Source organism: Mobula birostris, chromosome 13 (genome assembly GCF_030028105.1).
Source record: "Mobula birostris isolate sMobBir1 chromosome 13, sMobBir1.hap1, whole genome shotgun sequence".
In the NCBI taxonomy this organism is placed as follows: Eukaryota; Metazoa; Chordata; class Chondrichthyes; order Myliobatiformes; family Myliobatidae; genus Mobula; species Mobula birostris.
In genome coordinates, this window is record NC_092382.1 from 42,676,903 (window position 1) to 42,821,081 (window position 144,179).

A 144,179-nucleotide genomic window follows, 5' to 3' on the forward strand; every position below is an offset into this window, starting at 1 on the left:
TGATACCGCGGTGGGCTTAACTTCGAGCTACTCTTAAAAAAAAACATCACGTAGACATTGTTGAAATTCTCACTGTTGGAATCCAGCACCAACATGATTTTCCCAGTCTTGCTGAATATTTAAATCCCTCATGACGATTGTAATATTAACCTTTAGGCATGGAGTTCTATCTCCCGTTGTAATTTGTATAGCACATCCCTACTCTTGACTGTGGGGTCTCTCTAAAAATCACATTAAGATCCTTACAGTTCGTTAGCTCTATCCACAATGATACAACGCCTTACGACCCTGTATTACCTCTTTCCAATGATACGGTTTCATTTTGAACCAACACAGCAACACCGCCCCTTCCACATTCTTTCCTGGACATTTGCTGCAATGTGTATCAGTCACATTACGCTCCTAGCTATAATTTTCGTTCTATGATTCATTTCTTCTTTCCACAGCTTACACACGTATGCCAATATGTAGCTCTGCTGGAAGTTCTTCTACAATATCCAGTGAACAACACGCATTCAAATATAACACGATTAGTCCGGTATTCGCCCATTTCAATTTTGTCCACCTTTTTTATCTTGCATTCATCTTCTTGATAGCAATTTTGACCCATCATCAGTCTTTCCCTTCCAGCGGTCTCGTTACACATTGTCTCTGTTTCTCAAACAACTGCCGCATCTTCAGCATTATCACACCGGTTCCCTGCCCCATGCCAAATTAAGATAAACTGACCAGAAAAAAAACTCGATCCAACCTGCCCGCTAGGACATTAGACCCCGGGTGTAACTTGTCGTACCCTCCCCAGAATCTCTTCCACAACCTCAAATACAATTTCATTTTGATCGTTAATGTGAATGAGAAAAACGGCAAAAAATCGCCCCCGTGTTCGAGGTCTCCAGGAATAATCAGCACTCTTCAAAGATCGCCTGTTTGGCGTCAATGATCGCGTAACCAGGACTTGTGATATACCGCATCTGCTCATAGGACCATCCTTACCTACTCCCACATCTGCACCTGGCCCTGACCGGTGGGGTGGAGGGGGAGTAGTGGGCGAAGCAGATGGACTAACCATACTCACGTGTGACCTGCAGGCTGGCGGAGGAAAGGGGCGATTTACATCTCTTTTATTTGGTTTATCCGCACAAAATTAATTCCGGACATTGTTCAGTGGAGCAGTGCATAAAGAACCTAAAGTATGAAAGGAGGTCCAGCTTGTATCCAGTGGTGCAGATCATGGAACGCATGGGGTAGTATAATAATATCGAGTCTACATCAATTACAGCTTTATAAGGCAGCTTCTTGTTCTGATCTCGCATACTGGTAATGACATAGGAAATATAATTGTTGAAATACTATGTATGCACGCATTTAACATATTTAAACACTTAAACGTATTGTGAAGATTGTTCCTAATAAATGTTCAGGTTTGCTTTGATTCAACCTGGCTGTGTACAACAACAAAGCGAATTATTGCACATCACAAATCAGATTAATTGCAGTCAGGAATAGTAGTAGTTCAGCGGTTTCAGTTCAGCACATGCCGAATTATGAAATACGCCACATGTTTGCAAAAGATAAAATAAAACACGCTATTGCTGAAGATCTTGGAATGATTTGTAAACATTGCTCCAAAAGAGAAAAGGAAGAGTTCATTGCAAATGCGGATGGATGTGAAACACAGTCTTGATGAATCTGTCCGAAGTCTCAGCCGATGACAATCAAACTCATCTCTCCGACCTGATGGAGAGCCACTACCTGGATTGGAACTGCAGAACAGCGGATACGAAGCAGACACAATGAGTGTCATGCTGGAACTTCAGAAAGATTACGGGCTCTTGCTTTCAATAAGCAGATTTTTCTACACTTTCAAAGTACGTCACTCGGCAGAACTATTCGACTAAAGATCTTACTAGCTCTTCTTTGAGTTAGTCCTGATGAAGTGTCGCGGCCCGAAGCGTCGACTGTACCGCTTCCTAGAGATGCTGCCTGGCCTGCTGCGTTCACCAGCAACTTTGATGTGTGTTGCTTGAAGTTCCAGCATCTGCAGATTTCCTCGTGTTTGCGACCAAAGATAATGTCCAACTATCATTGATCCCATTGTCACGCGTTACGAAGGGAGAGTGCAACAACATTCGTAATATACTGAATTGTTAATGCCCGCTCACATGCAGCAAATAAAGCTGCTCAGTGCTCAGCAAGATACAAAACTGCACAGTCAGTACGATAATATTGGTATTATTGATGGGATTTCTAGCAAATAAACATCAAGATCATATGATGTTTCTTTTGCACAAGGATATTAGTAAACATTCAAGCTGCTGGGGAAGAAGGCTCGTTGTCTGTTCTTTTTATCATTACATCGGGTTGTGGTACAATCCGGGCAGACCAGAGAAAGCGAGTGTTTATGGAATATATGATCACATAGTACGGACAAAAGTAATTTGTTACACTTACAACGAAGACATTAGTGACTTCTACTTTAATTTAATACTGGTCACTGTTCATTTGATAAGGAATCTGAAGTTGCATAATCATATGCCGCTTGTATTCAGTTGCTAGACGGAACGGTGCCGACAGGAGAGTCTAATGATATCCTTCTACGGCACTGAATGTCCAATGGTTTATAGACCGTGAAGCAAGTATGCTTCTATGATGTTTTGTGTGACAACGAAATATACAATTTTAAAGAAGACTCTGCCGGCCGTCCCTTCGCTCACGGAACCCCGGCCACCCGCAGCCCTCTGGGTAATCCGTCCCCTTGTGGGGGCGGGGGGGGCTCTCTACCAGTCCGATCATCCGGAGGGTCCACACCCGCTGTTAACACCCGGGACATCTCAGTTCTCAGTTCTGCCTCCATCTCCTTCACCACCTCCTTTACCGTTGGGCTGGCCGCGGTCACTTCACCACAAGGGGCTACTACCGTGGACTTTACCTGCTGACGGAGTGCTCCCGCGCCTCCGATACGTTCTCTTCCTTCCGCACCTCTCTGAGCAGCTCAACATATGAGGGAGGAGGGCGCGTTTTACGGGACTGTCGGAGACCCCAAGCAATCGTGTCCTGGGAATGGGCGCGCTTGGCTCTCCGATCCGTCCTTAACTTATCCACCTCAGCCGCCTGAATGACGCCCCGGCGACGCAAACAATTTAACTGCCGAAAAATGTAAGCAGAAAGCTTCTTCCCATTTTCCTGGCGCATATTTTGAAACCCTGCATAAGTTCCAGTGGGCTCCCTGTCGTACCAAAAGCGCTCTCTAATGCGTGTAGATACAGCACTCAGCAAGTGTAGCAGAGGGTTGGCTTGTTTTCACGGCGCTCACTATATCAGCCGCCAACACCTTCAAACCTTCAACCAATCTGTGTTGCTTTTCGTCATCAGAGCACTGCCACTCATCTAACAACTGAGAGATCTGCTACACACACGTCTCATACTACTTTCCCCCTCGGGGGTGCACATAATTCCACGGAATATTCGTAGCCTCTGACGGGAACCCTCTGCCTATGCACTGGACCACTTATTCGCCAGGGAAGTAAGGGCTGATGCCAACTCAGAAGCGATACTCTTCACTGGAGGACGTGGACTAATTAAATTTTCCAAATCCGACCACTCTTTCCCCTCATTCCTCAGGTATGAGAGAACCCTGCCTCTGAAATCACCGGCCCAGCTACGGGCAACTCAGACTGTGACCCAGACTACTCGGCTTCCGTCTTCTTCTCGTAGAGCATAGAACATATAACAGTACAACACAGTGCAAGCGCTACGGCTCACAATGTTGTGCCAACCCTTAAACCCTGCCTCCCATTTAATCCCCACCACAATTTCCTCCATATACCTGTCCAGTAGTCTAATAAATTTCACTAGTGTATCTGCTTCCAAAACTGACTCAAGCAGTGCTTCCACGCACCAACCAGTCTCTCAGTCAAAACCCTTCCTCTGATATCCCCCTTGAACTTCCCACCCCTTACCTTAAAGCCATGTCTTCTTGTATTGAGCAGTGGTGCCCTGGGGAAGAGGCGCTGACTATCCACCCTATCTTTTCCTCTTATTATCTTGTACACCTCTATCATGTCTCCTCTCATCCTCCTTCTCGCCAAAGACTGAAGCCCTAGCTCCCTTAATCTCTGATCATAATGCATACGCTCTAAAGCAGGCAGCAACCTGGTAAATCTCCTCTGTACCATTTCCAATGCGCCCGCATCCTTCCTATAGTGAGGTGACCAAAACTAGACACAGTACTCCAAGTGTGGCCTAAACAGAGTTTGATAGAGCTCCTCCATTACCTCGCGATTCTTAAACTCTATAATTCGACTTATGAAGCCTAACACCCCATATCCTCTTTTAACTACCCTATCTACCTGTGAGGCAACTTTCAGTGATCTGCAGAAATATACCCCCAGATCCCTCTGCTCCTCCACACTACCAAGTATCCTGCCATTTATTTTGTACTCTGCCTTGGAATTTGTCCTTCCAAAGTGTACCACCCCACACTTTTCCGGGTTGAACTCCATCTGCCACTTCTCATCTCACTTCAGCATCCTATCAATGTCTCTCTGCAATCTTCTACAATCCTCTACACTATCTGCAACACAAGCAACCTTTGTGTAGTCTGAAAGCTTGCTAACCCACCCTTCTACCCCAACATCCAGGTCGTTAATAAAAATCACGAAAGGTAGAGGTCCAAGAACAGATCCTTCTGGGACACCACTTGTCACAACCCTTCAATCCGAAAGTACTCGCTCCACCCCGACCCTCTGCTTTCTGCAGGAAGCCAATTCTGAATCCACCTGAGCAAGCTTCACTAGATACCATGCCTTCTGACTTTCTGAATAAGCCTACCGAGTGGAACCTTGTCAAGTGCCTTACTAAGATCCACATAGATCACATCCACTGAACTATCGTCATCTATATGCCTGGTCACCTCCTCAAAAAACTCTATCAGGCTTGTTAGACACGATCTGCCCTTCACAAAGCCATGCTGACTGTTCCTGATCAGACAATACTTCTCCAAATGTCCATAGATCCTATCTCTAAGAATCTTTTCCAACAGCTTTCTCACCACAGACGAAAGGCTCCCTGGTGTATAGCTACCCGGGCTATCCCTACTACCATTTTTTGTAGAAAGTGACAACATTTGCCCCCCTCCAATCCTCCTGTCCCATTCCCGTGGACAACGAGGACAAAAAGATCCTAGCCAAATGCTCAGCCATCTCTTTCCTCGCCTCGTGCAGAAGCCTGGGGAACTTTCCAAAAGTCCCCGGGGACTTATTCGTTCCAATGTATTTTAACAAGTACAAAACCTCCTCTTCCTTAATGTCAACATGTTCCAGAACATCAAACTCACTCATATTGTCCTCATCGTCATCTAGTTCTGTCTCATTTGTGAATACCGAAGAGAAGTGTTCATTGAGGACCTCGCTCACTTCCACAGCCTCCAGGCACATCTTCCCACCTTTATCTCTAATCGGCCCTACATTCTCTCCTGTCCTCCTTTTGTTCACCACATAATTGAAGAATGCCTTGGGCTTTTCCTTTACCCTGCTCGCTAAGGCCTTCTCATGCCCCCTTGTTGCTCTTCTCAGCCCCTTCTTAAGCTCCTTTCTTGCTTCCCTATGTTCCTCAATAGACCCATCTGATCCTTGCTTCCTAAACCTCATGTATGCTGATTTCTTCAACCTGAATAGATTTTTTTTTTTACCTCACTTGTCACTAATAGTTCCTTCACCCTACCATTCTTTATCTTCCTCACCGGGACAAATTTATCCCTAACATCCTGCAAGAACCCCGTAAACATCGACCAGATGTCCATAATATATTTCCCTGCAAAAACGTCATCCGAATTCACACCCGCAAGATTTCGCCTTATAGCCTCATGATTTGCCCAATTAAAAACTTTCCTGTCCTCTCTGATTCTATCCTTTTCCATTATAATGCTAAAGGCCCGAGAGCGGTGGTCACTGTACCCCAGATGCTCACCCACTGAGGGGACTGTGACCTGAGCCGGTTCGTTCTCCCTAACAGTATGGACTGGCCATGGCCCCGCCTCACGTGTGGCACCGATAGACACTGGCTGTCCCACCGCTGTTACGTCAGGGCTAGTCTGAAATAAAACGAGGTCTGAGTCCGCCATTTTATCAAACCTTCCCGCTACGATACAACTTTGCCAACAGCTTTACCCATACTCAAAAATCGAATTAACAAATCACCCGGGGTACGAATATCCACCCCACTTAACACGGACGCATGAATTACCGGCAACCCCATGGAGGGACGCCACTGCTCCATCCCAGCAACATCCATACCAGCACAGATTTAAACAGGGCGATCACGCAGCATCCAACGAAATCAATCTAGTACCTTTAGGCTTGCCCAGCTCGTGTTCGTCTAGGGGAATCCGCCTTTGGCCCCGCTGATCTGGGAAATCACGTTTGTGTGGACGCTACGTAATGTACCACTCTTTAACAAACCCACAACGCAAACTATTGGACAGTAGACTATATGCATTAAAAGATTGAACATTATGAAAATTAATCTGAATATAGGGTTAGGAAGAAAAATTTAAAAAGGCCCAATTCTGGGAAAAGTCAAAAGTGCACGTTGGAGCTCACTCAGTCGTCATTCTTCCACCATCAATCTTCTCCAAGCGTCGTCGATCTTCTAACCCTTAGAGCTCAGTCCACTCCGTCCCGTGGTCTACCAGCTCTCTCCACACACGTCTTTCCTCTTTAGCTCTCCTCGACAAAAGACCGTGAAGAACATCGTTCCAGATTCACAAGACAGAGCAACAATCTCTGATTAGCTAACATGCATAATCACAGTCCTATTATCTCCAGCCATAACACAAATATTGCTGCTACAGAGACACCGTTACCTCAGCAGTGAACATTACAGAGAAGGCATTACATTAACTTTAGCAGGGAAACATTATCAAGAAGCCATTACTTTAGCAGTGAATCGTTACAGCGTGTTTCATATATAACTGTTCTAACCTTTAACACGTGTCCAAAACCTCCTTCGTTTGAAAACACCTCGGCGTCAAATCAGAAAACAATAATTAACGAATTTGAACATAGCGGAGAAACATTTATCCTTTTCGGAAAACTGACAAATATTGCCATAACATGTTTCAGGGTGGAGTCGCTAACGACACGGGTGTAGTATCTACACTGTTAAACATGGTAGTAATGGAATACTATCATTGGCATGTTACTGGCAGCGGAATAAAGAATGACCACTTCCTCTGAGAAAGTGATAAACCCTGGATAGAAGCCGGTGTTCGGATTTCTGTCTATAATGTTCTTTCTTCTAACACTTCTATAGTTACTGTATCCTTCCCAGACTACGCTGGGGAGGAGAGGGATGAATGGTTGTAGACTGTGGAGGAATTTGTCCAGACTTCACAAATATGCACATGTGTAACAAAACTTGTTCCCTGTTTCTAATCCCCTTGCAGTAAATGCCATTCAGTAATAATGTGATCCCAATACGGTCTGGATTTACTGGCTCAGCTCGCTGGTGTCCTGTCGTCATGCCCTCTATTCTGTTCCCATTCTCTTACCGTCTTATCACCTGGCATCTGTAACATTGGTTAGCATATTTCAACACCTGACGCTTACAAAGCGGTGCATCTATATCGTCGTTGTTGTTATCCTTCGAGTCGAGGATGATGGTCTTCGTTCTGAAGAAGTGGCCCACAGAGCGAAGACGCCTGTACGTGTATTTGTTTAACGTGTACTTGATGTTGCACTCCAAGAAGCACACGATACTTCACAAATCGACTAACTGATTCCAATGGCATGGAAACCATGACGATTGGAGCTGATGGACTTTTTTGCAGCCTTCATCCGCCTTCAGAGCCGTTGAGTTTGAAGTAACTCCGTCCGCCTGCTCCACCGTTGAGGTCTTGGTTGGATTGTTCTTTGTCATAGGTGACCCTACCAGGAGCACAGGTCAGACGGCAGCGCTCTCGGGATCTCAGGGTCACACAAGCTTCTCCACAGTGACAAGGTGACCATCCACGGAGAAAGCATATATGTATGTCCTTCCGGAATCCGAACACTATCAGATTTAATACTAGAGCCAGGTAAAAAGCGTAGAGAAACAGAATACATTCCAGATATATAAAAACAAATTGCGTCAACGTGCCATAAAGAGATAAAGCACTTCCGGAACTCAAAATCAGTCAAAAATCTAGTATCATGAAGGGCATTAAAATAATTTATGTTTTTCCCGATTGCAAAACACGTGAATCGATGAAGTAAATTCAAGAAATAAAACATGAGTTAGGGTAGACTTCAGAGCCGGACGAAGTGCCGAATACGCTGGAGAAAGTTCATCATGTCTAAACATCTGTAAATATCTCAGCTCAGGGACACTCAGGTTTATCGTGCATCACAGTTTACTAAACCTCCTCAACAGAATGGAAACCCACTGAGAGAGCCAGACAGCCTACTGATAAATGTCCCACTAAGATTCAATCAAACAAACACTGGTCTAACAGCGAATTAAAACTACAAAATGAAAACTGTGACGATTTAAAAATGTTTATTCATTTAAATGAATGCCTGCTCGGACAATGCAGCTGAAATGGCGAAAACGTTCTGGCCGAAAATATATATATTTTTATGTACTGTATCTCTTCAGAGTCATTAGTAACCTCAAAATGATGTTATACGCTGATGGAAAGCGGCTTCATGATTATAACTCAAAGAAAACTAATTTAGCATCGATTGGCAGATATGGGCAGTCGAGATATCGGGCCGAGTTCCTGAACGAGGTCCAGGATGCCAGTGCTGGTGATGCGGAGGTGTGGAGTACGTGGGAATTTGATCAAAATCGGAATAAGAATTGGGTTTAATATTACTGTCATCTGTCGTGAAATTTTGTTAATCTGCAATGTAATAATATAGAAAGGAATTAGAAAATCAATCAATTATAAATGTATTAAATATATATATTTTTTAAATTTTATTTATTTATAAATAAACACACACACACACACATAGATTTAGATATATAGCTACAGATATAGAGCTAGGGCTTTACTCTTTGGAGAGAAGGAGGATGAGAGGAGACATGATAGAGGTGTACAAGATAATAAGAGGAATAGATAGAGTGGATAGCCAGCGCCTCTTCCCCAGGGCACCGCTGATCAATACAAGAGGGCATGGCTTTAAGTTAAGGGGTGGGAAGTTCAAGGGGGATATTAGAGGAAGGTTTTTTACTCAGAGAGTGGTTGGTGCGTGCAATGCACTGCCTTAGTCAGTGGTGGAGGCAGATACACTGGTGAAGTTTAAGAGACTACTAGACAGGGATATGGAGGAATTTAAGGTGGAGGCTTGTATGGGAGGCAGGGTTTGAGGGTCGGCACAACATTGTGGGCCGGAGGGCCTGTACTGTGCTGTACAATTCTATGTTCTATGTTCTATACAGTAAAATTAAAATAATGCAAAAACAGAAATAATGAAAGTGTGGTAGATTTTAATTGGTTGAATGTCCATTGCCAAATCCTATTTCAAAGCGAAAGAAACTGCTCCTGGATCGCTGCAGGTGTACTTTAAGCTCTGTACATCCTTCCTGACGATAGCAATGAGAAGCGGACATGTCCTGGGTGATGGGGGGCGGGTGGTCCTCAATGACTGTCGGCGCCTTTCTTAGTTGTCCTTCTTTGAAGATGTCTGGGACACTACGGGAGGCAGTAGCCAAGATGGAGCTGCCACATTTTGCAATTTTTTCTGTAGCTTCCTTTGATCCTGCACAATAGTCCCCCAGCCCCATACCAGACAATGAAGCAGCCTGTCACGATGCTAACCATTGTACATCTGTAGAAGATTTCGAGTATTTTAGGTGACAAACCAATCCTCAAACTCCCGAATGAAACACAGCCGATGTCTTGCCTTTTTATAACTGCATCGATGTGATGGGTCAGTTCCCTGGGTGAGTTTAGTGGCAGTGGAGAACTGGGATAAGCACAAATCCCTGACGCGCGCCAGTGTTGATGATCACCGCAGAGGAGACATCGTTACCATACCGCACAGAATGTATATTACTGGTTAGGAAATCGAGGATCGCATTGCAGAGGAAGGTACGGGGCCCAGGTTCCGTAATTTAGCATTCAGGACTGCAAGAATGATAATGTGCTAGTCAACGAAGAGTATCGAGACATAGATGATTGTATTGTCCAGGTGATCAAAACCGCGTGAAGACCGTCTGCCATAGACCTATTGTGACGATAGCCAAATTGCAGTGGGTCCAGTTCCTTGCTGAGGCATGATTTAATTCTGGTTACAACGAACCTCACCTCCCCAAAGCATTTTATCACCGTAGATGTGAGTGCTATGGACAATAATCAGTAAGGCAGCTCACACTACTCTCCTTCGTCACTGACATCATTCTTGCCCTTCTGATGCGGGTGGAAATTTAGACCACAGCGATGAGAGTGTGGAAATATTCTTCAATACAACCGGCAGCTAGTAGGCACAGGCTTACAACGCCTTATAATGCTCTTGATCTGGTCTGGAGCCTTGCGAGGGTTGAAAGTCAGCTTGATATTGACCTTCCAGAAAAAGATCACAGCGTCACGGGCAAAAAATGCATCTTCGCAGATGTAGCTATTTTCTCTTTTTCAGTGCCGGCATAACAGGCGTTGAGATCGTCTGGTAGTGAAGCATTGGTGTCATTCATACTATTGGGTTCGCTTCGTGTAAAGCAATGTCCTGAAAACACCACCAGAGTTCTGGTGCATTCGATGTCGCCTCAAACCCCTCTGGGAGTTGTTTCTTCACTCTTGAAATAGTTCTCCGCAAGTGACGCCTGGTTTTATTGTACAGGAATGGGTCACTAGACTTCAGTGCCACAGATCGCCATCAGCAGACAGCGAATCTCGTGGTCCATACAGGTCTTTTGGTCTGGGAATGTACAATAGGTCCTCGTAGGCATACACTCATCCACATATGTTTAAATGACGAAGGTGATAACAGCGGAGTACTCATTCAGATTCGAAGATGAATCCCTGAATACAGTTGAGTCCACAGATTCAAACCAGTCCTGTGAGCGATTCTCTGCTTTCCTTGTCCATCTCTTCCTGGCTCTCACTGCTGATGCAGCGGTCGTAAGTCTCTGCCTATACTCATTAAGTAGGGATACAGCCGGCTGACCAAACTTTCCTAGTGTGGGCGTAAACTAGCACGGTAAGCTTTCTTCATCTTAGTGTACCAGTGTGTTGTTCACACTGGTACTACACGTGATTGTTGATCATAACTTTTATGTGACCTTGTCAAACTGGCCTGGTTAAAATCCCCCAATAAGATGCCGATTCAAGTTAGACTGGCGATTAGGCGGGTGAGAAGGTGGCTGGTGAGTAGGAATAATGGACGAACCCACGACCTGATAGGTAGAAATGACAAAGGCCCGAAGTAGATGAAATCTCATTGGAGTACATGGTGGACCATGGAATGAAGAGCAACAAATGGAGGGGGTACTGGCCCTGACGAGTGCTTGGAAGACGACCGATACGAGAGTGTGGCTGGAAAGTGATTGTTTTATTTTTTTATGGGGGGAACAGTTCATTATCCAACTGCCCCATCCCCACCTCCCCAGATTACATCTCTCCCTACTCTCTCCATCTGTATATGGACAGGTACATGGACAGGAAAGTTTAGGAGGAATATGTACCATACGCGGGCCAATGTGACCAGCAGATGGGCATCTTGGTCAGTTTCTAATAGCTGGGCCGATAAACTATATAATCTCTCCGGGATTACGTCATGCCTCCCACCACGTGCTCCAACATTCCTGGCCTGGATGCAGTCACTAAAGAAGAGAAACAATTTTAACGTTTTGCCGCCCATTGTGGAGCTGGAACCCACAAGCCTGAGGTGAAATGTCTGCTCTAAAAATCCTCTGCTTATTGTGAATCTTGAGTCCATACGTGACTGGGGTTACACTGAAGCGATTTTCTCGAGTGTTAAATATCCCAAATAATCTATTAATCCAGCAACCAATAACAGAAAATCTGCAGATTAATGAAAATCAACCGATCACCTCCTACCCTATATTTCTTCCTCTCCTCACCCCACCTTCCTACTCTAACTTCTCATATTTTTCTCCCAAGTCCCGACTTGCTGACTTCATTGTGTGTCCATTACCAGTAGGTAATGTATTACTCCCCATGAATTGTCTGGCCTTCATCTAAACTCTGATCCAATTCACATTCTGTCTCACTGTGATAGACCGTTCAGGGATTTCAGTTCGCCATCGCTTTTCAGTATTTATTTACTGATCAATGTTCCTCGATTATGGAACTGATCCTCAGTAGTCGAACAACTTCATCTGTAGCCCAAACAAATAATTTGCACAACATGTCCAACTGCTATTTTGCGTTCACAGTCCCTCATCCTGTCATAATTTTAATCCGTCGATCTCACTGCATTCTGATGGGAAATGTATCAGCGAGACAGATGAAGTAGGTTCTTGGCTCGAAACGTCGACTCTTTATTCAATCCTATAGATGCTGAGATCCAGCAGCATTTTATCTGTGTTGCTTTGGATGAGTAGAGCACAGATTTATCGCAATATTGCTGTAAATGTGATGCAAATTTATCAAGTTCACGCGGAGTGCACCGTCAATTCAAAATATCAGCTTTATATGCTTTAAAATCGAATGGCGTTCAGAAACACAAATACACCCCCGGATTTGAGCTCATTATCCTGGACCTTGATTTCTAGCAGACTGATCCTCCACTGCAGTTTTCCCCGTTATTCCATCCGTTCCGTTGGGAGCTGCGTTCCATCGAGTGTGGAATACGCTGCGGTCGCAGAGATCGGGAGGTGGAATAGAAGTTGGCGGTTCAGCGAAACAGGCAGAAGTGGGGCAAGGGAGGGGGAGAGGTTGCTCAGTAGCAGGAATAGTGGTGGAGAAGTTTGACTGACAGGGTGTGGAGTGTTGCGCAATGCTATCAGAATTTAAAGAGGGGAACGGTCGAGTAAGCGGCGGACGGCCCCAAGAAAAAATAGTGCATTTGTTTGTGCATTCATAGAAATGTGTGCGCTCGTGTCAGTATGTCGTTTCGCACTTTGTCGATCATGTTGCCGATTATTCGAGTATTATATGTGTTGATGTGAGTGCGTGTCTGTATATATTCAAGGTACCTATTTATCCAGAAGGGGCTCTGTGCGATTCCATATATGTTCGGTCAGAGAGTGATATTAATTGATAACTATGCAAACGTGAGAGATACGGAATGTGGTTGAAGGTACGTGTGTGAGATGGGGAATATGGATTCTTCAAAGTCCAAACTTTGAAAGAAAATCTTTAATCGGAGTACATACATGTCACCACATGCAACCCTGAGATTTTTTTTTCTATGGGCACACTTAGCTAATCTATAGAATAGTAACAGAAACAGGATCAATGGACAACAAACTGTGCAAATGCCGATATAAATAAATCTCAATAAACAACGAGAATGAAATAAAAAAGGTGTATTTCAATTAGAGCAGTTATCCCTTTTTGTTCAAGAACCTGATGGTTAACTGGTATCAGGCGCTCTTGAACCTGGTAGTGCGAGTCCAGAAGTACTTGCACCTTCTACCTGATGGTAGCAGCGAGGAACGATCACGGCCTGGGTGGTGAGAATCCCCAATGATGGACGCTGCTGTCCCACGGCAACGTTTTATGGAGATGTGGTCAATAGTTGGGAGAGATCCAGCCGGAATATACTCGACCGAATCATTCCCCCGGACGGATTTTCCGCTCAATGGCATTGCTGTTCCCATACCCGGCCGTATTCAATGCAGTCAGTCAGCACACCCCAGACCCCACGGAAGTTTTCCAATGTTTTTGATGACATGCCGAATCTCCGCAGACCCACGGGGACGCAAAGGCGACGCCGCGCCCTTTTGCTACCATACTTGTATGATAGGTTCCGGACAGGCCTTCGGACAGGATTTTAATGTTTATTTTTGAGTGAAGTAGAGGATCTGAGATTGGATATGTGGCAGGCTGCGTGTAAATTGGTAACACGAAGAAGGTAGGAAACAGTGTATATGCCTGCTCGGGTAATGGGGTGGTCACTAAACACAGATGAAGGTGCACGAGAAATGGCTTATGTGTGCAGGAAAACTGGAAAGGGGGCTGAAAAGAGTGGTAAAATGTTGTATCTGTTATTAGATGGAGAACTTATGAATTTACGCCCCGCTCCCTAATCAATAACTCAATCAGCCCATCCTTACCTACCTCGCAAACTCATGCTCTATCCCGACGTTCTAATACGGCCAAATCTGCACTCGTGTAAAGAAGGAGTTAAGTTTGATTCCTCTTTGAAATATGCCAAGACATGAACAAAAAACATCGATCTTCGTAAGCCGTTCTTTTTCAGTCTGTAAAGTGGGAATGTTTTACAAGAGTACACCAAAGACTATTGCAGAGTGATATTTTACAACTCAGTGTGAGTACGAGTTTATAGACCGTATGTGTCCATAGACGCACTTTCCTGATGTTAGATACAGGAATCATAATTTATTTCATATGGACATGTTGTCCTGTTTCTAAGTGTTGTATCTTGGACCCGTTCCCGAGAGATACGATGGTACAGACTCTGATGGGGTAATCCGTATTTCCCGGAAAACTATTAAAACGAAGGCTCGTGCAGTGGGAAACGGGGGGGGGGGGCGGACGGCAGTCTTCGAGAGAGAGTGAGGGAGAGAGGGAGAGGGATAGAGAGAGGGAGAGAGAGAGAGAGAGAGAGAGAGAGAGAGAGAGAGAGAGAGAGAGAGAGAGGGAGAGAGTTTATTCCGTATATCCGTGCATTTCAATATAAAACCTTCACTCCTGTATTGATCATCCTTTTCGATCTTGTCGACCTGTTACACCGCAACTTATTCCATTCTTGTCGTTTTGCCCTGTCACCTGCCTGTCCTTCCTGGCCGTCTCATTAACCACTCCCTCTGCTTGCATACCTACTGCCCTATCCTGAGACCAATCAGTCAGCTACCCATACCCCTATGATATTCGCCTGTAACCCTGGAAGGGTACATACTATCGCAGTGGCGCGAATGCATCCACAGAATCTGATGTCTACTTCTCTTACTATGCAATTCCCGATGACAACTGCATTCCCCTTCTCTCCCACCCCCACCCCCGTCTCGTCTGAGCAATTGTGTCAGATTCAGAGCCAGAGATCCGATCGCTGTGGCTGCACTGGTAGTTCGTCCTTCCCTGCAGTCTCCAAAGTGGTATACTGATTACTGAGGTTGATCACGGTTGTAATCTACACCGGCTGCTCTGTTCCTTACAGCTGCTGACACTCACCCAGGTGCATGCCGCCTGAGACTTTGGGGTGATTATCTTCTTGCAGCCTTATCTATCACCTCTTCAGTGTCTCTTGTAACGCGACGATCATCAAGCTGCAGTTCCACTTCCTTATTGACTTGCGTGAAGAAATGCCGCTCGGTGCACCTGCTGAAGATGTCATTATCCGGGAGAATATAACGGAATATCTACATCTCATAAAAAGAGAACAAAATTGCACCAGGACCATTCGCACTGACAGAGGAAGAATGAAGAATAAACTAATCAGATACTTGCCAGACAAAGCTTGTTCTCGGTGAAGCCTCTCCACTCTAACAAGGGAACATCTGCAGATGCTGAAAATCCGAGCAACACACACAAAATGCTGGAGAAACTCAGCAGATCAGGCTGCATCTGTGGTAAATAAAAGTAGTCGACGTTTCGGGCAGGACTGGAGAAGAGAAGGTGAGGAGTAGATTTGAAAAGTGGGGAGAGGGGAGAGAGAGACCCCAGGCGATAGGTGAAACCCGGATGAAGCATAAAGCTGGAATTGGCCGTAGGAAAACACCGCAAGACCGTGAGAGCAGCTTTATTCTTAATCACCCTTACCGTCCCGAGAGTAGCCGCCTCTCTAAGTCCCAATTCAACTGGGCCACAGGACAAAAGCGGAAAGCCCTCGAACTTTCCTTTCGTAATCGCACTCACAGGCCTGTGAATTGTCTCCTCTCCCGCTCCCGATTGGAGTGGGCTGTCGGAAAAGTGAAAACACACATATAACTCCACAGAAACCATGTATGCCTCATGGAAGTATCGTTGTCATAATACCTCTCAGCTCAGTGCAGTTTGTTCAGGAAGGGTGGGAAAATTTGAAGACACAGCCTTGACCAGGCTGCCTGACAAAGAAAGTCGCCGGAGAGGTATGACCGCCAGGGCGGCCTCTGTGACGTCACCAGGCAACCTGCTTTAGTGGCTGCAACTGGAAATGAATTTCCTGTCCTCACCATCAGAGCAAGAGTATTTATGAAAAGGTAACAATGAAGAATCCCCGGCATTTTTTTAATGCTCACCAGTACACGTGAAGACTTTGGGGAGGATAAAAAAAAACAGACGGCGAGAGGCTGGAGAGAGAGAGAGACTGGAGAGAAAGGCGAGGAGAGTAGGCGGGAGAGAGACTAGAAGAGCATGAATGGCAGACGGTTAGAGATCGAGGGGGAGAGAATGGAAGAAGAGTGGGATAATGGGCTGAGAGTAGACGGGGAGAGAGCGATGCTGGAGAGAGCGACTAGGAGAATGGGAATCGGGGAGAGAGACTTGAGGAAGACGGGGAATGAAACTGGAAGATAAGAGACAGGGGAGAGAGACACGGGGAGAGCGAGATTGTGGTGATTGGGAATGGGGGAAGAGACACTGGGGAGAATGAGAGACACGGGAAGAGCGAGAGAGACCGGGAGAGAGACGCTGAGTAGACAGTGAGACCAGGGGGAGAGAAACTGGAGTAAAACTAAGAGAAAGAGAGAGTAGGAGGGAGGAGAGTCTGCGTGGAGAGCGATCCAGCGGGGAGGGTGTTAGGGGGAGAGACCCGTGGGATGGTGCGAAAGACCGGGGTTGGGGTCCCGGAAGATTGACTGTGGGAAGAGGGGAAGAGAGAGATTGTTGTTTCCCCTCAGCTCACTATGTGTTTGCCTGCATCTGTGTTGGTTGCCTCATTGACTAAATCCCCCGGAGGATTTAACCATCTTACTGCTCTTTGACCTAAAGTCTCCTCCTCTTTGTTATCCACACGTCTGAGAATACATCCATACCCGCCTCCTGATATAATTCGCTCTATCTGTCTCTCTCCTGCTCTCATTCGCCTGCTGTCTCTCACTTCGGCTCTCTGTTGCGCTCCCTCCTGGCGCTCAATCACCGCTCAATTACTGACAGCAGTTAAAAGGTATGTACCTTTACGGTATCTTGCTAGATGTTGTGAGGCTATGCACCCTCCCGCTCTGGCAGCGGCTGTAGTAAATATCTGCATTGTTACGGCACGGCGCTAGGTGTTCTAAAGCTCAGTTAAACCTCTCTAGCTGTAAGACAGCTGAAGGTGTCAGAGGGAATGAGGACCTACCGTTAGGGAAGGAGGAAAAAAAGAGCGTGTCGGTAAAGACGGGTCCGACGGGAGCGGGAGTGTTTGATACAGACGAAGTTACACTCGGGGATCAGGCTATGTTGTCAAAACCGAGAAGCAGGGGTAACAGGCTCACCTGAACTTTCAATTTATTAAGAGAGGGAGGATTTGTGCAAAGCTAAATTCTGTGGAAAAGAGTAAACAGGGGCCGACACCATTCATCAGGACTCTGAGTTTATGTGTGTTGTTTTTGTAATTCGAGGATCTGAAGATTTTCTCATGTTTGCGTTATATCTCTGTTCATCACGTGGTTTGTTTTCTAACTCTGTTCAGAAAAATCAGATCCAATGGGTATTTCACGGCATTCTTTAGTTCCTCTCGGAAATTGCTCTGAGTCAGTCCGTAAATACAGGTGTTGGTGCAGGAACTGAGAACCTGCAGCATCGCTGAAACCTCATCTGCGATGTAACGGGGATCGGTGACAGAATAAACAAAACTCAGTGAAATCCGCTGACAGATATAAAATACCACCTGTGTTAAACACAACAATATGAAACTACCGGATACACTGAAGAGCAAAATTATGGATTTGCGACGGTTCTCCATCTCCCGATCCTTCTCGTTCTCTCCACTCTTTTGTCTCCGGAGCTCCTTACGGGCTCGACTGGCCGCTAGAATTCGCCTGACAGTCAGTATATTGAACAGTAAAATCAGAAAGAATGGGGCACAAGGGGTTAAAATGCGGTGAAACAATTCAAATGCGGCCCATGTGGGAGAGTTTTCGAAACTCGATGTAAGACCGCAATACCAGGGAACATTATCAATCGGTACCATAGGCTCGTATGTAAACCCCCACGGGACACTCTCCAAACAGGTCAATACACTCACTGTCCCGATAACCACAGTCGCCGTTCCCTTGGTGCAATATTTTGTTTTCAGCTTGTCGTAGCAAATAGAAACGAATCGATCGACGGTGAAAGCAACAGTCAGCCAGGCAGAGGACGCAGTGCTCGCGAAAACCAGCCATCCACTGAGACTGCACACAGGAGTGATGAAAAGGAATGATCGGGGAAAATAAAACGATGCGGTCCACCTCAGCAGCGGATCCGAGATAACGACCAGGAGATCGGCCGCTGCCATTCCCACCAGGTAACGAGTGACACATTTGGAGAGACCACACTTTCCCCGGGACAGAATCACAATCGCCATCAAGTTCGCTGGAAGAGAGAGAGGGAACAGCAAGTTGAGAAAAATAACTCCTCAGATTTGCCAAATTGTTACTACCAAAAGATAGTTTTATTGTTACACCTAACTCAACATCCGTTCAAATACAACTGCAGACAATCAATTCGTTTAATCTCAGCGGGATGTGTAAACCCAATATTCCCAAATGCTATATAGGCAGCAGCTATAAGACCAAAAGCACAGAAACCTGAACATCACATTGTTGAACACAAACAGCTGGAAGAACGCTGCCTAACCCGTTCAAATCCACAAATGTTGGCCGATTCGCTAAATTACTGCCGTAGTTTGTTTTCGATCCGGATCCCAGAATACACAATCTCGGTGTTTCCATTCTATCCCTGAAATGCAGGACACCGGGACTGGACATGTGACAGTGGAAACCAGCGACAGGAGCGATCACAATATCACAATTAACCTTCAATTTCCACCAACGGCAGCTGACACTGCGGCCTACCGGGAATTCCAAAGGCTGAAATAAAAGGATAGTAGACGAACTCTATCTGACAGATGAGAGGATAATCCATTTCAGTGAGAATGTGTGAATTCTGTTACTCCCGAATCCACAGCTCGGGCAGACACTTTGAGCTGATTTCGTCAAAACGGCGCTGATTTATACGAAGTAGCGGTCTCCTGAGATATTCTTGCATCCCTGACTAACCTTCTTAGTTACAGCTACTTGAACAAACACTTTAATCAAAACCGTTGTTTCTGATGAAAGTATCCGGCCGATTGAAGACAATACGCCAAAATTCTTGGGTATTGTCTCAGCAGTGATTCATCTATTTAAAACAATGCGGGAGCTCTAATGACAAAGACTGACTTCATCACGGAACAGCCACATTTACAGATTTCAGGGTTTTGTTGACTAATTGTACATCTGTAAACGATGTGCACCCACGCCACCCGACCGAACCTCTGCCCCTGCGGTTTCCCATTTTGAACTGCCCTTCAGTGCTTCAACACGTTCCTGGCCAAACACAAGCTTGCGCACACACACATAGACCCACACATAGACCCACACGTACACACACAAACACACACACACACACACACACACACATAGACCCACACACACGCACACACACGCACACACACGCACACACACACAAACACACACACACACACACACACACACACACACGCACACACGCACACACGTACACACACACGCACACACACACACACACGCACACACGCACACACGCACACACGCACACACGTACACACACACACACGCACACACACGCACACACACACACACACACACACACACACACACGTACACACACGCACACACGCACACACACGCACACACACACACACACACGCACACACGCACACACGTACACACACGCACACACGCACACACGCACACACACGCACACACGCACACACGCACACACAGAAACACAGATACGAACGGAGATACAATAGACAGATCAACATCGGACAAATGGTCACGTTGCTGATGTACAAAAACACGAAATCATCTGCAGATGCTGGAAGTGCAAAACAACACACACAATGTTCTGGCAAATCTCTGCTGAGTTCATCCAGCATTTTGTAATTTTGCTGCTGTAATATAATTGTATACACATCTGAAACCTGTCAGAGGTCAAACGAAACTGAGAAGAGTTATTTCAAGCTGCAAATAACTGGGCAGACGGGAAACTAATTAAAATAGTCTCTCCCACTATAAGAAGCATCCGCTCCAAATCCTCTTTCTCTAGGCTGTTCAATATTCGATAGGTTTCAATGAGATTCACCTTCATTCTTCTAAACTGAAGTGAGTACAGGCCCAGAGCCATCAAATTCTCCTCATAGATTAACACTTTTATTCCCATGAACCTCTCTAGACCATTTCCAATGCCAGCACATCTTTGCTTAGATAAGGGGCACAAATTTACTCACAGTGCTTAAAGTGTGGTCTGACCAATGTTTATAATGCCCCTGGATTACATACTTGCTCTTATATTCTAGTTCTCTTGAAATAAAAGTGACCACAGACTCAGCCTTCAAGTTAACCTTTAGATAATCCTGAGCAAGGAATCCCAAGTCGCTTTGCACATCTGATTGTTAAATTTTCTCTCCATTTAGAAAATAGTCTGTGCCTTTAATCCTTCTACCAAAGTGCATGACTATATATACACTTCCCTGCACTATGTTCCATCTGCCCATTCTCCCAGTCTGTCTAAGCCTTCTGCAGATACTTTGTTTCCTCAACTCTACCTGCCCCTCCAACTCTTGCTGTGTAATCCTGAAACTTGGCATAAAGCCATCAATTCAGTCATCCAAATCATTGACATATAACGTGAAAAGAATCGGCTCCGACAAAGACCACTGTGGAACACTACTAATAGACTGTGGCAAACCAGAAAAGGCCCCTTATTCTCATTCCTTCTCTTCTGCCAGTTTGCCAACGTTCAATCTATGCTATTATCTTTCCTGTAATGCCATGGGCTCTTAGTTTGTTAAGCATACTCACGTGCGGCACCTTGTCAAAGCCCTTCTGAAAATCCAACTAATCAACATCCACTGATTTTCTGTTGTCTATCGTCATTGTTATTTCCTCAAAGAATTCAAACAGATTTGTTCGGCATGATTTCACCTGAATGAAACCACTCTGACTTTGCCTGCTTCATCATGTGCCTACAACTACATCAAAACCTTATCCTTAATAATAACTCCAACAACTTCCCAACTACTGAAGTCAGGATAATTAGCTTATTTTGCCTCCCTCCCTGAAAGTGTGGAATGATATTTGCATTTTTCCAATCTTCTAGAGCCATTCTCGAACCTAATGATTCTTGAAGGATCATGACTAATGCCTGCATAGTCATAGTCATAGTCATACTTTATTGATCCCGGAGGAAATTGGTTTTCGTTACGGTTGCACCATAAATAATAAATAGTGAAAAAAACATAAATAGTTAAATAGTAATATGTAAATTATGCCAGTAAATTATGAAGTAAGTCCAGGACCAGCCTATTGGCTCAGGGTGTCTGACCCTCCAAGGGAGGAGTTGTAAAGTTTGATGGCCACAGGCAGGAATGACTTCCTATGACGCTCAGTGCTGCATCGCGGTGGAATGAGTTTCTGGCTGAATCTACTCCTGTGCCCACCCAGTACATTATGGAGTGGATAGGAGACATTGACCAAGATGGCATGCAACTTAGACAGCATCCTCTTTTCAGACACCACCGTGAGAGTCCAGTTCCATCCCCATAACATCACTGGCCTTACGAATGAGTTTGTTGATTCTGTTGGTGTCTGCTACCCTCAGCCTGCTGCCCCAGCACACAACAGCAACCATGATAGCACTGGCCACCACAGACTCGTAGAACATCCTCAGCATCGTCCGGCGGATGTTAAAGGACCTCAGTCTCCTCAGGAAATAGAGACGGCTCTGGCCCTTCTTGTAGACAGCCTCAGTGTTCGTTGACCAGTCCAGTTTATTGTCAATGCCTTCACAACCTCCGCTCCTACCTCTTTCAGAGCCCCAGAGTGTAGTCCATCTGGTCCAGCTGACATCTAACATTCAACCTTTCAGCCTCCAAAGCACCTTCTCCTTGGTAATAGCAACAACACTCAATTCTGCCCCCAATACCTCTGGATTTTTGGCATATTCCTGGTGTGTTCCACAGTGAAGACAAACACAAAATAGGTATTAAGTTTGTATGCCAATTCTTTTCCCCCATTACTACCTCTCCCGCATCATTTTTCAGTGGTCCAATATCCACTCTCGTCTCTCCATTACATTTTATATTTCTGAATAAAAAATAGTTTTGGTATCATCTTATTATTGGCTAACTTATGTTTATATTTCATCTTTTCTCTCTTTATCAATTTTCAGTTGCCTTTTGTTAGTTTTTAAAAGTTTCCCAATTTTTGCCGTATTATTTGTTCTCTCTTTTCCCTCTATGCTGTCTCTGACTTCCCTTGTCAGCCACTGTTACCTTATCCTCCCTTTAGAATACTTGGGGATGTATCTATCCTGCGCCTTCTGAATTCCTCCAAGAAACACCAACCATTGCTGATCTGCTATCATCCCTGGCACTGTCCCCTTCCAGTTAAATTTGGCCAGCTCCTCTCTCATGGTTTAGTTACAGTAACCCCTTTTTATCCACTGAAATCCTAATATATCTGACTTCATCTTCTCCCTCCCAAAGTGCAGGGTGGATTTAACATATTATGACAACTGCCTCCTAAGGGTTTCTTTACCTTAAAGTCGCTAATGAAATCTGGTTCATAACACAACACTCAATCCAGAATTGCCTTTCGCTTGGTGTCCTCAACCACAAGCGGTTGTAGAAACCCAACTTGTACGCTTTCTACAAATTCCAACTGTTGGGGTTCGGCACCAACCTAAATTTCTCAATCTACCTGCAAATTGAAATTCTCCATGACTATTGTAACATTTCAATTTTTATATGCCCCTTCTGTCTCCTGTTGTAATTTGTACCCCATCTCTAGGCCACCGTTCGAATGTCTGGATATTATTCCCATCAGGGGCTTTTTACCCTTGCAGTTTCTTAACTCTAATCACAAGGATACTCTATCTTCCAATCCAATGTTTCCGATTTCTAAGGATTTGATTTCACTTTTTACGAACAAATCCTTTCCACCCCGCCCCCCCCCCGCCTACCTCTCTGTCCTTTCCATACAATGTGTCTTTTGACGTTAACCTCCCAACTATGATTTTCTTTCAGCCACGATTCACTGATGCCCACAATGTCATAACTGAAATCTCTAACCTCTACCTTATTGCATATACTGTACAGTGTGCATTAAAATATGACACCTTCAAACTTGTATTCCTTACCCTTTTCGATTCTACCACTATGTTAGATTTCAACTCATCCCAGTCACTGCAACTTTGCTCTATCATCTGCCTGTCATTCCTCACAGTGTCACTACACATTGAATCTACTTGTATACCAACTGCCCCGTCTTCAGACCTATCATTCCAGTTCCCATCCTCCCTGCCTAATCAGTTTAAACCCTCCTCCACAGCTCCAGCAAACCTGCCCACAAGGATATTGCTGTCACTTGGCTTCCGGTGTCACTAATCTTTTTTCTGCAGGTCATAACTTCCCCTTTTAGGCTATTAGTTTCAAGAATATTAGACCATCATTGTTTAGAGTTCTCATGGGTTTCATAACTAGGGTAAATCAATAGTGTTAGGCCACCATTAACATGGTTCTTTAGCATTCTGTTTTGAAACACTTGTTGTTGATCTGACGTAACTCAGTCCCAGATTCTTCTCTCCCTCCTCGACTTTGCTTCATTTCTACTTCTGACTGCAAGTTTATTGGATTGCATGGTTGTTCCTCCTTTAGGTGAGGGATAATTATGTGTATCTGTTTTTCTTGCGTCATTTCTGTAGGCAATTGGGATTTCTCGTGTTCATATAGTTTTTGCTTTTAAAGCACGTGCACTGAAGGGAACCAAGGGATCAGAGGTTTCCCATCATTTTATGTGCATAAAGGTGGACCAATGCAATGAAAACATGTTTGCAATGTCGGGCATCAACACCGTCATTCAGTTAGGCACTACGTACAAAAAGTGATCTCTGTGTTTCCTGTTTAAAAATTAATCTCTCAACAACAATCTTGATTTTTTTTTTACAGCAGATGGTCTTGCGTGTTCTTGATGGTGAGACTTCAATTAGAAATCCTTTAATGCTTGTTTGCTAATATTTTCTCCTTTTTCTCTTATTTTCTACGTTTAGACCGTTTCAGTGCTAACTCAAAGGGAAAGGATGGCTAATTCAACACAGGCAAATGCATCTCTCAGCAACCTAACAGACATTGAAAGAGGAAGCGCTTACAAAACAGTTGGAGTAATCTTCATTGTGACTTCAGCATTATCTTTGAGTCTGGTGACCATTATCGGAAACATTCTGGTTATGCTTTCTATTAAAGTAAACAGACAGTTACAAACAATTAACAACTATTTCATTTCCAGCTTAGCCTGTGCTGATTTGATTATTGGTGTGTTCTCTATGAACCTTTACACCACTTACATCGTCATTGGCTACTGGCCCATGGGCCCAGTGATGTGTGATTTATGGCTGGCTCTAGATTATGTTGCTAGTAATGCATCTGTCATGAACCTTCTTATCATCAGCTTTGACCGATACTTCTGTGTGACAAAGCCTCTCAGCTACCCTGTGAAGAGAACCAGCAAGATGGCAGGGATGATGATTGCAGCTGCTTGGCTGCTGTCATTTATCCTGTGGGCTCCTGCCATTCTCTTCTGGCAGTTCATTGTAGGAGGGCGGACAGCTAAAGAGGGTGAGTGCCATGTACAGTTCTTCTCAAATCCAGTTGTCACTTTTGGCACTGCAATAGCAGCTTTCTATCTACCGGTTATTACCATGACTATTTTGTATGTGCAAATATCCCGTGCTAGCAAGAGTCAGATCAAGAAGGATAAGAAAGAGCCCGAGTCAAACAAAGACACCATTTCTCCCAGTCTAGTGCGGGGCAAAATAATGAAACCGAGTAACAACAACGTTTCCAGTGCACCTGATGGGTTGCAGAATGTCAAAGTACAAAATGGCGAGGCAGCTGGGGAAGTAATGACGGATCATTGTGGCCAAGGAGAGGAAAAGGAGATCTCCAATGACTCGACTTCGCTCAGTGTGGTCCCTTCCATCCAGGAGGAGGAAGGAACGATTGATGAGAGCACACAGGTCTCCACTGCACAAAGGCATTTTAGCATCGGCAGCTCCAAGCTCTCCAGCATAAAGGTTGTCACTAAATCCCAAAAGAGTGAGTACTGCGCTACCACAGTTGAAATAGTGTCAGACAACAGCACCAAGAATAGTAAAGACAAAAAGCTCACCGCAGCCCACAAGATTATTAAAATGACAAAGACCCCTGCTAAGAAAAAGAAGGGATCTGTTACCCGGGAGAAGAAGGTGACCAGGACCATCCTGGCTATTCTGCTGGCATTTATCATCACCTGGACCCCATACAATGTCATGGTACTCATTAACACTTTCTGTTCAGTCTGCGTCCCTAACAAAGTATGGACTATTGGATACTGGCTCTGTTACATCAACAGTACTATCAACCCAGCCTGCTATGCACTATGCAACACTACCTTCAAGAAAACCTTCAAACATCTTCTCTTGTATCAATATAAAGACATTGGTGCATCAAGATAAAATCAGCAACAAGCTCATCTCCATGAACATTATATACATGTTAAAGATGACTTTCATAATGTTTATCTATAAATGTATGTAAGTAAATGTTCAAAATGCAAATTTATGGTTCAAGTAGACATTATATGTAATATGGTGAAAGCACACGAGTTATGTCTAATGAATTTCTAACATCTGCTTAAATGAAGAGTGTTCTGATTATTATGATGTTTCGGAGTGAAATCGTAAATGAATCTGCCTAAATTGCAAATACAATGCCTTCCAGTTAATTGGGGCACACTGGGATTTGTACATTTTGGCCCGATTACATGGTTGCCCCAATTAGCCGAACTTTCATGGAAATAGTTAACAAAGTATAAAAAAGACAAATTACCATTTAAATAAGTAACAAATTATGTATTGAAATGAAATACAGAATAAATTAGAACACAACCAAAATCACCACAGTATATAAAACTGTATTAGTTCCTAATTATTACGCTGGAATTCATTAAGTGTACCCTGACGTGTTCTTTTGATTGACTGTAAGTAAACAACTTCATCACAGACACCAAGTGCAGATAGTGGACAGCTTTCAAACAGTACTTTCGCTGATTGGGACCTCCAAATCCTTATTTTAATTCTAACATTCAACATGATTGCTGATACCTTCAAATTGATCATAGTGCCTAACTTGTTGAAGTATTGAAATTGTTTCATTTCACCCCAGCCGTTCTGGCATCCGCAAGTCTGAATGTTTGAAACCGCAGTGAGTAAAACAGTTCCAAACTGTCTTACCGTTTATCATTTGCCTACGATCAATGACAAAAAATCACTGCTTTTTGAACACAAACACACAAGTAATGCTATTTAAAACGGTTCTTTTAATTACGGCATAGTGTATAACGGCCATATAACTTTCATGTCACTGACGCTAGTTAGAAACTGTTTGGCAACAGATTCCTGCCCCAATTAAGAGGCATAGCTTCCCAAATGAACAAAGGAATCCCATTTTTTCCGTTTTTATTTTCATTAAGTATTGTCCTAAAACAGTGGCTGCCCCAATTAACCAATGGACCAATTAATCCCATTTCACTGAATTATAAAAGTCAACATTGACACATTCAAGCGGTAACGTTCATTTTTATCATATTACTCAGTATCAAAAATTGTATCTTGTCCTTTTATTAACTTTGTGTTTCTAATGGATACACACTTCATTACAGTTTAGTTGGTAGTTGTAATTGGTTGCTTCGAAACTTAATCACTTGTCATAAGGGAGCCGTTGTTGGCGGACCCAAATGCAAGACACAGACACTGAACTACTAGGAACAGGGCTAGTTGTGTCAAGAAAGCAAGGGAAGACAGGAATAAATGACCCTTGACATTGACACAGGCCCTGAACGAGAATAGGATTCTGGGCCTGGGCTAGGACTTGGAGGAGAGACAAGGGACCCGGACGTGGATCTAGGAACTTGGAGCCTCAGCTAGGGCTCCGAGCCAGAGACTGGACAAGGACCCGAAACCTGGGTCTTGACTTGGGCTCGGACCCCAGTCTAGGCGAGGACAAGACGTGGCTACAGGACTGGACGTGAGACTCCAGGACAGGACGAGGGAACTCCAGAACTATGGTTTCAGTCGAAGCAAGCAGCTGAAGAAGGGAGTGGAAGAAATCGAGTAGAAAAAGCAGTTTTTTTTTTAAACACTGCTCAGGGAGAAGGGTCTGCATTGCGCGGGCGCGTGACGTAGCGCGCCAAGGTTTAAAAGCAGACCACCTATACAGCGGCCATCGTCGGAGTGGACTGAGTCAGAGTGGGATGGCTTTGGCTCAACAGGCTTCGGCGAGAACGGGCAGAGGCCAGGGTAGGCTCCGATTAGTTTTTTTGTTCAGATTGTCTAGCGTAGAGAGAATGCCAGGCAGGATGTTGGAATGCTCCTCTTGCAGGATGTGGGAAGTCAGGGAGCCCTCCGGTGTCCCTGACAACCACACCTGCCAGAAGTTCATCCAGCTGCAGATCCTAACAAACTGCGTTAGGGAACTGGAGCAGGAGCTGGAGGACCTGCGGATCATTCGGAAGAATGAGGAGATTATAGATAGCAGCTACAGGGAGGTAGTTACGTCAAAGGAGCAGAGGACAGGAAATTTGGTCACTGTCAGGCAAGGGAAGAGGAAAGGGCAGGCAGAGCAGGGTTCCCCTGTGGCCATTCACCTCAACAACAAGTATAATGCACTGGATACTGTTGGGGGGGATGACTTACCTAGGACTAGCTGCAGTAGCCGGATCTCTGGCACTGAGTCTGGCTCTGCAGTGCAGAAGGGAGGGTGGAAAAAGAGCAGAGCGGTAGTGATAGGGGATTCGATAGTTAGAGGTACAGATAGGAGGTTCTGTGGTCGTGACATCGAATCCAGGATGGTTTGTTGCCTCCCAGGTGCCAGGGTCAAGGATGTCTCTGATCGATTGCATGACATTCTGAAGTGGGGGTGAGGTGTTGATCTGCCAGATGTCGTGGTGCACATCGGCACCAATGACATAGCAAGGAAGAGTGGGGAGGTCCTGGAGTGTGAGTATAGAGAGTTTGGTAGGAAGCTGAAAAACAGGAACTCGAGGGTGGTAATCTCAGGATTGCTACCTGTGCCAGGTGCCAGTGAGGGTAGGAATAGGATGGTGTGGAGAATGAACAACTGGCTGAGGAACTGGCGTAGGGGGCAGGGTTTCAGATTTCAAAATCATTGGGACCTCTTCTGGGGCAGGTGGGACCTGTGCAAGAGAGACGGGTTACACTTGAACTACAGGGGGACCAATATCATTTCAGGGAGGTTTGTTAGTGCTATTGGGGAGGCTTTAAACTAGATTTTCAGGGGGTTGGGAACCAGAGTGCCAGAGCTGACAGTGTGGCTGGGGTGAAAGCAAATGATGTTAACAGTTCAAGCAAATCCGCTAATAGAAAGGTTGTGAGTGGTGGTAAAAATCTTCTGAGGTGTATATATTTCAATGCTAGGAGTATTGCGGGGAAGGCGGACGAGTTGAGGATGTGGATTGACACGTGGAATTATGACGTTATAGAAATTAGTGAAACTTGGCTACAGGAGGGGCAGAACTGGCAGCTTAATATTCCAGGGTTCCGATGTTTCAGATGTGATCGAGGCAGATGAATGAAATGTGGGGCAGTAGCATTGCTTGTTAGGGAAAATATTACAGCAGTGCTCAGGCAGGACAGATTAGAGGGCTTGTCTACTGAGTACTTATGGTTGGAGCTGAGAAACAGGAAAGGTATCGCCACATTAGTGGGATTGTATTACAGACCACCCAATAGTCAACGAGAATTGGAAGAGCAATTCTGCAGAGAGATAGCAGGCAACTGCAGGAAACATAAATTTGTGGTGGTAGGGGATTTTAGTTTTCGATAGATTGATTGGGACTCCCATACTGTTAGGGGTCTAGATGGTTTAGAGTTTGTAAAATGTGTTCAGGAAAGTTTTCTAAATCAATATATAGAGGGACCAAATAGAGGGAATGCAATATTGGATCTCCTGTTAGGAAACGAGTTAGGACAAGTGACGGAAGTGCGTGTAGGGGAGCACTTTGGTTCCAGTGATCATAGCACCATTAGTTTCAATTTGATCATGGACAAGGATAGATCTGGTCCTAGGGTTGATGTTCTTAACTGGAAGAAGGCCAAATTTGAAGAAATCAGAAAGGATTTAAAAAAGCGTGGATTGGGACAGGTCGTTCTCTGGCAAGGATGTGATCGGTAAGTGGGAAGCCTTCAAAGGAGAAATTTTGAGAGTTCAGAATTTGTATGTTCCTGTCAGGATTAAAGGCAAAGTGAATAGGAATAAGGAACCTTGGTTCTCAAGGAATATTGCAACTCTGATAAAGAAGAAGAAGGAGTTGTATGACATGTATAGGAAGCAGGGAATAAATAAGGTGCTTGAGGAGTATAAGAAATGCAAGAAAAGTCTTAAGAAAGAAATCAGGAGGGCTAAAGGAGGACATGAGGTTAACTTGGCAGTCAAAGTGAAGGATAATCCAAAGAGCTTGTACAGGTATATTAAGAGCAAAAGGATTGTAAGGTATAAAATTGGTCCTCTTGAAGATCAGAGTGGTCGGCTATGTGCGGAACCAAAGGAAATGGGGGAGAACTTAAATAGGTTTTTTGCGTCTGCATTTACTAAGGAAAGTGGTATGAAGTCTATAGAATTAAGGGAAACAAGTAGTGAGATCATGGAAACTGTACAGATCGAAAAGGAGGAGGTCCTTGCTGTCTTGAGGAAAATTAAAGTGGATAAATCCCCGGGACCTGACAGGGTGTTCCTCGGACCTTGAAGGAGACTAGTGTTGAAATTTCAGGGGCTCTGGCAGAAATATTTAAGATGTCGCTGTCTACAGGTGAGGTGCCGGAGGATTGGAGAGTGGCTCATGTTGTTCCGTTGTTTAAGAAAGAATCGAAAAGTAATCCGGGAAATTATAGGCCAGTAAGTTTAACGTCGGTAGTAGGTAAGTTATTGGAGGGAGTACTAAGAGACAGAATCTACAAGCATTTGGATAGACAGGGACTTATGAGGAAGAGTCAACATGGATTTGTGCGTGGTAGGTCATGTTTGACCAATCTATTGGAGTTTTACGAGGAGGTTACCAGGAAAGTGGATGTAGGGAAAGCAGTGGATATTGTCTACATGGACTTCACTAAGGCCTTTGACAAGGTCCCGCATGGGAGGTTAGTTAGGAAAATTCAGTCTCTAGGTATACATGGAGAGGTGGTAAATTGGATTAGACATTGGCTCAATGGAAGAAGCCAAAGAGTGGTGGTAGAGAATTGCTTCTCTGAGTGGGGGCCTGTGACTAGTGGTGTGCCACAGAGATCAGTGCTGGGTCCATTGTTATTTGTCATCTATATCAATGATCTGGATGATAATGTGGTAAATAGGATCAGCAAATTTGCTGATGATACAAAGATTGGAGGTGTAGTAGACAGTGAGGAAGGTTTTCAGAGCCTGCAGAGGGACTTGGACCAGCTGGAAAAATGGGCTGAAAAATGGAAGATAGAGTTTAATACAGACAAGTGTGAGGTATTGCACGTTGGAAGGACAAACCAAGGTAAAACATACAGGGTTAATGGTAAGGCACTGAGGAGTGCAGTGGAACAGAGGCATCTGGGAATACAGATACAAAGTTCCCTAAAAGTAGCGTCACAGGTAGATAGGGTCGTAAAGACAGCTTTTGGTACATTGGCCTTTATTAATCAAAGTATTGAGTATAAGAGCTGGAATGTTATGATGAGGTTGTATAAGGCATTGGTGAGGCCGAATCTGGAGTTCTGTGTTCAGTTTTGGTCACTAAATTACAGGAAGGACATAAATAAGGTAGAAAGAGTGCAGAGAAGGTTTACAAGGATGTTGCCAGGACTTGAGAAACTCAGTTACAGAGAAAAGTTGAATACATTAGGACTTTATTCCCTGGAGCGTAGAAGAATGAGGGGAGATTTGATAGAGGTATGTAAAATTATGATGGGTGTAGATAGAGTGAATGCAAGCAGGCTTTTTCCACTGAGGCAAGGGGAGAAAAAAACCAGAGGACATGGGTTAAGGGTGAGGGGGGAAAAGTTTAAAGGGAACATTAGGGGGGGCTTCTTCACACAGAGAGTGGTGGGAGTATGGAATGAGCTGCCAGACAAGGTGGTAAATGCGGGTACTATTTTTAACATTTAAGAATAAATTGGACAGATACATGGATGGGAGGTGTATGGAGGAATATGGTCCGTGTGCAGGTCAGTGGGACTAGGCAGAAAATGGTTCGGCACAGCCAAGGAGGGCCAAAATGCCTGTTTCTTTGCTGTAGTTTCTCTGGTTTCTATGGCTTCTAACCGGGCTGGGTGAGGTACTCCTGGGCTGGGCGGGGCACAGGGACAGGACGAGACACCTGGACTGGACGAGCACACGAAGCGGCCGCACTGGGAGCACTGGACGCAGTAAATCTCATCAGTTGACTCTCAGATGAAGTGTCGTCTCACGTGGAAGGACTGTCTGGGGCCCTGAATGGTGGTGAGGGAGGAAGTGAAAGGGAAGGTGGAACACTTGTTCCGCTTACAAGGATAAACGCCGGGAAAGAGTTCGGTGGGAAGGGATGTGGGTGGGCGGGAACGAATGGAAAAGGGTGTCGCGTAAGGATCGATCCCTGTGGAAAGCAGAGAGAGTGGGGGTGCGGTGGGGAGGGTAAGGTGTACTTGGTGGTGGGGTGCTCCCGATGCAGCCTTCTATATATTGGTGAGACCCGACGCAGACTGGGAGGTCGTTTTGCTGGACACCTACGTTCTGTCCGCCAGAGAAAGCAGGATCTCCCAGTGGCCATATATTTTAATTCCACGTCCCATTCTCATTCTGATATGTCTGTCACAGCCTCCTCTACTGTCAAGATGAGGCTACACTCAGGTTGGAGGAACAACGCCTTAAATTTCGTCTGGGTAGCCTCCAACCTGATGGCATGAACATTGACTTCTCCAACTTCCATTAATGCCCCACCTCCCCTTCTTACCCCATCCGTTATTTATTTATTTATTTATTTATTTATTTATTCATTCATTCATTCATTTATTCTATTTCCCAGCTTTTTTTTTTCCTTTCTCTCTCTCTCTGTCTGTCCCTCTCACAATAACTGCTTGCCTGCTCTCCATCTTCCTCCGGGGCTCCCCTCCCGCTTTCTTTCTCCCTGGGCCTCCTGTCCCATGATCTTCTCCCTTCTCTAGTCTGGTATCCCTTTTCCCAGCTCTTAGCTTTATCCCCTCCCCCTCCTGTCTTCTCCTATCATTTCGGATCTTCCCCTCCCTCTCCCTCCTTCAAATCTTTCACTATCTTTTCTTTCAGCTATTCCCGACGAAGGATGTCGGCCCGAAACGTCGACTGTGCTGCTTTCTGTAGATGCTGCCTTGCCTGTTGCTTGAATTTCCAGCATCTGCAGATTTCCTCGTGTTTGCATCAGACATCCTCTGTGCACCACTGTCGCATTAACCATTGTCTCATTGATCACTGCCTGCCAACCAGGTTCATAACTAGCATTCATACACTCAGTAACACAGTTGAACATGTAGTAAGTCTTGTATCTATTGTTCATAGGTTGTACACAGTTCAACAATAACAGACACAATATTCAAATAGTCTTGTATAAATCAGAATAATTCATTCTATCTCATTCCATCCGGGACATTAGACAGGGAGCAGTGGTTAGAATGGCTGAGATATTCTATCACATGTCCTCAAACAGAGAAGTGCTGCTTCATGCTAGTGGGACAAACTTATTGGGTCAATGGTCAACCCACGGCTGAATGGCTAACCCTTCCCAAATTCTACTTTTCCCTTAATCCACAATTTCTCCTGCTTTACAAAATGCATGTGACAGGAAAATGCATATTTTACATTCGCCCGTGCCTCTCAACACTTTGCAGCATCCGTGGGATCCATTTCAGCTGGACAAGAATAACACTCTAGTAAAGTGGTGATGGAACAGAATTTAACTGATGGCACAAATTCACTCAGTCTGTAACCAAACCAAGTGCATTATTTAGAGATGGGCTCTGCCGTGTATCTAGCATGTGGAGTGACCCTGGGCATGCACCTTGGGCAGGGTATGTACGAATAATTCAGTAGAATACAGACAGGTTCTAGAAAAGAGGGGTTAAGTAAGGACTTTCGTAGATAAGAAGGATAAAAAAGGTGAAATTCTTGATTCCAGAAAACCTGTGAGTAATGTCAAAGAGCATGGAGGAATCCACGTCAAACTTGCAAATGTATTGGAGCCCATCCAATGATTCGCAGAAGCGCTGAGAACTTCATTTTGGGTTGAAGACCCAGTGCCTTGCAGCTGATATCTCAGATCCTGACGCAGCACAGGCGGACTCCAACCAGGTGTATGTGTGTCGATGTGGAAGCTCAGATTTTCACTGTCTAAACTCAGGATGTGGCCAGCATACTGGGAATACTAATGTTCAAAAGAGATGACAGAATGTTGTAACAATACAATATTCTCACCTCGTTCACAGGGCTGGGGTAGCTGGGCTGTCGTGCGGAGGGAGCAGCGGTGACGTTGTGAAGTAAAGACTGCATTCATTATCCCACCATTATCATTCTGCCAGTTATCTTGTCATTATGAGAAAGGATATCCAAGCCTCACAGGATAAGCAGAAGCCCTTCTCATCAGAAATGATGCTAATCCTGCTGGGAGGATACAGTGTAAGGACAGCCTTCCAGAACCATAATTGCACACCAAAGCCATTTGCAGTCTCCTTCACTAAAGTTCCTCGACCAGGCTACATTCAGCCCAGCCAGCCCTACCGCTGATTTTGCTCTGCATGAATCTCCTCCCAACTTGCTTCAATAATTCCATCGAAGGTTCAAAGGTCCAATTTAATGTCAGAGAAATACGTACAATATACATCCTGAAACGTTTTGTGTTCGCAAACATCCACCCAACCAAAGTGCCCCAAAGAATGAACGACAGGTAAACATAAGAACGCCCAAGTCCCCACCCCCAGCTCCCCCCTGCCGTGCAAAAGCGGTTGCAAGAAATAATCTCCCCTCCCGCCACCGACAAAAAAGTAAGAATCGGCACCGCCACCAAGCAGACAAGTGTGAGCAACGCAATTGCAAAGACACAGACTTGAAATGACCGCAAACACTTCGAGTTTCACCTGGTCTTCGACATACCACAGGTTCTCTTTTTCCTTAATATGGGAAAAGGAGGTGTCTCGATCAGCAGACAAATGTATTTCCTTCTTCACAAACTCTATTCAGTCTCCACTTAAGTGTTTCTGTATTATTTACTTAAGACACCTCCTGTCATGGCAATTTTGATTTCTACCTTCTTACCAATCTTTGGATAAGTAAGTGAGATTTTTTGGAGACTAACTTGTGTTGTTGGCCTTTGTCTCCCCCAGCTGACCAATGGAGCATTCTGTCGCCATCCACTTAGGTAAAGGCACTAAGGGTGAAAAAATGTTCTTATTCCACTTGCCAAGATTGGATTGATAAAAGCGGTTTGGAATATTTATTTTGTTGTTTTGTATTTCGTGTTGCAGCTAAATACATTTTTGAAGAACAGTGAATTAGGATCTGCTTTACTGCTGCAGTTGGATGAATTGGTACTGTAACTGGGCGAGCATTCAACCTGGCCAAGCATGCCGCTACTTTTTCTCTTTCATCTTGTTCCCTTTCTGCTTCTGAAACCAACCCCCCCCCCCCCACCCCCGCCAAACACACACACACACACTTTTTCTGAGTGTCTAGCTGCTTCACACGGAGCTGGTTAACAAAAAGCAGAGCCCCTGCAAAGGGAAGCCTGTGCGGCACACTGCGGAATTAGAGCCATAGAACCATCAAAATACAGCACAGAAACAGACCCTTCAGCCCATCTAGAGGGGCCGAAAACTTTAAACTGCCTACTCCCATCGAATGCACCAGGACCATAGCCCTCCATGCTCCTACCATCCATGTACCTGTCCAAACTTCTCTTAAATACTCAAATTGAGCTTGCATGTACCTCATGTGCTGGCAGCTCGTTCCCCACTCTCACAGCCCTCAGAGTGAAAAAGTTTCCCTTCATGATCCCCTTAAACTTCCCCCTTTTTTCTTCTGCTGTGTATTGCAGAGCTCCTCCTGGGTGGTGGAAGCTGTAGATTCTTTGTTGCAGCTGAACATTTCTTTGCTCTTTTACAATTTTGTTTGGTAACCACGTGGCATTTGTGTGTGCAGGAATCCCTGTATTGCAGACCATGTTGTAGGCATTAACCCTTGAACTCCCATAACTGCGTTTTGGATAGTTGTGGTGGTTCAGCTGCAGGCTGCAGCAGACCATTACAGAACACAAGCATCTTCGACAGCTCCAGGCACCAGCATTGATTTGTGTCAATTCACTGATCGGTCACGCACTGTCTTGCCACCAAGAGGGTGTTTATTCCTTTTGCTCAAGTTGCACCAAGATCGGGGGTCCCCAGCCTTTTATATGCCAGAGACTGATACTATTAAGCAAGGGGTTTGTGGTTGCCAGGTAGATATCCAGAGCTTTAATGTGGCATCTGCAGAGTTGTGGTCTGATCACCCTGCACAGTGAAGAAGCTTGCACAAAGCTATTCACGAATTCCTTTCTTGCTTCTCTGGCATTGGAGACTCTCACTTAGGAAAGTGACAGCCAGTACATTGCCTCTCCAGGTTTGAGCTTCTAATTATGGCTGGAGAAGGTGACAATTTTGAGTGAGAGAGTCTTTACTGAACCACCAACGCCTGGTAGATTGTTCTCTCACTGAGTTTCAGAGAAATGCTCCTGAAGATTTTGTGTATGAGAGCCCTTCTTCCAAGAGAATTCCCTCAGTGTCCCCCGCAACTTCCTGTCTCATCAAACAGCTTGTCCTTCTGTCTATGCTCTCTGTTCATTCTGCATACAAGAAGAATACCTGTTTGTCCACGCCCCCGTCCCCCATATCTGGGAGAAACTGGTGCCTGCAGAAACCTTGAAGTCAAACCAAAAGCTTAGTGGCTTGGCACATCATTCCCTGTACACTGCCCAAGTGTAAATATTAGAAACAACCGAAACTTTGTGGATTTCCAGTTCACCAATCAGAAATAAATCAAATCTCTCAGCGTAGTGTCAACTAACCTGAGTTTTTCAAAAAAATGTATGAGTATTTCAAGTTAGCCTGCTGTGCTAAAAGGGGTAGTGTTACCACTGCAAGTTGTCTGGGATAAATAGGAATGCATCACAACACTGTATAGACACGTATCACAATGATGAAAGAATTGAAACTTTGTATCGGTAGAACTGTCTAAAGGAATGAAAGATTTTATGATTACCATTGCACATAAGGATATTTTGAAATAGCTGTACAGTTTTGAAAAGGAAGGTCGGTCCTGAGGAGTCTCAAAACTGTTGATTGATTTCTGCTTGCTGTGAATAGGATGTCTCAGGGGTTTGTTTGTTTCTTGAATTCCTAGACTTGGGCTAGTGCACAGGGATTGGTGTACCTGTGCTTTGTCTTGTATTTATGCAGAAACCAGTTTATCCCAGATATGACAGGGATTTGGAGCCATTCTTCTCTTGTGATGAAGAATGAGGTGAGGGCTTGGAGAAAGAGGGCAAGCAACTCAAAGAGAGAGAGGAAGGAATGAATACTAAGGAGTTTTGATAACTGCATGGAATATTCAGAAGCAATTCATCCACCTAAACATCAATAAGAAACAATGTATCAGATGTCTGTGCATCAGGAAGGATTTTCTCTCTAAAACCTGCCACCTGTTCCAAACATGGATAAACTAGCTATTGTTTTCAGTTGGCAATGAAGGGACTGTAGGTTTGTCACGCTGCAACTGGCATGGAACTTTAATTCCCACATACACTGGAGCTCATTTTACCAAACCCCAGGAAGAGATGCCGCATGCAACATAAAAGAAAACAGTTGTTTTTTTTTTTAATAAGTGGATTCCAAAAAATAAATACCTTAAAGACTACGCACTTAATTTGTCTCCTTCAATAATATTAAGAAAGAAAAATCTGTTTTGTTTCCAGTAACTTGACTATATCCTTACTCAATATCCAGCTGAGATTTATGATCTAATAGAGAATACCACTGTAATTTGCTGATTATGTCTTGTTTTAAAATATCAAAGACAAAATATCTTTTGAACTATTATGGTTTTTAGAAATTCTCCAGCTTGATTACCTCTGATTTTGAACGCTGGAAGCTATGCTGAATTATAGCTTACAAACTTCTCAGTACAAATGATCAGCACGCTCTTAATACACGTAATTATTGATTCCTCTATGATTACTGCCTTGCTGTTAGACAAGGTCATTTGCAGAATGCTTATTTTATTCAAATATGTGTCAAAGTGGAAATGTCTTTCCTTCGGGTCAGTGCCAGTGAATCATTAACAATACCTTACTATTAAAATTTCATGGGACAATGGGGCTAAAGTAAGGTGCCTGTTGCATCTTACATTCCTCATCATTGCCTTCCTTTAGTTTCTCTTCATTGAATGAAATGAATGTAAAACTGACATGTAGCACCCTCATCTTTTTGGTAACACTATCATGCTCTCTGGTGTCTCTCTGATTTATATTAACGTCATTTGACATCTGTATTCGTTAATACCCTCAATATGCATGCACAGAAACTGTATTAACTTCTCATTTCATTGCAGTACCTTTGTTTCAAATGATTGCCCTACATTGTGAATCCATGAATGAGACAAAGTCTTCAGGATGGATTTTGGGCACTGTGGTATGAAAATTACACAATGTTCTGGTTAAGAGATGCAGATGCATTGCAGCGATGCAGCCCTTGACTAGTGATGGTACAGTGGCTTAGTGATGGATCTATCAGGCAAACCTGTCTGGAAAAATAAAAAGAATGGAGAAGATTGGGGGCGAAGAAAAGTGGATCCAACACGACCAAAGGGCTGAATTCCGTTTGGTGGCCGAGACTTGATGAAAACATCGAGCACATAGTTGGTGCACGCGACCCCTGCCAGCAGTCTCGAACTGTAAAACCTCCCGTCCCATGGCACTGGCCGACCTAAACTTGGAGACGTTTAACGTTGACTCGCCAGTCCTTTGGGCGGACACGAATCATTGGCAGTAGTCGATGCGCATTTTAAATGGATTGAGGTCAAAACGGTGAAGACTTCGACGATAAACACTTCACGCATTTTTTACGCATGGAATCCCTGATACTGTAGTCTGTGATAAATGTCCCGCGTTTACAAGTAAGGAATTCCAAGTACTTGCAGAAGATAATGTAGTTCGATCGCAGCATACGTCCCTTTATCGCCCATCTTTAAACAGTATGGCTGAATGAGCTGCTCAGATGTCACGCAGGGGACTCAAAAGTTTCATGAGGAGATGCACCACAGGATCTACTGACTGTTTTTTTTCCGGATGCCAGATAACTTCACTAACCACTGCAGAGGTATTTCTGGGCCGCAGGTTGCATTCCTGATTAGATTTATCGCGCCAGATCCGGACGAACGAGTAAGAGAGAAAAAGACATTGAAAGTGCGTTACGACTGAATTAGGCAACATCGGAACATTGAGGTGGGAGATCCGGTTTATGTTCGCCGGAACCCTGAGAGCCGAAGGTGGATGAAAGGAGAAGTTGTGGTGAAGGAGGACCAGCAAGTTTCTTCAACGCTTGAGGATGGTTATTTGAGAACTTGAGTGTATGCCGCCGACATCCAGACTACCTCAACAGATGGCCGAGTGAATCAACCGTTCCACAACGGGCTAGTGAACAAGCCGGGTTAGCCCCGCAACTTGTCGAGAAGAATCCCCAGTTGCAAACACTGAACCCGGATCATCACTCGAGCCTGGGGTTTCTGGATTCCGCCTATCAGTACGGACCAGAAAACAGGAGGAATATCATCAAGTTGGCTTCGCCTAAAAGCATATAGGGTGGAGAGATGTCCGATCCACAGGGCGACTCTTTATCGGTGTGTCATGTGACATCACGGGATTGGGATATTATTCCGTTAGGTTTGGTCTACTAATCCTGTCCGTGTGATCGGGTTCATTATATCCGGGTGACTACGAGTACGCCAAGCCTATTCGGCTGCTTCGTTCTTTAATTGTAACAATGGCATAGGCACAGCTCAGACATCACCTATAATTTTGCTGATAATACAACTGTTGTAAGCAGGATCTCAGAGGGTGACGAGGAACGGTACACGAGTGAGGTAGATCCGCAGGTTGAGTGATGTCACAACAACGGCCTTGCACCCAACATCACCGAAACTATTGAATTGATTGTGGTCTCCAGGAAGTAGAAGTGGGAAGAGGCGGAGAAGCTTCTGGTTTAAGATGGTGGTGGTGAAGCTCAGTGACCTCCTATCGGCGGCAATAAAAAACAAAGAAAACAACTAAATACGTTATTAATAACTTTATTCTAGTAAACGATCGCTGCAAACAAAAGCCTCTAACTTTCCATTCGGAGATGAGCTTTTAAACCGCTTGCATGAACTGGCATTTTTGCGGTGTGAAATGAAATCTCGAAAGCGCTGTATGCTGCTGCCTTGAAAGCTGAATCAAGCCGTCGGGGTCCGGGTCGGAGATCCGAGAACGAGCCGCTGTACAGCCATCGCTGGAACGGACTGAGACGATTCGATGTGGCAGAACAGAGCCGAGCGGAGGCGAGACAGAGCCCGGTCCCGTGCCCGCGACCGAGGACAGATCCGAGATTAGATCGATTTTAAAGTGGGGCCGAATTGGAAAGTTCGGAACGAGCAGAATCGAGGCGGTGAGGCCAGGCCCGAGAGCGTATCGAAGCAGCAGAGCCCGGGTCCGAAAGCGAGGAGCGATGCGACGTTTGGACGTTTTCATCGACGGACCAGTCTGTACGATGGACGCTGCTTTGTACTGGGGCAGGGACATGTTCTTCAATCGGTTCTTGCAACGTCTGGCTTCCTGTCTGCGGCGTGGTGGGGGGGGGGGGGGGGTGGATTGGCTGGGGACTCACTTTCCTGGCCTTCAGTTCTGAATGTTTATCGTTTGCAGCATTGGTCCTTTTGTCTTTCACCCTGCACATCGGGTGTTTGACTGTTTTCTTTCTTAGTCGGTTCTGTCGGCTTTCTTTGTTGTGTGGTTATTTGTAAGGAGACAAATCTAAATGTTGAAAACGTATACATTGATAATGAACGCACTTTGAAATTTGAACTGTAAACAAGTACATCTCCATCGATCGGTCAGCAGTGGAGAGACCGAGAAGCTTCCATTTCCCGTGGGTCCACAGCTCTGTAGATGATGGATTGGGAGAGAAGAATTAATGCAATTACGAGAAAGTTTGAGAAGATTTATGTTGTCTCAAAAGTCTCCAGAACATTCATACACGTGTACCTTGGACACTATGCGGGCTGTTGCATCCCGTCAGGTGTGGAGGCACTAATACAGCAGATCGGAAAAAAGCCACAAAGTGTTGTAAATTCAGTCATTTCCAACAACGACATCAGGCTCCCCACCATATTCAAAAAGCAATGACTGAAGAAGACGGCATCCACCATTAAGGACCCTCAAGGTGCAGAATACTTTGCATTACTGTCATCAGTAAGGAGGTACCTGGTCACAAGTCTCACCCTAAACGTTTCAGCAACACATGAGCGCATAATGCGTACAGCAATATGGCATAGAAACATAGAAACATAGAAAATAGGTACAGGGGTAGGCCATTCGGCCCTTCGAGCCTGCACAGCCATTTATTATGATCATGGCTGATCATCCAACTCAGAACACCGCCCCAGCCTTCCCTCCATATCCCCTGATCCCCGTAGCCACAAGGGCCATATCTAACTCCCTCTTAAATATAGCCAATGAACTGGCCTCAACTGTTTCCTGTGGCAGAGAATTCCACAGATTCCCCACTCTCTGTGTGAAGAAGTTTTTCCTAATCTCGGTCCCAAAAGGCTTCCCCTTTATCCTCAAACTCTGACCCCTTGTTCTGGACTTCCCCAACATCGGGAACAATCTTCCTGCATCTAGCCTGTCCAATCCCTTTAGGATTTTATACGATTCAATCAGATCCCCCCTCAATCTTCTAAATTCCAACGAGTACAAGCCCAGTCATCCAGTCTTTCTTCATATGAAAGTCCTGCCATCCCAGGAATCAATCTGGTGAACCTTCTTTGTACTCCCTCTATGGCAAGGATGTCTTTCCTCAGATTAGGGGACCAAAACTGCACACAATACTCCAGGTGTGGTCTCACCAAGGCCTTGTACAACTGCAGTAGTACCTCCCTGCTCCTGTACTCGAATCCCATCGCTATAAATGCCAGCATACCATTCGCCTTTTTCACCACCTGCTGTACCTGCATGCCCACTTTCAGTGACTGGTGTATAATGACACCCAGGTCTCGTTGCACCTCCCCTTTTCCTAATCGGCCACCATTCAGATAATAACCTGTTTTCCTATTTTTGCCACCAAAGTGGATAACTTCACATTTATCCACATTAAATTGCATCTGCCATGAATTTGCCCACTCCAAGTCACTCTGCATCCTCTTAGCATCCTCTTCACAGCTAATACTGCCACCCAGCTTCGTGTCATCCGCAAACTTGGAGATGCTGCATTTCATTCCCTCATCCAAGTCATTAATATATATTGTAAACAACTGGGGTCCCAGCACTGAGCCTTGCGGTACCCCACTAGTCACCGCCTGCCATTCTGAAAAGGTCCCGTTTATTTCCACTCTTTGCTTCCTGTCTGCTAACCAATTCTCCATCCACGTCAATACCTTACCCCCAACACCGTGTGCTTTAAGTTTGCACACTACTCTCCTGTGTGGGACCTTGTCAAAAGCCTTTTGAAAATCCAAATATACCACATCCACTGGTTCTCCCCTATCCACTCTACTAGTTACATCCTCAAAACATTCTATGAAATTCGTCAGACATGATTTTCCTTTCACAAATCCATGCTGACTTTGTCCGATGATTTCACCGCTTTCCAAATGTGCTGTTATCACATCTTTGATAACTGAGTCGAGCAGTTTCCCCACCACCGACGTTAGGCTAACCAGTCTATAATTCCCCGGTTTCTCTCTCCCTCCTTTTTTAAAAAGTGGGGTTATATTAGCCACCCTCCAATCCTCAGGAACTAGTCCAAAATCTAACGAGTTTTGAAAAATTATCACTAATGCATCCACTATTTCTTGGGCTACATCCTTAAGCACTCTAGGATGCAGACCATCTGGCCCTGGGGATTTATCTGTCTTCAATCCCTTCAATTTACCTAACACCACTTCCCTACTAATAAGTATTTCGCTCAGTTCCTCCATCTCACTGGACCCTCTGTCCCCTACTATTTCTGGAAGATTATTTATGTCCTCCTTAGTGAAGACAGAACCAAAGTAATTATTCAATTGGTCTGCCATGCCCTTGCTCCCCATAATCAATTCACTTGTTTCTGTCTGTAGGGGACCTACATTTGTCTTTACCAGTCTTTTCCTTTTTACATATCTATAAAAGCTTTTGCAGTCAGTTTTTATGTTCCCTGCCAGTTTTCTCTCATAATCTTTTTTCCCCTTCCTAATTAAGCCTTTTGTCCTCCTCTGCTGAACTCTGAATTTCTCCCAGTCCTCAGGTGAGCCACTTTCTCTGGCTAATTTGTATGCTTCTTCTTTGGAATTGATACTATCCCTAATTACTCTCGTAGGCACTCGGTTGTGCCCATGTTTTAGCCTACGCCAAGATCAATCTGACTCTTCAATGTCAAAAATCAGGAGTTACTTCAATACATTTCGTGCTGCCCTTGTCAATCACGCCTGCACAATGGGTTGGTGAGTTCAGTGTGACTGAAGAAGTGTGGACAAAGTTGGAATAAGGTGATGAAATCCGTGTGGTCTACAATTACATTGGACAAATAACGCAGACTGTGCAAGCTCGCTTTAATGTTCATACGATGTGGGATTGATTTCAGGATAAATCGTGAGCTAACTCAAAGCTAACATTGGCTTTGTGAAATATGGAGCGAGATGTCATACAATTAATATCAAATAAAATGAATGTGAAGGCAACAATAGAAGTAGGTGATAGGTCATGACTGGCATTTCAATCCAGAATGCGCGGAACAGCTTTAAAAAGTTTCTGATTGTCTACTTTACTAGACGGTGTTCTGGACTGAGCTTTAAGTATTCCCCGTGGTGCCGAGGGAACACAGAAATAGAAACGGTACCTTGTTTGTTAACTGACTGTAACTAACTCGAGTTGTTGTGCAAACTTTGTTGCTGTTGGTGTTTTTTTTTAACCGGGGAATAGATTAATATATAAAAGGGCAGCGAGATCAGAACGCAGGCGACTGGCGCTTCCTGCAAGGAGTGCGGTTCATTGTGTACAATACCCGAAAATGGCTCTACCGACAATCCGGCATGTAAGGATTGTATTTTACCCTATTCTCGCAGCTTTCGGTGTTCCGGGTAAGTCGACACATCCTCTGTCTGAAATGTAAGGGACTGTCCTCTATTAACAGTCATTTCACTGGGTGTTGTTTATCGGCGAAACCAGCCCAGCGCGGAGACACGGCAGACTACTGCTGCTGAACGGTTCGTCTCCGCTCTATGCGCTGATGCAGGGTCAAGTTCACTGCCGCTGCACTCCCTCCAAAGTTCAGCACAAACGATATTGCTGAAATTCAGAGAGATCAATCCTCTCCGCTGTTGACCACTGTCAGAGTAAATTTGATACCGCGGATTGTTACAGATTGAAATATATTTTGTGACGTAACTTTTGGTGAAAGAGCAGTAGAACAGTACGAATTGTGGGAACATTGTGGATTGTACCAGCTGCCGCCGTAGCTAAATTCTCTCTCTCTCTCTCTCTCTCTCTCTCTCTCTCTCTCTCTCTCTCTCTCGTTCTCTCCCCCTCTCTCTCTCTCGTTCTCTCCCTCTCTCTCTCTCTCTCAGACACACTCACTCTCTCTGTTTCTGTATCTCTGTCTCTGTGTCTCTCTTTCTTTCTCCCTGTCTCTCTGTCCTCTCTCTCTCCCCACTCTCCGACCCCCCCCCTCTCTCTCTCTCTCTCTCTCTGTCTTTCTCTCGCTCACCTGCTCTCTCCCTCTCCTTCCCTATACCTCTTTATACCTCTTTGTGGATTTCCGATCAAACATTTGATTATATGTCATACCCGTACCATTTGGGGATTATAGTAAATATAGCTAGCACAAGAATGTGGTGTCCAGCTGGGGATTTGAATTAATTTCTCCCTATCGCACCTTTAAGATGATAATGAATGTGATCGAAAATGGCTGATATATCCAAGTGGAAGAGCTTATTTATTGATGGACGATTCTGAAACTATTCGAGTTTAAGCTAGATTGTGTACAAGCGACACTGGACGAGTCAGTGAAGTCCGATTCTGTTCACCAGGCCCTACGCTCATTCATTGACTGAACGGAGGGAACGAGTACATCGGTTTCACCCTGGAACTGATGACCGACAGCGGGCACGGCCCCAGTTACTCCGGGCCAGTACCGGCTCAATAATAATGAGAGTTTCTTTGAGTGGAATCTGCCGGCTGCACATCAGCCGATCCTCCTACAGCTACTGTGTTGAGCTCTCTCACGGCTCTCATTCCCTCCGGCTGGTGCCTGAATGGGGCTTCGAGGGTAAGAGCCATTGAAATGATGGTCGCACGGGTAGGGAATGTAGTGCGCAAGGGAGGTACGGGAGAACATGGTGATCTCCCCTATTTTTCTGCGTTGTGATGACGAATGAGCAGCAGTGCTGCCCCCTCTTGGTTACATCGCCAAGGTGACATCGAGAGCACGTCACCGGCAACTTAACCAGGAGCAGTGCTGCCCCCTAACGGTTACATCGCCAATGTGACATCGAGAGCACGTCACCAGCAACTTAACCAGGAGCAGTGCTGCCCCCTCTCGGTTACATCGCCAAGGTGAAATTGAGAGCACGTCACCAGCAACTTAACCAGGAGCAGTGCTGCCCCCTCTTGGTTACATCGCCAAGGTGACATCGAGAGCACGTCACCAGCAACTTAACCAGGAGCAGTGCTGCCCCCCTATCGGTTACATCGCCAAGGTGAAATTGAGAGCACGTCACCAGCAACTTAACCAGGAGTAATTGCGTACTTCGGCTCCGATCATCTTTAGTTCACTGAATAAAGAGTTTTTATTCTCTCTTGGAACATATTTCCCCGGTAATTTTGCCGATCACTATCGGAATAGTATTTTCACATTGGATTCCGAGAACGCTTCTCCTCGCCCTGTATGTATCTCACAATTTGGACTCTTTCCTTAGCGAACCTATTGGCAATCGTGGTGCTCCTCCGAGGGAATTGCGGCCTTTCCAAATGTATATCGCTCTACATGGCAATGGTAGATCTCCTGGTGATGATGTTCTGTGTAATCGGGTACCATATCATCATGTATCAGTTTCCAATCTCCTTCCTGTCCTACAAGTCCGCCTATAAGGTCGTCCTGTATTTCACATTGACCAGCCTGCTAACCTCCGTATGGTACACTGTCCTGTTCACAGTCGATCGGTTTGTAGCGATCTGTTACCAGAAACTGAAAGCGAAATATTGCACAGTTAGGACAGCTGTTGCCAGTATTATAACCGTGGCGCTCCTGGGGCATTTACAGAGCGTTCCGCTTCTATTTGAGCATAAACCTATGGGTATAGTTAAAGGTATTCAGTAGGGCTGTCAGCTGAGTTCGTGGTTCATGACGTCTCTTGTGGGAATCGCATTCTCCTTTCTGCAGAGTATTTTAACGGTTATATTACCTTTTGTTTTGATAACCCTGTTTAACTGTCTGACAGTGAGGCGCAATTTATTAGCCAGTAAAGTGCGCCGCGGACTGCGCGGTCACAGCAGTCAACACAGAAGGATCCGGAGATGGAAAGCCGCCAGAAATCCATCATTTTACTCTTTAGTGTGTCCGGCAGTTTCATTTTGTTGTGGCTGACGGCCGCCGTGAGCTTTCAGACCACCCGAATCACAGGAACCGCGCATTACGACGGTGATTACACCCACTCTGCATACGTCGCCACTGAAGCCGGCAACATGCTCATGTATCTGAGCTCCTGCACTAACACCTGCATTTATACAGCGACTCAGAATAAGTTTAGAGAAGAAATGCTGCTGGTGTTAAAATCTCTTTGGACTTTGTTTTTAATATTGTTTAAAAAACGCAGGTAAAGCAAAGCACATGTTCCTAAAGGTCGAGTTATCTACTAATGCCCCGCATCGGGCATCCGTCATTGGGTCGCGATGTACATCTGAGTTTGGGGTGTTTAGGTATAATGCGTCTCGCTATTAAATCGACATGGAATAAAATAACACTCAAATTCATTTCCGTACAGGAGCGTCCTTGGTTGCCGTGACGTCGTCAACAATCCCGGTATCCGATCGCTTAGTTGATTTCATTCACTCGTTGCGTTTGACAGCTGCGTTGACACTCAGGGCTCATTCGGCCGCAGGGTAACCCGGGTAAAGGTGGAGCCATCGCAATGACTTTCATGCTGGCACTGGAGATTCAGTGCGGTCAGCGCCGTGACAGAGCTACCTTCTTGTAGATTGCAGTGGGAAATCAATATTGCAGAGATTCTGCCCCAGCCCGACTATGGCGACCTATGCCAATCCCCTGAGCCATAGAACAGCCCGTGTCCCTCGCTACCTTTGTTAACCAAGGGTTGTCTAGACACGTTTCCATGATTTTATTATCACCTGCATCCAGCACGTCTGCTGTACACATAACCACGCAGCACTGGGAGATAAAAGAGTGCCTTCAGATCTGTGTCTGCATGCGCCTGTAGTTTTAGCCACTGCTGACATAAGAAAAGACAAAGTTGTTGGCTATCTGTACAATATTTACCTCCTCATAATTGTATACACTTTTACAAGGACCCTTCACTTTATTTTCTATTTCAGACAATCAAACTTCTCCTTATAGTTTATCCCCTTCCCCACAGTCCAGTAAACAATCTGGTGAATTTGATCCACCATCTCTCAGTTCTTACAAAATTCTTCCCATGGCGTGGCAACCAGAATTGCACCCATTGCTCTCAGTCCGTTTAGCCAGTGCTCCGTATAGCTGTAAAATTGAGTCGGAATTCTTCCACACAAACCCTCGGTGAACAATGCAAGGATAACAAAATCCACTTTCGCTGTACTGTCTCACTGCACTCAGAAAGGTATAGCCTAGCCTTGAAAGGTTACAACTAAAAACGACCCTCTGAAGGTCTATATGTCCTCCCAGACTTTTATTTCACAATGTGGATTAAGTCACATTTTGTTTCATATACACTTTTACAAACAATAAAGGACCCTGCAGCAAATGTACAGCTCGCCACTTATTGCCGGCGTCCGGGAGGAGAGACACGCTGGCACACTACCATTTGCATCCTTTTACCAAGCTAATTCTGTTACTAGTTTGACAATTCATCTTGGCGTCCCTGTATCTGTATGGGTGCCTTGTTAGAAACATAATGAAAGTCCATCCAAACTCTATCTACCTTCCTGCTTCGTTAAATCGTCGAGATTATTCCTTTAAAATCACAGACATATTTGTGACACATGACATGGCCGGCACGAGACCACACTGACTCCTTATTCGCTTCGATGAACTGCCTTCCGAGCTGTACATACATACATTCTGTTAACAGAAATTTTCTCCCATGACGTTCCCATACCGATATAAAGAAAAATGATCTCAATATTCAAGAAATGAAGTGATAAGGGGTGCGATGTGCAAACGGTGAAGAAGGGAGTCAAAGACATTTCAGGCGGCACAGACGGTAAACGAGGTTTGGGGGATAAATTGAAGGCACGTGTTTGCATAACTAAAGACACAACTAAATCGACATAGTGGGTTTATAATTATATGCACTTATATCCAGATTACTCCAATGTCCCGTCCGAATCAGTCCCTGATGCCAGAGTTCAGCGCTCTTTCAGTCATGTCCGCATGGTCCTCCGTCCACTGCGGACGTCCATCCTTCAGCCACCTGAGGTGAAATTTCCGCGGTACCATCCGTCAGCTCTGTAGCCTGTCTGTTCCTTCCGCTTTTGAGCATTCTCTCAGTGGAGAATTGGGCAAGATACGCATCCCGTCAACAACTCATCCACAAGAATGCTCCAAGCCGTCTGATAAAGGACACGTAAGTGAAAGCGTTCCAGGAGAACGAAACCGGGCAAATAGAGCATAGCCTCCTGGGTAATAACTGGAAATAGCGATTACACTGCGAAAATTCTCTTAGACCATAAGACCATAAGACAAAGGAGCACAAGTCGGCCATTCCGCCCATTGAGTCTGCTCCGCCATTTTATCATGAGCTGATCCATTCTCCCATTTAGTCCCACGCCTCCGCCTTCTCAGCATAACCTTACAAGCCCTGGCTACTCAGGTACCTATCAATCTCTGCCTTAAATACACCCAATGACTTGGCCTCCACTGCTGCCTGTGGCAACAAATTCCATAGATTCACCACCTTCTGACTAAAAAAAAATCTTCGCATTTCTGTTCTGAATGGGCGCCCTTCAATCCTGAAGTTATGCCCTCTCGTACTAGACTCCCCCATCATGGGAAACAACTTTGCCACATCCACTCTGTCCATGACTTTCAACATTCGAAATGTTTCTATGAGGTCTCCCCTCATTCTTCTAAACTCCAAGGAATATAGTCCAAGAGCGGACAAACGTTCCTCATATGTTAATCCTCTCATTCCCGGAATCATTCTAGTGAATGTTCTCTGTACCCTCACCAAAGTCAGCACATCCTTTCTTAAATAAGGAGACCAAAACTGCCCACAGTACTCCAAGTGAGGTCTCACCAGCGCCTTATAGAGCTTCAACATCACATCCCTGCTCCTATACTCTATTCCTCTAGAAATGAATGCCAACATTGAATTCGCCTTCTTCACTACCGACTCAACCTGGAGGTTAACCTTAAGGGTATCCTGTACGAGCACTCGCAAGTCCCGTTGCATCTCAGAACTTTGAATTCTTTCCCCATTTAAATAATAGTCTGCCCGTTTATTTCTTCTGCCAAAGTGCATAACCATACACTTTCCAACATTGTACTTCATTTGCCACTTCTCTGCCCATTCTTCCAATGTATCCAAGTTTCTCTGCAGACTCTCCGTTTCCTCAGCACTACTGGCCCCTCCACCTATCTTCATATCATCAGCACACTTAGCCACAAAGCCATCTGTTTCATAATTCAAATCGTTGATGTACAATGTAAAAAGAAGCAGCTCCAACACGGACCCCTGTGGAAAACCACTGGTAACCGGCAGCCAACCAGAATTGGATCCCTTTATTCTCACTCTCTGTTTCCTGCCAATCAGTCAATGCTCTATCCACGCATGTAACTTTCCCGTAATTCCATGGGCTCTTACCTTGATAAGTAGCCTCATGTGTGGCACCTTGTCAAAGGCCTTCCGAAAATCCAAATATACAACATCCACTGCATCTAGCCTACTGGTAATTTCCTCAAAAAATTGTAATAGGTTAGTCAGGTATGATTTTCCTTTAAAGAATCCATTCTGCCTATCTTGTCATATGCCTCCAGCTACTCTGTAACCTCATCCTTGACAATCGACACCAACAACTTCCCAGCCACCGACGTCAAGCTAACAGGTCTATAATTTCCTTTTTGCTTTTTACCCCCTTCTTAAATAGCGGAGTGACATTTGCAATCTTCCAGTCCTCCGGAACCATGCCAAAATCTATCGACTTTGAAAGATCATCGCTAATGCCTCTGCAGTCTCCACAGCTACTTCCTTCAGAACACGAGGATGCATTCCACCTGGTCCGGGAGATTTATCTACCTTTAGACTATTCAGTTTCCTGAGTACTTTCTCCGTCGTAATTGTGACTGCGCACACTTCTCTTCCCTGCCATCCTTGAGTGTCCGGTATACTGCTGATGTTTTCCTCAGTGAAGACTGATGCAATAATCTCGTTCAGTTCCTCCACCATCTCCTTATCTCCGCATCTCCCATTACAATTTCTCCAGCATCATTTCTATCTGTCCTATATCTACTTTCACCTGTCTTTTCCTGTTTATATACTTGAAAAAGCTTTTAGTATTCTCTTTGATATTATTTGCTAGCTTCCATGCATAGTTAATCTTTTCCCTCTTAATGACATTCTTAGTTTCCTTTTGTAAGGTTTTAAAAACTTCCCCATCCTCTCTCTTCCCACTATTTTTTGCTTCCTTGTATCCTTTGCTCTAACTTTGGCTTTGCCTTCTCTTGTCAACCACGGTTGCATCCTTTTTCCGTTCGAAAATTTCTTCTGTTTTGGAATATACCTGTCTTGCACCTTCCTCACTTCTCGCATAAACTCCAGCCACTGCTGCTCTGCCGTCTTTCCCGCCAGTGTCCCTTCCCATTCAACTTTGGCCAGTTCCTCTCTCATGCCACTGTAATTTCCTTTACTCCACTGAAATACCGACACATCAGATTTCGGCTTCTCTTTTTCTAATTTCACAGTGAACTCAATCATGTTATGATCACTGCCTCCTAAGGGTTCCTTCACCTCAATCTCTCTAATCACCTCCGGTTCATTACACAATACCCAATCCAGTACAGCCGATCCCCTAGTCGGCTCAACAACAAGCTGTTCTAAAAAGCATCTCGCAGACATTCTACAAATTCTCCCTCTTGAGATCCAGTGCCGACCTGATTTTCCCAATCCACTCGCATGTTAAAATCCCGCACAATTATCATAACACTGCCCTTCTGACAAGACTTTTCTATTTCCAGTTGTAATTTGTATTCTGCATCACTGCAGCTGTTTGGCGGCCTATAAATAACTGCCATTAGGGTCCTTTTACCCCTGCGATTTCTGAGCTCAACCAATAAAGATTCTGCACCTTCTGATCCTATATCACCTCTTTCTAATGATTTAATATCATTTCTTACCAATAAAGCCACGCCTCCTCCTCTGTCTACCTTCCTATCCTTCCAATACACCGTGTATCCTTGGACGTTCAGCTCCCAGAGACATGCATCCTTTGGCCAGGTCTTAGTGATGGCCACAATATCATACCTGCCAATCTGTAGCTGTACGACAAGATCATCCACCTTATTCCTTATGCTGCGTGCATTTAAGTACAACACCTTGAGACCAGTATTTGATACTTTTCACTTTGATTTCACTGCAACTCATCCCAATGGCTACAAATTTGCTCCATCACCTGCCTGTCTTTCCTGACATCTTTACTGTTCACTATCTTAGATTTATTTCTGTTTTCCCCTTCCTCCGCTCTATCATTCCGGTTCCCACCCCCCTGCCAAATTAGCTTAAACCCTTCCTAACAGCTCTACTAAACTTTCCCGCCAGGATATTGGTCCCCTTCGGGTTCAGGTGTAACCTGTTCATTTTGAACAGGTCATACTTCCCCCAGAAGAGATCCCAATTATCCAAGAATCTGAAGCCCTGCCCCCTACACCAGTCTCTCAGCCACGAATTCATCTGTCTGATCCTACTATTCTTGCCCTCGCTAGCACGTGGCACAGGTAGCAATCCCGAGATTACTACCCTGGAGGTCCTGCTTCTCAGCTTCCTTCCTAACTCCTGGAAACCTCTCTTCAGGACCTCCTCCTTTGTCCTATCTATGTCATTGGTACCAACATGTACCAAGACAACTGGCTGCTCCCCTCCCCCTTCAGAATATTCAGGTCTCAATCCGAGACATCCCGTACCCTGGCACCTGGGAGGCAACGCACCATGCGGGTATCTCCATCAGGCTCACAGAATCTCCTGTCCGTTCCCCTGACTATGGAATCCCCTACGACTACCGCATTTCTCTTCTCCCTCCTTCTCTCCTGCACAACAGCGCCAAGCTCAGTGCCAGAGACCCCGGTCACCATGGGCGTCCTCTGTCAGGTCATCCCCCTCAACAGCATCCAGAACAAGATATTTGTTGCTGATATTTGTTCCTTGGAATATAAATGATTGAGGGGAGGTTTGATGGAGGCGTTTTAAAATTGTGAGGGTTATAGATGGGGTAAATGCAAGCTGCCTTTTTCCACTGAGATTGGATGAGACTACAACCAGAGGCCATGGATTAAGTGTGAAAGGTGAAATTTTAAGGGGAACATGACGGGAAACTTCTTCACACAGATGAACATCTGCATGTGGAATGAACAGCCCGCACAAGTGGTGAATGCAAGCTCAATTTCATCATTTAAGAGGTTTGTGTAGGTACCTGGATGGTAGAGATATGGGAGTAGAAAGTTTAAATAGTTCAGCACAAACTTGATAGGCCGAAGGGTCTCTTTCTGTGTTGTACTTTTCTATGACTGTGACAAGAACCTAAAATGATACTAATATTCACTCTAATTCCTTTTAACAGCTGTGCAGACCAACCATACATCTCAGTCAGAGTCATTTACAGGGTGTTAAAACTGTGGCACTTTAAATTAACAGTACATAAAAGAAAATCCCAGCAGTACGTCAACAAAGGCTATTTGTGTGAGAATGTTTCAGTTACTGTGGGGCCAGGCACCCATGCAGCTCAGTGGGAACAGGGAATAATACGAATGGAGAGAGTCAAACTGAGCCAGGTCACAGATTGGAGATGGCAGAAATGCCCCATTCTTGTAGAGACAGGAAGAGCATCAGAGAATTTGATGGTCATTCCAGATACCAGCACTGTGCCCAGATAGAAAATGATTTCTCTCTCCAAGTTGGGTTGAACTTCACTGTAACAGTTTGATGTCAGATCACACCTTGACAACTCAAGTGATCTCATCTGAAATGTTGTCCTGCACCCACTGATGGATTTTGTAAATCTTTTTACAGGTTAAAAATGACAAGGAATTTGTCTACAGGAATCTTGAACACAACACGCCAGTTTTGCTGTCTCTGTCCAGATATTTAAGAAGTGGAGCAAGGGATTCACTTGATCAGCCTTCCTGCTCAGACTGTGGGGAAAGATTCACTCAATCATCTGACCGAATGGCACGCCCGTCATTTTACACAGGGGTGAACCCATTCATCTGCTCAGACTGTGGTAATGGATTCACTTGGTCACCTCAACTGAAGGTACATCAGCAAGTACACACTGGGCAAGGCCATTCGCCTGTTCTGTGGGTGAGAAGGGATTCAGTCGGTCTTCCCACCTGTGGATGCACCAGTCAGTTCACATTGGGCAGAGGCTGGGCATCTGCTGAATTTGTGGGGAAGGATTCACTCGGTCATCTGACCTAATGGCTCACCAGCGAATTCACACCGGGGAGAGGCCGTTCACCTGCTCGACCTGTGGGAAGGGATTCACTTGGTCATCTAAACTGAAGGTACACCAGAGAGTTCACACTGGGGAGAGGCCGTTCACCTGCTCAGTCTGTGGGAAGGGATTCACTTGGTTATCTAATCTGAAGGTACATCAGCAAGTTCACACTGGGGAGAGGCCGTTCACCTGCTCAGTCTGTGGGAAGGGATTCACTCAGGCATCAAACCTACAAGAGCACCAGAGAATTCACACTGGGGAACGGCTGTTCACCTGCCCGGACTGCGGGAAGGGATTCACTTGCTCATTCCAACTGAAGGTACATCAGCGAGTTCACACTGGAGAAAGGCCGTTCACCTGCTCAGACTGTGGGAAGGGATTCATTTCGTCATCTGACCTAATGGGACATCAGCGAGTTCACACCGGGGAGCGGCCATTCACCTGCTCAGACTGTGGGAAGGGATTCATTTCATCATCTAAACTGAAGGTACATCAGCGAGTTCACACTGGGGAGAAGCCTTTCACCTGCTCAGACTGTGGAAAGGGATTCACGCGGTCATCTAAACTGAAGATACATCAGAGAGTTCACACTGGGGAGAGGCCATTCACCTACTCAGACTGTGGGAAGGGATTTACTTCCTCATCTCAACTGAAGGTACATCAGCACGTTCACACTGGAGAGAGGTCGTTCACCTGCTCAGTCTGTAGGAAGACATTCACTTTGTCACCTCACCAACTAAGACACCAGTTAGTTCATACCGGGGCGTGGCCATTCACCTGCTCAGTCTGTGGGAAATGATTCACTGAATTATCCTTCCTACAGAGACACCAGTCAGTTCACACTGGGAAGTGGCAGTTCACCTGCTCAGTCTGTGGCAAGGGATTCACACGGTCATGTCAACTACAGAGACACCAGCGAGTTCACACTGGATAGAGGCCGATCTCCTGCTCAGACTTTGGGAGGAGATTCTCAGCCAAATCAACCAAATTTGTATCATTGAGTTCACAGTGGAGAGAGGCCATTCACCTGCTCAGACTGTGGGAAGCGATTCACTTAGTCATCTAACCTTATATAACCCCCACTTCGGCTAGCTGCTTAATATAGGGGATGATAGTCCCTCAGTCTGGCCAAACTTAAGAAATCTCATTTGGGTGGATACTGCATGATGTGTTCCCTGTTACAAATCAGTACCCCAAAATAACAAACAGTAAACAATATGTGATTAAGTGATTGAGCTTTATAATTCTTACTTTGACTATATGGTTAGTGATGTAAACAAAAAAAAAGTGCCCACTCTCTCCATTCATGTCTTCTCATTTCTCCCCGACAAAAGACCATGAAAATCTCTCTTCTGTGAATCCTGTTCTGTGGGTGAGAAGGGATTCAGTCGGTCTTCCTACCTGCTAGCATGGAGATGACTGCAGTTATTGAAGAATGTGCACATCTCAGCCTGTTACGTTGCTAGAAATGCTTTGCACACTGAACAAAGAGAACAAAGATACAGAAAGGATCACTGACTCAAGACCCATTCAGCTTTTCATCACTGTCAACTGGTACGAATATTGTTGCTGAGGGCTTGAGTATAGTTCTAAAAATAAAAGAGAAGTATAACATAGCAAAGACGAGTGGGAAGACGGAGGATTGGGAAACATTTAAAGGGCAACAGAAGGTAACTAAAAAGGCAATACGTGGAGAAAAAATGAGGTACAAAGGTAAACTAGCCAAGAATATAAAGGAGGATAGTAAAAGCTTCTTTAGGTATGTGAAAAGGAGAAAGATAGTTAAGACCAAAATTGGGCCCTTGAAGACAGAAGCAGGTGAATTTATTATGGGAAACAAGGAAATGGCAGATGAGTTGAACAGGTAACACACATCAAAGTTGCTGGTGAATGCAGCAGGCCAGGCAGCATCTCTAGGAAGAGGTACAGTCGACGTTTCAGGCCGAGACCCTTCGTCAGGACAGGAGTTGAACAGGTACTTTGGATCTGTCTTCACTAGGGAAGACACAATCTCCCAGATGTAATAGTGGCCAAAAGACCTAGCGTAATGGATGATTTGAAGGAAATTTATATTAGGCAGGAAATGGTGCTGGATAGGCTGTTGGGTCTGAAGGCTGATAAGTCCCCGGGACTTGATGGTCTGCATCCCAGGGTACTTAAGGAGGTGGCTTTAGAAATTGTGGACGCAGTGGTAATCATTTTCCAATGTTCTATAGATTCAGGATCAGTTCCTGTGGATTGGAGGGTGGCTAATGTTGTCCCTTTCTTCAAGAAGGGAGGAAGAGAGAAAACAGGAAATTATAGACCGGTTAGCCTGACGTCGGTGGTGGGAAAGACATTGGAGTCAATTATAAAAGATGAAATTACGACACATCTGGATAGTAGTAACAGGATCGGTCTGAGTCAGCATGTATTTACGAAGGGGAAATCGTGCTTGACTAATCTTCTGGAATTTTTTGAGGATGTAACTATGAAAATGGACAAGGGAGAGCCAGTGGATGTAGTGTACCTGGACGTTCAGAAAGCCTTTGATAAAGTCCCACATAGGAGATTAGTGGGCAAAATTAGGGCACATGGTATTGGGGGCAGAGTACTGACATGGATTGAAAATTGTCTGGCTGACTGAAAAGAGTAGTGATTAACGGGTCCCTTTCGGAATGGCAGGCGGTGACCAGTGGGGTACCGCAGGGTTCAGTGCTGGGACCGCAGCTGTTTACAATATATATTAATGATTTAGATGAGGGAATTAAAAGTAACATTAGCAAATTTGCCATTGACACAAAGCTGGGAGGCAGTGTGAAATGTGAGGAGGATGTTATGAGAATGCAGGGTGACTTAGACAGGCTGGGTGAGTGGGCAGATGCAGTTTAATGTGGATAAATGTGAGGTTATCCACTTTGGTGGTAAGAACAGGAAGGCAGATTATTATCTAAATGGAGTCAAGTTAGGAAAAGGGGAAACACAATGAGATCTAGGTGTTCTTGTACATCAGTCACTGAAAGCAAGCATACAAGTACAGCAGGCAGTGAAAAAAGCTAATAGCATGCTGGCCTTCATAACAAGGGGAATTGAGTATAAGAGCAAAGAGGTCCTTCTGCAGCTGTACAGAGCCCTGGTGAGACCACACCTGGAGTACTGTGTGCAGTTTTGGTCTCCAAGTTTGAGGAAGGACATTCTTGCTATTGAGGGAGTGCAGAGTAGGTTCACAAGGTTAATTCCCGGAATGGCGGGACTGTCATATGTCGAAAGCTTGGAGCGACTGGGCTTGTATACTCTGGAATTTAGAAGGCTGAGGGGGGATCTTATTGAAACATGTAAGATTATTTAGGGATTGGACACGCTGCAGGCAGGAAGCATGTTCACGCTGATGGGTGAGTCCAGAACCAGAGGCCACAGTTTAAGAATTAGGGGCAGGCCATTTAGAACAGAGTTGAGGAAAAACTTTTTCACCCAGAGAGTGGTGGATATATGGAATGCACTGCCTCAGAAGGCTGTGGAGGCCAAGTCTCTGGATGCTTTCAAAAAAGAGATGGATAGAGCTCTTAAAGATGGTGGAATCAAAGTTTATGGGGATAAGGCAGGAACTGGGTACTGATCGTGGATGATCAGCCATGATCACAGTGAATGGTGGTGCTGGCTCGAAGGGCCGAATGGCCTACTCCTGCACCTGTTGTCTAAATGTCTGAAATGCTGTGAATAAGGCATAACGATACCCAATTTTTGTTCTATTACACAATAAAAGTGAAGAGATTTGCATCCTTATACCTTGGTCACCAAGTAACAGAGTCCCTGGCTTGATGCCCCTGTGTGTAATTCCATTGTTGTGAAGATATTCCTGAAAGTAGGCAAAGACAAATATAAATCAGGTATTCTGAATTTACATCTTTTTCTAATTCTCCAAGTCCACAAAATATCAATTGTACAAATGGAACAGGTTTCTGGCAGAATTAGTCAGATACAATTGCTGGACAATCGGTTCAGAGAATATTTTGTCACTTAATCTGGGTGCACACTAGACTTCCAGTGCCGATATGAAAGTTGAGTATGAAGGCTGGCCTGGAAGAATGATGAAACTTCTGAAGATGCTTTGGGAGGTCACCCATCCATGAACAGCACTTTACTGTCAAAGGGAACTATGGTGAGCTCCAAAATTGATCTCATTTGAAAATTGGGACAAAGCACTGTTAACCTCCTTACTGCTGGTTATAGTGCTAGTTCAATTCTGGCAAACAAAGCTCTTCGAGAGCAAACATGGGCAGGTCAATCCATCTATGATCATGCTCAGTAATGTACGTCGAAATAGAGAAAACTGCTGCTGCACGTCATAAACACTCACTTAAAACAAAGGGATAAATGATGAGGAGCACTTACCACTCCTGCTATCAGCTGCTGGAAAAACCCATCAGCATCTGCCTCGGGCATCCCCACGTCAGGCTCTGTGGGAAGGCAGATCACATTAATCAAAGGCTGAACTTGGGATCAGTTCGCAAATCATTAATATTGTCTGAAATTATGTCATTTTACATCATGCTCAAATTTAATCCCAAATCCCAGGCCTCATTTCACTCAGGTGCCCAAGTAGATGGATTCTCCAACATGCCCTATTTAGACCACAGACAAAAAAACCTAGGACAGCTGAAGCAGCTTACATACTGAACTTTAAAGCCTGTCCTGCTTTGTCCCCATAACATCTGGAAATGTATTATGTACAACTTCAGATGTTCCATTTCTCCCATAATTTAGTTTTCTGGGTGTTCTATAGGGAGAATGTCTGGGAGTGGATGCCAGCTTTTTCCAGCTCAGGACACAAAGGTGCAGTTACTAAAGAACCCACACAAGTATATCTGTAAAAGTGACAGCAACAGTACAACCAAAATTATTAAAATTAGCCAATCCGTATACAAAACATCTTTAACCCTTTCCCCCCTCAACCCAAACTTCTCTATTTTAAACCCTAAGTTTAAGCACAGATCCTACCTACTCTATCAAAGAGCTCTCCTCCACTGCAATACTCCAAAAACAAGTATTGGATATGGGCCTCGACGATGCCCATAAAAGCCGACAGTCTTTTCATGGTTCAACATCTTATTGATGCAGATTTCTCTCTTGATGTTATCAGGGTAGTCACAAGCATGTGTGGTGACCACTTTCTTCACTGTCACTGCTTCCTCTGTTCATCGACTAATTGCCAGTTGTACCCTATGATCAAATACAAAACCGTTGTCTACATTGCAAAACTTCTCAATACTCCATTGAGTTAAATGCATCAGAAACAGAGCATGAGCCAAGTGGCTCTTCATCCCCGCTACCCCATGCAATAAGATCATTATTGATCTGGTTTTGGCCTCAACACCACTTTCCAACTCTCCCTCTGCACCTGTAGATTTCCATGTAGTTCATATGCCTGCAATATATTGTATATTCTATGGCTCTACCACAACTCTTAAAGTGGAGAATTCCAAAGGATCACAACCTGCAAAAGAAATTCTTCTTCATCTCCTGATCAATGGGAAACCAGTTACTCAAACTATATCCCATTTTCTCGATATCCTCACTTGGAGAAACATCGTCTCAGCATCTTGTCTGACAACACCCTCAGAATCTTGCTTCAGTAAGATCACCTCTCTTTCTTCCCTACTCGCTCACCCCTCGCCCCCATACGTGAATCCCGATTCAAATATATCCTTCCTTAAAGACGAGATCTAAACTGTACACAGATCGCCAGGTGTTGTCTCACGAGCTCCCAATAAATTTGCTACAAAACATCCTTACCTTTGTTTTCCATAATCCTTACAATAACCTACACACCACTCTTGTGTGCTAGAGATTGAGTTTGCACTGCAACATTCTCTAATCACCTCTCTATTTAACCATCAAGTTTTTCATTCTTCCTTCCAGGGCAGGCAGGCAACTTCAGATTTTGTTCTACATTATATTTCAAAGGCCACCTTTCTGCTCGTTCACTTAACCTGTGCTCATCACATCACAGGCTTGTGTACTCTGCATCACCGGATAAGCCACTTATCTCAAATTTGTTGAAAATATAGAGAACACACATCCGGTCTCCTCAGATTACAAGCAATGCATCCACTATCTCTGATGCCACTTATTTGTAAAGACACAAATTTGTCCTGTACTTTTTCACTGATAAAAATAAAAATTTCTCTCTCCCTACAGACCTTTGCAATCTGTTATTATTTTCATTATTTAGAATCTGTACCTTCTCATTCCCAATTTTACAATGAGCCTCAAAAACCAACATTACTTTTGGCTTTTTGCTTGTATTTCTGTAAAAACCCCATCAATATTTTTAATAATTTTCTTATATGTTCCACATTCTTTACAATTTTTGTGGCATACCTTGTAGTTTTAAACTTTCCCAGTCCTCTTGCCTACCGTCAATTAATTAATCCTCATTATAACACGTTATTATCACCCTAACTTCCTTGGGAATTCTCCACAGATGGTGCACCCTTCTCGTGGGGCATTTCTTTCTCCAGACTTTTGCTGCAAGTTAAGAAATACCTCCTTAAATGAGTGCTATTGCTAATCTACCAAACCAGTTTTTAAGAATTATTTTTTGAACTGCATGACTTACTCACCATATGCTCCTTCACCCAAAGTCTGCAGCAGATCCCAATCTTGCACAAACGGAACTGCCATCGTCCTGCACAGTCACGAATGATGCTGAAAAGGGGAACGCATGATCACAAGCTGAAGTCATCTTCAGGTACACTTGAAGGACAGCCAGAGACCTTTCCTCCCAGTGCAGAAGTGGCTGATACCAGAGGGCATCATTTTAAGGTGACCGGAGAAAAGTACAGGGGGATATCAGGTGTAAGATTTTTTTTATATAAAGCACAGAGAGTGGTGTGTGGAACACACTGACTACCAGAGTGTTGGTAGAGGCTGATATATTCTGTACATGAAAGGGATTTTAGAAAAGTAGAGGGTGATTTAGGAGGGAGTGGTTAGCCCGAACGATCTGCACTGTGCTGTAGTGTTCTATAAGGCTATTTTTAGTTATTGGTTTTTCAGAATCCACACTTCATTGCCAATGTGAGATTTCACTGCACATCCATCATTGCCCAAAGGAAGTGACAGTGAATGCATCTGGAACTACCGCACTTCTTCTGGTTAAGGATCTCTGTACTCCTGATGGGGAAAGCGTTGGCGTTCCAGGATTTCGATCCAGCCACCACAATGACGGAACGGCAATATCTTTTCAATGAAAATAAGTGCTGGGGATACTTGTCACTTCATTCAGCATTCTGCAGAGAAAGAGCAAATGTGTCAGGTTAATGGCTCTTCCTTAGAACTGATGAAAGATCTCTGCCATGATTAAGAATCACATCACATCTGAATCATTCTCTACAGAATGCTGCATTACCACCGAATCCTTTTCGGTATTTTATGCCTCTTTTCCTCAGATTTCCACCTTTTTCTCTCCTTGGAGATGTAGTAAGCCATAGGTTGGAGAACGTTGTTAAATGCTGGATGGAGCTGCACAAATTTAGGCAAATGCGGAATATTCATAAATATCTCCAGTATTTGGCTTGTGGCATATGGCAGAAAGACCTTGGGATATCAGGAAAGCAGTGTACCCACATTCTCCCGATTATCACCAATTTCTTAACGGAACCAGCTCTGGTCAAAAAGCTGAAGTCCAGCGGGACGGTTAGATTTTTTTTCCCTGTGGAAATAATCCATTGACTGCTATGCCGTTATTTGCCACATGCGAGCTCATATTTAAATATTGTCAAAGTTGCAACCCTCCCCCCTCCCTTTCGTCCGACTCTACCCCGTCCCTCTCCCCCCAACTACCCATCGTCCCTCATCAAACAGCCTCACTTCCCCCATTTACAACCCCAGCCATCGCTTCCATCCGATGTTCCTATCCACACTCCTCCCGTCTCCGGAGGGCCCCCTTCCCCAGTCACCTGCCCCGCCGGGCCCGCCGAACGACCCGGCCCAAACTTTGCTTCTCTCGCTGCAACGCCTTCCGTAAACGTCATCACGCTTGCACTAACATCAGACGCTAGAGAGGGCGGGTGGAACAGTTCGACAGGACTATCAGCTGAGAAGAGGAGTATTCATACAAACCAGGGCCGCCTCTCTCATTTGGTTGGTGCAATATCAGCTATTTTACGTGATCAGCTGTATTGCGAGAGAGATTTCGCGACAAGAGAGAAAAATACAACTTATGTCAAAGATTGAGAGAAATTACACCAAATCTACTTCAAACGTTGGAGAGAAGTAGGATAAATCGGTGTCCTGTAGACAATCGGTCCAACTTAATAGAGGGAAGACTAGCAGGATCCAAAAGGGTCCGGACAGTTGTGGATATCGCTTCTCGGCCTTTTGGCTAAGATCAAGTTTAGTATCTGTTCTTATCAGTTTAATATCTGATACGTCCCTTATCTGGGGACCATATATTAAATTGATTTTTGGGACAGGGAGATGGACTAGGGGCTTGCTCCGTCCACTCCGCGCATCGACCCGGTATTGCAGTGCCTCTGGGAACGGTGCACCTCCCTTTCGGGGAGACTAACAACAAATTAAAAAAAATAGAATTCTGTTATTCGCAGGCAGGCTATGGGGTTATATTTCTTCTTTCTGCCTCGTACTTCTTGCAGGCTATGTTTGTTTTTAAATGAGGACACACGTAGGCTTGAGTGGGTAAAGCAGTTTATTTACAGAATATTTAGGAGCCTCTTGGACCACCACATGGAAGAAAGAACTACAAGCGAGGAAACGGATTCCTCAGGTCTCAAAGGCAACAGAAACAACACGCACACAATTTACAGCAGTCGTGGATAAAGTCGGATCGGCAGTAAAACACACGCAGAGAATTAAAAAAACGAACCTGGGAATAAAGTACATACATATCCAAGGGAAAAGTCAATACGATGCCCCTTCACTGTACAGGCACGGCTCAATGCTATCAGGGACAATCACCAACCCTATTCAATGCACAGCCTACCAACAATTTTCTCCAGCGCTGTTCCAAGGTTCTCAACCTAAAATGAAGCAGAGTGGTCCCTCAGAAATGGCAAAGAGAGCGTCCAGCACACGGGGCGCCCTTTTAATGCAGGAAGGCTGAAGTGCCCGGCCCAGGTAATTCACAGGAACGCTAACGGCTCGGTGCCGGCAGAGTTAGGCTACGTCCACACTACGCCGGATAATTTTGGAAACGCCGGTTTCGAGTAAAAACGACAGGCGTCCACACTAAGCGTTTTTGAAAATATCTCCTTCCACATTAGACGGATATTTGGGCGAATCTCCTCCTACTGGGCATGCACAGGACACACAGAAAACAAGCGAAGAGGAAACGGTGTACTTAGTGCGCGTTTGTCCAGTTACAGACTAGAGAAACTTGAAAGGAATTGCTCTTGGCTCTCGCGCAGGACTTAAAACTTATATTAAAAAAAACAAATACCGGAGCGAATGGAGGCAATCAACAGGGAGTTCACGGACAGTATGACCCAGCTGACGACGAACATTGAAAAACTGACTAACGCTGTTGCATTAATAAAGCACCTTGTTAAATGTATAAAACGTCTGCATCAGCGTTATTTCCATACAATGTTACATTAGGCTGTTACACATTTATTGTCAGAGAAGTACTTGCATAAATAGGTAAACTACCTTCATACAAGCAAGGACAGAAAACAGGGCGAAGTGAGAATACGTATTTATTCAGTAAGTTATGGGTCAAAGTATTTGGTGAGTACATTTCTAACCCTTATGGCTTCAGTCTCGTCCGTCTGTTCTGAAGTTGTTAGGTGGCGGCGTTCAAGAAAACAACGAACATCTGTTCCAGCACGTCATGACAGCGTTTTTAAATAGTCAAAAAACCTCACTTTACAATTTAGCTGTCACGCCGTTCACACCGACTGCGCGTTATAACAGCTTGCGCAGTACCAAGCAGAAGCAGAAAAAAGCATGGTTATTGTGGTGTTGTCACGACAACGTTTTTAAATCTCTCCGTTTACCCCGTACATACTACGCCGGATATTAAGCGTTTTCACATTTATTCACTCTGTAGAGTGTTTTCGAAAATTTCCGTTTTGGGGGGCTGAAAACGCCGGCTCAGTGTGGACGGGAGGGCAAAACGAAGAGAAAAAGCTTCGTTTTCAAAATTATCCGGCGTAATGTGGACGTACCCTAAAGCTGATTACAAAGGCCAATTACCCGAGGCCATATCCAAGGCTAACTAAAGAGGCCAGTGGTTAGGTGTGCAGTGATGGGCGAGGAGGGGTCAAACCTTGATTGGCAGGGGGCGTGTCTTCTGACCAGGAGTGGGCAGTGCTGTCACGTGACAGTCACGACCCCTCCAGTACAGTCCACCCCTCGGTAGCCACGCCACTCACCAAGCGTTACCACAGTGAAAAGGAAAGGAATATATCTTAATGGAAGTCTTACACTAACTATTTCTAAAGTTAACGCTTTTTGTGACTAAAGATAGGCAGACGTGCTCTTAATAATTGGGCAGACACAACATAATATACACACAGCGATGATAACGAGAATGGGTGCAATCGACCAGTTGCCCACCACCCTACCGCCACAAAGCTCCTTCCACAGGGTGTAGAGGTCAGGGTTGGGGATCCATGTCCATGTACAGCTGCCTGCGCGTAAAACGGGGAGGGGTTGTATCTCCAGCCCTTGCCTCTGCCCTACGGACCAGGGTGGGTGCCCCCCGCTGCATCTATTCAAGCCCTTCCAGGACGGTGATGGCATCCCGCACGGTCCTCCCGTTAGCTGGTGCCATGAGGGGCAGTATCACTGATTTAAATCGGGGTGCGCGGTGGTGACCAGTATCCTGTTAGGGCACCGGTCACCCGGGTGTTTGCTAAAAAATTACAGTCGCAGGCTCCCTGGTAGATGCCGTTGACCAGCGCACACTCTTTAACAGCCCGGGTACCCTCACTGACCATACCCCATTGCGGGCGCCGGTGTAGATCCCACTCCAGGAGGGTGGGGTACCGGACCCTCACAGCGGTCACCAACCGATCCCACAGGGTACAGCCTTCCCTGATCTCCGGCTTCGGCACCCATAGGGCGTTGTTGATGCGTTCTTGGTCAGAGAGGCTCCCCAGGGAGCTCGCGTCTCGAAGAGAGAGGTTCATGTTGCCTCCCCCCCCACCCCCTCATCCCACAGCCGGAGCAGCCCAGCGGGCAGGTGCTCGCGACGTGGGTCCCTCTGCTCGGACCAGTCAACCGGTTTACAGTGGTCCGCCAGCGCTCAAATCCCTCTCTCGTCGGTCCACCCGGGAATCCTATGCTCGGTGTCTGTACTGGCTTTTTTGCCCGTTCCAGAACACTTTCTCCACGCAGCGCCAATTGTTGTAAGTCAGGAAACAGATTCTGCAGGTCTCAAAGTCAAGGGTTCTGGGCTCACAGTCTGGGTAGTGAAGGATTTTATTTACAGAAGGCAAACGGGGGAAAATGGCAACAGAAGCAACACGCGCACAATTTACAGTAGTCGGATCAGCAATAAATCACATTAAATCGCGTGGGGACAAAGTACACACACACACAACCACCCTTGACTCTGTGCAGGCACATCTCTTCTGCTTAGGGACAATATCCACACTCCCAACCCTATTCAAAGCACAACTCACAAACAGCAGGGTGGTCCCTCGGAGGCAGCAAAAAAGAGAGAGGGTCACGCACACGTGGGCTCCTTTATAGGACTGGAAGGTCCAGCCCAGGTGATTCACAGGGAAGCCAATGGCTCGGTGCCAGCAGGGTTAAGCTGATTACAAAGGCCAATTGCCCGAGGCCAAGTACAAGGCTAATTAAAGGGGCCAATGGTGAGGTGCGCATTGATGGGCGGGGTGGGGTCAAACCTTGATTGGCAGGTGACGCGCCTTCCGACCAGGTAAATGGGCAGAGCCGTCACGTGATAGTCCTGACCCCAGTACAGACGCCAGCTGCGTTTCATTGGCTTTGTATCTGTAGTCGCCACAATGACAATAAAGTTGCGTCTAGTCTGATCAAATCACTCAATTCAGACCCAAACAGGAAATGTGCAGGTTTCATTCAAATCAGTCTGTGTTTATAAACACTCATTTCTATTTACATTCCTCCGGCCTCACTGGACTGGAACACTGAAACACCAAGTGAGAAACAGCTCATTCAGCCCCTCTAACTATCAACAAGATGGCGACTGCTCTCCCCTCTCAGCCACATGTTTCTGCCCGATCTTCATTTCCTCGATCCCTCCGGTCTCCACACATCTGCCAGCCTCTGTTTTATGTGAGGACGATCACTGAGTCTTCACCGCCCTCTGTGGTGGGGATTTACAGACATTCACCACCCTCGGAGTGGAGACATTTCCCCTCATCTCAGTCCCAGACAGTCCACCCCCTTTCTCAGAGACTGGGATCCCTGGTTCAACCGATAATGGCAGACATCCCACCCTGCAAAACTCATTTCAGGGAGGTAGCATCCCCGCCCCCTGCAACCCCATATCTACTCCGTCCCCCCCCCCGCCCCCCGTCGATCTCCAAGGGTTTATGTACTACTGTGTTTAATCATCTTGTCTAATCTGTAAACCAAGTTGGGTATATGCAGAAAATGTGACATTAAAATATGTACTTATATTATATTATTATGTTTATTCTATTACAACTTTAAGCAAGTCTACAAGGAGTTCGGCCTCATCACGTAGGACATCAATAGCGTAGCTCCTCAGCAGCCAGCCTGTGTGTGTTGCTTGAAATTCCAGCATCTGCAGATTTCCTCGTGTTTGTGTAGTTTAAATAACGTTGGCTATGCTAATGAACAAATGACACCTGTTAAACTCACCTCAACATGTCTTTCACATTTTGGCCCACCATGGGCAATAGAAAAGTCACTGTTGCAAACAGTGCAGTGAGCAACATTGTCATTATTTTTGAGGTCGACTGTAAAGCCCATCCACAGAGAAAACTGATAGGTCTACTTAACAGGGGTCCCCAACCTTTTCTGTACCGCGGACTGGTTTAATATTGACAATATTCTTGTGGACCGGCCGACTGGGGAGGGGATGTGGTGTTAATCACGACCGGAATATTGGTGATAAGTCAACCATAAGTCACTTATAAGTGGCTAATACACTCAATTTCGTTTCTAAAAGGGGTTATCTAACGAATTTAATATTAAATACACAGCGCATATTTTCCTCACATTAATAGAGTGATAAATCAATTATAAGTCAATAGCATCATAACATTTTAAGTAACGTTTGGATATTAAACAGCGCATATTTTCCTCGTGTGAACATATAAAATCATTGCAACACACCAATATCACTGAATCAGTGGGAGCCCTGGGCTTGTTTCCCTGCAACAAGACGGTCCCATCGAGGGGTGATGGGAGAGTGTGATACTCGAAGGGAGTTCCTTATGTCCAGTCTATTCTGCAATTTTGTTTTCATTGCAGAAAACCCTGCTTCACAGAGATATGTTGGAAATGGAAGCAATGTTTTCAGTGCTTTCGTGGCTATCTCAGGATATTCAGCCTTGACTTTGATCCAGAATGCCAGCAAAGATGTTACGTCAAACATACTTTTCAGCCCGCCGTCATTTGCAAGCTCGAGGAGTTGATCTTCCCGCGCTGACATGGATGACGCGCGGGTAATGACCTCGCATGCGTTCGAGTTCAACAGTGGGCGTGACAGGGAATGAGGAAAGGTGCAGCGGGCTCATATCGCCATATCATATTGTTTCCACCACTCTTAGCATGAAGAGAGACCAATCAGGATGCTCGCTCTCCCTCTCAATAAAATCAATTTCCAGGATATTGTATATAATTTCTGGGCATCAGAGAGCCACTATCAATATGCGGGAGACTCCCGGAACTTCCAGCAGAGGTGGGACGTCTGTAATGATGCTGTGCATTTCAATGTGTTCACCTCTCAGTCATCCATTCTCTAAATCAGCAGTCCCCAACCACCGGGCCGGGGACCAGTACTGGGCTGCAAAGCATGCGCTACCGGGCCGCGAGGAAACAACATGATTTGGCAATATGAGTCAGCTGCATTCCCTGTCACGCCCACTGTTGAACTTGAACGCACGCGAGGTTATTACCCTCACGTCAACCATGTCAGCGCGGGAAGGAGATCAACTCTTCGAGCTTGCAAAGGACGGCGAGCTGAAAAGTATGTTTGACATAACACCTCTGCCAGCATTCTGGATCAAAGTCAAGGCTGAATATCCTGATAGCCAAGAAAGCACTGAAAACATTGATTCCATTTGCAACATATCTCTGCAATGAATGTAATGAAAACTAAATTGCAGAATAGACTGGACATAAGGAACTCCCTTCGAGTATCACTGTCTCCCATCACCCCTCAATGGCACCGTCTTGTTGCAGGGAAACAAGCCCAGGGCTCCCACTGATTCAGTGATATTGGTGTGTTGCAATGATTTTATATGTTCATAAGAGGAACAACATGAGAGAGGTCTGGAGGGGGATGAGGACCATCACTGGGTTCCGGCAAACTAGCAACAGAGGAGTGGAAGGCAGTGTGGACAGGGCCAACGAACTTAAACTCTTCTTTAACAGATTTGACATTGTGATCCCTGCCCATCCCCAACATGAGCCATCTGTTGTCGGCCCCCAACCAACACATATTCCACTCTCCCCTCCTACCCCTCCTCACAGTCCCTCACCCTGATCTCATGACTATACCCCTTCCCCACACAAAACCACCATGGTGGGCTTCACAGCTGAACAGGTGAGAAGACAGCTGAAACATCTCAACCCAAGCAAGGCTGCAGAACCGGATGGTGTCAGTACCAGGGTGCTCAAAGCCTGTGCCCCTCAGCTATGTGGAGTACTTTGCCATGTATTCAACATGAGCCTGAGGCTCCGGGGGGTTCCTGTACTGTGGAGGACGTCCTGCCTCGTCCCTGTGCCAAAGACGCCCCGCCCCAGCGGCCTCAATGACTACAGACCGGTGGCATTGACCTCCCACATCATGAAGACCCTGGAGAGACTTGTTCTGGAGCTGCTCCGGCCTATGGTCAGGCCACACTTAGACCCCCTCCAGTTCGCCTACCAGCCCCGATCAGGAGTTGAGGATACCATCGTCTTCCTGCTGAACCATGTCTGCGCCCACCTGGACAAGCCAGCGAGCACTGTGAGGGTCATGTTTTTTGACTTCTCCAGTGCATACAACAGCATCTGCCCTGCTCTGCTGGGGGAGAAGCTGACAGCGATGCAGGTGGATGCTTCCCTGGTGTCATGGATTCTTGATTACCTGACTGGCAGAACACAGTACGTGTGCTTGCAACACTGTGTGTCCGACAGAGTGATCAGCAGCACTGGGGCTCCACGGGGGACTGTCTTGTCTCCTTTTCTCTTCAAAACTTACATCTCAGACTTCAACTACTGCACAGAGTCTTGTCATCTTCAGAAGTTTTCGGATGACTCTGCCATAGTTGGATGCATCAGCAAGGGAGAAGAGGCTGAGTACAGGGCTACGGTAGGAAACTTTGTCACATGGTGTGAGCAGAATTATCTGCAGCTTAATGTGAAAAAGATTAAGGAGCTGGTGGTAAACCTGAGGAGAGCTAAGGTACCAGTGACCCCTGTTTCCATCCAGGGGGTCAGTGTGGACATGGTGGAGGATTACAAATACCTGGGGATACGAACTAACAATAAACTGGACTGGTCAAAGAACACGGAGGCTGTCTACAAGAAGGGTCAGAGCCGTCTCTATTTCCTGAGGAGACTGAGGTCCTTTAACATCTGCTGGACGATACTGAGTATGTTCTACAAGTCTGTGGTGGCCAGTGCTATCATGTTTGCTGTTGTGTGCTGGGGCAGCAGGCTGAGGGTAGCAGACACCAACAGAATCAACAAACTCATTCGTAAGGCCAGTGGTGTTGTGGGAATGGAACTGGACTCTCTGATGGTGGTGTCTGAAAAGAGGATGCTGTCTAAGTTGCATGCCATCTTGGTCCATGTCTCCCATCCACTACATAATGTACTGGGTGGGCACAGGAGTACATTCAGCCAGAGACTCATTCCACCGAGATGCAGCACAGAGCGTCATAGGAAGTCATTCCTGCCTGTGGCCATCAAACTTTACAACTCCTCCCTTGGAGGGTCAGACACTCTGAGCCGATAGGCTGGTCCTGGACTTATTTCATAATTTACTGGCATAATTTACATATTACTGTTTAACTATTTATGGTTCTATTACTATTTATTATTTATGGAGCAACTGTAACGAAAACCAATTTCCCCCAGGATTAAAGTATGACTATGACTAATATGCGCTGTGTGCTTAATATCGAAATGTTACTTAAAATGTTATGATGCTATTGAGTTCTAAGTGATTTATATAACCATATAACCATATAACAATTACAGCACAGAAAGAGGCCATCTCTGCCCTTCTAGTCCGTGCCGAATGCTACTCTCACCTAGTCCCACTGACCTGCACTCAGCCCATATCCCTCCATTCCTTTCCTGTCCATATACCTATCCAATTTTTCTTTAAATGATAATTATCAAACCTGCCTCTACCACTTCTACTGGAAGTTTGTTCAACACTTACTTCAAGCTCCCCTGTCCTCCCCTGATAATTGACTTATCACTATATTCATGCGAGGAAAATATGCACTGTGTGTTTAATATTAAATTCGTTAGATAAACCCTTTTAGAAATGAAATTGAGTGTATTAGCCACTTATCACCTATATTCCAGTCGTGATTAACACCCCTCCCCCGAGCAGAATTGCCAAAAACGATTTGTAGAAAAAAATGTGCAGGTCACGCATGCACACTGGTGCCCGCTCAAGGCTTCATGGTCATTGTAGTCCTTCACAGGGTAAACACCATGTATTTGACTGCTAATCTTGTCCGTTGGCAACCCTACACCCCCCCACCCCGGGTTGGCCGGTCCACAAGAATATTGCCAATAATAAACCGGTCTGCCGGTCTGCGTTGCTAAAAAGGTTGGGGACCCCTGCTCTAAATGAAAGGGTTATCATATTTGATCGTTCTTCATATGATGACCCCACCATTCCAGGGATCAGTCTGGTGAATCTTCATTGCACTCTCTACAGCAAATACTCTCTAACCTCTTTGTTAATCCTCTATGGAATTAATTTCCATCTTCTGCAGCCCCGTGTTGCCCCAAACACTCACCTCCCACCCCTGTCACTGTTTCCACCTTCCCACCTCCCCCTCACCTGGATCCACCTCTCACTCCCCAGCTCTTGCCCCATCCCCACCCCTCACCTCTTTTCTCTGACTATATCCCATCTCCTCTCATTCCAAAGAGAGGATCTCGGCACTAAATGTTGACGTATAATAAAACCTAAAATTCGGTGAAGCTAAATCTCCATTCTTTTTAGCTTTTTGAAGGTGAACTTTATTTAGTTGAGAATGTTTGTTTTTCCATATATAAGGAGACAGAGTAGAATCAAGAGAGTCAAAAAAGGTCTCAGGAATAAAAATGGGTAAGGCCTGAAAAAGATAAATGAATATAGGCAAGATATTCATTTTAATAGAATTAATTTGGCCAATCAATGATAACAAGAGGGGCGACCAATTTGATAGTGCCCTTTTTACATAATTCAGCAGGGTAAGAAAATTTCCTTTGAATATGTGTTTATAATTCTTAGTAATTGTTACACCCAGATAGGCACATTGATTTCTTACAATTTTAAAAGGAAGGTTAGTGTTAATAGATACCAAATTATTCAAAGGGAAAAGTTCACTCTTATGTAAATGCAATTTATATCCTGAAAACTGGCTGAAACAGGAGAGTAAAGAAAGCACAGAAGGTAACAAAGTCTCAACATTAGAAATAAAAATCAATAGGTCATCCACATGGGGAAAAACTTTATGGGTAGTACTTCTTAAAATACCAGTGATATCACCAGATTCTCAAAAAGCAATAGCTAAGGGTTCTAAAGCCTGTCTGGTTCCACATTGGAGTTTAAATGGTTTAGAATTCTGAAAATTAGTAAGAACCCGAGCAGAGGGAGATAAGTAAAGTAATTTAATCCAATGAGTGAAATCGGGCCCCAAGTTAAAATTTTCTAAGGTTTCAAATAAATAATTCCATTGAACCCGATCAAAAACCTTCTCAGTGTCTAAAGATATCACGCATTCCAATATCTCCTTATAAGGAGAATAGATAACATTAGGTAAATGACGAATATTAAAATGGGAGTACCGATTTTTAATCAATCCAGTCTGATCATCAGATATAACCATATAACCATATCACCATTACAGACGGAACCAGGCCATCTCGGCCCTTTTAGTCTGTGCCGAACTCTTACTCTCACCTTGTCCCACCAACCTGCACTCAGCCCATAACCTTCCATTCCTTTCCAGTCTGTATAGCTGTCCAATTTAACTTTAAACGACATCAAACCTGCCTCAACCACTTCTGCTGGCAGCTTGTTCCAGGCAGCTACAACTCTCTGAGTAAAGAAGTTCCCCCTCTTGTTACCCCTAAACTTTTGCACTTTAAATCTCAACTCATGTCCTCTTGTTTGAATCTCCCCCACTCTCAACGGAAAAAGCCTATCAACGTCAACTCTATCTATCCTCCTCATAATTTTAAATACCGTACCTCTATCAAGTCCCCCCTCAACCTTTTACGTTCCAGAGAATAAAGACCCAACTTGTTCAACCTTTCTCTGTAACTCAGGTGATATAATAGCTGGTAAAATATTTTCAATCCTACGAGCCAGAATTTTGGATAGAATTTTAGTATCAACATTAAGTAGAGAGTTTGGTCTATATGAAGAGCATTCAATTGGGTTCTTATTCTTTTTAAGAATAAGCGAAAGAGAGGCTTCATAAAAAGATTGTGGCAGCCTACCCAGCTTAAAAGAATCCCAAAAGACTGAACATAAATGAGGTATAAGCAGTGAGGAAAAAGCCTTATAAAATTCTCCAGAAAATCCATCAGGACTTGGATCCTCCCCTGAGTGCAATGAACGTACAGCCTCAGTAAATTCCTCATAAGAAATAAGTTGATCCAACTGTTTTCGGTTATCAGCAGAAAGTTCAGGGATGTTTAATGGTCTAAAAAAAAATCATTACAGTATTATCTTTAAGAGGGTCAGAACTGTAAAGTTAGAATAAAATTCTCTAAAGGTATCTTTTATTTCTAAATGATCAGTTGTCTTATCACCATCAGCATTACAAATTCCTTTAATTTGCCGTTTAGATATAAAGGTTTTTAATTGGTTAGCCAATAGTTTACCTGTTTTGTCTCCATGAATATAGAATTGACTTTTATCTTTTAGGAGTTGAATTTCAATTGGCTATGTTAAAAGAATATCATAATTAGTTGTAATTTCAACACGCCTTTTGTATAAAACAGGACCTGGAGCCGAGGCATATTCTTGGTCTGATTATTTCAACTGATTAGCTAATTCAATTCTCTCTTTATTAGCTTTTTTCTTAACACTTGCTGTATAAGAAATAATTTGTCCTCTAATGTAGGCCTTAAAAGCATCCCGTGTAATAAGACTGGAAGTCTCGTCCAGCGTATTTTCTTCAAAAAAGAATAGTTTGTTTCTCCAAAAACTTTTAAAAATCCTTATCAGAAAGCAAAGTTAGATTGAAATGCCAAACGCAAACACGAGGAATTCTGCAGATGCTGGAAATTCAAGCAACACACATCAAAGTTGCTGGTGAATGCAGCAGGCCAAAATCTGTTTATCTGCGGGAGACCAAGGAGGTTTAAAGGTAAAAACACAGCAATCTCTGAAACAGCAATCTCTTTAGATTCACAGGATCGAACTAATGAAATCATTTGGCTATCAATAAAAAAAATCAATCCTGAAATATGTATGATGGTTATTTAACCTCATTCCCCTTCCTGACTCTCACCCAGTTTCCTGTGTCCTGCACTTTTGGTGTAACTCACCTCTCTTCATGTCATATCTATCATCCGCTCTGACTCCTGAGTGATCCAAAATTCATCCATTTCTGGCTCCACCTCCTTAACATGCAGGACTGCAGGGACTCAGATATGTCAGGGTATCAGGGACACTTGGAGGTCTCCCCACCTTCTCACCAATGTCCCCTCTAATTTGTAATGATCAGTGTGTGCAAAAATCTTGCGCTGTGCAATTTTCACCCAGTGACAACAACATGCATAAACTGGATTTTATATAGCGAGGTATTCATTTCAAAAGCGAGCAAATCATTGTTACTAAGAGCTTTGATCTCCCCTAGGTTTGATCAAGTTCATCTGCACTCTCACACAACCTATGTAGCAGGCCTATAAGCGGGTAATGAAGGATTTTTTTTTTCCACCAGAGCTTTTGCACACTGCCTATATTTGATTTTCTTGCTAAATGATGCTTTAAAATCTCAGATTTCCAAATATCACTCCACTTCTCCCCACTTGCAAATTCTCCAGCAACTTTTGCATCATCACAATACACACAGCTAACACCAGTTTCTGCATTGTACTTAAATATTTCCCCAGAACCCTCCCCCAGGTGACTGACTGTGGTGAACTCACTGATGGCAATGCCAATCAATATGAAGGGCAGGGCAGTAGTCTGTCTCATTGGAGTCTGGCACATTTGTGATGTGAAAGCTTTGCTCAGCGCAAAGGTGTTTGATATCATTCTGTACCCAGAGAGAATGGGTCAAAACATGTTCTCTCGGATAGAAAGGTTCAGAACAGGAGGAGGTAGAACAAGCAACACAGACAAAATGCTGGAGGAACTCAGCAGACCAGGCAGCATAGATGGAAAAGTGTACTAATGCTGAATTCCTCCATCATTTTGTGTGTGTTGCTTGGATTTCCAGCATCTGTAGATTTGCTCTTGTTTGTGACTGAAGGTAGAACAAATGTGATTTTCTCAACAGCTGATGTAAAAGATTTTGATCCCTTTCTCCGAGTTCCGAATCCTTGCATTTGGATAGCTGGAGCTCAGCTCTGTCTGAGGGATACATTAGCTCACATTCCCTTTTCAGCCGGAAGCTTCCCGGGGCCCGTGTACGGATCGTGGGGCTGAGAGAAAGGGAAGAGAACAGGACTGTCCCGGTATTGCGGGCCACGGTGTCTGCAGATCACAGCAATTAACCCTCAGTCGGTGTTTAAAAGTTACGTCCGGAGATATTCTTAACCACAGCCGACCTAGCAAGGGCCTTTCTGTACTGCGCGCATGCGCGATATTCGGGAACGGCTCAACCCTGACGCCTGCGCATTTGATCGATGCTTCAGTGACAGCGAAAATTGTTCACGCAGAGATTTCTGAGTAATCACGGTGCCATTGAAAGTTTCTGCAAGTACCGGTTCTATGTCCATACCTCAGTTTTTTTTTTGTGTGTAGAAAACTCAGCAGCTCTTTTAACGCAGGAAGCAGCTCCCATGAAACAATACAATTAATATCAGCAAACTTTCCGCGTGTCTAATGCCAAAGTGGAACGTTCTTACAAATGCAGATATAAAACACAAGAGATTCTGCTGTTGTTGGAGATATAGGCACATGTACACAAAGTGCTGGAGGAACTCTGCAGTTCAGGCAGCAACTAAGCAGAGGAGTACACAGTCTAGGCATGCTGAAAGGGCTCGTCCTAAACGTTGTCTATTTATTCCTCTCCACACATTCTGCCTGATCTGTTGATTTCCACCAGCAGAAATTAACCACCTTCTTTTTTCAATCAAACAGTTTCAAAATGTTTCTGATCTTTCATTTGTAGTCACATTCTGCCGGTCTGATTCCTCTTCCTCCTCCTTCTTGTGAACTCCGGACCCATCTCTCTCTCGAGCCCCAAAGCCCTGACTCAGGCTGGCATCTCCGGTTTCTGACTCTGCGCCATCGAAGATTCACTCACTAGTCTGCTGTTAGACTTTAGAGGCGAATTGCAACAACCCAGCTGTCTGAGGCACATTCATTTGAGATGAGTGAAAATGACCCAAAACGTTGAAAAAAGCAGGGAAGAAGGAGTTTAACCACCTTAGTCCGGAGCCCTGGGGAACGGCAAAACCACAGTGAGCTCATTGTCTTATTCAGCCTGGAGAAAAACATGAAAGGAATTCATGCAGGTGTACAAGATGATGAGAGTCATTGATCATGTGGATAGCCAGAGGCTTTTTCCCAGGACGGAAATGGCTAACAGGAGGGGGGCGTGGTTTTAAAGTGCTTGGAAGTAGGTACAGAGGAGATATCAGAGCTAAGTTTTTTAAACAAAGCGTGGTGTGTGGAATGCACTGCCGGTGACGGTGGCGGAGGCGAATACAACAGGGTATTTTAAGAGTTTCTTAGATTGCTAAATGCAGCCGGTAAAAATAGAGGTCTCTGAGGTAGGGTAATTCTGGACAGAGTCCAGAGTAGGTTACATGGTTGGCACAACATTGTGGGCCGAAGGGCCTGTAATGTGTTGTAGATTATATGATTCTATGAAGTTCAAGGGAAATCTCTTCTCCGACGGAATGGTGACTAGTTGCAACCTGTCATCACAGGGAGACTGAGAGCGGAGCGGCAGAGATTGGTTTTAAAATACTGATATGGAACAGAAACATGGGCAGGGACCAGATGGGCCGAGTGACCTCTGTAGTGTACATTGTGAATGTGGTAGAGACAGGAAGTACCTGAGACACAGGATTTGATACAGAACTGATTTATCTTTCACAGATCCAGAATATTAAACACCAGTCTAGTTTAAGGCTAACATCAGCAGAACGGACTCCTCCAATGCTCAGTGACCAGGGTTCAGTCCTGGGTGCGATGAGCAGCCACAAGAACTGCAGAATCTGACAGTAACAGTCCCTCATGAACCTGCAGCTGCCTTCAGTCACCGCGATGATTAAACATTTGACACAGAGCTGATTTGAACTTCCTCCCTGATGTGAAGTTACTGGTGTTGCAGCAGCTGGGATAGTTTAGTAAAACTCTTTGCTCACTCCGGACAGAAATGTAGCCTCTATTTATTGTGAACTCACCGGAGCATCACAAGGTGGGTTAACTGAATGAGTCTCTTCGCACACACGGAGCAGGTGAACGGCCGCTTCCCAGTGCGAAGCTGTTGGTGTATCTGCGATGGCCGACTGAATCCCTCCCAAAATGAGAGCTAGGGAATGACATTACCCTGCTATCAACGTCATGGCAATATATCCAATCAGATCACGGACATGGACACGTGATCGGGCTCTCCTTGTCGCGAGTGGGGCGCTGTCTTCTCCAGCATCTCCGCCTCCACATTCAAGGATTGGCGGCATTCAAGCGCTGGTGAACTGACAGATACAGCGGAACTAACGTGATGTTGTGTTTGAGATTCCTATACACAAATCCTTTGAATTTTCTGCACTGTTAAAAGTTTACAAACCACGTCAGTGGGTGAAGGACAACATTTTAACTCAGATAATTTTAGTCCCCATGGTGCCTTCCGATAAAAACACTGTCACAACTCAAAACAATTGGAGGAGCAAGAGTTCATTTTCTGACTGGCTACAGTGTCGGCTTCAGGCACAATATCAAACTCTCCGTTTCTCTCACTGTATGAAAATGGATCATTCCTCCCCTTCATCCGTCTGTGACTTGGCTCAGTTTGTCTGTCTCCTTCGCATTCTGAGCATGCTCCACACACCCACTACGATCACAGTTTATTTACACGGCTGCGACTAGAGACCTACGGCTGTGGCTCAAAAGAGGGGAGCCATGGAGTCATCAGTAGCTAGCCATCTGGACACAAGCTGGGGTCTGATCAGCCCCGGCTGGATCACCTGGAGGAGGATGTATGATGTTGAAAGACCCGAAACACCCGATGATTCCAGGAACATCACTGAAGATGTGTCCAGAAACATCGGTAGATGTATGTACACAGCAGATTATTATGACCCTCCTGGAGTTGATGGTGGTATATTCAGAGTCAGTAATGTTATTGAATCTCAGGAGCAGGTGATTAAGCTTTCCCGTTGCAGATCGATAAACGGCCGGTGGTGCGTGGCTGGATGAGTAGGTCGTTTTCAGACTGGAAGGGGGTAGCGTTTGGAGTACCCCAGAGATCAGTCCCTGACCACAGTTGTTCACAGTTTAAAGGCCTGGTGGAGGCAGCGAGATGTGAGATGTCCCAGCCTGCTGGTGACACAGAAAGAGTGGAGGTGGGGGAGGGGATGCTATTCACATGCAATTTCGTAGCTTTGCAATCAGTACATAGTGCACTGTGGGGCTGCAGTGGCGGGATCCATTGCTGGGATCAGTTTACAGTCACTGTGGTCTGGGAGGATTTTGTGAATGAAGCGCCATTCTCCAATTTAGAATCTCAGGCCGGGGAGCAAGGGCTGTCGTTTGTATATGACGCCCCCACTGTTGATGTAGACAGGAGCATTACATCATAGACAACCATGCGTTGATGTAGACAGGAGCATTACATCATAGACAACCCCGCGTTGATGTGGACAGGAGCATTATATCACAGACCCTGCGCCCCCACCCTCGACTGGTGTTGTAGACAGGAGCATTGTATATGTAAATTGTATTTATGGCATTGTGATATCCAGACACTATAGCCCTCCACGACCTCTCTATCCAGGCCTTTGAATATTCGACTTCATTCGTAGATTTGGCCACAGGACCATCAATACTGTCATCCGATGCATTGACATAGAACGTAAACAGAAACGTTGCCAACACAGACCCCTGTGGATTTCTGGGGTAGTAATCTCAGGATTACTGCCTGCGCCACGTGCTAGCGATGTAAGAATAGCGTGATCAGGCGTATTAATGTGTGGCTGAGAGACTTGTGCAGGGGGCAGGGCTTCATATTCCTGGATCATTGGGGCCTCTTCCGGGGCAGGTACGACCGGTACAAAAAGGACGGGTTACACCTGAACCCAAAGGGATCCAATATCCTAGCGGGCACATTTAATAAACCTGTTAGTGAGGGTTTAAACGAATTTGGCACGGTGAGTGGGTTTGCAGCAAGAATGTCCAGGTTCTGAGGTTCTTTGAGTACATGGCCTGCTTTTCCGACGCAGGGAAAGTGTAGGAAGTGTCCATGGAGGGGAGGCTTGTTTCTCTGATGTTCTCCGCTCTCCAAAGTTCTCTGCAGTTCCTTGCAGTCATGGGCAGAGCGGTAGCCATACGAAGGCGTGAAGTATCGACAAGAAGCTCAGAGACCTCGGCCTTCACCCTGCCTTGTGTAGCTGGATCCTGGACTTCCTGTCAGATCGCCGGCAGGTGGTAAGAGTGGGCTCCCTCACCTCTGTCTCTCTGACCCTCAGCAGTCATACGTGCAGGGTTGTCTCCTTGGCCCCTTCCTTTACTCACTGTGCACCCATGACTGTGTCGCCACCCACAGCTCCAAACTGCTAATCAAATTCGATGACGACACTACATTGATTGGCCCAATCTCAAATAGTAACGAGGCAGCCTACAGAGAAGAAGTCATCACCCCGACACAGTGGTGTCAAGAAAACAACCTCTCCCTCATGGTGACAAAAACAAAGGAGCTGGTTGTGGACTGCAGGAGGAATGGAGACACTGACCAAATTCAACATTTCCAAGTCTGTTATTGACACAAAATTCACATTTTAATATTGATCCTGACACAATGTATTTTATATATTGTTAATGACATAAAACGTATTTATAGATTGTGACTGACAGAGAATCGTATAATCTGTGTTCCGTGTGTTATCTGAATGTACTTGCCTGTGATGCTGCCACAAGTCAGTGTTTCTCTGTACCTGTACCTTCCCGTACTTGTGCACTTGGCAATAAATTCAACAGGACCTGAGAAAACTCAGTGAGATTTGATTAGTGATGATCATCTTGGCAGCTCGGTAGGTCGAATGTATGAGACAGTACACTGTTAAATGCAAAACCCTGAACAGTGTTGATGATCAGAGGAATTTAAACTAAAAGTTCATCGGTCCCTGAAAGAGACTGCACAGATTGATTGAGTGGTTAAGAAGGCAAATGGCGTGGTTGTCTTTATTAGTTGAAGCACTGAGTTGAAAAGTCGGGAAGTTGTGTTGCGGCTGTTACGAGCCTGCGGTCGGACTGTGACTGTGTCTTTAAGAGCGCCGGAGTGAGGAGGCGGGACTATGACGTCAGTCACAGGCTGACGGCGCTAACTGTGGATTTAACCATAAGAGAGAGAGAGCGATCTGCAGACAGGCAGTCGGCCGGTCGAAACAGAGAGAGAGAGACTGGAAAAGCTGATAGCTTCAGTTTGTCGCAGCTGAGACTTGGAACTCTCCTATGCCCACAAGAGTGAGTTGATCATCGGTACACGGAACCACAACGAATGTGTGTGGCTATCACTTCGTATAATCCACAGGAGATCAATCCAGTGTGAACTCTGTTACTGCTGGTTCGTTTCTAAAACGTTACAGTTCGTAACACAGCTTTATAAAACTAGTTAGACCACATCTGGAATGTTTCATACATTTCTGGTCGTCCCCATTCTCGGAAGGATGTCGGAGTTTGGGGAAGGTGCAGAAGAGGTTTACCAGCATACTGCCTGGATTGGAGGGCATGAGCTATAACGAGAGGTTAGACAAACTTGGATTGTTTACTCCAGAGCGGAGCAGTCTGGGGTGGGACTAGATAGACGTTTATAAGATGATGAGAGGAATAGTCATATTCATAGTCATACGTTATTGATTCCGAGGGAAATTGGGTTTCGTTACAGTTGCACCAACCAAGAATAGAATATAAATATAGCAATATAAAACCATTAATAATTAAATAATAATATGTAGTTTATGCCAGATGGAAATTAGTCCAGGACCAGCCTATTGGCTCAGGGTGTCTGACCCTCCAAGGGAGAAGTTGTAAAGTTTGATGGCCACAGGCAGGAATGACTTCCGATGACGCTCTGTGTTGCACATCGGTGGAATGAGTCTCTGGCTGAATGTACTCCTGTGTCCACCCAGTACATTATGTAGTGGATGGGAGACATTGTCCAAGATGGCATGCAACTTGGACAGCGTCCTCTTTTCAGGCACCACCGTCAGAGAGTCCAGATCCATCCCCACAACATCAGTGGCCTTACGAATTAGTTTGTTGATTCTGCTGGTGTCTGCTACCCTCAGCCTGCTGCCCCAGCACAAACAGCAAACATGATAGCACTGGCCACCACAGACTCGTAGAATATTCACAGCATCTTCCGACAGATGTTAAAGGACCTCAGTCTCCTCAGGAAATAGAGTGGACAAACGATATATTTTTCCTGGGGGTTGAAATGTGCAATACGTTTAATGTGAGAGGAGATGTGAGCGGCAAGTTTGTTTCTTTCTATAGAGTAGTGGGAAGCTGGAGTCTCTGCCTCGGGTGGGAGACCCCACCGGTCACATAATCCCTTTTGCCCCTCCCGCTTAACCGCAGATGGGCAGCATCTGCGCGTCTGTTTCCGAGGCCCCGCCCTCCCGATGATGCAACAATCACTTCGCGCATGCCCTCTGTCTCCGAGTGATTGGTGTTTTCCTTTCCGCTCAGTGCTGAAGGGCATCTTCTATGTGATCGGCAAGGGGTCCTCGCCTCCTGGGTCGTGGAGCCGGGGGTCGGGATCACTGTCTGCGGGCCGAAGATATCACTTTCCCAACGGTGAGTATTGAGACCGATCCCGAGTGGGAAGATCTGATGTTGGCCATGAGCCCCGAACTGAGGGCCGATTACTCGTTTAATTTCCAGTTATCTGGGCTCGTCGGAAATGCGTAGACTTCACTTAATCTGCATTGAACGATCCAAACCAGGGGCCCAAGCTGTCTATTTCCGCAGAATTGAAATGGAAGACCTGCCAACAGGTCACGTGAGGCTGTGTCCCGCAGGTCTGCCCCGCCCTCCTCTTTATGATGCAAGATGATGTGGTGTCTGCTATAATACCCGAATGGGTGGTGATGCTTCCTCCACATTGTGTTGGGAAATCTGATGTTGGGCACTGAGTCCCGTTAACTTTCCCCAACTCGCCTCACTTCCTGAGGCTCCTCGCATTTGTCCTGAAGCTTTATGGCTCTTGTGCCTTCACCACGACTGGGGTGAGTGAGAAAGGAGAATGTCTCAGGTTTTGGGGATCTTTGATTTCACGGCCTGGTTTACCAAGGGACTGGGAAGTCCAGGGGGGAGAATGGTTTCTGTGATGTCCACGTGGCCAAGTAGTTAAGCAGTTGAATTAGCAATCTGAAGGTTGTGAGTTCATCCCTCAGTCCAGGCAGCGTGTTGTGTCCGTGAGCAAGGCACTTAACCACACATTGCTTCTGCATGTTAAGAGCCCAGCGACGGCAGTTGGTGCATTATGCAGGTAAAATGGACCCGGGATTCGGGCTGCTTGGGCTTATGAGGTGCTGAGTGAGTATTTCTGGTCTGGGATCTGATGTTTGTTTCTGGAGTTCCTTTGGATGCAATGACTACTAATCTGAGGAGAGGATGAGTTCCCATTCCATGCTCACAAGGAGAGGCCGTGAGTAAATGGGCTGTTCCATGTTTACAACAGTAGAAATAGACCCGTGAGTTTGGTGTTCAAACTGTGTTTGCAAACCCCCCCCCCCAACTCACTGTCACCTGTCTGTCACATGGTGGAAATCAAGCAGAATCTCAAGTTGCTGGAGATCTGCACTAAAAACAGAAAATGTTAGAAGTCATTCTGACAAAACGTTATTAACCTGAATTGTAAAGTTTGTTCCTCTCCCCACACCTATTCCTCACCAGCTGTGTGTTTCTGGTAATTCCAGTGTCTTTTTATTACATTCACCCTGGAATGGTTTATATTTCCTGAAATGGACCTGTTCTAACCTGGGAATGGAAATAGCTCGTTCTGTGATTGTAGAACAGTAAAGAAAGCTCAAATGTTCCCTGTAAATTATCCTGGTACCAATCTATCTGTTACTCCTGGAAACTTGTTCAGTTGTTGCTGACGAGGATTACAAGAATAATCTCAGGAATGATCAGCTTTATGTATGAGGAGAATTTGATGGTTCTGGACCTGTGATCAATGGAGTTCAGAGGGACGGTGGGGGTGGAGGGATGTATGGTTAAGTAAACCTACTGAATGCTGAAAAGCCTGGATACAGTGGACATTGCAGAGGATGTTTCCGTAAGATGGAGGGTCAGTGATCTGACAGCACAGTTTCAGAATAAAGATGGCTCCCTTTCTTTTTTTTGTTTTTCTTTCTTTTGTTACATTTAAAATGGGAATTTTGTTATGTTAGTCTGGGGAATGCGGCTTTGTTGTGCTTTAACACTGAAGATAGTTTGCGCTAACAGTTTGTTTACTTTAAAATGAGATAACGGGGTTCTATTAGCCAATGGGTGGTTATGTATTGTTTTGTTTTCGGATGCCATTCTGTATGATATGACTGTGGACTGAGTTTTGGCGGGGAGTTGGAGGAGAGACGAGGAGGACCGCGGACGTGCGGAGAGGCTCCGGTCAATCACTCAGGGTGGTCCCGAGCCGTGAGTCGACAGGATCCGGGTGGTCGTCTGACGTCGAATTGAGCTCCAACGGTAGCGCGCGAAGAACTTGGACTTTGATAAATGTTGGCGCCTTTTTTTTCCATTACTTTCCTCTCTGTATCAAATGTATATTAATGCCCTAGAATTAGTAATATCTATAAAGTGTATGTGTTAAAATTTACTGGGTGTGCTGGCTGATGATTGATGTTTGTGATTGATTCGAGCGGTGACTGTTCCTGAGGGGAGTGTTGAAGCAGGTGCTGGGCGGGATTTCCCCCAGACATACACGAGCCAATATAACGGAACGTTACACTGAGATGAGAAAAAAATTTTGGCCAAAATATCTCTGATCTGTGGAAGTTGTTGCCACAGAGGTTGGTTCAGGCTGCTATTTGGGTATATTTATGACAGAGATTAATATATTCATGATTACTAAGTACCTTCAGGGTTACAGGAGGAAGGGAGGAGTATGGTGTTGGAATAAAACTCAGCCATGGTTGAATGGTGGAGCAGACCAGAGGGGTCAAATCACCTAATTCTGTTCCTGTGTCTTATGTCTCACCATGACTGAATGATGGCTCCTTCTTATTCCATATTGTTTTGTGACATGTGAGGGACAATAAAAGATTGTTCACTGAGATCATTATATCTGCTTTCAATGTTTAAATTTCAGTCAGGTTTGTTCTTAGTAATATCAAGCAGAAATGTTTGGTTCTCCTTTGTACTGTTAAAGTGCTTCATTGTCTTTAATGTTAAAGTTAGACCTGTGGTAAGAGATTTATTGGAAGAATACAAGGGAACAGCAACAAGTGAACCAGCCCGAAGATTGGGAGCATCAACTGGAGAGGACCCATCTGACTTGGAGAATCCAGTGATTCGGTCAGGGGAAAGTTTGGTGAGTGTCATTTACTCAAACGCTGTTCATTTTGACATTACATTACATACATGTACAAAGGAAGTGGGAAATAGTTGGAGTGAGACTGAATGCGCCCAGAAGAACCAGTTATGCCTCTGTCAGACCCAGTTGCAATCACTCCAGGTCTGGTAATGTGCTTCCAGCAGCCCTGCTATTTAAAACCATTCCTATTCTGTGGAAGTCGAATCTGAACAAAGTCACTCAGAGACAGTAAAAGTACAAACTCTTTATTCCAAATACCCGGGGCTTACTCAGTTAGTCGCTCAAACAGAAACAGTCAATGACTATTCCGGGTCAATCCACTAACTGACTAACAATTCCCTTTACACCACAGGTATATCCGTGCAGATACCCCCCACACAAGACAGGCTGGAGCCAAAGTTATTTACAACATGACAACCCCTAAAGACAAATTACAAAATAGTCATCATGGCTTACACACACAGAACAGACTGAAGCTATCCTATCTCTACGCATGAGTGCACAGGGAGATAAGCATCCTGAAACCCTAGCTAGCTGCCCTCAAGAAGAAATATGGCTCAGCATGACTGAGCACATCTGTTGATCATCAGCAGTTTCTTTCAGAAAAGCAGACTGCTATTGTTTAACGAAGTGTTAACCCTTTTACATACTTTATCATTCCCTCCTTTTGATTATTACTTGATCTACAAAGCAGTAATTTTTTACAGAGAAAGCAACAATGGTAATGATAACAATCATATGTACAACTATTCAGCCATAATGCAATATCTCGCCCCACATATTACCAAACAGGCCTTCGAAGACCACCATTTCGACCCTTCGGTGAAACCGTGTAAATCCTGCTCTACTTTCTTGATGCTGTCAGTCTCCTTGGCAGTGTGCTCGGAGAGAGATGTAATGTTAGTAGAGTCATCAGGGATATAGGTGCAGCATTCTGTGTCAATAATAGCACAGGTTCCCCCTTTCTCAGCCAGGATAAAATCTGAAGCCATACGATTCTGTACGACTTTTTGCCAGATTGCAATCATTTCAGTGGATATTTCTGTTACTTGGGCCTGTGTTTCTGTCAGGGCTCCTGCAGTATTGTGGCCAGCTCCTCAAGTGCTGTAGCCAAATTGATTATCTCTTGTGAATTGCTGGCTACTCCATAGGAGAGAAAAGCGATCATCCAAAATCGCTCAGTCTCAGTTATTCCTCTCCGCTGCTGGGCACCTGCAAGTATGGCCAGGATGCATGTTTCCCAGTATAGGAAGTTCTGTTTGGTGGGGGCCTGAGATACCATCCCTCAAAACACTGATAGCCACAGTCATCTCTGACTGGACCACAGTTTCTCAACTCACTGCCCCACATGTTATTTGAGAAAACCCAGGCTGAGCGGGATTACTGACATTGGAATCATAGTTTTACCATGCTGGGGAATTTCGGCACAAACCCAGCAGGTCCCTAGTTCTACCTGTTTGGCACAGGTGTGACAGAAAGGTGTTAACATGGGGGCCCCAGATGCTTGGGTGAGCCTTCTCAAAGTCACAAACACGAACACCACTATCAGCCAATACATTTTCCTTTAGTCTGAGAGAGTCCTTCTACTCAGTTCCTGCAGTAACACGTTTGTTGTCTGTTCGATGTATCCACCGAGATTGCCTCTTCAGTTTCACAGCCATGGGAGTGGTCAGCAACACCTGATGCGATCCTCTCCACCGAGGTCTGAGTTTCCCTCGATCCCAGTTCTTGATCAGGACAAAATCCCCAGGTTCTGTGGTGGGATAGTCACTCCTCTCTGCGGGGTAGTTCTCTTCCTTGTAAGCCTGTCGTACCTGTGAATGTAATGCTTGGAGAATTTTAGTTAGTTGGCCCGTTGTCATGTACAATTCCAAATGTATAACAGGAGTCGGTGTAAATGTTCGCACTTTTGTCTGTTGCACAGTCCAGTAATGCACTGCCCTCTCTTCCTTTAACCTCTCCAAACACCATGAGTGGGAAATTCTGTCCCTCGAAGGGTGCATAATATTGGCTTTCCTCAGTTGAGCACCCCATAGGCTCATAACACAGAGTCACATGGGGATGAACCACTGGCAGAGGGGCTTCAAACGAAGTGGGGTCCAAATTAAGTGCCCACCACAGCGGGGGTGGGGGGGGTGGAGGACGGTAACTGGGGAGGATGTCAGTTATTAACTCGTCCCAGGTTGATATCCTTGTCTGTGCATAGAATCTTGACTTCCAATGGACACAGCAAGTCTCTCCCTGCAAGATTACACCCCGAATGGTGGAGAGTGTGAATGAAACCTCACACTGGTTCCCCTGGAAATCCACCTGCAGTGGCTGGGTACGTGAATACATACATTCTGTGCCTTCGAACCCAGACAGACTGATTGTAGTGTCTGATAGCTGAAATTCCTTTTCCGATACTATTTCCTGATCGAGAGTGGTTGTGGTTGCCCCCATATCAATCATAAACAGAAGTGGAATTCCAGCAACTTGCATTACCACATTGGGCTCTTCCTGAGGGGTGGTAATCACGGTAGGAAGCATCCTTGCTTGTCAATTTCTGAACACGTTGTTGTCCCCACCTGTCCCTTGGTAGGTTTTTGTTCCCATTTCTGTTCCCCAGATATAGTCCGCTCACGTCCTGCTTCCCGCTAAACATATTCACCTTTAATATTAGTTCCCTTCGGGGTTGATCGGGATTCGAAAGCTGGGTCCCAATAGTATGTCAAAGCTCGTCGCATTCGATTTCGGTCATTGTCAGGCCAATCCATATTATTGGTTTTAATCATGTTGGCTGACTTAGTTGGTAAGCATTGGAGCAGTAAGGCGTTAAACTGGGTGGACGGATTCCCACATTAAAGGCTTGGTCTCCTGTGAAAGTGCCTTAGCAGGCCACAAATCGCTCCCAATAGTCTGGTCCCGATTCCCCAGGCTGAGGTTTCCATTCTTGTACTTTAGTGATGTTTACGAGTTGCTGGAGAGCCCTTTCCAAGGCTTGAATTATCTGGTCTGTCTGTTCATTCTCATTATGGTTTCCTGCCTGAAACTCCTGATAGGTTTGGTATCTCAATTCTGCCTTCCATTTCCACCCCTCATCGGCTGACAGAATCATGCAGCAGAGACTGAATAAATCTTGCGGTGTCACTTTAAACATTTGTGTATTACTGCGGACATACTGAGCAAACTGTGCTGGTTTTTCTTTTCTGATTCATGATCATTATCATTTCCTGAGGCTTCCAGGGTGCATACACAGGAATCACTGAAGGCAGTCCTGCTTGTGGATTGGGCAGCATTTGGGTGGGCAATTGTCTTTGTGGAGCCATTAACTCTGGGGTTTTATTGGATTCTTCCCCCCCTGTCTCGGAATGATGCACGATATTCCCTTTCTGGATCTTAGGGTATCGGGACCTCCCCTTCCCTGATGCCGCTGTTTTACCTGAGCGGCCACCGTATCTGAGTACTGGGAGGATTGGGATTCAGAAGCACTGGGTGCACTTGGCCCCTGGTAAGGTGGGGGAGGAGTTACGGTGGGTGCCCACTCCTCATCATCGTCACTGTCCTCAAACAGGGTCGGTCTGCCAGATATGGGTTCGGGATCCTTGTTTCCCTATCAGTTCGAACTTTAGACCAATGTTCCTGCCCTTCTCTCCTATTTAGGCCGGCCTTAGTTTGCTTACGTTGTTTTTCCTGCTCTTGTTTTCAGCGCCCATCCACCATTTACACTCCAGTTTTAGCGTCTCCCAACCTTTGGCGTTCCTTCTGTAGTGCATACCTCTATCCCTTTTTCACATGCATTATTCCTCCAACTTGCTAATAATATACTGTTCCACTTTACATCTGCCTTTTCCTTCCATTCCCTTTTCAACAATTTCCACTTCTTTCCACAGTTCTTTTTCCATATTAAATTTACTGCTTTTTCTCATGAGGTAATATCCCACCAGAGTCTGCTTGGCACTCCCGATATTGGGATCCTGTTTGTGATGCCAAATGTTAAAGTTGAATCTGAATAAAACTCAGGAGACCAGCTTCTTATCGTCACCACAGTTTATTGTGCATTCTCCTGCAGGAGTTTAACACCCATGTTGTCAAAGGAAAGGCACGTAAGCACTGCCACCAACTGACAAGTAAATACCTTAGTCAGGTTACAGCCTTATATTTATACATAGTAAGCCCCATGCATTACTATTGGTAGATGTTATTAGAACTGATACAGCCACCATGTCTGTTGGTGCAAAACTTAATTAATTAGATAAGAGAGTTCACTAAATCAAGGTTTTAGTTACAGATGGATGTACTATCCAGTCCTTGTCAGTTGTTCCCTTTGCAAGGCCCTGACTTAATTACAGACAGATGTTCATTCCTGTCCTTATCAGTGAGTCCTCCTCCCTTTACTCAAACGACGGTACAATGTATTATGTTATCAACTAATGAGAGTACAATGTATAATGCTTTCAGCTCTCAGTGTGTCTCTCTGCAAGCCGCAGAGAACTGGTAATGAGTCTGTCTTAGCTAACCGCTGAAGACAGAGTTTACTTCAGTTCAAAAATTCCTGTTCAGTCCCAATTATTCTTTTAGCCAGAGGTTACATAGGTTCGAAATGATTTTTTAATATATCCTCAATTCCTCAGGAAGATTCAGGGAAAATATTTATGTCCAATACAGAAACTAGTGTTACCTGTGTGTTTGTGGTGATACAGAAGTCGCTGGAGAATTCACAAGTGGGAAGAAGTGGAATGATATTTGGAAATCTGACTTTTTAAAGCGTAATGTAGCAAGCAAACCACATATGGACAATGTGCAAAAGCTCTGGTGAGAAAATACTTTGTTACCCATTACAGTCCTGCTACATAGTTTATGTGAGAGTGCAGATGAACTCGATCGAACCCAGAGGAGATCAAAGTTCTTAACGACAGTGATTTGCTAGCTGTTAAAATGAATATCTCTATATATAAAATTCACTGTGCACATTTTGTCACTGGGTTAAAAAATGCACAGTACAAGATTTATGTGCACACTGGTCATTACAAATTATAGGGGACATTGGTGGGAAGGTGGGGAGACCTCCAGTGTCCCTGATGCCCTCACTTACAAGTAGTGTATCCAGCTGCAGCTTGTAACCCTGTATGTTAAGGAGTTGGAACTTGAAATGGATGAATTCCAGAACATCCAGGAGTTGGAGGGGGTGATAAATATGACATGAAGAGAGGTGAATTGCACCCAAAGTGCGGGACACAGGAAACTGGGTGAGAATCGCGAAGGGGAATGAGGTTAAACAGCCATCACAGAGTACTCTTGCTGCTATCCCACACACTTTTGAAGCTGTTGGAGATATTACCTAGCAGAAAAATATTCAAAGGGATGACAGCAGATTCGTTAGTTCGGAGAACAGAATGAGAGTGGACTAATACCCTCGTGGTAAGGCTTGCTAGTGCTCGCGTGGGGGGAGGGGGTGATGTGGTTAAAATAAGTTGTAGGGGGGATGGGAGCCCGAATGACAGAACAGATAGTGGAGAGGGTGAATTGAATTGAATTGACTTTATTACATACATCCTTCATATACATGAGGAGTAGAAATCTTTACGTTACATCTCCGTCTAAATGTGCAATGTGTAATTTATAGTAATATATAATAGATAGTTTGTACATAGGACAGTCAATATAACATAGAAATCAATTAATCACTCTGATGGCCTGGTAGAAGATGATGTCCCGGAGACTGTTGGTCCTTCTGCTGTGGTATCATTTCCTGGATGGTAGCAGCAGGAACAGATTGTGGTTGTGGTGATTTGGATCACCAATGATCCTTCGGGCCCTTTCTGCGCACCTGTCTCTGTAAATGTCTTGAATAGTGGGAAGTTCACATCTACAGATGCGCTGGGCTGTCCACACCACTCTTTGCAGGTTCCTACGATTATGGGAAGTACAGTTCCCATACCAGGTGGTGATGCAGCCAGTCAGGATGCTCTCAACTGTGTCCCTGTAGAAAGTTCTTAGGATTTGGGGCCCCATCCCAGACTTTTTCAACCATCTGATGTGAAAGAGCCATGTGAGATCCTCGGTCAAAACACAGCCATGTGAGATCCTCGGTGATGTTTATGCCGAGGAATTTAAAGCTGTTCACCGTCTCAACCCCAGATCCATTGATGTCAATAGGGGTTAGCCTGTCTCCAGTCCTCCTGTCGTCCACAAGCAGCTCCTTTGTTTCTGTGACAATGAGGGAGAGTTTGTTTTCTTGACACCAGTCAGATGTTGTTCAGATCTCAGACAGAGTCAGCAATCAAATGGCTGAGCATGGTGCGATGAATGTGCTGAGCTGTGTATATCACAATGCAAGAAGCATCGTAGGAAAGCCAGATGAGCTCAGGACAGGGAATTATGAAATTTTGGCCATTACTGGGAGTTTGTTGCACCCAACAGTCTGATGGATTTCGAGGAACAAATTTGTAGAGAGATTGCAGACCATGCCAAGAAGCAAAGCTGATTCAGTAACTGATTTTGACTTTCCATATATTGACTGGGACTCCATACTGTAAAAGGACTAGATGGGGTAGAGTTTGTCAAATGTGCCCTTAAACAGTACGTAGAAGTCCTGACGTAAAAGTGTCCAATAATTTGCTAGGAAATGATCCAGGGCTGGTGACAGAAATTAGTGATCATAATGCCATGAGTTTCAAAGTAAATATGGAAAAAGAGAGGTCTGGACCATGGTTTGAGATTCTAAATTGGAGAAAGGTCAATTTTGATGATATCAGAAAGCATTTGAGAAATGTAGTTTGGGACAGGTGGTCTTCTGGCAAAGGAGAACCTGGTAAGTGGGAGGCCTTCAGAAGTGAAAATTTGAATATGTAGAGTTGTATGTGCCTGCCAAAGTAAAAGTTGAAATGCAGCTGGTGCAGGGAACCTTTGTTTTCAAGAGATATTGAGGCCCTGGCTATTTTGTTCCTCTAAATGCCTCAGACCGTTGAGTGCTACCAAGACTCATTAGTGACTACAATGTCATAATTCCATGCCCTGAGCTCATCTTACTTTTTTTTCAGTCATCTTCTATTGGTTTCTAAAAGATTCCCAATAGTTTTTGCTGTTTTGTTTGTCCTCTCTTTGGCTTTGGCTTCTCATTTCAGCCACGGTTGTGTCCTCCTGCCTTTCCAATGCTTCCACTTCTTTGGGATGTATCAATCACTCACCTCCCGAATTACTCCCAGAAACTCCAGCCATTGTTGCTTCGTTCTTACTCCTACCCTTTCCCTTCCAAACAAGTTTGGCCAGCTTCTCTGTCATAGAAACATAAAGAAGTTCAGTATGGAAACAGGCCACTTGGCCCAACTAGTCAATGCTGAAAAAACATTTAAGCTGTCTAAATCAACTACCTGCCTCGGGACCATCACCCTCCATACCCCCACCATCCAGGCTCCTGTCCAAACTTCTTTTAAATGTTGAAATCTGGCTCATATTCTCCACTTGTGCTGACATCTCATTCCACACTCTCACCACCATTTCAGTAAAGAGTTTTCCCAAATGTTCCCATTAAATTTTCACCTTCCCCACTTACCCATGACCTCTGGTTGTCGTCCCACCCAACCTCAGTGGAAAAAGCTGCTTTCATTTACCCTATCTATACCCTCATAATTTTGTATACTTCTAACAAATCCTCAAAGTAATGTGTTAATTCCCTTTTTTAGGTGCATATGATGATGAGGGGCATTGATCGTGTGGATAGTCAGAGGTTTTTTCCCAGGGCTGAAATGGCTAACACAAGGGGGCACAGTTTTAAGGTGTTTGGAAACAGATACCGAGGGGGTGTCAGGGGTAAGTTTTTTACCCAGAGAGTGGTGGATACATGGAATACACTGCCAGCTATTTGTGTGAGAGTGTTTCAGTTACTGTGGGGCCAGGCACCCATGCAGCTCAGTGGGAACAGGGAATAATAGCAATAGAGAGAGTAAGACTGAGCAAGGTCACAGATTGGAGATGGCAGAAATGCCCCATTCTTATAGAGACAGGAAGAGCATCAGAGAATTTGATGGTCATTTCAGATACCAGCACTGTGCCCAGTTAGAAGATGATATCTCTCTCCAACTTGGGTTGAAGTTCACTGTAACAGTGTGATGTCAGATCACACCTTGACAACTCAAGTGATCTCATCTGAAATGTTGTCCGACACCCACTGATGGATTTTCTAAATCTTTTTGCAGCTTAAAAGTGACAAAGAATTTGTCTACGAGAATCCTGAACACAACACACTAGTTTTCCTGTCTCTGTCCAGATATTTAAGAAGTGGAGGAAGGGATTCGCTTGATCCTTCTTCCTGCTCAGACTGTGGGGAGGGATTCACTCGGTCATCTGACTGACTGGCACACCCGTCACTTTACACAGGGGGGAAGCCATTCATCTGTTCAGACATTGGGAATAGATTCCGTCAGCAAGTTCACTCTGGGACGAGGCCATTCACCTGTTCTGTTGGTGAGAAGGGATTCAGTTGATCTTCCCATCTGTGGACACACCATTGAGTTCACACTGGGCAGAGGCTGGTCATCTGCTGAATTTGTGGGAAGGATACACTCGGTCATCTGACCTTGAGCACATCAGAGAGTTCACACTGGGGAGAGGCCGTTCACCTGCTCAGACTGTGGGAAGGCATTCACCTGCTCATTTAAACTGAAGGCACATCAGAGATTTCACAGCGGGGAGAGGCCGTTCACCTGCTCGGACTGTGGGAAGGGATTCACTGGCTCATATGAACTGAAGGTACATCAGTGAGTTCACACTGGGGAGAGGCCGTTCACCTGTTCAGACAGTGGGAAGGGATGCACTTTGTCATCTCAGCTGAAGGTACATCAGAGTTCACACTGGGGAGAGGATATGCAGCTGCTCAGACTGTTGGAAGTGATCCACACAGTTAGTTAGCTTACAAGCGCACCAGTCAGTTCTCAGTCAAATGTGCATCATTGAGTTCACACTGGGGAGAGACTGTTCACCTGCTGTGAATGTGGGAAGTGATTCACTCAGTCATCTAACCTTATGTAACTCTCGCTTTGGCTAGCAGCCTAATATAGGGGGTGATAACCCCCCCCCCCCCACAGCCGGGCCAAACTTAAGAAATCCTGTTTGGGTGGATACTGCGCAATGTGTTTCCTGTTACAAATCAGTACCCCGAAATAACAAACAGTACACAATATGTAATTAAACGATTGAGCCTTATAATTCTTACTTCGACAATAGGGTTAAGTAAAGAATACAAAAAAGAGAAAAGGGGCCTACTCTCTCCATTCATGTTTTCTCATCTCTCCCCAGCAAAAGGCTGTGAAAATCTCTCTTGCAGACTCACAAGAAAGAATAACATTTCTCTCAGTGGATATCCCCACATTCCAAAACCCTGTTATCTCTAGTCGTAGCCTACAGAGAAACCATTACCACAGCAGTGAAACATTAATGAGCACTGAAATTTTACAGCATGTTACATTTTTGACACACTGCCGGGTTCACACTGGGGAGAAAGTTTCAATAAGCTGCTTGCCGGATATTTGTCCATCTCCATTGCTGATGCAATTTTGAGAGTGACTGTCGGTGCTGAACTCTGTAATTATTGCTGCTGCTCACTACACCCAGTTCTGCACCCTGGTCACTGGGCATGGGAGGAGTTTCTTCTGCTGTATATTCACCTTCAATGTGACTGGAGTTTAATATTCTGGATCTGAGATAAATAAATCAGTTCTATTTTAAATTCTGTCTTTGGTACTTACTGAATTTATAACACAACTAGTGTACAGTAGAGAGTCAGCTCAGGCCGGCTGGACCCTGCCAGTGATTCAGTTCCATGACAGTCCTTTTCAATCCTCCCCTGTCGTTCCCCTCTCGCTCTCCCTGTGGTGATGGGTTCCAAACAGTTACCACTCTGTGGGTGAAGAGGTTTCCCTTAAATTTCCTGCAGACTGAAGAAGTCGAGCTGACTGCAGTCAACACACACAAAATGCTGGTGGAATGCAGTAGGCCAGGAAGAAATACACTCGACGTTTTGGGCCGAGACCCGATGTAGATTGGGAAACGGTTTTATCAAGCACATTCGTTCCGTCCGCAATGAAATGTATTCCCCGATGACCAACCATTTATAATCCACTCTTCATCCCAATGTGACATGCCGGTTCATTGTTCTACTAACAAGATGAGGCCACTCTCTGGTTGGAGGATCAACACCTTATATTGCATCTGAGTCACCTCCAACTTGACGTCATGAGCATCGATTTCTTTAACTTCCACTTCAACCTTCTCTTTTCCCTCTCCCATTCTGTCCTCCCTTCTCGCTTCTCCTCCACTGCCTCATATTTCTCTCTGGTGCCTCCTCTCCTGCTCTTTCTCCCATGATCCACTCTCCCATGCTGTCAGATTCCTACTTTTCAGCTTATTGCCTTTTCCAAACAATTGTGTGCTTGTCGGCGTCTAGAACAGAATTTTTTATCAGTTTTAGCTGAGATAAAAAAAAAATAAAAATAAACATGTGATTCTACTGGAGTGAATGTAGAAGAGAGTCAACACGCAATTTGATCGGACGGGCGTTTATTAGAAATTAGGAAGTGAGATGTCATTATTTTCCTTGAAGCAGAGCAGACATTGGAGGTTTCCGTAACAACTTGCGCAATTGGGAATGAGTGCTGTGGTGTTAAACTTTCCTCCAAACATTTTTGTCTAATGCGACAGACAAGTACAAGCTTTACTGTAAGTTTGTGTTAACTTTTTTTTTCCAATTTAATTTTTATGCAAAAGACTAAAGTAGGAAATGAGCGGCATTTTTGCCGATTTGGTCTTGAATGTCCCCAGAACCTGTCTGGCTTTCTCAGACCGAAAAGGGTCTGGCGGTGACGAGTGCGGGAATATGGTGGAAAGCTGAAAATAAAAGGTAGGATGAGCTTAATAATTGGTAGGAGTGGAGCCGCGGGGTGCGGGTGTCGGAGAGTCTGTTCCTGTGCTGTGTTTCTCTCGGGCTCTAAACCAGATTTACTCTCCCCGCTGCCACGTTCTCCGATGATCATTGATTCTGCAGAGTCAAGATCGAAAACATTGCGACCGCCGCCGAGAAGAGCTCAGATATTTTGTTTGTTAATTCGTTGAATAACTGAAGTGAGCGGATATTTCGCTGCGCTGATGAACTGCTCTCTGAACTTGGACTGAGTTACCCCATAAATAAACGCGTGTGTGCAGCAACTTAATATCATCAGCATGTCTCCGGTGTGTTGAAACATGTATTCAGAATCGTTGTAATTATTTTGATCCAGTCCGGCGATGGTGTTATAAAGGAATTCAGCAACACTCACCGACCACAGGATGATGAAGCTTCCGGAGATGGTGAGAAGTAAGATCACAGACCTCCTCCTACTCCCCATCTCCGGGTCACTGCGGTTCTCCGCTTTGCTCTGACCCCTCAGCCCCTTACGGACGCGACTGGTCACTAAAATGTGTTTGACTGTCAGAGCGTTGAACAGGAGTATTAACACGAACGGGAGTAATGGCGTTAGGACGGTAGAAAGCCGATTATATCCCACCCACCCGGGATCCGTATAGTAGCCCGGTATTTCAATACAGTCCCAGGGTGTATTGTCAACCACCCTCACAGGACGATATATAAAGAATTCGGGCACATTATTAAATCAGAGCAGAACGCCGGTTGTTATCACAACCACAGCCGCAGTTTTCCCGGTGCAATATTTTATTTTCCACTTCTGGCAACAAATGGCAACAAACCGATCAAATGTAGAAGTGCCGGTGAACCACACAAAACTTTCTGTTGCTGACTCTCCCAGGACAGAGATCACACTGCACACGGGGGTGATGTGCAGGAAAGTCTCGGGGAAGTAATAATAACCGACCCGCCACAATATCACCACAAACACGATGGTCAGTCGATCCGCCGCTGCCGTGGCCACCAGGTAGCGAGTGGTGCGGGTGGAGAGGCCGCACTTTCCCCGGGACAGGATCACCATCGCCACTAAATTCACTGGGAAACAACAGAGAGAGCGAGCGAGTTACTGTCTGTCCGCTCCGTGGGTCCCGGGGCAGGGAGATGATGGAAATAGAGAGCAGCTGATTCCCGGCGGTTTAAAACGCGGAAGGCGGGGATCGCCGGCGCCTCAAAGGTGCCGATGCCGGGAGAAACGTTCCGGTCCGGGGCGCTGCACGGAGAGCAGGGTTTGGGAAGGAGGCCGGGAGCGCTTTGGAAAATCAGTGTAAATCTCTGTCCATCAGGTTTCTGACTGATATGCAAAGCCGAGAAAGCCTCGGCAACTTTCTCAGCGGCAGTGATTCCCGCGATCTGGTCACATCTGTTCACACTGTCCGGTACCGCTCAGCCCCGCTGTCTCCGACTTTGTCCACGGACAGTTTCCAAAGCTCGTTGCAGATTTACTTCCCCCGTTCGCAGGCATCGATCTCCTCCTCGGCTTCCGCCCACACTGGCCCGGCTCGGCTTGCTTATTTTAAATTCCGCAACTATTCTTCGCCGCGGCTCCTTCACACTCTATCAGGGGATCGGATCAGAAAGTTCCCATGTTGGTTTTATTTAATATTCTCCCAGACCTGCTCCAAATTACTGCGGCGTTACTCTAAATGCTTCGGTGCTGATGGTCCCAGAGCGGAGTGTCGCCCGTAACCTACCCCGTCTGACCTGTATCGGACCCCGCTTGTGTCGGCTCTGAACTCCGGCTTCACTCCATCGATATCAGGGCGTGGAAACAAACCCCGGGAAACAAAAACCCACAGACACCCTTATTTATTTTTTCCAAACTCCCGAAACTCTCGGGATCTAATATATAGCTGGTGGCATTTTCAGGATATAAATCTACTTTTTTTTTGTCAACAGCAGACTGAGGAATATTGATTTAGTCCCTCAGCCAAACTGTTGACACAGTTTGGGAACAACTGGGCTCCAAGCACCGGTCCCTACAACACCGACTGAGACATCCTGCAGGCCCGGGAAGAGTCTTGTTATTCCAGTGGCCACACATTTTAATTCCACGTCCCATTCCCATTCTGATATGTCTATCCCTCCTCTACTGTCAAGATGAAGCCATACTCAGGTTGCAGGAACAACACTTTATATTCCGTCTAGGGAGCCTCCAACACTATGGCATGTATATTGACCACTTTAACTTCCGTTCATGCTCCTCTTCCCCTTCACACCCCACCTCTTATTTATTTTTAAAAATATATTTGTTATTTTCCCCATTTTTTCTCTCTCTTTTTTCTCCCTCTGTCCCTCTCACTATGACTCCTTGCCCGTTCTCCACCCTCTGGGCTCCCCTCCCGCCTTCTCTCTCCCCAGGCTTCCCCTCCCATGATCCTCTCCCTTTTCCAGCCTCGTATCCCTTTTGCCAATCAACTTTCCAGATCTTTGATCCACCCCTCCCCTCCTGTCTTCTCCTGTCATTTCGGATCTCCCCCTCCCCCTCCCCCTCCCACTTTTAAATATCTTACTATCTCTTCTTTCAGTTAGTCCTGACGAAGGGTCTCGGCCCGAAACGTCGACTGTACCTCTTCCTATAGATGCTGCCTGGCCTGCTGCGTTCCACCAGCATTTTTTGTGTGTGTTTCTGGTTCCTCCAAATTGTTTTGAGCTGTGAAATTGTTTTTATCAGAAGAAACCATGGAGGCTGAAATTTTCTAAGTTGAAATGTTGTACTTCACCCACTGACGTGCTTTGTAAACTTTTAACAGTGTAGAAAAGTCAAAGGATTTGTGTATGGTAGTCACAAATACAACAGCACGTTAGTTCCGCTGTATCTGTCAGTTCACCAGCGCTTGAATGCCGCCGATCCTTGACTGTAGAGGCGGAGATGCTGGAGAAGACAGCACCCCACTCGCTACAAAGAGAGCCCGATCACGTGTCCATGTCCGTGATCTGATTGGATACATTGCCATGACGTTACTGGCAGTGTGACGTCATTCACTGGCTCTCATTTTGGAAGGGCTTCAGTCGGCCATCGCAGATACACCAACAGCTTCGCGCTGGGAAGCGGCCGTTCACCTGCTCCGTGTGTGCGAAGAGACTCATTCAGTTAACCCACCTTGTGATGCTCCAGTGAGTTCACAATAAGTAGACGCGTAGAGGCCACATTTCTGTCCGGAGTGAGCAAAGAGTTTTACTAAACCATCCCAGCTGCTGTAGCACCAGCAACTTCTCACCAGGAAGGAAAATCAGTCCTGGGAAAAGCCTCTGGCTATCCACACAACCAATGCCTCTCATTATCTTATACACCTGTATCAATTTCCTGCATGATTCTCTCCAGACGGAATAAGACAATGTGCTCACTGTGGTTTTCACGTTCTTCAGGGCTCCGGACTAAGGCGGTTAAACTCCTCCTTCCCTGCTCTTTTCAACTTTTGGTGTCATTTTCACTAATTTCAAAGGACTGTGCCTCAGACAGTTGGGTTGTTGCAACGCGCCTCTAAAGTCATACAGCAGACGAACGAGTGAATCTTCGATGGAGGGGAGTCAGAAATCAAAGAGTTACCAGCCTGAGTCAGGACTTTGGGGTTCCAGAAAGAGATGGGAACTAGAATTTACAAGAAGGAGGAAGAAGAGGAATCAGAACAGCAGGATGCGGCTAAAAATGAAAGATCAGAAACATTTGGAAACTGATTGATCGAAAAAAAAGTGTTTAATTTCTGCGAAATACTGGTGGAAATCAACAGATCAGGCAGTCAATGTGGAGAAGAATAAATGGACAGCGTTCAGGCCGAGCCCCTTCAGCATGCATTGGCTGTGTACTCCTCTGCTTAGTTGCTGCCTGAACTGCAGAGTTCCTCCAGCATTTTATGTGTATATGTCTGCATTTCCAGCAACAGCAGAATCTCTTGTGTTTTATATCTGCATTTGTAAGAACGTTCTACTTTGGCATTAAACACGAGGAAAGTTTGCTGATATTAAGTGTATTGTTTTATTAGAGCTGCTTTCTGCGTTAAAAGAGGTGCTCAGTTTTCTACACACAAACACTGAGGTATGTACTTGAACCGGTGCTTGCGGAAACTTTCAATGGCACCGTGATTACCCAGAAAGCTCTGCGTAACAATTCTCGCCGTCTCTGAAGCACTGATCGAATGCGCAGGCGTCAGGGTTTCGGAAAGTCCCGAATATCACGCATGCGTAGTCCATAAAAGGCCTCGGATGTCGCTGCCGGTAAGTGTTTCTCCGTGCGCCCGTTTTCACTACCGACTGAGGGGCAATTGCTGTGACTCCCGGAAACTGTGCCCCGCGATCCCGGGACAGTCCTGTTCTCTTCCCCCTCTCTCAGCCCCACGATCCCTGCACGGATCCCGGGGAGATTCCGGCTGATGAGGGAATGGAAACCGATGGATCTCTCAGACAGAGCTGAGCTCCAGCTGTCTAAATGCAATGATTAGGAACTCGGAGAAAGGGAAAAAAATCTTTTGCATCACCAGTTGAGAAAATCACCTTTGTTCTACCTCCAATCACAAACAAGGGACATTCTGCAGATGCTGGAAATCCAAGCAACACACACAAAATGCCGGAATTCAGCATTAGTACACTTTTCCATAGATGCTGCCTGGCCTGCTGAGTTCTTCCAGCATTTTGTGTGTGTTGCTTGTTCTACCTCCTCTTGTTCTGGACCTTTCTACCCGTGAGGACATGTATTGACCCATTCACTCTGTATACATAATGATATCAAACACCTTTGCCCTGGGCAAGAAATAGCTTTCACATCACAAATGTGCCAGACTCCAATGAGACAGAATACTGCGCTTCCCTTTATATTCATTGGCATTACCATCAACGAGTTTACCACCATCAGTCATTTGGGGGAGGGTTCAGGGGAAATATTTATGCACAATACAGAAACTGGTGGTATTGTGGTGATGCAAAAGTTGCTGGAGAATTTGCAGTTTTTGCAGTGATATTTTGAAATCTGACTTTTTAAAGTGTAATTTAGCAAGCAAACCACATATGGACAATGTGCAAAAGCTCTGCTGAGAAAATCCTTCATTACCCGTTATGGCCTGCTACATAGGTTGTGTGAGAGTGCAGATGAACTCGATCATACCCAGAGAAGATTAAAGTTCCTATCTACAGTTATTTGCTAGCTGTTAATATGAATACCTCCCTATATAAAATTCACTATGCACTTTTTGTCACTGGGTAAAAAAATGCACAATACAAGTTTTATGTTCACACTGGTTATTACAAATTGGAGGGGACATTGGTGGGGAGACATCCAGTGTCCCTGATGCCCTCACCTACAAGATATGCATCCAGCTGCAGCTTGTAACCCTGCACTTTAAGGAGTTGGAACTTGAAATGGAGAATTCCGGATCATCCAGGAGTTGGAGGGGGTGATAGATATGACATGAAGAGAGGTGAGTTACACCAAAGGTGCAGGACACAGGAAACTGGGTGAGAGTCAGGAAGGGAAATGAGGTTAAATAGCCATTGCAGAGTACTCTTGTTGCTATCTCACACAACAAGAGGTGGACCACTTTAGAAACTCTTGGTGGGGGGGGGGTGATGAAGATTACCTGGCAGAGGAAAGTCAAGGGGGTGATAGGGGATTCGTTCGTTAGGGGAACAGAACAAGAGGGGACTAATATCCTAGTGGTAAGGCTTGCTGGAGCTGGTGTGGGTGGGGGGTGGTTGATGTGGTTAAAATAAGTTGTAGGGGGAATGGGAGCCAGAATGACAGAACAGATAGTGGATAGTGAATTGAATTGAATTGACTTTATCACATACATCCTTCATATACATGAGGAGTAGAAATCTTTACGTTACGTCTCTGTCTAAATGTGCAATGTGTAATTTATTATAAATAGTTTGTACATAGAACAGTCAATATAACAGAGAAGTGCAATTGTATCAGCATGAATTAATCAGTCTGATGGCCTGGTGGAAGATGATGTCCCGGAGCCTGTTGGTCCTTTTGCTGTGGTACTGTTTCTTGGCTGGTAGCAGCAGGAACAGTTTGTGATTGAGGTGATTCAGGTCCCTAATATCCTTTGGGCCTTTTCTACACTCCTGTCACTGCACATGTCCTGAATAGTGGGAAGTTCACATCTACAGATGCGCTGGGCTGTCTGCACCGCTCTCTGCAGGTTCCTGTGATTGTGGGAAGTACAGTTCCCATACCAGGCAGCGATGCAGCCAGTCAGGATGCTCTCAGTTGTGTCCCTGTAGAAAGTTTTTAGGATTTGGGACACCATCCCAAACTTCTTCAACCATCTGAGGTGAAAGAGGAGCTGTTGTGCTCTTTTCACAACACAGCCGGTGCTTACAGACCATGTGAAATCCTCGGTGATGTTTATGCCAAGGAACTTAAAGCTGTTCACCCTCTCAACCCCAGATCCATTGATGTCAATAGGGGTTAGCCTGTCTCCATTCCTCCTGTCGTCCACAATCAGCTCCTTTGTTTTTGTGACAATGAGGGAGAGTTTGTTTTCATGACACCAGTCAGATGTTCAGACCTCAGGTAGGGCCAGCAATCAAAAGGTTGAGCATGGTGCGATGAATGTGCTGAGCTGTGTATATCGCAATGCAAGAAGCATTGTAGGAAAGCTGTACTGTGGTCAGGACAAGGAATTATGTTATTGTAGCCATTATTGTAACTTGGTTGCACCCAACTGTCTGAGGGATTTGGAGGAACAAATTTGTAGAGAGATTGCAGACCATGCCAAGAAACAAAGTTTGATTCAGTAAGTGATTTTAACTTTCCATACATTGACTGGGACTCACATACTTTAAAAGGACTAGATGGGGTAGAGTTTATCAAATGTGCCCTTAATCAGAACATAGAATTCCTGATGTAGAAGTGGGCAATAAGCTGTTGGAAAATGATCCAGGGCTGGTGACAGAAATTACACAGATCCCTGAAAGTTGCTTCACAGGTAGATAGGGTAGTTAAGAAAGCTTATGGAGTATTAGCTTTCATAAGTCGATGGATAGAGTTTAAGAGTCATGGTGTAATGATGCGGCTCTATAAAACTCTGGTGAGGCCATACTTGGAGTACTGTGTCCAGTTCTGGTCACCTCACTATAGGAAGGATGTGGAAGCATTGGAAAAGGTACAGAGGAGATTTACCAGGATGCTGCCTGGTTTAGAGAGTATGCATTATGATCAGAGATTAAGGGAGCTGGGGCTTTACTCTCTGGAGAGAAGGAGAATGAGAGGAGACATGATAGAGGTATACAAGACATTAAGAGGAATAGATAGATTGGACAGCCAGTGTCTCTTCCCCAGGGCACCACTGCTCAATATAAGAGGACATGGCTTTAAAGTAAGGGGTGGGAAGTTCAAAGGGGATATTAGAGGAAGGTTTTTTTATTCACAGAGTGGTTGGTGAGTGGAACTCAATACCTGAGTCAGTGGTGGAGGCAGATACACTAGTGAAGTTTAAGAGACTACCAGACAGGTATATGGAGGAATCTAAGGTGGGGGCTTTTATGGGAGGCAGGGTTTGAGGGTCGGCACAACACTGTGGGCCGAAGGGCCTGTACTGTGCTGTACTATTCTATGTTCTATTATGCCATGAGATTCAAAGTAAATACGGAAAACGAGAGGTCTGGATCATGGGTTGAGATTCTAAATTGGAGAAAGATTAATATTAATGGTATCAGAAAGGATCTGACACCTTTTTATCTGCCTGCCAAAATAAAAGTTGGAAGGTAACTGGTACAGGGAACCTGGGTTTTCAAGAGACATTGAGGCCCGGGATATTTTGTTCCTCTAAATGCCTCAGTCTGTTGGGTGCGACCAAGATTCATTAATGACTACAATATCATGATTCCATGCTCTGAGATCATCTGACTTTTTTTTTAGTCATCTTCTGTTGGTTTCTAAAAGCTTTCCAGTAGTTTTTGCTCTATTATTTGCCCTCTCTTTGGCTTTTATGTTGTCTTTGGCTTCTCATTTCAGCCACGGTTATGTCCTCCTACCTTTCCAATGCTTCCACTTCTTTGGGATGTATCGATCACTCAGCTTCCAAATTGCTCTCAGAAACTGCAGCCATTGCTGCTTCGTTGTCACTCCTACTGTATCCCTTCCAAACAAGTTTGGCCAGCTTCTTTGTCATAGAAACATGGAGAAGTTCAGTACAGAGACAGGCTATTTGGCCCATCTAGTCAATGCCGAAAAAACATTTAGGCTGTCTAATGTAACTACCTGCACTGGGACCATTGCCCTCCATACCCCTACCATCCAGGCTCCCATCCAAACTTTTTTTTAAATGGTGAAACCGAGCTCATGTTCACCACCTCTGCTGGCATCTCATTCCACACTCTCACGACAATTTCAGTAATGAGCTTTTCCAAATATTCCTGTTAAATTTTCACCTTCCCCATTTACCCATGACCTCTGGTTGTAATCCCACCCAACCGCAGTGGAAAAAGCTGCTTGCATCTACCCCATGTGTACCCTCATAATTTTGTATACAGTACTTCTAACAAATCCTCAAAGCAATGTATAATTTCATTGTATATGTTTAGAGCTTTTTGTTAGGTGTATAAGATGATGAGGGGCATTGATCGTGTGGATAGCCAGAGGTTTTTTTTTCCCAGGGCTGAAATGGCGAAGACAAGGTAGTGTAGTTTTAAGGTGCTTGGAAATAGATACCGAGGGGATGTCAGGGGTAAGTTTTTTACACAGAGAGTGGTGGGTGCGTGGAATACACTGCCAGCTATTTGTGTGAGAGTGTTTCAGTTACTGTGGGGCCAGGAACCCATGCAGCTCAGTGGGAACAGGGAATAATACCAATGGAGAGAGTCAAACTGAGCCAGGTCACAGATTGGAGATGGCAGAAATACCCCATTCTCATAGAGACAGGAAGGGGGTCAGAGAATTTGATGGTCATTCCAGATACCAGCACTGTGCCCATTTAGAAGATTTCTCTCTCCAACTTGTGTTGAACCTCACTGTAACAGTGTGATGTCAGTTCACACCTTGACAACTCAAGTGATCTCACCAGAAATGTTGTCCTACACCCACTGATAGATCTTGTAAATGTTTTTACAGGTTAAAAATGACAAGGAATTTGTCTACGGGAATCTCGAGAACAACACGCCAGTTTTGCGGTCCCTGTCCAGATATTTAAGAAGTGGAGCAAGGGATTCACTCGATCATCCTTCCTGCTCAGACTGTGGGAGGGATTGACTCGATCATCTGACCGACTGGCAAGTCTGTCATTTTACACAGGGGAGAGGCTGTTCAGCTGCTCAGACTGTAGGGGTGGATTCACTCGGTCATTTCAACTTAAGGTACATCAGGTAGTTCACATTGGACAAGGCCAATCTGTTCTGTGTGTGAGAAGTGATTCAGTCGATCATCCCACCTGTGGACACACCAGTCAGTTCACACAAGGCAGAGGCTGGTCATCTGCTGAATTTGTGGGGAAGGATTCACTCGGTCATTTGGCCTAATGGCTCCCCAGCGAGTTCATACCAGGGAGCAGCAGTTCACCTGCTCGGACTGTGGGAAGGGATTCATTAAATCATCTCAACTGAAGGTACATCAGCGAGTTCACACCGGAGAGAGGCCGTTCACCTGCTCAGATTGTGGAAAGGGATTCACTCTATCATCCAGCCTACTAATACACCAGCGATTTCACACTGGGGACAGGCCATTCACCTGCTCTGTCTGTGGGAAGGGATTCCATCGACCAGCTGACCTTCATAGACACCACCAATTTCACATAGGGGAGAAGCCGTTCACCTGCCCAGACTGTGGAAAAGGATTCACTTTACTATCTCACCTGCAGAGACACCAGTCAGTTCACACCAGGGAGAGGCTGTTCACCTGCTCAGTCTGTGGAAAGACATTCACCCAGTCATCCCACCTACAGCGACACTGGTCAGTTCACACAGGGGAGAGGCCGTTCACCTGCTCTGACTGTGGGAAGGGATTCACTCAGACAACTAGCCTACTGAGACACCAGCGAGTTCACACTGGGGAGAAGCTGTTCACCCGCTCAGAACGTGGGAAGGGATTCACTCGGTCATCTGATCTGCTGGCACACCAGCGAGTTCACAATGGGGAGAGGCCATTCACCTGCTCAGAATGTGGGAAGGGATTCACTTGCTCATCTCAACTGAAGGTACATCAGCGAGTTCACACTGGAGAGAGGCCGTTCACTTGCTCAGACTGTGGGAAGACCTTCACTCAATCATCCAACCTTCAGATGCACCAGCGAATTCACACTGGGGAGAAGCCGTTCACCTGCCCAATCTGTGGGAAGGGATTCATTCAGGCAGCTAGCCTACTGAAACACCAGCGAGTTCACATTGGGGAGAGGCCATTCACCTGCTCAGAATGTGGGAAAGGATTCACTCGGTCATCTGATCTGCTGGCACACCAGCGAGTTCACACTGGGGAGAGGCTGTTCACCCGCTCAGAACGTGGGAAGAGATTCTCTCAGTCATCTGATCCGCTGGCACACCAGCGGGTTCACAGTGGGAAGAGGCCATTCACCTGCTCAGACTGTGGGAAGGGATTCAGTTGCTCATCTCAACTGAAGGTACATCAGCGAGTTCACACTGGAGAGAGGCCGTTCACTTGCTCAGACTGTGGGAAGACCTTCACTCAATCATCCAACCTTCAGATGCACCAGCGAATTCACACTGGGGAGAAGCCATTCACCTGCCCAGACTGTGGGAAGGGATTCACTCAGGCAGCTAGCCTACTAAAACACCAGCGAATTCACACTGGGTAGTGGCGGTTCACGTGCTCAGACATTAGGAAGAGGTTCTCTCAGACAAATCAACCAAATGTGCATCATTGAGTTCACACTGGGGAGAGGCCATTCACCTGCTGTGAATGTGGGAAGGGATTCACTCAGTAATCTAACCTTGTGACACACTACCGGGTTCACACTGGGCAGAAAGTTTCAATAAGCTGCATGCTGGATATTTATCCATCACCGTTGCTGAATGCAATTTTGAGAGTGACTGTCGGTGCTGAACTCTGCAATTATTGCTGCTGCTCACCACACCCAGTTCTGCACCCTGGTCACTGGGCATGGGAGGAGTTTCTTCTGCTGCATATTCACCTTTAATGGGGCTGGAGTTTAATATTCTGGATCTGAGACAAATAAATCAGTTCTATTTTAAACTCTTATCTCCGGTACTTGGTGAATTTATAACATACCTAGTGTACAGTAGAGAGTCGACTCAGGCCGGCTGGACCCTGCCAGTGATTCTGTTCCACGACAGTCTTTTAAAATCCACCCCTGTTGTTCATCTCTCGCTCTCCCTGTGGTGATGGGTTCCAAACAGTCACCACTCTGTGGGTGAAGAGGATTCCCTTGAATTTTCTGCAGACTGACAAAATCAAGCTGCGGTTCTGTCTGAGATGTTCTTTGGCCCTCTAATCTCTCGGCTGAGGAAGAATGACATTGGTAGTTAACCTTATTGACAGCTCATTTCCACATTATGTGTCATTTTCCCTGCTTCTAAAGGCTTGTTAGAAAACACCACTGTCCTCTAAAGACTGAAAGCAGAATGGGAAACCATTAGTTAGATGTTCAATGGTGCAGGGTCAGAAACCAGAGGCGGGTCTGCACAGGGCAGAGTTTGGAGATCTGGACGATGGTCAGGGTAAGAACGTATGATGAGGAGAAGGGAATGTATGATGAGGGGCGTGACATCGAATGACAGAGTAACAACTTTTGGAAGCTGACTGACAGAGAAAATAATTTGGTTGTCTGACTGATGACACAAACAATGCCTGTGGTGAGGTGCTCCACTGGTCGAGGAACATGTGTGTGTTGGGAATGGTTTTATCTATTGAGAGAGTTGTTCCTGCTTGTTTATCCTGTAATGTTATATCCGGATGGTTATTATGGTTTGTCCTATCTGAAATAATGTATTGATTATCATATAATTTGTAAGATTTTGACTCCAAAACTGGATCTGACTTGAATTTATTGGTTCTTTATGAAGTGATAGAGGGCTTTCAGAAGTTTGTATTTTAAAGCAAGATTTTGGTGAATGGTATTTGTCACTTGATTGTACCTGAGTAATTAATCAGATTGAGTTAAACTGCTGCAGGATCCCAGAATATATTGCATTGTGTCTGGTTTCTCTTGGCATTTTCTGCATTTGTTGCCTGGTTTATTTGTCTTTTATGCATTTTTGAGTTTTTAAAATGTTAACCACCTTGTCCTGTAGTTCCCCAAGGAACCCCTGTTTCTGGGAAGAGGTCTCCAACTCTGAGTCAGACGTACAATGCTTCCTTGTCACCGTCTAGTCTGCTCAGATCATTGGGATGTCTCCCATGGAGTGTCATCCTCATTCCACTCGTTAGCTTTTTGCCATAGTGACGAATAATTTTTCTGAGTTGGCCTCTCATTTAAGTTTTCTGGTCTGTATTTCTTATCCGAATTGCATATACCTGCATGGTGTGCTGAATCCTGTTTATATTGTATGAAAATATATACTTTAGAAAGCATATCAGATCATTGGGTGGTAGCTCTTCCTCCTTCTGTCCTCGGTAGTGTTAATCTAAGTGTGTTTGAGTGTAAATAGTCTTTTCTAAATTTGTCATTTCAGTTTTTTTGTAAAGTTTCCAGATTGGAATGGGACCAAGATATTTACCTAAAGAATACGATAATATGGGTACAGCGAAAGTGTTTATTGCCTTTGTTGTAAGCATAGATCCTGTGGATAAGACATTAATCACATGGACACCAGAGGATTTTTCCCAGAGTTGAAATGGTTAACACGTGAGGGCATAACTTTATGGTGCTTGGAAATGGGTACAAAGGGGATGTCAGAGGTAATTTTTTCACAAAGAGCATGGTAGGTGCATGGAATGCACTGCAGGATAAGGGGGTAGTAGTGTATACTATACAATCTTTTAAGAGACTCTTAGACATGTACATGAAGCTTAGAAAAATAAAGGACATTACGGTAGGAAAATTCTAGGCAGCTTCTAGAGTAGGTTACATGGCAGGCAGAGTATTGTGGGACAAAGAGCCTGTAATGTGCTGTAGATTTCTATTTTCTCTGTTCTATTTGTTATACCATGGATGTCTGCTTGGTAAATGTTCTTAAGCCGTGAAGCAAACGTTGTTAGAAGTTTTCCTTTTTGCTCTATTTTTCTATTGTCATTGTTTTTTGGTATTCCAGATAGCTGGGTGTCAAGAGTCCTGATGAAGGGTCTTGGCCCAAAACGTTGACTCTCATCCATAGATGCTGCCTGACTTGCTGAGCTCCTCCAGCACTTTGTGTGTATCGCTCCAGACATCCAGCATCTGCAATATCTCGTGTCCCAGATACTGGTATGTTTATCGAAAGGACACGCAGGCAGGGAAAGAGGGTGCTGTGGCTCTGTTGGGAAAAAATCAAATCAAATCATTAGAAAGAGGTGACATACGGTTGGAAGATGTTGAGTCATTGTGGGTAGAACTAAGGAACAGCAATGGTGAAATGACCCTGATGGGAGTTTTCTGAAGATCCCCATACAGTAGGAGGTATATTATCCACAAATTACAACAGGAGAAAGAAAATGCATGCCAAAACAGCAACGTTACAATAGTCATGAGAGATAGTCATGCAGATATATTGGGAAAATCAGGTAGGTGCAGGATCCCAAGAGGATCCTCTGTGGTGGGGATTTACAGACATTCACCACCCTCGGAGTGGAGACATTTCCCCTCATCTCAGTCCCGGACAGTCCACCCCCTTTTTCAGAGACTGGGATCCCTGGTTCAACTGGTAATGATGTTGTGCATTTCAATGTGTTCACCTCTCAGTCCTCAATTCTCGAAATGAAAGGGTTATCACATTTGATCTTTCTTCATATGATGACCCACCACTCCAGGGATCAGTCTGGTGAATCTTCATTGCACTTTCTATAACAAATACTCTCTAACCTCTTTGTTAACCCTCTATGGAATTAATTTCCATCTTGTGCAGCCCCGTGTTGCCCCAACCACTCACCTCCCACCCCTGTCACTATTTCCACCTTCCCACCTCCCCCTCACCTGGACCCACCTCTCACTCCCCAGCTCTTGCCCCATCCCCACCCCTCATCTCTTTTCTCTGACTATTTCCCGTCCACTCTCAGTCCAGAGGGAGGGTCTCGGCCCGAAATGTTGACGGTCCATTTCCCTCCACAGATGCTGCCCGACCCACTGAGTTCCTCCGGCAGTTTGTTCTTTGGTCTGTATAACCCGTGTTAGTGTGGGGAGCGGGATTTTACACCATATTCCCGGTACAATCTCAACAAAACACAAATAATTGTCACTTTGCCCGGACCATTGGCCCCGCTTGCAGGCAACAGTCTGCCGGTGTTTGCCCCCAATGTGGTGAATCGCCACCACCGTGGGCTCAGACATTTCCACAGATGAGCCCCTCCTGTCCCCACCGGGACAAACATCCTGTCCGCCCCCTCTCTCACCGTCTTCATCCTCTCCCTCCCCGGGGAACCGGCATCAAACCGACGGGCCGAGCGGTCTCCTCCTACCTCTCAGCGATACATCAGACTCCGGCCGCAGGAGACGCTTCACAAACGCCCCAACTTCCCTCGGAGGGAAATGGAAATAAATCAGAAAGCGGACATTTACTTTGGGATTTTGTTCCGCTTTAACGGACAGTTCGCGCTGTACCAAGGGACGGGGTAACGCCCTCTCGGCTGGTCCGGCTCCACTGCTGGGTGTAACCAGTGATTGACATCGCTTCGCACCAATGGGAATAGCGCAGCTCTGCAATCAGTTCAATTCCTCTGCTGACTGTCCGGGGGCGGGGGGGGGCGTGGCTCGTTCTCAGTAGCTCAGCCGTTAAACCGTAAAAGCTCGAGCGCAGCAGCGCGTGTGTGACGTAAGGCACCGTGCTCGTGAAAGCAGATGCAGATACGGGGAGACCATGGGTGACGTCAGGCGCGTGGGGGAGGGGCTGCTGTGTGACGTCACGTGAGGGGGAGCGCTTCAATTTTAAAACACCTTTTGTTGGGTCCGATCTGGAACAACAAAATTAAATTCGGGTTTCATCGGGACCGGATCCGGTGTTGTGAGATGTGTCCGGCTGTGCCGTGTTGTTGGTGGAGTGGGCAGCGGGGTGTTTGTCTCCGGGCTCTCCTCAGCCCCGGTTTTCACTTTGCGACCGAGCCCGGGCCGTGGATCAATTCCTTGTGGTTCTGCAGGGGGTTTGGGGCGAAGGGACAGTCCGTCTGTCTGTCTGTCTGTGTGGGTCCGGGTTATGAGTGGGTGTGGGTGTGGGTCCCGGGACAAGTTAACTTGTAAACACCGGCCATCTGGTGAATTGGATCAGACAGCTTCGCTCGCCTGTCCTTTCAGGAAACAACAATTCTCTCTTCATATTAATGACTGTCTAAACTTGCTGTGAACAAGATTCTGTGTTACAAGATTGTGAGTTACAGAGTCTAGGACAGCTGTCACCGTCATGGGCTGCGAGTGCAGACAGGGATTGGGGTCACTGAGCTGTGCATCAGAGAAGGACACGGGTTTGTACAGCCTCCTGTGGGGTAGAAATGTCCACACGGTGAATTCGGATCTGCTGGCACATCGGGAGTCTGAAAGGGAATAGGGAAGGGGCTGAGCAGAGAGTTTTAACAGGGGAACCTGTTCAGGGGTGGAGGGGTACAGGAGCTGTCTGATAGATCGTTTTAATTGTTTTTTATAATCTCACAGATGGTGACTGAGGAAGGAGCTCGTTGAGGGAGGATACCCGGAGGCGAGCAGGTCAGACACGGAATCAGGAATTGAATTAAATTGACTTTATTTCTTACATCTATCAGGAGTAAAAATCTTTACATTACGTCTCCATCTAAATGTGCAACGTGCAATCATAGTAATTTATAATAGTTTATAATAAATAAAACAGACAATGTAATATAGAGTACACTCAAGTCAGTGTGAGTTCATCAGTCTGTCGGCCTGGTGGAAGAAGCTGTCCCGGAGCCTGTTGGTCCTGGCTTTTATGTTGCGGTACCGCTTCCCGGATGGTATCAGGAGAGTGACAGTGATGCGATTTCCTGTGTCACGGGTACAGACAGTCGTCTCAAGTGAGGAGTTTGTGTGGAAATGCAGCTTCCCTGGAGATGGAGGAAAGAGGACACTTTGTAATGTTGTGAAGGGACCTGTCTCCACCACCACCTCGGGCAGTGTGTTCCAGATTTCAGCTACCCTCTGAGTGAAACATCACTTCCTCAGATCCCTCTAAACCTCTTCGTCCTCTGTTTAAATCTGTGCCCTCTGATCAGTGACACCTCTGTCCCAGGATCGTGGCCTACATGGGCATCAGTGAGGCCTTTGACAAGGTTCAGCATGGTAAGTTGCTGTGGAAAGTTAGATCACATGGGATCCAGGGAGAGCTGGCTAACTGGATGCAAAGTTGTCTTGATGGTAGGAAGCAGAGAGTGATGGTGGGAGGCTGTTTATTGGACTCAAGGCCCGTGCCTAGTGATGTTCCCCAGGGTTACACCCCATTGCTATCATTATTCATTGATATTTAATTTTATTTGCATTTACACAGTTTGTTGAATTCTATGCTCTACTTGATCTTTCACTGATCCTGTTACTATTCTATAGATTTGCTAAGTGTTCCTGTTGGATAAATGACCTCAGGGTTGTATGTGGTGACATATGTACTCTGATAATAAAATTCGTTTTGAACTTTGAACATTGCTACTTGTCATCTAAATCAATAATTTGGTTGAGAACTACAGGGTATGGATAGTAGGTTTGCAGCAAGTAAATTCAAACAAGTACCTTTTCTGAAAGATATTAAGTATAAACTCTCTGCTCTGTTTCCCTCTCCGCACTCGACCACCCCCTCCCCTTATTGCCTCCCTCTCTGCCCCGTCCTCCCTCTCACCCCCACATTAGAGATAAGTTCAGTGTCGGCATTGACTAGAAGGGCCAAAGGGCCTGTTTCAGTGCAGCTGGGCTCTGTGACTCTAATAATATTCTGATTTGTAATTTCCACAGTCACTGCTTTGCTGCCAATGGCTGAACCCAGAAATTTACACAAACAAGAATTGAAAGACTCTTAGCTGGCTACAGAAAGCGTTTACAAGCTGTGATATTTGCTAAAGGGTGTGTTACTAAGTACTGACCATGCAGGGTGCCCAAACATTTGCTTCGGGCCCTTTTCCTTTTTTGTTATTTTCAAACTGTAAAAGATGGAAATAAAAAAGTAATCTTGCATAAGATATTAAAGAAATGTGTCATATTTAACTTCATGCCTTTTGGAAATCAGGTCATCTTTTACTCACTTAGCTATTCACAGTAACAGAAATTTTGACCAGGGGTGCCCAAACTTTTGCACGCCACTGTATATATCTTGTGCCTTCCGAATTGCTGCCAGAAATTACTGCCATTGCTGCTCTGTTTTCATCCTTGCCCATGTTCTTTTCAAATCAATTTTGACCAATTTTTCTTTCATGCCTCTCTAATTCTCTTTATTTCACATCTGACTTTAGCATCTCCTTCTCTAATATCAGGGTGAATTTGATCGTATTAAGATCACTTGCCCCTAATGTTTCTTTGAACTTAAGTGACCTAATTAATTCCGGTTCATTACAACACCCAGTCCAGAATAACTGATCCCCAAGTGGTCTCAACCATGAACTGCTCTAAAAAAGCATCTTGTAGGCATTCTAGGAATTCCTCCTCTTGAGACCAACACCATCCTAATTTTTCTAATCACCTGCATGACAATCCCCCATGACTATTGTAACATTGCCCTTTCGGCACACATTTTCTATCTCCCATTGTAACTTGTGGATCACATACTTACTACTGTTTGGAGGTCTCTGTACAATTCCCATCAGGGATTTTTTTTTTTTACATGTGCTGTTCCTTAATTCTACGCACAGATTCCACACATTCCAACCCTATGCCAACTCTTTCTACTGATTCTATTTACTATTTTACCAACACAGCCACACATCCCACCACCAGCTTGTTCTTTCAAGAAGCATGTAAGTATCTGGGAAACAAGTGGACCTGCAGATGCTAGAAATCCAGAGAACTACACACAAAGTGCTGAAGGATCGCAGCATGTCAGGCAGCATCTATGGATGGGAATCAACATTTCCAGCCAAGACCCTTCATCGGGACTCTTGACACCCACGTATCTGGAATATCAACAAGCAAAGAAAATAGAAAGTAGTGCGAAATAGGGAGAACCTTTGTCAAAATTTAGTTCAAGGCTTAAAAAAACCTGCCAAACAGAGCTCAATAGTTAACAAATACAACAAAGGCAATAAACACTTTTATCAATACCGACATTGACTTTTTTTTTATATAAAAATATCTTTGTCCCATTTCAATCAGTAAAATTAACAAAGATACAGAACTGAAATGACAGCTTTAGAAAAGACTATTTACACTCAGACTCAGTTAGATTAACACTACCTCGGACAGGAGGAGGAAGGGGAATAACACACATGAAAAAAAAATCACACAAGTCAGATAAAACTTCTAAGTATATATTTTCATCAAAAATGAACAGTATTCATTGCTCCATGTGTGTATATGCAATCGTGGTAAGAAATACAGACCAGAAAACTTCAATGAGAGGCTAACTCAGAAATGAATCATCACTATGGAAGAAAACATTAACCAGTGGAACGAGTACGACCCTCCATGGGAGACATCCCAATGACCTGAGCAGACGAGATGGTGACAAGGTAGCATCGAGCACCTGACTGAGAGTTGGAGACCTCTTCCCAGAAACAGAGGGGTTCCTTGCAGAAATATAGGACAAGGTGGTCAACAATATGAAAAAAAATCGAAAATACATGAAATACAAACAAACAAGGCAATAAATACAGAAAATGCCAAGAGAAACCAGACACTATCCAACACATTCCAGGATCCTGCAGCAGTTTAACTCAATCTGATTACTTATGCAGGTACAATCAAGTGGCAAATATATTTCACCAAAATCTTGCTTTAACATACAAACTCATGAATGACCACCGTAACTTCATTAAGGCACTATAAATTCAGGCCTGATCCAGATAGGGACAGTATCTCACAATTTACATGATAAGCAATACATTATTACAGATAGGATAATCTAAAATAACCATCCAGATATATTATTACTGGAACAACTCCCTCAATAGATAAAATCATCCCAACACATACATGTTCCTCGACCAGTGCAGCACCTCACAACAGGCATTGTTTGTGTCATTAGACAAATTATTTTCTTTGCCAATTAGCTTCTAAATGTTGCTACTCTGTCATTCGTTGCCACGCCTGGCTGCTGATTCCCTTCTCCTCATCATACATTATTACCCTGACATTGATCCAAAGCTCCAAACTCTGCCCTGTGCAGACCCGCCTCTGGTTTCTGCCCCTGCTTCATTAAACATCCAACTGATGGTTTCCCGTTCTGATTTCAGTCTTTGGAGGTCAGGAGTTGTGTTTGCAAGCAATCCTTTAGAAGCAGGGAAAATAACCCATAATGTGGAAATGAGCCCTGAATAAGGAGGTTAACTCCCAATGTCATTCTTCCTCAGCCCAGAGATTTCAGAGGCGAAGAACATCTCAGACAGAACTGCAGTCAGCTCGACTTCTTCAATTTGCAGAGAATTCAAGGGAAACCTCTTCACCCACAGAGTGGTGACTGTTTTGGAACCCATCAGCACAGGGGGAGCAAGAGATGAACAACAGGAGAGGATTTAAAAGGACTGTCATGGAACAGAATCACTGGCAGGGTCCAGCCGGCCTGAGTTGACTCTCTACTGTACACTAGGTGTGTTATAAATTCACTAAGTACTGGAGACAGAGTTCAAAATAGAACTGATTTATTTGTCTCAGATCCAGAATATTAAACTCCAGTCCTATTAAAGGTGAACATGCAGCAGAAGAAATTCCTCCCATGCCCAGTGACCAGGGTGCAGAACTGGGTGTGGTGAGCAGCAGCAATAATTGCAGAGTTCAGCACCGACAGTCACTCTCAAAATTGTTTTCAGCAACGGTGATGGACAAATATCCAGCATGCAGCTTATTGGAACTTTCTCCCCGGTGTGAACCCAGTAGTGTGTCACAAGTGTAACACCCTGGAAGGTTTCACTGCTAATGTAATGGCCTCTCTGTAATGTTTCACATCTGAGGTAATGGTTTTTCTGTAGCAGCAATGTTTAGGTTACGACTAGAGATAACAGGGTTTTGGAATGCGGCACTATCCAATGACAGAAATGTTGTTCTTTCTTGTGAGTCTGGAAGAGAGATTTTCATGGTATTTTGCCGGGGAGAGATGAGAAGACACGAATGGAGAGAGTGGGCCCTTTTTTTTTTTGTTTACTTCATTAACCCTGTAGTCAAAGAAAGAATTATAAAGCTGAATCGTTTAATCACATATTGTGTAGCATTTGTTATTTCGGAGTACTGATTTGTAACAGGGGACACATCATGCAGCATCCACCCAAACAAGATTTCTTAAGCTTGGCCGAGCTGGGCGGCTATTTCCCCCTATATTAAGCTGCCAGCTGAAGGTTAGATAACTGAATGAATCCTTTCCCACATTCACAGCAGGTGTACAGCCTCCCCTCAGTGTGAACAATGATGCACATTTGGTTGGTTTGGCTGAGAGCATCTCTTCCCAGAGTCTAAACAGGAGATTGGCCTCTACCTAGTGTGAACTCGCTGATGTACCTTCAGTTGAGATGACCGAGTGAATCCCTTCCCACAGTCTGAGCAGGTGAATGGCCTCTCCCCAGTGTGAACTGACCAGTGTGCTTGTAAGATAGCAAACCGTGTGAATCCCTTCCCGCAGTCTGAGCAAGTGAATGGCCTCTCCCCAGTGTGAACTCGCTGATGTACCTCCAGATTGGATGACCTAATGAATCCCTTCCCACAGACTGAGCAGGTGAATGGCCTCTCCCCTGTGTGAACTCGCTGATGTGCCTCCAGATTGGATGACAAAGTGAATTCCTTCCCACAGACTGAGCAAGTGAATGGCCTCTCCCCTGTGTGAACTCGCTGATGTACCTTCAGTTGTGATGACAAAGTGAATTCCTTTCCACAGTCTGAGCAGGTGAATGGCCTCTCTCCAGTGTGAACTCGCTGATGTACCTTCAGATTAGATGACCTAATGAATCCCTTCCCACAGACTGAGCAGGTAAATGGCCTCTCCCCTGTGTGAACTCGCTGATGTACCTTATGTTGAGATGATTCAGTGAATCCCTTCCCACAATCTGAGCAGGTGAATGGCCACTCTCCGGTGTGAACTGACTGGTGTCTCAGTAGGTGAGGTGAGAAAGTGAATCCCTTCCCACAGACTGAGCAGGTGAATGGCCACTCTCCGGTGTGAACTGACTGGTGTCTCAGTAATCGAGATGACAAAGTGAATCCCTTCCCACAGTCTGAGCAGGTGAACGGCCTCTCCCCAGTGTGAACCGACTGATGCACCTTCAGTTGGGATGAGCAAGAGAATCCCTTCCCACAGTCCGAGCAGGTGAATGGCTTCTCTCCAGTGTGAACTCTCTGATGTACCTGCAGATTAAATGACTGAGTGAATCCCTTCCCACAGTATGAGCAGGTGAATGGCCTCTCTGCAGTGTGATCTCGCTGGTGAGCCATGAGGCCAGATGACCGAGTGAATCCTTCACCACAAATTCAGCAGATAACCAACCTCTGCCCAGTGTGAACTGACTGGTGTGTCCACGGGTGGGAAGACCGACTGAATCCCTTCTCACCAACAGAACAGATTAATGGCCTTGCCCTGTGTGAACTTGCTGATGTACCTTCAGTTGAGATGACTGAGTGAATCCATTCCCAATGTCTGAACAGATGAATAGCCTCTCCCTTCTGTAAAATTATGGGCAAGTCAGTAGGTCAGATGATCGAGTGAATCCCTTGGTCCACTTCTTAAATGTTTGGACAGAGACAGCAAAACTTGTGTGTTGTGTTCTGGATTACTGTAGACAAATTCCTTGTCACTTTTAACCTGTAAAAAGATTTACAAAATCCATCAGTGGGTGTTGGACAACATTTCAGATGAGATCACTTGAGTTGCCAAGGTGTGATCTGACATCACACTGTTACAGTGAAGTTCAACCTAAGTTGGAGAGAGAAATCATCTTCTGAGTGGGCACAGAGCTGGTATCTGGAATGACCATCAAATTCTCTGATGCTCTTCCTGTCTGTATAAGAATGGGGCATTTCTGCCATCTCCAATCTGTGTCCTGGCTCACCTTGACTCTCTCCATTGGTATTATTCCATGTTCCTGCTGGCTGCATGGGTGCCTGGCCCCACAGTAACTGAAACAATCAAATGCAAATTAGCCGGCAGTGCAGTCCACGCACCCATCACTCTCTGTGTAAAAAAAACTTACCCCTGACATCCCTCGGTATCTATTTCCAAGCACCTTAAAACTATGCCCCTCGTATTAGCAATTTCAGCCCTGGGAATAAAACCTCTGGCTATCCACACAATCAATGCCCCTCATCATCTTATACACCTAAAAAAGGCTCTAAACATAAACAAGGAAATTATACATTGAAGATTTGTTCGCAGTATACAAAATTATGAGGGTATAGATAGGGTTAATGCAAGCAGCTCTTTCCACTGAGGTTGGGTGAGATGACAACCAAGTTCATTGGTAAGTGGGGAAGGTGAAAATTTAAGGGGAACGTTTGGAAAAGCTCTTTACTGAAATGGTCAAGAGAGTGTGGAATGAGATGCCAGCACAAGTGGTGAATATAAGCTCGGTTTCACCATTTAAGATACGTTTGGATGGGAGCCTAGATGGTAGGGGTATGGAGGGCGATGGTCCCGGTGCAGGTAGTTGCATTAGACAGCTTAAATGTTTTTCAGCATTGACTAACAGTCTGAGGCATTTAGAGGAACAAAATATCCAGGGCATCAATATCTCTTGAAAACCAAGGTTCCCTGCGCCAGTTACCTTTCAATTTTTAATTTGGCAGGCCCATACAAACTCTACACCCTCAAACTTTCACTTCTGAAGTCCTCCCAAATACCAAGTACTCTTTTGCCAAAAAACATCCTGTCCCAAACCACACTTGTCAGATCCTTTGATACCATCAAAATCGACCTTTCTCCAATTCAGAATCTCAACACATTCATCGCACCATGCTCAACCGTTTGATTGCTGACTCTATCTGAGGTCTGAACAACATCTGACTGGTGTCAAGAAAACAAACTCTCCCTCATTGTCACAAGAACAAAGGAGCTGATTGTGGACAACAGGAGAAATGGAGACAGGCTAACCCCTATTGACATCAAGGGATTTGGAGTTGAGAGGGTGAACAGCTTTAAGTTCCTTGGCATAAACATCACCGAGGATCTCACATTGTCTGTACATACCGGCTGTGTTGTGAAAAAAGCACCTCTTTCCCCTCAGACGGTTGAAGAAGTTTGGGATGGGGCCCCAAATCCTGAACTTCCTGCAGGGGCACAATTGAGAGCATCCTGACTGGCTGCATCACTGCCTGGTATGGGAACTGTATTTCCCTTAATCGGAGGAACCTGCAGAGAGTGGTGCAGACAGCCCAGCACATCTGTAGATGTGAACTTTCCACTATTCAGGACATTTACAGAGACAGGTATGTAAAAAGGCCCCAAAGGATATTGGGGACACAATTCACCACAACCAAAAACTGTTCCTGCTGCTACCATCCAGGAAACGGTACCACAGCAAAAGGAGCAACAGGCTCCGGGACATCATCTTCCACCAGGCCATCAGAGTGATTAATTCATGCTGATACAATTGACTGTCCTATGTACAAACTATTTATTATAAGTTATTATAAATTACACATTGCACATTTAAAGGGAGACGTAACATTAAGATTTCTGCACCTCATGTCTATGAAGGATGTATGGAATAAAGTCAATTCAATTCAATTCAATTCACACTCTCCACTATCTGTTCTGTCATTCTGGCTCCCATTCCTCCTACAACTTATTTTAACCACATCACCCCCTCTCCCCACGCGAGCACAAGCAAGCCTTACCACTGGGATATTAGTCCCCTCTTGTTCTGTTCCCCTAACTAACGAATCCCCTATCATGCCTCTGACTTTCCTCTGCCAGGTAATCCCCCCAACAGCTTCTAAAGTGGTCCAACTGTTGTTGTGTGGGATAGCAACAAAAGTACTCTGCGATGGCTATTTAAACTCATTCCCCTTCCTGACTCTCACCCAGTATCATGTGTCCTGCACGTTGGGTGTAACTCACCTCTCTTCATGTCATATCTATAACCCCCTCTGACTGCCAGATGATCCGGAATTCATCCATTTCAATTTCCAACTCCTTAAAGTGCAGGGTTACAAGCTGCAGCTGGATGCACATCTTGTAGGTGAGGGCATCAGGGACACTGAAGGTCTCCCCACCTTCCCACCAATGTCCTCTCTAATTTGTAATGACCAGTGTGCACATAAATCTTGTACTGTGCATTTTTTACCCAGTGACAACACGTGCACAGTGAATTTTATATAGAGAGGTTTTCATTTTAACAGCTCGCAATTCTCTGTCGATAAGAACTTTGATATCCTCTGGGTTCGATCAAGTTCACCTGCACTCTCACACAACCTATGTTAGCAGGCCTGTTACTGGTGATGAAGGAATTTCTTACCAGAGATTTTGCACATTGTCCATGTGGTTTGCTTGCTAAATTATGCTTTAAAAAGCCAGATTTCCAAATATCACTCCACTTCTTCCCACTTGTAAATTCTGCAGAAACTTTTGCATCACCACAATACACACAGATAACACCAGTTTCTATATTGTACATAAATATTTCCCATGAATCCTCCTGAGGAATCGAGGATATATAAAAAAAATCATTTTGAACCTATGTAACCTCTGGCTGAAAGAATAATTGGGACTGAATAGGAATGTTGAACTGAAGTAAACTCTGTTGTCAGCGGTTAGCTAAAACAGCCTCATTACCAGTTCTCTGTGGCTTGCAGAGAGACACACTGAGATCTGATAACATTATACATTGTACTCTCATTAGTTGATAACGTCATACATTGTACCCTCGTTTGAGTAAAGGGAGGAGGACTCACTGATAAGGACAGGAATGAACATCTGTCTGTAATTAAGTCAGGGCCTTGCAAAGGGAATAACTGGTAAGTACTGGACAGTACATCCGTCTGTAGTTAGATTAGATTAGATTAGATTTTTTTAGATTAGATTATGAGGACACTCAGTTCTCGTTTAAAAACTTTATTTAGCAAACTCTCTTATCTAAGTAATTAAGTTTTGCACCAACAGACTTGGTGGGCGTACCAGTTCAAATAACGTCTTGCGAGAGTAATGTATGCGGCTTACTATGTGTAAGTATATGGCTGTAACACAACTAAGTCAGTCCACTTTTCAGATGGTGGCAGTGCTTACATGCCTTCCCTTTGACAACTGGGTCTCAAACATCCTGCAGGAGAATATGCAATAAACTGTGGAGACAATAAGAAGCTGGTGTCCGAAGTTTTATTCAGATTCAACTTTAACATTTGGTGTCACGAACAGGATCCCAATATAGGGAGTGCCAAGCAGACAGGCTGAGTAAGTGGCTGGACCACTCTGGGGACTGCAGAGACCAACCGGGCGCCCAATAGGTATTTTACCTTTTGTCGCTCTCCGTTAGTTCCTTTGGAGGTACCGTCCCTCGCCCAAGGCTGATCTCATACCTTGACGGGATCGGGAAAAAATCTGTCAGGAGACTCGTATAAGGAAGGCAAAATTTTACTGAGTGGACAGGAGGCGGTACCGGGTAAATTTTACTGAGTGGACAGGAGGCGGTACCGGGTAAATTTTACTGAGTGGACAGGAGGCGGTACCGGGTAAATTTTACTGAGTGGACAGGAGGCGGTACCGGGTAAATTTTACTGAGTGGACAGGAGGCGGTACCGGGTAAATTTTACTGAGTGGACAGGAGGCGGTACCGGGTAAATTTTACTGAGTGGACAGGAGGCGGTACCGGGTAAATTTTACTGAGTGGACAGGAGGCGGTACCGGGTAAATTTTACTGAGTGGGCAGGAGGCGATACCGGGTAAATTTTACTGAGTGGGCAGGAGGCGGTACCGGGTAAATTTTACTGAGTGGACAGGAGGCGGTACCGGGTAAATTTTACTGAGTGGACAGGAGGCGGTACCGGGTAAATTTTACTGAGTGGACAGGAGGCGGTACCGGGTAAATTTTACTAAGTGGGCAGGAGGCGGTACCGGGTAAATTTTACTGAGTGGACAGGAGGCGGTACCGGGTAAATTTTACTGAGTGGACAGGAGGCGGTACCGGGTAAATTTTACTGAGTGGACAGGAGGCGGTACCGGGTAAATTTTACTGAGTGGACAGGAGGCAGTACCGGGTAAATTTTACTAAGTGGACAGGAGGCAGTACCGGGTAAATTTTACTGAGTGGACAGGAGGCGGTACCGGGTAAATTTTACTAAGTGGGCAGGAGGCAGACGTGCTGGGTAAATTACTTGGAGAACATGGATCCACTGCAGTCGATTGATATGAGTGGGCCAGGAGCAGCCCTACACAGTATGTGTGAGAGTTTTCCAGACAAGGAAAGAGATTTGTGAATGTTGAGTGCAGAGCTGAATAAGAAATTGGGGAACAGAATGTGGCCACTGGGGGGGAGGGGAGAACCTGGGATATTACCTCATAAGAACAAGCAGTAAATTTGATATGGAAGAAGAACTGTGGAAAGAAGTGGAAATTGTTGAAATGGGAATGGAAGGAAAAGGCAGATGTAAGGAGGAACAGTATATTATTAGCAAGTTGGAGGAAAACTGCATGTGAGATTGGGATAGAGGTATGTACTGCAGAAGGAACTCCAAAGGTTGGGAGACGCTAAAAACGGAGCGTGAATGGGTGGATGGGCACCAAAAAAGAGAGCAGGAAAAACAACGTAAGCAAACCAAGGCCGGCCTAGATAGGAGAGAAGGGCAAGAACATCACACTAAACTTCGAACTACATCGAACAGACTGCAAACGTGTTACTGAAGGAACTGAGTAGAAGGACTGTCTCGGACTAAAGGAGAATGTATTGGTTGATGGTGGTATTTGTGTTTATGTCCTTGAGAAGGCTCACCCCAGCATCTGGAGGCCCCCATGTTAACACCTTTCTGTCTCTCTGTCATGCCTATGCCAAACAGCTAGAACTAGGGGCCTGCTGGGTTTGCGCCGAAATTCCCCAGCATTGTAAAACTATGATTCCAATGTCAGTAATCCCACTCAACCAGAGTGAGGAACTCTCAGCCTGGGCTTTCTCAAATAACACCCGGGGAAGTGAGGTGAGGAACTGTGGTCACTCAGAGATGACTGTGGATGTCAGTGTTTTGAGGGATGGTATCTCAGGCCCCCACCCAACAGAACTTCCTATACTGGGAAAACATGCATCCTGGCCATACTTGCAGGTGGCCAGCAGCGGAGAGGAATAACTGAGACTGAACGATTTTGGATGATCACTTTTCTCTCCTATGGAGTAGCCAGGAATTCACAAGAGATAATCAATTTGGCTACAGCACTTGAGAAGCTGGCCACAATACTGCAGGGGCCCTGACAGAAACACAGGCCCAAGTAACAGAAATATCCACTGAAATGATTGCAATCTGGCAAACAGTCCTACAGGATCCTACGGCTTTAGATTTTATCCCAGCTGAGAAAGGGGGAACCTGTGCTATTATTGACACAGAATGCTGCATCTATATTCCTGATGAGTCTACTAACATTACATCCCTCTCCGAGCACACTGCCAAGGAGATTGACAGCATCAAGAAAGTAGGGCAGGATTTACACGGGTTCATCGAAGGGTCGAAATGGTGGTCTTCGAAGGCCTGCTCGGTAATATGTGGGGCATGATATTGCATTATGGCCTAATAGTTGTACATATCATTGTTATAGTTACTGATGTACGCTGATTTTACCCACTGATAAGTCTGTGCTGTACTCAGCTGCTTTCTCTGTAATATATTACTGCTTTGTTGATCATGTAATGATGAAAAGGAGGGAATGATAAAGTATGTGAAAGGGTTAACACTTCGTTAAACAATAGCAGCCTGTTTTTCTGAAAGAAACTGCTGATGATCAACAGATGTGCTGAGCCATGCTGAGCCATATTTCTTCTTGAGGGTAGCTAGCTAGGGTTTCAGGATGCTTATCTCCCTGTGCACTCATGCATAGAGATAGGACAGCTTCTGTCTATTCTGTGTGTGTAAGCCATGACGACTATTTTGTAATTTGTCTTTAGGGGCTGTCATGTTGTAAGTAACTTTCGCTCCAGCCTGTCTTGTGTGGGGGGTATCTGGATGGATATATCTGTGGTGTAAGGGGAATTGTTAGTCAGTTAGTGGATTGGCCCGGAACAGTCATTGACTATTCCTGTTTGAGCGACTAACTGAGTAAGCCCCGGGTACTTGGAATAAAGAGTTTGTATGTTTAAGGTCTCTGAGTGACTGTATCCAGATTCCACTTCCATAGAATGGGAGTGGTTTTAAAGGGCTGGGCTGCTGGAAACACATTACCAGACCTGGAGTGATTGCAACTGTCTGACAGAGTCATAATTGGTCCTCCTGGGCACATTCAGTCTCACTCCAACTATTTCCTACCTTCCTTTGTGCAGATATGTAATGTCTGAAGGACCAGTATTTGAGTAACTGAGACTCACCAAACATTCTCCTGACCGAATCACTGGATTCTCCGAGTCAGATGGGTTCTCTCCAGTTGATGCTCTCAATCCTCAGGCTGGTTCACTTGTTGCTGTTCCCTTGTCTTCAGTTGTGGTTTGCTTCCAGTTGGGGTTTTTCTTCCAATAAATCTCTCACCACACGTCCAACTTTAACATGAAAGGTAATGAAGCACATTAACAGTACAAAGGAGAACCAAACATTTTGGCTTAATGTTACTGAGAACAAAACGGACTGAAATTTAAACATTTAAACATTGAAGGCAGATATACTGATCTCAGTGAACAATCTTTTATTGTCCCTCACGCATCACAAAACAATATGGAATAAGAAGGAGCCATCATTCAGTCATGGTAAGACACAAGACACAGGAAAAGAATTAGGTGATTCAATCCATCTGATCTGCCCCACCACCCAAACATGGCTGATTTTTATTCCAACATCATATTCCTGCCTTCCTCCTGTAACCCTGAAGCTACTTAGCAATCATGAATATATTAATCTCTGTCATAAATATACCCAAATGGCAGCCTCAACCAACCTCTGTGGCAACAAATTCCACAGATCAGACATCTTTTGGCCAAAAAATAATTCTCATCTCAGTTTTAAATGGAAGCATCTTTATTCTGAGACTGTGCTGTCAGATTACAGACTCTCCAGCTAATGGAAACATCCTCTCCATGTCCACTGTATCCAGGCTTTTCAGCATTCAGTAGGTTTACTTAACCATACGTTCCTCCACCACCCCCACCATCCCTCTGAACTCCATTGAGCACAGTTCCAGAACCATCAAATGCTCCTCATATATAAAGCTGATCATTCCTGAGATTATTCTTGTAAACCTCGTTAGCAACAACTGTACTGAACACATTTCCAGGAATAACAGACAAATTGGTACCAGGATAATTTACAGGGAAAAGTTGTGCTTTCTTTACTGTTCTACTATCACAGAACGAGCCATTTCCTTTCCCAGCTTAAAACAGGTCCATTTCAGGAAATGTAAACCAGTCCAGGGTGAATGTAATAAAAAGAAGCTGGAATTACAAGAAACGCTCAGCAGGTAAGGAACAGCTGTGGGAGAGGAACAAACTTGGCAATTCAGGTTAATAACATTTCATCAGAATGACTGCAAAACATTTTCAGCTTTTAGTGCAGATCTCCAGCAACCTGAGATTCTGCTTGATTTCAACCGAGTCACAGACAGGTGACAGTGAGGGGGAATTTCCAAACACAGTTTGAACACCAAACTCACGGGTCTATTTCTACTGTTGTAAACATGGAACAGCCATTTACTCATAGTCTCCCCCTGTGAGGATGGAATGGGAACTCATCCTCTCCTCAGATTAGCAGTCATTGCTTCCAAAGGAACTCCAGAAACAAGCATCTGATCCCAGACCAGAAATACTCTCTCAACACCTCATAAGCCTAAGCAGCTTGATCCCTGGGTCCATTTTACCTGGATCAAAACTGTGATATCCCAGGACCCAACCTCACAGAGTCACACAGCTAATCTGCCACTCACCTACCCTAAGAGTCTCACACATCGTCCCCACATCTCACACTGGGTAGTGCAATCCGGGATTTCCCCACAACCAATGTCCAGCTGCTCGAAATGTCTGCTTCACTGCAGAAGGATGACCATCCAGCCCCATCTGTAGAAGCACTAACCAAAGTCAAAACCAAAACACCGACAGTTCCATATGTCTGGAAAGCTGATCACAGGATTATAGCCCAAGCACCAACTCTCCCAGTACTCTTTGCTGCCAGTAAAATACTGCAGTGTGTCAGCCAGTCACAGTTCAAACACTAGCAATCCCACACCAATGCACAACAGAACTGGAACCTGATGACCCTCTGGCATTCCAGCTAACAAAAACTGATTCTGGAAGTAACTCATCAAGCCCAAAGGAACTGTGCAAAGGAACACTTCACAATCAAGACAAAGGTTAGAAGAAAGATTGCTGATATATAACACTGAGGAGGTGGGACACAGGGTGGACTGAGGTTGACCCAGATGGTTGATGCATATCACTGAACCAGGGCAGGTGGGGTTAGCAGACTGGACAGAGGTTGAACAAGATGGGCAGGAATGTGCAGGTGGAACCAGGTGGGAGAAGGGATCAAGGACAATCAATGATGGTCCTCCAGCAATACACAGATACTGAATGAATAGTACAAAAGATTCTAAAATAACAACGCTGGAACAAACAACAGGAACTTTGCCATATATACTTTGACCCTCATCAAATTTTTATCAACACACCATAGAAAATTTCCCATCCGGACACTTCTTCCTTTTGCATGGTAACTACTCTGCCCGTGTCTACAAGGAACTGCAGAGACCTTTGGATACAGATCTTGTCTTGTGCATACTGCACCAACCACCGTCGCTGGGCTCCTAACGTGCAGTTAACGTGTGGTTAAGTGCCTTGCTCATGGACACAACACGCTGCCTGAACTGAGGCTCGAACTCACGACCTTCAGATTGCTAGTTCAACAGCTTAACCACTTGGCCGTGTGCACATCACAGAAACCATTCTCCCCCCTGGACTTCCCAGTCCCTTGGTAAACCAGGCAGTGAAATCAAAGATCCCCATAACCTGGGACATAGTCCTTTCTCACCCACCCCATTCAGAGAGAAGACACAACAGCCAGAAAGCTCAAGAACAAATGCGAGGAGCCTCAGGAAGCGAGGCGAGTTGGGGGAAGTTAACGGGACTCAGTGGCCAACATCATATTTCCCAACACAATATGGAGGAAGCATCACCACCCATCTGGGGACTCTATGATAGATAGATAGATAGATAGATAGATAGATATGCTTTATTGATCCCGAGGGAAATTGGGTTTCGTTACAGCCACACCAACCAAGAATAGACTATAGGTATAGCAATACAAAAACCACAAACAAACAAACAACAAAATGCAAACTATGCCAGATAGAAAATAAGTCCAGGACCAGCCTATTGGCTCAGGGTGTCTGAGTACACACCACGTGATCTTGCGTCACAAAGCGGAGGGCGGGGCAGATCTGCGGCACACAGCCTCACGTGACTTGTTGGCGGGACTTCCATTTCAATTCTGTGGAAATAGACAGCTTGGGCTCCTGGTTTGGATCGTTCAATGAAGATTAAGTGAAGTCTACGCATTTCTGACGAGCCCAGATAACTCGAAAATAAACGAGTAATTGGCCCTCAGTTCGGGACTCACGGCCAGCATCAGATCTCCCCGCTCGGGATCGGTCTCAATACTCACCGATGGGAAATTGATATCTTCGGCCCGCAGAAGTGATCCCCACTCAGGTTGCAAGGACACCCTACCCGATCCCGCAGACGATCGGCTTCAGCACTGAGCGGAAAGGAAAACACCGCCCACCCGGACACTGTGAGCATGCGCGAAGTGAGTGTTACATCATCCGGAGGGCGGGGCATTGGAAAAGACGCGCAGATGCTGCCCAGCTGTGGTTAAGGGGCAAACGCGATCACGTGATCAATGGGGTCTACCACCCAGGCAGGGACTCCAGCTACCAACTACTCACCTTAAATGTCTTCGGCACTTTAACCCCAGGGAAAATATATTTTTTTTCCAAAAATACTTTATTCAGAAATATTACAAACTAAAAATAATTACATACAGGAAAAGAAAACCATTCGTTGACTGTGAGTCCTTATTCAATACAGTTATTAACAATAAAAATTTTGCGTTGACTCTGTTCATTTACAAATGAAAGATGTTTACAGTAAATCATGCGTTTACTCTCAACCCTTGGTCAAGAGTTAAGACTTATTAACAATCAAAATTTTCAACAATAAAGGCAGGCAATGGCTCTAATACTTTCCCAAATTAACAATTCCACCCACTCCTTGGGCACCATGTTGATTATCTGTCCACACCGCTGATGAGGGTCGGTCTCCTCCCCACCCAACCTCTCCCCCTCCTACGGGTGATGAACGTTAAACTGTGGTCCTTCCCCACTGGGCCTTCGCGGTGGCTGCACCAAGTTTGAGTGCATCCCTCAGAACGTACTCCTGCAGACGAGAGTGTGCCAGTCGGCAGCATTCAGTCACGGACATCTCCGTCAGCTGGCAGACCATCAAGTTTCGGGCCGACCAAAGAGCGTCTTTCACCGAATTGATGATCTGCCAGCAGCACCGGATGTTGGTCTCCGTGTGCGTCCCCGGGAACAGCCCGTAGATCACGGAGTCCTCGGTAACGCAGCTGCTGGGCATGAATCTTAGTACTGTCCCTTCCATTCTCTTCCACACCTTCTTTGCGAACCCACAGTGTGCAAAGAGGTGAGCCACCGACTCCACCCCATTACAGTCCTCCCGTGGGCAGTGGGGTGTGGAGGAACTGTTCCGGGCGTACAGGAGGGATCTGACTGGGAGGGCCCCCCTCACCGCCAGCCAGGCGAGGTCTTTGTGCCTGTTGGTGAGATCTGGCGATGAGGCATTTTGCCAGATGAACTGGACGGTCTGCTCAGGGAACCACGCCACTGTGTCCATCACGTCCTTCTCCTGCAGTGCCTGCAGGACACTACGTGCCGACCACTGCCTGATGGCCCTGTGGTCAAATGCGTTGGTCTTGAAGGGAAAATATATCATCTGTCAACTCTGCCTATTCCTCTCGTAATCTTATAAACGTCTACACGAGGAATTCTGCAGATGCTGAAATTCAAGCAACACACATCAAAGTTGCTGGTGAACGCAGCAGGCCAGGCAGCATCTCTAGGAAAAGGTACAGTCGAAGTTTCAGGCCGAGACCCTTCGTCAGGACAAACTGAAGGAAGAGTTAGTAAGAGATTTGAAAGTTGGAGGGTGGGGGAGATCCAAAATGATAGAAGAAGACAGGAGGGGGAGGGATGGAGCCAAGAGCTGGACAGGTGATTGGCAAAAGGCATATGAGAGGATCATGGGACAGGTCACACCAGCCTGCGCCGCTCTGGAGAAAACAACCTCTCGTTATGGCTCATGCCCTCTAATCCAGGCAGTATCCTGGTAAACCTCCTCTGCGCCCTCTGCAAAGCCCCTACATCCTTCCGAGAGTGGGGGCGACCAGAACTGTGTGAAATACTCCAGATGTGGTCTAACTAGTTTTAAAAAGCTGTGTTACAAACTGTAACGTTTTAGAAACGAACCCGCAGCTGGAGTCTGGTTTTGATGTTAAAACCACTATCTTTATTAGTATCTACTTATTATATAGTAACTGAACGAACTAAAGGAAAGTTAACAGTGTTATGTGTGTATATTTGTGTAAATATAACAGCCAAACTTGCCGCTCACATCTCCTCTCACCTTAACTGTATGAGACATTTCAACCCCCAGTAAAATATATATCGTCTATCCACTCTATCTATACCTCTCGTAATCTTATAAACGGCAAGTTTATTTCTTTGCACAGAGTGGTGGGTAGCTGGAGTCCCTGCCTCGGGTGGGAGACTGAGGGAACAAAGCTTTGAGTCTTGAGATAATAAAGTAGGAAAATTCAGTAATCCACGGAATAAATGATGGGGGAGAGATATTTGTAATCTAGGGTGAAACGTAAAGAAAAGGCCGTTACATCAAAATAACTGTCGTCGAAGTTCTTATCCGTTGAATCCGTCCGCATACGAGTTATCAGCGAAAGTGACGAGTCACAGGAATACCGTCTTCCAGGGGTTACTATACAACACACCCAGGCAAGGGTTAACACAAGCGGTCCCCCAAGATATTCCAAAATTCACTCCTATGGATTATACAAAGTGATAGCCACATACATTCGTTGTGGTTCCGTGTACCGATGATCAACACACTCTTGTGGGCACAGGAGACCTCCAAGCCTCAGCTGCGACAAGCTGAAGCTGTCAGCTTTTCCAGTCTCAGTCTCAGTCTCACTCTCTCTCTCTCTCTCTCTCTCTCTCTCTCTCTCTCTCTCTCTCTATATATATATATATATATATATATATATATATATAGATAGATAGATAGATAGATAGATAGATAGATAGACTGGCCGACTGCCTGTCTGCAGATTGCTCTCTCTCTCTTATGGTTAAATCCACAGTCGGCGCCGTCAGCCTGTGACTGACGTCATAGTCCCGCCTCCTCACTCCGGCGCTCTTAAAGACACAGTCACAGTCCGACCGCAGGCTCGCAACAGCCGCAACACAACTTCCCGACTTTTCAACTCAGTGCTTCAACTAATAAAGACAACCATGACATTTGCCTTCTTAACCACCCGATCAATCTGTGCAGTCTCTTTCAGGACCGATGAACTTGGAGTCTAAGATCCCTCTGATCATCAACACTGTTCAGGGTTTTGCATTTAACAGTGTACTGTCTCATACATTCGACCAACCGAGCTGCCAAGATGATCATCACTAATCAAATCTCACTGAGATTTCTCAGGTCCTGTTGAATTTATTGCCAAGTGCACAAGTACGGGAAGGTGCAGGTACAGAGAAACACTGACTTGTGGCAGCATCACAGGCAAATACATTCAGATAACACACGGAACACAAATTATACGATTCTCTGTCAGTCACAATCTATAAATATGTTTTATGCCATTAACAATATATAAAATACATTGTGTCCTGATCAATATTAAAATATGCATTTTAGATAGATATCTAGATAGACATATTTTATTGATCCCGAGGGAAATTGGGTTTCGTTACAGTTGCACCGACCAAGAATAGAGTACAAATATAGCCATATGAAAACATAAATAATTAAATAAAAATATGTAAATTATGCCAGATGGAAATAAATCCGGGACCAGCCTATTGGCTCAGGGTGTCTGACACTCCATGGGAGGAGTTGTAAAGTTTGACGGCCACAGGCAGGAATGACTTCCTATGACGCTCTGTGTTGCATCTCGGTGGACTGAGTCTCTGACTGAATGTACTCCTGTGCCCAACCAGTACATTATGTAGTGGATGGGAGACTTTGTCCAAGATAGCATGCAATTTGGACAGCATCCTCTTTTGCATGTGAGATTTCCCTTGGCAAATCATATGGCCGGAGTCCAACAGCAAAAAAAAACTTTTATTCTAAGTCTTCTCTGTATTGCAATTGGAGTGGGTTTTATCTACACAGATGGCCATTTAACGTAAACACATACTTCATTCCATTCCTCAGCTCTTGTCTGAATTTCCTCCAGGTCAGTGTATAGATACAAGTATTGGTGCACACATTGAGAGTCTGCAACATGAACCCAAACTGCTGTAGTATATATACCGGTGAACTCAAATATCTGTCCAAGTAATAGTAATCTTCCTTTAGCCATTTCAGGGAATTAGCTACATAGGGAATCCAAAATGATATGAAATTATCTGAAATTGCAAACAAAGTGTACCACCTCACCTTTGTCCGGGCTGAACTCTATCTGCCATTTCTCAGACCACTTCTGCATCCTATCAATGTCTATCTGCAATCTTCTACAATCCTCTACACTATCTGAAAGAACACCAACCTTCGTGTCGTCTGCAAAATTGCCAACTCACCCCTCCTTCCCCACATCCAGGTCGTTAATAAAAGTCACGAAAGTTGGAGGTCCCAGAACAGATCCTTGTGGGACACCACTAGTCACAATCCTCCAGTCTGAATGTACTCCCTCCACCACCACCCTCTGCCTTCTGCAGACAAGCCAATTCTGAATCCACCTGGCCAAACTTCCCTGGATCCCATGACTTCTGACTTTCTGAATAAGCCTACCGTATGGAACCTTGTCAAATGCCTTACTAAAATCCATGTGGATCACATCCACTGCACTACCCTCATCTATATGCCTGGTCACCACCTCAAATAACTCTATCAGGCTTGTTAGACATGATCTGCCCTTCACAAACCTATGCTGACTGTCCCTGATCAGACCATGATTCTTTAAATGCCCATAGGTCCTACCTCTAATAATCTTTTCCAACAGCTTTCCCACCACAGACGTAAGGTTCACTGGTCTATAATTACCCGGACTATCCCTGCAACCCTTTTTTGAACAAGGGGACAACATTCGCCTCCCTCCAGTCCTCTCGTATCATTCCCGTGGGCAACGAGGACATAAAGATCCTGGCCAGAGGCTCAGCAATCTCTTCCCTCGCCTCATGGAGCAGCCTGGGAAATATTCCGTCAGGCCCCGGAGACTTATCCGTCCTAATGTATTTTAACAACACCAAGACCTTCTCTCCCTGAATATCAACATGCTCCAGAACATCAACCTCACTCATATTGTCCTCACCATCATCAAGTTCCCTCTCATTGGTGAATACCGAAGAGAAGTATTCATTGAAGACCTCGCTCACATCCACAGCCTCCAGGCACATCTTCCCACCTTTATCTCTAATCGGTCCTACCTTCACTCCTGTAATCCTTTTGTTCTTCACATAATTGAAGAATGCCTTGGGGTTTTCCTTTACCCTACTCACCAAGGCCTTCTCATGCCCCCTTCTTGCTCTCCTCAGCCCTTCTTAAGCTCTTTTCTTGCTACCCTATATTCCTCAATAGACCCTTCTGATCCTTGCTTCCAAAACCTCATGTATGCTTTCTTCTTCCACCTGACTAGATTTTCCACCTCACTTGTCACCCATGGTTCCTTCACCATACCATTCTTTATCTTCCTCACCAGGACAAATTTATCTCTAACATCCTGCAAGAGATCTCTAAACATCGACCACTGGGGTCTTGAGTATTGAGCTTGGAGACAGACTGGGGTCTTGAGGCTTGAGTTTCAGACAGACTGGGGTCTTGAGGCTTGAGCTGGGAGACAGACTGGGGTCTTGAGGCTTGAGTTTGAGACAGACTGGGGTCTTGAGGCTTGAGTTTGAGACAGACTGGGGTCTTGAGGTTTGAACTTGGAGACAGACTGGGGTCTTGAGGCTTGAGTTTGAGACAGACTGGGGTCTTGAGGTTTGAGCATGGAGACAGGCTGGGGTCTTGAGGCTTGAGCTTGGAGACAGACTGGGGTCTTGCGGCTTGAGTTTGAGACAGACTGGGGTCTTGAGGCTTGAGTTTGAGACAGACTGGGGTCTTGAGTCTTGAGTTTGGAGAGAGGCTGGGGTCTGGAGGTTTGAGCTGGGAGACAGACTGGGGTCTTGAGGCTTGAGCTTGGAGACAGGCTGGGGTCTTGAGGCTTGAGTTTGAGACAGGCTGGGGTCTTGAGGCCTGAGTTTCAGACAGACTGGGGTCTTGACGCTTGAGCTGGGAGACAGACTGGGGACTTGAGGCTTGAGCTTGGAGACGGGCTGGGATCTTGAGGCTTGAGTTTGAGACAGGCTGGGGTCTTGAGGCTTGTGTTTGGAGACAGACTGGGGTCTTGAGGCTTGAGTTTGAGACAGGCTGGGGTCTTGAGGCTTGAGCTTGGAGACAGACTGGGGTCTTGAGGTTTGAGCTTGGAGACAGACTGGGGTCTTGAGGCTTGAGTTTGAGACAGACAGGGGTCTTGACGGTTGAGCTGGGAGACAGACTGGGGACTTGAGGCTTGACCTTGTAGACGGGCTGGGATCTTGAGGCTTGAGTTTGAGACAGGATGGGGTCTTGAGGCTTGAGTTTGGAGACAGACTGGGGTCTTGAGGCTTGAGTTTGAGACAGGCTGGGGTCTTGAGGCTGGAGCTTGGAGACAGACTGGGGTCTTGAGGCTTGAGCTGGGAGACAGACTGGGGTCTTGAGGCTTGAGCTTGGAGACAGACTGGGGTCTTGAGGCTTGAGTTTGAGACAGACTGGGGTTTTGAGGCTTGAGCTTGGAGACAGACTGGGGTCTTGAGGCTTGAGTTTGAGACAGGCTGGGATCTTGAGGCTTGAGTTTGGAGACAGACTGGGGTCTTGAGGCTTGAGTTTGGAGACAGACAGGGGTCATGAAGCTGGGAGGTTGGAGACAGACTGGGGTCTTGAGGCTTGAGTTTGGGACAGACTGGGGTCTTGAGGCTTCAGTTTGGAGACAGGCTGGGGTCTTGAGGCTTGAGTTTGGAGACAGACTGGGGTCTTGAGGCTTGAGTTTGAGACAGGCTGGGGTCTTGAGGTTTGAGCTTGGAGACAGACTGAGGTCTTGAGGCTTGAGTTTGAGACAGGCTGGGGTCTTGAGGCTTGAGTTTGAGACAAACTGGGGTCTTGAGGTTTGGGCTTGGAGACAGACTGGGGTCATGAGGCTTGAGCTTGGAGACAGACTGGGGTCTTGAGGCTCGAGTTTGAGACAGACTGGGGTTTTGAGGCGTGAGCTTGGAGACAGACTGGGGTCTTGAGGCTTGAGTTTGAGACAGGCTGGGATCTTGAGGCTTGAGATTGGAGACAGACTGGGGTCTTGAGACTTGAGCTCGGAGACAGACTGGGGTTTTAAGGCTTGAGTTTGGAGACAGACTGGGGTCTTGAGGCTTGAGTTTGAGACAGGCTGGGGTCTTGAGGCTTGAGCCTGGAGACAGACTGGGGTCTTGAGGTTTGAGCTTGGAGACAGACTGGCGTCTTGAAGCTTGAGTTTGGAGACAGACAGGGGTCATGAGGCTGGGAGGTTGGAGACAGACTGGGGTCTTGAGGCTTGAGCTGGGAGACAGACTGGGGTCTTGAGGCTTGTGTTTGAGACAGACTGGGGTCTTGAGGCTTGAGCTTGGAGACAGACTGGGGTCTTGTGGCTTCAGTTTGAGACAGACTGGGGTCTTGAGGCTTGAGTTTGAGACAGGCTTGAGGTCTTGAGGCTTGAGTTTGAGACAGACTGGGGTCTTAAGGCTTGAGCTTGGAGACAGACTGGGGCCTTGAGGCTTGAGCTTGGAGACAGACTGGGGTCTTGAGGCTTGATCTTGGAGACAGACTGGGGTCTTGAGGTTTGAGCTTGGAGACAGGCTGGGGTCTTGAGGCTTGAGTTTGAGACAGGCTGGGGTCTTGAGGCTTGAGCCTGGAGACAGACTGGGGTCTTGAGGTTTGAGCTTGGAGACAGACTGGCGTCTTGAAGCTTGAGTTTGGAGACAGACAGGGGTCATGAGGCTGGGAGGTTGGAGACAGACTGGGGTCTTGAGGCTTGAGCTGGGAGACAGACTGGGGTCTTGAGGCTTGAGTTTGAGACAGACTGGGGTCTTGAGGTTTGAGCTTGGAGACAGACTGGGGTCTTGTGGCTTCAGTTTGAGACAGACTGGGGTCTTGAGGCTTGAGTTTGAGACAGGCTTGAGGTCTTGAGGCTTGAGTTTGAGACAGACTGGGGTCTTAAGGCTTGAGCTTGGAGACAGACTGGGGCCTTGAGGCTTGAGCTTGGAGACAGACTGGGGTCTTGAGGCTTGAGCTTGGAGACAGACTGGGGTCTTGAGGTTTGAGCTTGGAGACAGGCTGGGGTCTTGAGGCTTGAGTTTGAGACAGGCTGGGGTCTTGAGGCTTGAGCTTGGAGACAGACTGGGATCTTGAGGCTTGAGTTTGGAGACAGACTGGGGTCTTGAGGCTTGAGTTTGAGGCAGACTGGGGTCTTGAGTCTTGAGTTTGAGACAGGCTTGAGGTCTTGAGGCTTGAGTTTGAGACAGACTGGGGTCTTGAGGCTTGAGCTAGGAGACAGACTGGGGTTTTGAGGTTTGAGCTTGGAGACAGGCTGGGGTCTTGAGGCTTGAGTTTGAGACAGGCTGGGGTCTTGAGGCTTGAGCTTGGAGACAGACTGGGGTCTTGAGGCTTGAGTTTGAAACAGACTGGGGTCTTGAGGCTTGAGCTTGGAGACAGGCTGGGGTCTTGAGGTTTGAGCTTGGAGACAGGCTGGGGTCTTGAGGCTTGAGTTTGAGACAGGCTGGGGTCTTGAGGCTTGAGCTTGGAGACAGACTGGGGTCTTGAGGCTTGAGTTTGAAACAGACTGGGGTCTTGAGGCTTGAGCTTGGAGACAGGCTGGGGTCTTGAGGCTTGAGTTTGGAGACAGGCTGGGGTCTTGAGGCTTGAGCTGGGAAGACAGGCTGGGGTCTTGAGGCTTGAGCTGGGAGACAGACTGGGTCTTGAGGCTTTAGTTTGAGACAGACTGGGGTCTTGAGGCTTGAGCTTGGAGACATACTGGGGACCTGAGGCTTGAGTTTGAGACAGGCTGGGATCTTGAGGCTTGAGTTTGGAGACAGGCTAGGGTCTTGAGCTTTGAGCTTGGAGACAGACTGGGGTCTTGAGGCTTGAGCTTGGAGACAGACTGGGGTCTTGAGGCTTGAGCTTGGAGACAGGCTGGGGTCTTGAGGCTTGAGCTGGGAGACAGACTGGGGTCTTGAGGCTTGAGTTTGAGACAGACTGGGGTCTTGAGGCTTGAGCTTGGAGACAGACTGGGGTCTTGCGGCTTGAGTTTGAGACAGACTGGGGTCTTGAGGCTTGAGTTTGAGACAGACTGGGGTCTTGAGTCTTGAGTTTGGAGAGAGGCTGGGGTCTTGAGGCTTGAGCTGAGAGACAGACTGGGGTCTTGAGGCTTGAGCTTGGAGACAGACTGGGGTCCTGAGGCTTGAGTTTGAGACAGACTGGGGTCTTGAGGCTTGAGCTTGGAGACAGACTGGGGTCTTGAGGTTTGAGCTTGGAGACAGCCTGGGGTCTTGAGGCTTGAGTTTGAGACAGACTGGGGTCTTGAGGCTTGAGCTTGGAGACAGACTGGGGTCATGAGGCTGGGAGCTTGGAGACAGCCTGGGGTCTTGAGGCTTGAGTTTGGAGACAGACTGGGGTCTTGAGGCTTGAGTTTGAGACAGACTGGGGTCTTGACGCTTGAGCTGGGAGACAGACTGGGGACTTGAGGCTTGAGCTTGGAGACGGGCTGGGATCTTGAGGCTTGAGTTTGAGACAGGCTGGGATCTTGAGGCTTGAGTTTGGAGACAGACTGGGGTCTTGAGGCTTGAGTTTGAGACAGGCTGGGGTCTTGTGGCTTGAGCTTGGAGACAGACTGGGGTCTTGAGGCTTGAGCTGGGAGACAGACTGGGGTCTTGAGGCTTGAGCTTGGAGACAGACTGGGGTCTTGAGGCTTGAGTTTGAGACAGACTGGGGTTTTGAGGCTTGAGCTTGGAGACAGACTGGGGTCTTGAGGCTTGAATTTGAGACAGGCTGGGATCTTGAGGCTTGAGTTTGGAGGCAGACTGGGGTCTTGAGACTTGAGCTCGGAGACAGACTGGGGTCTTGAGGCTTGAGTTTGGAGACAGACTGGGGTCTTGAGGCTTGAGTTTGGAGACAGACAGGTGTCATGAGTCTGGGAGGTTGGAGACAGTCTGGGGTCTTGAGGCTTGAGTTTGAAACAGACTGGGGTCTTGAGGCTTGAGCTTGGAGACAGGCTGGGGTCTTGAGGCTTTAGTTTGGAGACAGACTGGGGTCTTGAGGCTTGAGTTTGAGACAGGCTGGGGTCTTGAGGCTTGAGCTTGGAGACAGACTGAGGTCTTGAGGCTTGAGTTTGAGACAGGCTGGGGTCTTGAGGCTTGAGTTTGAGACAGACTGGGGTCTTGAGGTCTGGGCTTGGAGACAGACTGGGGTCTTGAGGCTTGAGCTTGGAGACAGACTGGGGTCTTGAGGCTTGAGCTGGGAGACAGACTGGGGTCTTGAGGCTTGAGCTTGGAGACAGTCTGGGGTCTTGAGGCTTGAGTTTGAGATAGACTGGGGTTTTGAGGCTTGAGCAAGGAGACAGACTGGGGTCTTGAGGCTTGAGTTTGAGACAGGCTTGGATCTTGAGGCTTGAGTTTGGAGACAGACTGGGGTCTTGAGACTTGAGCTCGGAGACAGACTGGGCTCTTGAGGCTTGAGTTTGGAGACAGACTGGGGTCTTGAGTCTTGAGTTTGAGACAGGCTGGGGTCTTGAGGCTTGAGCCTGGAGACAGACTGGGGTCTTGAGGTTTGAGCTTGGAGACAGACTGGCGTCTTGAGTCTTGAGTTTGGAGACAGACAGGGGTCATGAGGCTGGGAGGTTGGAGACAGACTGGGGTCTTGAGGCTTGAGTTTGAGACAGACTGGGGTCTTGAGGCTTGAGCTTGGAGACAGGCTGGGGTCTTGAGGCTTGAGTTTGGAGACAGACTGGGGTCTTGAGGCTTGAGTTTGAGACAGGCTGGGGTCTTGAGGCTTGAGTTTGGAGACAGACTGGGGTCTTGAGACTTGAACTCGGAGACAGACTGGGGTCTTGAGGCTTGAGTTTGGAGACAGACTGGGGTCTTGAGGCTTGAGTTTGAGACAGGCTGGGGTCTTGAGGCTTGAGCCTGGAGACAGACTGGTGTCTTGAGGTTTGAGCTTGGAGACAGACTGGCGTCTTGTGGCTTGAGTTTGGAGACAGACAGGGGTCATGAGGCTGGGAGGTTGGAGACAGACTGGGGTCTTGAGGCTTGAGTTTGAGACAGACTGGGGTCTTGAGGCTTGAGCTTGGAGACAGGCTGGGATCTTGAGGCTTGAGTTTGAGACAGGCTGGGGTCTTGAGGTTTGAGCTTGGAGACAGACTGGGGACTTGAGGCTTGAGCTTGGAGACGGGCTGGGATCTTGAGGCTTGAGTTTGAGACAGGCTGGGGTCTTGAGGCTTGAGTTTGGAGACAGACTGGGGTCTTGAGGCTTGAGTTTGAGACAGGCTGGGGTCTTGAGGCTTGAGCTTGGAGACAGACTGGGGTCTTGAGGCTTGAGTTTAAGACAGGCTGGGGTCTTGAGGCTTGAGTTTGAGACAGACTGGGGTCTTGAGTTTTGGGCTTGGAGACAGACTGGGGTCTTGAGTTTTGGGCTTGGAGACAGACTGGGGTCTTGAGGCTTGAGCTTGGAGACAGACTGGGGTCTGGAGGCTTGAGCTGGGAGACAGACTGTGGTCTTGAGGCTTGAGCTTGGAGACAGGCTGGGGTTTTGAGGCTTGAGCTTGGCGACAGGCTGGGGTCTTGAGGCTTGAGCTGGGAGACAGACTGGGGTCTTGAGGCTTGAGTTTGAGACAGGCTGGAGCTCAGAGACAGACTGGGAACTGTACATCAAATACAGTCGGGAACAATCTTTCGAAAAGCCGGGGCTCATCTTTAACACGACACCAACATGGGACTGAACAGTACGTAGACGTAGAACCGCGGCTCATCCTTAGACAAGCATGGACTCAGCTTTATCTCCACAGCAAGGTGAGACAGGTTCATCTGTCGGGTAACGGCAGAACGGCCTGGATTTCCACACGGAGGCGAGGACAAGGCAATACAGATCCCCCCGCAGTGCAACGGCAGAGCAGCATGACTTACCCCACGGAGGCGAGGACAAAAAGAGATAAATACCGAAGAACGACAGACAGTTCTATCTCTGCATCGAGGTTGCTCCGAGTCGCAGTTACGGCCAGCGACCTCGGCTGGTTACGGAAACAGCCGGATCCCTACCGAGCTCGGAGTGGCTGACGGCCACTCAGCTGGCCCGGGAAGCGGCAAAATGCATACCGAAAAGACAGCTCCGACTACCGACAGTATGGCTCCATGAGGGGATGGTTCCCCAACGCGGCCTAAAGATGGTAAGTGGCCGTTCGCTTCAGCCTTCCACCAGCATGTTGCTCCCAGGGGATCTTGACAAGACAAACCAGCAGCCCACCCTCAGCCCCAAGGCTACGTATATTCCAAGCCACAAAATGGGAATCAGGGATGGCCTCCCCCTCGTACCCCATCTGTTATTTCTTTTTATACACACATTCTTTCTCTCACTCTCCTTTTTCTCCCTCTGTCCCTCTGAATATACCCCTTGCCCATCCTCTGGGTCCCCCCCCCCCCCACTGTCATTCTTCCCGGACCTCCTGTCCCATGATCCTCTCATATCCCCTTTTGTCAATCACCTGTCCAGCTCTTGACTCCATCCCTCCCCCTCCTGTCTTCTCCTATCATTTTGGATCTCCCCCTCCCCCTCCAACTTTCAAATCCCTTACTCACTTCAGTTAGTCCTGACGAAGGGTCTCAGCCTGAAACGTCGACTGCACCTCTTCCTAGAGATGCTGCCTGCCCTGCTGCGTTCACCAGCAACTCTTATGTGTGTTATTTATACGTTAGAGCTGGCTTTACTCCATGCACTGTACTTGCAGTTCTCGCATGACCTTTATCCACCTCCACCTCACTATCTGCTCTAAAGCTCTAGTTCCCGTCCCCCTGCAAATCTAGTTTAAACCTCCCCGGAGCAGTGACTAGCAAAACTTCCCGCAGGGATGGTGGTGCCCCTCCAGTTCAGGTGCAACACGTCCCGTTGGAACAGGTCCTACCTTCCCTGGAACAAGGCCCAATTGTCCAGAAACATGAAGCTCTCCCTCCTGCACCAACTCCGAGGTCACATATCTAGCTGCATTACCATCTTATTTCTACCATGACTAGCAGGTGGCACGGGTAGCAATTCTGAGATTGCAACCCTGGATGTCCCGTCCTTCAACTTTGCACCTAACTCCCTAAACTCTCTTTGCAGGACCCCCTCCTTCTTCCAAGACACGTCATTGGTCCCTACATGGACAGCGACATCTGGCTGCACACCCTCCCTCCTGAGAATACCGAGAACTCGATCCGAGATATCGCGGACCCTGGCACCAGGGAGACAACAGACCATCCGAGATTCTAGACCTCTCCCACAGAAACTCCTATCTGTCCCCCAACTATCGAATCCCCTATCACAACTGTTCTCCTCTTTTCCCTCCTTCCCTTCTGAGCTGAGGGTCCAGTCTCGCTACCAGAGACGCGACCACTGCAACTTGTCCCTGGAGGTCGTCCCCACCAACAGTATCCAAAATGGTATACTTATTATTGATGGGAACAGAAACAGACGTGTTCTGCTCTTTCTGTCTATTCCCCTTCCCTCTCCTGACAGTCACCCAGCTACCTGCTTCCTGACTTTCAGGGGTGATCACTCCCTGTAACTCCTGTCTATGTCTGCCTCTGCCTCACGAATGATCCGAAGTTCATTCAGCTCCAGCTCCAGTTCCCTTACTCGGTCTGTCAGGAGCTGCAGCTGGATACACTTTTTACAGGTGTAGTCATCAGGGACAATTGTGCTCGCACTGACTTCCCACATTCTGCAAACAGAGGACTCGACTGCCCTAAATACTGCTTCCATTACCTACTCCTGTGCTAATTAGAGTAATTAAAGGAACTTACCCGGCCTTACCTCATTGGGAGCAAGCTCGTTCTCAGCCTCTGCTCGCCGAAGCCTCTTGAACCAAAACCTTCCTACTCTGTCTCCTACTACACCGTCGCCCACTCCTGCGACGCCCGCTCCGTTAATCTGCTCGCTTTTTAAACTCTCCGGCTGTTCGCAGAGGCCGACCTTCACGCGCTTGCGCAGTCGTGCCCCGTTCAAACTGCCGGAGAAAAGTAGGGAGAACTGCTGGGGTCTCGATCCATTCCCTCTGTAACCCTACTGGTTATGCCTTCCGACATCGAAAACGGCCCATTTATTCTGTCTCTCTGCCCTTAACCTGCTGATTTATTTTGAGTCCATAAAGGTAGATTACCCGCAATCTAATGTGCTTATCAGAATTCTTTTTTTTTTGCATTCCACCTACACCACCTTCATCAGCTCCCAATTTTCCATCTGTTTATCCATTTCCGAACCCACGCTGACTCTGTCAATGCTGTTGCTGCTGTCCATCCAGCCCCGTGGGTGGGGATGTTGCGTCTGGGTCTGTGTGTCTGCCTGTAGGACCCTGTGTACAGAATACAATGGGAAGATTGACTGTGGTTCAGTGTAACAATTGTATTGGAAATATGTATCTGCATCCAGGGCCTAGTGTGGGACTGAATGTCTCTGCTGTCTGAGAAGGTGGAACTAAAGAGCGGCTGGTCTCTTGGTGCTCTGTAACGCACCTTGTGTGTTCTGTACCTTGTCCCTGGACAGGAGTGAATATCGGATTTGAATGAAGCCTTTCCCTGTGGGTAGGAGAGGAAATAGGGTCAGTGAAGGACAAGTAAACGTCAGACGGCCGTGTGAAAGGGCTGGTGTAGCCAGTGCTAGTATCAATCTCTCTTTTTCTATCTATCTCTATCTCTATCTCTCCCCTCGCTGTCTCTCTGCCGCTTGCTGTCTCTGTCCCTTTATCTCTTGCTTGCTCTCTCTGTCAAACACATAACACAACACACACACACACACACACACACACACACACACAGCTGTAACGTTGTCATTTACTTCCAGCCGTCCTGTATTTATTTATATTCCAAGTTAGAGGAGATTGTTTTATCATTTAACAACACACATCATAGTTGCTGGTGAACGTAGCAGGCCAGACAGCATCTCTAGGAAGAGGTACAGTCGACGTTTCAGGCCGAGACCCTTCGTCTGTCCATTCCATTGCATACTGAAGCATTTCATCTCTATTTTCGTTTGAACTCTGGCAGATTTGGGATGTTCATCACATTCTATGACATCAGCAACATCAGAAACTGCTGCAGGATCTCAGAAGAGATTTTCAGCACATTTTGTGTGTCGCCTTGCAATTCCAGTGTCTGCACATTTTTAGTGTCTGTACACCAGCAACAGGTTTATATCGTTGCTAACACGTCCTTGTTCTGTCCGATGTATTTCTGTCCGTAGCTGTGTTTCCGTGCTGTGTGTGTGTGTGTGTGTGTGTGTGTGTGTGTGTCTGTGTGTGTGTGTGTGTGTGTGTGTGTGTGTGTGTGTGTGTGTGTGTGTGTGTGGCCGTGAAGGAGTTAAGCAATGAAGGACAGTGCATCATGGGAAACCGCAGGGCAGATGTTGGGTGTCGGTCGGACGGTGTTGGTGATCTCTGTATATCATCCAAATATCCGGACCTGCCTCTCGGTTTTTTGGCACTACCTTACTTCCATTTTTCTATTTTCTATTTGTGATTTATAATTTAAATTTTTAATATTTACTAATTTTTACTATTTTTGATATTTAATATTTGTAATCCAGTGAGCGGGAAGCGCAGAATCAAATATCGCTGTGATGATTGTACGTTCTAGTGTCAATTGTTTGGCGACAATAAAGTATCAAGTATAAAGTATAAAGTATAATTAGCCAACAAAACCCTGAAATCTGTAAACGTGGCTGGTGCGTGACAAAGCTCATTGGAACTGTATGTCTGGGTCTGGGGCTCAGTATGGGACTGAACGTCTCTGCTGTCTGAGTCTGCGGAAATGGTGACCTGTCGGTATCGCTGTGCTCTGTATCACACCCTGTGTGTGAGAGAAGTGGCTACTTTGTCCCTTGGTTCTCACAGGAGGGAATATCGGAGTTGAAGGAAATCTTTGTCTGTGTGTAGGAGGAGGAAGCTGGGTCAGTGGGGGAGAGGTAAATGTCAGACGGTTGTGTGAAACCAGTGCCAGTGCCAATCTGTCTGTCTGTCTCTCTGCCTGACTCTCTCTCTCTCTCTCTCTCTCTCTCTCTCTCTCACTCACTCTCTCACTCTCTCTCACTCACACACACACACACGCACATAAAATTGTATCTGACGCTTGTCATTCACTTTCAGCCATGCTGCATCTGTTCATCTCGCAATTGAGAGGACTGTTTGTATTATTTAAGCGGTCTGCCCATTCCTTTGCAGATGAGACATTATTCCTTCAATTTTCGTTTGGCTTCTGTCTGATTTCAGATGCTCGTAGTAGACTATTACATCAGTAGCATCACAAAATGCTGGAGGAGTTCAGTAAGTGTGGCCGCTCTGTGACAAACAGTCTTGTGTGTGTCTGTGTATATGTGTATCTACGTGCATTTGCGTGGATATATCTGTGTGTGTGAGTTTCTGTGTGTGTGTGTGTGTGTGTCTGTGTATCTACGTGCATTTGCGTGGATATATCTGTGTGTGTGTGTGTGTGTGTGTGTGTGTGTGTGTGTGTGTGTGTGCGTATCTACGTGTTTCTGCGTGGATATATCTGTGTGTGTGTGTGTGTGTGTGTGTGTGTGTGTGTGTGTGTGTGTGTGTGTGTGTGTGTGCCTGTTTGTGTGTGTGGAGGGGGGATGTAGGAGCAATAGGAAATTGAAGTTCTAAATGGGAAACCGCAGAGCAGATGTTTGAGTTTGATCGTTCGCCAAAAATAAACGTGAAATCTGTAAATGCAGCTACTCCGTGACAAAGCTCAGTCTTTGTCGTTAGAATTTAGGCATGATTTCACCAGACGAGTCATTGCTGAGGTAATGCTCAGGAATTTCGAAATGTTTGTCTTGAATCGGCCGAATACTTACATCACAGACAATGGTGTTGAATTAAAGTGTTTGTTCAAGTTAGTCAGGCGTATATTCGTATCTCTGGAGACCGATCCAAAGTATAAATCAGGGCTGTTAAGAATGTATCAGCTCAGAGTTTCTGCCAGAGCTGTGAATTCGGGAGTAACATATGTCACAGGTTCTCACTGAAATGGTGAATACTGGCATCTTCCGAATAGAAGAAGTTTACTATCCTTTAATTTCAGTCTTTAGAATTCCCGGTAAGCCACAGAGACAGTTGCCGTTGGTCAGAACTGAACTTCAATTCCAATGTTGTTATTATTTCTGTCGCCAACAATTCTGAGAAGAGACTCTTTAACTGGTTTTCCATATATTCTGTTTTGCCTCCATGGGTGTTTACAGTATTCCATGTTTCTGTTCCGCCCTTCGGCATCCTGTGGCTGACAGGGAGAACCATGGAAGTTTATGATTGTCTAATGGAAGAATCCCTCCATCACAGTCCAGATTTATTCATTACAACTAGATGAGACGGGGAAGGCGTCGGTAGAAAATATTCCATTCACTATTGATTCCGAGGAGGGTTTACCCAGTTAGAGCTTTCCGCTCTCACTTTATGTTCTGGTAATCAGTAAAGAATAGGGATTCAGATCATATTGACTTTAGTTTACCGTGCGTACTCAGATTTCTACGCTGCGTGTGCACGCCGTCTCAACCTTTCCCCAGCTAAATGCAACAATGTAGTGGAAATATTACAGGACCT

At 45.7% G+C, this 144,179-nt stretch overlaps 3 protein-coding genes, 1 long non-coding RNA gene and 1 other non-coding gene across 10 annotated transcripts; 4 read left to right on the forward strand and 1 right to left on the reverse strand.

Moving 5' to 3' along the window:
• The first annotated feature begins 24,394 nt into the window (after positions 1-24,394).
• On the forward strand, positions 24,395-25,826 carry LOC140207572 (muscarinic acetylcholine receptor M2-like). Its single transcript, XM_072276118.1, has one exon. It carries the CDS (start codon positions 24,395-24,397, stop codon positions 25,805-25,807), a length of 1,413 nt encoding a protein of 470 aa, XP_072132219.1. The 3' UTR covers positions 25,808-25,826.
• A 14,518-nt stretch (positions 25,827-40,344) lies between these two features.
• On the reverse strand, positions 40,345-61,511 carry LOC140207573 (serine/threonine-protein kinase Chk1-like). 6 transcript variants are annotated; one of them, XM_072276119.1, is made up of 5 exons: positions 61,446-61,511; positions 60,108-60,776; positions 57,877-57,941; positions 57,271-57,340; positions 40,345-40,554 (listed from the first exon to the last, which is right to left on the reverse strand). In XM_072276119.1, the coding sequence occupies exons 2-5, from the start codon at positions 60,166-60,168 to the stop codon at positions 40,406-40,408; spliced, it is 345 nt and encodes a 114-aa protein (XP_072132220.1). In that variant the 5' UTR covers positions 60,169-60,776; positions 61,446-61,511; the 3' UTR covers positions 40,345-40,405. The 6 variants fall into 6 exon arrangements, 4 of the variants coding, with proteins under 4 accessions (XP_072132220.1, XP_072132221.1, XP_072132222.1 ...); XM_072276120.1 differs by having other exon boundaries at positions 60,108-60,192; positions 61,446-61,510; XM_072276121.1 differs by lacking the exon at positions 40,345-40,554 and adding an exon at positions 46,478-47,093.
• Positions 61,512-61,850: 339 nt separating this feature from the next.
• LOC140208807 (U2 spliceosomal RNA) lies at positions 61,851-62,041 on the forward strand. The gene has a single exon (XR_011888942.1). It is a non-coding gene; the product is annotated as a U2 spliceosomal RNA (small nuclear RNA).
• An 18,888-nt stretch (positions 62,042-80,929) lies between these two features.
• On the forward strand, positions 80,930-92,058 carry LOC140207575 (uncharacterized). The gene is made up of 3 exons (XR_011888589.1): positions 80,930-81,049; positions 83,653-83,789; positions 91,970-92,058. It is a non-coding gene; the product is annotated as an uncharacterized lncRNA (long non-coding RNA).
• A 6,856-nt stretch (positions 92,059-98,914) lies between these two features.
• LOC140207576 (uncharacterized) lies at positions 98,915-105,776 on the forward strand. Its single transcript, XM_072276124.1, has 2 exons — positions 98,915-98,940; positions 103,778-105,776. The coding sequence occupies exon 2, from the start codon at positions 104,181-104,183 to the stop codon at positions 105,468-105,470; it is 1,290 nt and encodes a 429-aa protein (XP_072132225.1). The 5' UTR covers positions 98,915-98,940; positions 103,778-104,180; the 3' UTR covers positions 105,471-105,776.
• Positions 105,777-144,179: the final 38,403 nt, after the last annotated feature.

What these genes read in the sequence shown, in the direction of transcription:
- LOC140207572 (XM_072276118.1), top strand. Translation starts at nt 24,395, where the DNA reads ATGGCTAATTCAACACAGGCAAATGCATCTCTCAGCAACCTAACAGAC.
- LOC140207573 (XM_072276119.1), bottom strand. Translation starts at nt 60,168, where the DNA reads ATGGCAGTTCCGTTTGTGCAAGATTGGGATCTGCTGCAGACTTTGGGT. An exon ending in AGCAGCTGATAGCAGGAGTG is followed by an intron (nt 57,341 to 57,876) that starts GTAAGTGCTCCT and finishes GCCTACTTTCAG; the next exon opens with GAATATCTTCACAACAATGG. An exon ending in TCTGTTACTTGGTGACCAAG is followed by an intron (nt 40,555 to 57,270) that starts GTATAAGGATGC and finishes CATCATCTACAG; the next exon opens with AGCTGTGGACCCACGGGAAA.
- LOC140207576 (XM_072276124.1), top strand. Translation starts at nt 104,181, where the DNA reads ATGGCTCCCCAGCGAGTTCATACCAGGGAGCAGCAGTTCACCTGCTCG.